General features: G+C 38.9%; 3 protein-coding genes and 1 long non-coding RNA gene across 8 annotated transcripts; 1 reads left to right on the top strand and 3 right to left on the bottom strand.

Moving 5' to 3' along the window:
• The first annotated feature begins 13,197 nt into the window (after positions 1 to 13,197).
• Positions 13,198 to 15,068, top strand: LOC128266763 (segmentation protein fushi tarazu). The gene is made up of 2 exons (XM_053003490.1): positions 13,198 to 13,957; positions 14,088 to 15,068. The coding sequence occupies exons 1-2, from the start codon at positions 13,198 to 13,200 to the stop codon at positions 14,603 to 14,605; spliced, it is 1,278 nt and encodes a 425-aa protein (XP_052859450.1). The 3' UTR covers positions 14,606 to 15,068.
• Positions 15,069 to 49,345: 34,277 nt separating this feature from the next.
• Positions 49,346 to 50,387, bottom strand: LOC128266769 (uncharacterized). Its single transcript, XR_008269109.1, has 3 exons — positions 50,368 to 50,387; positions 50,261 to 50,310; positions 49,346 to 50,193 (listed from the first exon to the last, which is right to left on the bottom strand). It is a non-coding gene; the product is annotated as an uncharacterized LOC128266769 (long non-coding RNA).
• A 49-nt stretch (positions 50,388 to 50,436) lies between these two features.
• Positions 50,437 to 65,446, bottom strand: LOC128266764 (homeotic protein antennapedia). Of its 4 annotated transcripts, none has more exons than XM_053003491.1 (4): positions 64,808 to 65,446; positions 63,944 to 63,982; positions 63,609 to 63,832; positions 50,437 to 52,743 (listed from the first exon to the last, which is right to left on the bottom strand). In XM_053003491.1, the coding sequence occupies exons 1-4, from the start codon at positions 65,444 to 65,446 to the stop codon at positions 52,491 to 52,493; spliced, it is 1,155 nt and encodes a 384-aa protein (XP_052859451.1). In that variant the 3' UTR covers positions 50,437 to 52,490. The 4 variants fall into 4 exon arrangements, with proteins under 4 accessions (XP_052859451.1, XP_052859452.1, XP_052859453.1 ...); XM_053003492.1 differs by having other exon boundaries at positions 50,437 to 52,741; positions 63,619 to 63,832; XM_053003493.1 differs by lacking the exon at positions 63,944 to 63,982.
• Positions 65,447 to 66,009: 563 nt separating this feature from the next.
• On the bottom strand, positions 66,010 to 119,828 carry LOC128266765 (uncharacterized). 2 transcript variants are annotated; one of them, XM_053003496.1, is made up of 4 exons: positions 118,941 to 119,828; positions 113,133 to 113,212; positions 97,982 to 98,016; positions 79,059 to 79,076 (listed from the first exon to the last, which is right to left on the bottom strand). In XM_053003496.1, exon 1 carries the CDS (start codon positions 119,124 to 119,126, stop codon positions 119,031 to 119,033), a length of 96 nt encoding a protein of 31 aa, XP_052859456.1. In that variant the 5' UTR covers positions 119,127 to 119,828; the 3' UTR covers positions 79,059 to 79,076; positions 97,982 to 98,016; positions 113,133 to 113,212; positions 118,941 to 119,030. The 2 variants fall into 2 exon arrangements, with proteins under 2 accessions (XP_052859455.1, XP_052859456.1); XM_053003495.1 differs by lacking the exons at positions 79,059 to 79,076; positions 97,982 to 98,016; positions 113,133 to 113,212 and adding an exon at positions 66,010 to 66,142 and having other exon boundaries at positions 118,941 to 119,446.
• Between the last annotated feature and the right edge of the window lie 20,300 nt (positions 119,829 to 140,128).

Below are 140,128 nucleotides of genomic sequence, written 5' to 3'. Positions count from 1 at the left end.
TTCACTGTTTAGCAAACTTCTGACTGAATTTGTAATACCCTCTGCAAGGGTATAAAAATGTTTGGTTTAGGATCTATGTGAATGTTTATAAGTTTTTACTTTACCTAAATCCTTTAATTTGCATTGACGCTTCGAACACTTAAATAAAAAAAATTCCGTTAAATACATTTCCTTGTTAACTTAATAAAATTGAGTATAAAAATACATTTTTATGTGATTTAAAAAATGTTATCTATTAAATTATTTTAAGATTTACAAACTGTTTAGCAAACTCTTATATTATAACGTCTTAAAATGTGATCTGTAAAAATATGACTATTTGGTATTCAACTATTTTTGCTAATTAAAATTGAAGGCACAGTTATATGCTTCCATAAAAAATTATTAATACAAATCAAGTCTTTATAGATTCATTTTTTTATTATTTAATCAACCGACAACAGTGCAAATAATACAGCATCCTGAGCTGGGAAAACGCCATTTTGATTGAATTTTCATACGCATACACACAACCCCGAATACATGTACTGGGACCATAAGGACACATTTGCCAGTCAGCCAGATAACCAAGCTTTTTTCCGCAACGGGAAAAGCTTTAACTGTATATTGCTCTCGCTTTGGCCGCAGCTGCTGCGGGACGAGAAGGATTTCAAAGGGAGGTCTGAGGGGCACGGGTCTGTTGCGCATGTCCTTAGCCACAAGCTGCGTACTTATACAATGATTAATTCCCCAGGACAGCGGCGAAAGTTGCCACGAACCTATGAGCTACTTTAAAGTATTTTTAAAGTAAGTGTAAACTTGGCAGCGAAATATTTAAAAATGGCCGTCGAGGGATAGAAGGCAGCTGCTCATTCCCAGGCAGCCCCTAGGATTCGTTCCCAGCTCAAAGCCTGACAGCAATCAATCAGATCGCAACAAAAGATACGCAGCAAAAAAAAAGGAGAAGAAAACAAAAATTGTATAAATTCCCGACTGACTGCTCTTGAAATCCTGCTCCAAGGTCGAGCCCTCAGCTCAATGTCCTTCTAACAGGTCCTTCGGCATTGTTCGACATGTTCCAGTTGTAGTTTTTGGCAAATGCTTGCCAATTTCTTACCCGAAACTCCTTTCGCCCGATTCGGAATCGGATTTCGATGCCGAGGCTCATTTGTGTTCATTATTGTCCTGCGGCGCGCCGCCAACGAAATCCTTCCATGCCAGTTCCCTAGTGTTCATCCTTCTTCGCCCACACTATGCGTGTGAACAATGCGGGCATTCACTTGTACGCAGGACTAAGCTACATGTTGCCCAGTGTGTCCTTTCACTCTGCATTTGGCCTCCTGCCGCCGCTGCTAATCAGCGCCGCTTTAATTAGTCCACCTCATCAAGGCCACATTAAAGGCGCAGAAGGATTGCAGCAGTGTGCGGGATTTGCAAATGAGTCACTTTCGTCACGGTTTGAAGTTAATCTTGCAACGGAGGATGTGATGCTGAGGAAAAACAGGTTGTGTGATCAAGAATTAAAGACTTGCCAAGGTTTTGCAACCTTTATTTTAAGAAATACAAATACAAATAAAGTCAAACTTAGTATCGAGTGTAAGTAAAATAAATGTTTTTAATGTTTAGTAAGTGTTTTATTTGTGTTATATATATTTTTTTCATTTCAATTCGGTAACTATGTTGGAAGCATATAATTTGGATAATATAAGCAAAATCCTTACCCAACCAAATATATTAGAAGTCAAACAATATGCTGTTTGTAAAAATGTAATTATTTACTTATACAATCTGTTGGGCGAGAGTATGGCAACATATAAGTATTATTTCTGATTTTCAAAAATAATCCACACAGAATTTGTTTGACATCTTTTACATAGTTTACTTAGAAATGCATAAAAATAAAATATTTCACTACCTGCAGAAGCGTCTGCAACATTGCACTGGCAACATGCAATGCAATGTGCCTGAAACATTGTTGCTGAAGGACAGATGCAAGCAGTGCATCCTGCTAAGCGTTACTCTCACATTAGTGGGAGTGGGTTTGTGTCCAGGTACGACCAAAACATTTTCGAAAGAACTTTTTTGTAGAATGTCAAAAACGATTTTTCCAATCAGCAGGACAGAAAACTATATCTTTTTAATCCAGTTGGAGAATTATTATCCCTATTTAACTTCCACCCTTCTGACCACAGATGCCGCTTTAAGGCAGTAACCATTTCTAGGCTTAACCGTAGGAGGCCAGATCAAGTTTTAAACAAATTCCAGGCCGAACACACACTTAAATAATTCAAGAGTTCCCGAGCCCCCCTTTTGAGCTGTCAAACTGAACACCGACCTTGGCCATTAATCGTCTCATTCATGTCAAATTTGTACAATTCGAATGTCAATTGGTGCGAGAAGAAGAAAGTTTTGGGCCAGCCTCCGACGCGACAGCAGAAAAATCAATAATTCCGAACGCGTGAATTTCCATTAACAATTTGTTTGGCGAACTTGAAACGTGAAGCACACAAAACACGAAGAGCCTTGAACCGATGCTAAAAAATAAATTAGAAAATTCCTCCGCACCCGCGGGCACATGTGCAGGGAAACCCAGTGAAGTTCTCACCGTGTAACTGAGGCCATCGACTCTGCTGCTCAGAATTAGGGTTTTCCGGGGGTTGTGGAAGGAAAAATCTGGGGGCGGGGAGGTTGGCGACTTGCCTAATTTGAATACATGCATACGGAAAATTTGTGTGTGTCTGAAAATGGAAATTCTGTGTGCGATTCGCTCACTGACTGACTGACACATATTTGGGCATGATCAAAATTAATGACCCGGCACTCATATAGGCGCAGAAACTCAAGCACGGAGACACCTTGGCACACACATTAGGCTTATGCAACACAAGCTCTAAAAATGGGTCAAATGGGGTTTAGTCTCAAGATTTTTCGGAACAACGTTGATTCTATGTTAATTGTTCGTTTAAAATCGGATCAGCTTAAAAAGAATATTAAACTAAGGAACTTTTTGGCAAAAATATAAAGTTACTCGTATAAAATAAATTCAAACATTAATTTTTTTTTCTGTTAAAAACTTTTATAGTATATATTACTTGAAAAATTAATTGTAGCTCCTTTAAAATAAAAACAATGTGAAAAATAAAAATAATCTAATGTTTAGGTAAGTATTACCAAGAGTTTACAGCTAAGACATAGCTGTAAAATATTTATTACAATTTTGTATCCCTGTTTAATATACATTTTATTTATAAACAAATATTTTTTAAATCTATGCATTAATTTATAGACAGTGAACAGCCTATTTTTCCTTGTATGAACTATTAGAAATGGATGAGGAATGGATGATAGACAACCATAATTTTTTCCCAAAATACAGTTTATTAGAAACAACCCTAATTTCCTAATTTATGTCGAGTTGTATTGTGCTCAAAATGTAGTTGGTCGCTATATAAAAAACCAGCTGCATTAGCTCAATAATTCCAGCAATCAGACTAAAAGGTTGGCTTGTGAATAGTTAACCCACCAGTCAACCCACCCAACGATCATATCAGCGCCGCCCTTGTGTAAATATCATTTCACGGATTCTTTTGCAGCCGTTTAGCGTCACATGCAATTTGCCATCATTCCGAGTTAAACGCTTTTTTTGACCCGAGCTGTCGGTTATTAAAAGTCATAATTGAATTTCTTGTAAACAGTTGTTGGTTGTGAAAGATGTGGCCCGAACATGCAAAAACCCACAAATAAGGGACTGAAGGGGGAAGGATGGGGACTCCGGCCTGGCGCTGAAAATTTCGAAAGTATGAAAAAAGCAATTAAAACTGAAATAATGAATTCTTTCTTGCGCCAGTCGCTGCCATGTTCCTCTTTTGAGGTTGGAGTTGAATTCGGAGTCGGAGTTGGTTGGCTGGTTGCCTTTCTGGTGAAGGGATTGGCCTTCACTTCACCCATCCCCCGCCCTCTCCACCAGAAATTTCCCGGGCTGATTAGCATGAGGCGTAACAGTTTTTAATTGCAGCCACATTTTGCCGAGCCCCGAATGTGCAGCAACAGAAACACTGGCAACACATAATGATAGCAGCACTTATCTTGCCATCAGAAAGTTGAAAAAGTTTATACCTACACTTTTTCAATTTTTTTAACAATTACAAAAGTTTTTCTGGCGGCTGCTTTCCCCCGATTTTATGTCGCCTTGTGATTTTAGGTTGCCTGTTTTCGGTTGGATTGATAAATACATAGTTACCTTAAATTACAACTACTTATGAATGAAAATGGAGAGTTTTTGTAATGATTTTCACATTTTATTCGTTCTTCAAAGTTGCTGAATAATATACTAAAGTAAAATTTTTCGTAAAGAATGCAAATGTTTTTAGGTAAATGTGTATTTATAGAGCCAATAATTAGAGCGTTTGAAGCTTACATAATTTGTTAAATATGACAAAATAACTAATATGTTTTGCTGTTTCTACAAAGCTTGTAAAAAATCATTTTTGAGATATGAAAATATGTTTAGTGTTATAGAAAAGGGTGTTTAAATTAACGAGTACATCAATACTAATTTCAATAATCATAAATACTTTTATTGGCTATAAAAACTATAATAAATTCCATAGCTGCAAGAATTTATTTTCGAATAGAAAGTGGATTGTTTTGGATTAACTCATTTAGCTGGTCAAGATATAATCCATATTTTAAGAAATCACTATGTCATCATGTCCTGCTCTACATCTAATTTAAGGACACCCATTGGGTGTTGACTGTCCTTAGCTGCAGTTCCATTATCTTACTTGGGTTGTCAAGTTATCTACGCCGCTTGATGCCATTGTCGGTGTGTTCGCAGGAACTGCTACAAAAAATTGTGACAATTTACACTGATCTCTGGAACCTGGCCCAGAGGCCCGTCCTTGACTGCCATAAAGTCAGTTCCGCTAAAAATCGTCGTAAAATACTCCCGTGAACTAGAAAAAATAAAGCACACAAAAAATGTGCCTCAGTTCTAGTTTAATTTTGAGAAGTTCTGTGTTCGGTCAGAGGGAAAAAATGGAAACTAGAATACGCGGGACAATAAAAAAAACGGTGCGCTGTAAAAACGTTTTAGAGCGAACTCGCTTTTGTGCTTCGCGCATTTTGGTCATTGTTAAAAAATTCGAGCATTTTTTTGGGTCGCGGCACAATTTTTTGCCATAGTGTCTCTTGGATTTCTCTTGGTACTGGCCTCGTTCTCAGGTCCTGGTCTCATTTTCCATTTAAAATGCGCGACGCACAGAAATTTTTACACGAATTTATGATTTTATCGCTTTACGACCGGAGGGCCTAATAAAAATTTATTGAGGCTGCCGACGGTCCTAGGAGTTCTGCTCGAGTTTCTTACCGTACTAGCCCTCGTTTGGTAGCCTCAAAACTGTAGCAGGGTCAGGTTGCTCGGGATCTATGCGGATCCTGCGAATTAAGCCAGTCCAAGGCCGCGCAGGGTTATGCAAGTCTATGCAACGGATGGGCTTGCATAATAAAGGTAAATATTTGTTTAACTGGGAACTGCTCTAGTTAGCATTGTCCCAGTGGCATTGTTTCCGCCCTCACCCCGGTTCCGCCCACGAGCCGGGAAGCGAGTCAATAAACAGTCACCTTCACCTCTTACACAATATTTCACAACGATCTAGCAAATCCGGGGATTAGGCGCACCATTCCCGGCGTTCTCAAAAGGTTTCGGGCATCGTGCCGTCCGCAGTCGCCATTTGCTCTAATTTAAATAACCATTCTGCATTGTTGTGAAATGTTTCCTAAAAACTGACCCAATTTACGCCACACACTTTTCTTTATACTTTTTCGAGTAAGTCTTTCGTTTTACGACCTAAAAATGGTGAAAATTTCCGCGAATTTTAAATTCTGTTATATTGTGTAAGATTTTTAAATAGGTCTTGGAGGTGCGGATTCGGAAATAGAGAAACGGGAAATCAGTTTCTAAGAAGATAACGGTCTGATTAAAATTTTCATTTTATTTAAAATAACCGAAATAAAAAAAACAATTTTTTCAGAGTTTCGGTTTATTTTTAAAAATGTTATTTTATTTTTTTTAGTTAAAAATAAATCCTTTTCCATAACTTGATAAAAAGAAAAGAGAAAATCAGAAAATAAGCGAAATTCGTTTATAGAAATGAAAACCACTTTATTTAGAACTAAACAAGATATTGTAAACTTAGTTTTGTTCATTGATAAACAAACATTAACATAAATTCAAACAACTTTTTTTGTATGCCTAAAGGGTATGTTTTTTTTAACACTTAACATTGCCCCACTACTATTATTATGAACGCAGCTGTATATATTTTATGTAGAGAAATTTTAAAATACTTTGTAAAGTTTATGGTGCAAAAATACATTTATTATTTTGTATGGTCGCCAACTTTCTATATAGAAATAGTCAGCTTTAATATAATTTAGCTATAATAAAAACAATAAGTATTTCAATTTTGGAAATAAGGTCATAAACACAGGACATTTTCCTACGATTGAAACATAGCTTAGCACTCAAGGATTTAAATCTCTTATTTAACTCGTACAGCCATTACTGCTCAATTTCTTGCGAGACGGGGGCGTTGGCTGAAGGAAAGTCTGTTTTGGGTAAACAGAGCGAAAATCCCTTCCACCGCCCCCGCCCTCGAACCAGCCATTTCCACCTCTGATTCCTCTGATTTCCACGGACGAATCAAGGCCTACCTGAAGCGGAAGACGCGTGTGTCTCGCATTAGAAGGATGTCCTGTCGAAGGACGAGGCTCGCGCGACTCGACTCGGCCCGTATAGAGTCGGCTGTTTATGGATGGTAAATGCACCGTGTCATGGGTCCTTAAGCGTCTTAATTGCCCGCGTATCCTTCGCCGGCGAGCAGCGCAATTGGTTTCCAAGGTGGAAATATTATTGGCACATCATAAAACTATAAAACAGGCCGCAGGGGGCCCATCCTCCCATGCCCTGCCATGTCCAGATCAGTTCTACAACTCGGAAATCGAGCTCTGAGATTCAAACTAAGTCCGTCCAATGCCATCAGCCAATTCGCCGAATTACGAGGAGCACGCGCGACATTCTACGCCGAACTCCCCAGAGGCCTCCGCCCAATCATTGTTAATGGACTTCGTCCTTATTAGCTGTTGATATCCCACGTTGACGAATAGCTACGGGATATATGTTCCCTGGTAACACCATCAAATATCCATAGTCTGAGGAAAGACGTATTTTAATAAATATTATTATTTTAATATCGAATTCATTAAAATTGACAAAAGAAAAATCTTTGTAAAAAATGTGGTTATTTTATGGTTATGGTTACCCAGAGAAAAACTACATAGTAAAATTAAACATTAACACATTTGAATGTAAAATTGTTTTTCAAAATATAAACTTACTTAAAATAAACTAAAAACATGATAACGAAGTTATTAACATATTTAATTGGTTTATCCAATAAATTATTGTAGATTAAAATTTTTTTTAAATTTAAAACTACATTTTTTTATACTAAAAAAATGAAAGTTTACATTTTGGTTTAAACACAAAGCACACGGGGCTAAATCAGTACCAAAAACATTTTGTTCAAAGTGAAAGTAGTTGGATTTACCATGATATTTCTCTAGGTGTAAGTATTCTTTATATTAAAATATCTTGTTTCCCTATGAGGATTAAAAATAGAATCTTTTATTTTGTTTGAAGGACAACCAATCTTTAAACGTTCCAAAATAATTTCAAAACTTTGTTAACAAATCAATAATCTTTTTTATATTTGAATTATATTAACTGGAGTCCTGACTTAAATATTTAGTGAAGTAATAAATGAGCAATTTTTGTAGACTATTAAACGTCTAAAATATATTTTGAAAAAAGTGAACAAATCTGTAAGAAAGTTACCATAGTCAAATATTAAAAACATTTAAATCTTTTATTTGTGACGATCACAACTTAGAGTAATACTAAAAATGTGCAGACGAGTACTAATTGTAAGATAGCTTTACGACCAACGTACAACAATAATTGCGAGCTAAAACGTCATCAATCTCGGTGGTCTCAATTGGTGAGTCTGTTACAGAAGGTGTTAACAAGGCTCTAACTGAGACTTGGCAATTCGAATTTTATATCTCAGGGCCACAAGCAGTCCCATTTCAATGCATAATTCCCATTTCATTCAGCTTACGAGGTCATCATCGCTATTGAAGAGCGGCGGGACAATGCGAATAAGTGTGACAGGAGCAATTATTGCCTGATCCTGATGTCTTCGATGTCAACACAACAGAGCTCGAAAATGGCAGGCAATTCGAGGATATACAGCTCGCACAGGACTTCGAACAGAAGCCAAGGACACAGGCAACGCGTGACGCATTGGGAAAATATTTGTACAAAACATTGAGGAAGTCTGAAAAGGAGCGCAGCGTCTCGCCATCCTTGACTTTGATTGGTGCCGATCCAAGGACGAAATGCTATATCCACCCATTGAGTTGACCTCGAGAGGAGTCGTCAGAGGCCCTCCGATCGAAGGTCATCGAGGAAATATACTCTGTCTGGCTTTCTCCTTGGTCCCAAGCGAGATCTAGAAGCCGAAGATTTCTTCATCTAGACATCTTAGTCATCTGGCAAACTCATCGGGTCGATTTCCCCAGCGCAGAGCTAACGACTCGATCTGTGTGCAGTTTGATTGTTAACTCAAACAAATCGCATAACGCACACGGAAATTTTGAATAATTCTCGAGCATCACTGCTAATTAGCCGCCGATTGAGGCAATCAAATTGATTGCCTGCGATCGAAGCCAAAGAAAGCCTCACGCTGGGATCTCCGGACCCGAGTTAGACGGATTGACGCTGGTACTATATATAGACGGTGTATCGGAATAGTTCGGGAATTTACACCAATCGTGAGTTGTTTGTTTTGTTTGTTGATAATTTTTCTCGGCCCTTTACTATTTTATACGCAGCGGGTCGTCGCCTGTTTCACTATGATAATGAGTGCGATCTACTCGATTGTTTTTATCACCCCTTCCCCACTTTTATGGCATTTGCTGAATAATGAGAAATGCCCCCCGGAGGAGATCAGCAGCGACTTCAAAGGAAAACCAGCCCCAGCATGTGACCATCGTAGTTTTACTCAGGCTAGGAAAACAAACAAAACTCGGGACCTTACTGACACTGGAGTATCCTAATGGGATATCTTATGTAATGCCCCACTGTTGGTCAGGTGGTGCATTAGGCCATTTTAAAAAAGCTTTGAAGTTTAAAATATTAATGAGCTCCGAGCAGCAGGTTCGACAATCGATAAGCCAATTAATGAAAACAATGCACCGTTTGCTCCGTAAACTATTGAAGTTGAAATTACTTTTGGGTTCTTAGAACCTGACTCTTCACTTTTAAAGTAACTTAGAAACATTTATATTGCTGAATAATTTTTTGCCTCTAAAAATTATTTTTAAGGGGAGGTTTTAATTCCAAATTTGCAAAAATTCAATTTTTTGTTACAGTCCATTGTACAAAGCGTCCTGACTTTTACTGGACGCCTTCAGCTATAAACGCGTTTTTCTTAAAACCAGCTTTTTTGAAACTACGAAAAATATTATTTAAAAACGATTTAATTGGAAGACTTCATCTTTTGACTTTTTGGAATATAACCTAAAAAATTTAAAAATTTAATGTATTTACTGATTTTTTGTGAAAAAGTGAAAAAAGGTTTAAAAATCTATATCAAAGTTTAAAGCTTTTCAGCCGTTCTTAGTTCAATGCTCAAATTAATTTAGTTAACTTAACATATTTACCTGAGCAGGATTTACGCAGTTTTGGATTTCTGTTCTTTTATTTGCCCACAAAAATATTCAAAATTTTCCTTATTTTTTGGTTTTTTTAATGAGAACCTGAGATTTATTAAACTTATAACTCAATTCATCTTTTTTGGATATTTAAGGAGAGAAAAAATTACTTTGGTAAAGAAATTCAGTTTAGTTTAATTTTGTATCCTAATGATGTTGGTCACTCTGGTTTCGCTTGACCATCGGCAGCTGATGATGCTACCTCTGGGGAAAATAATGATGTGGATGACTGCAACAGCAGCCAAAATATATCTGAGGGCTGAGAATTAACACATTCGCCTCCTCCAGGCGCGTGCCTGTTCCACCTTCCCGTGCATTTATCAATAGTGCGCCGGACAGACCCACCGAGCTGTAGAGCTGTAGTGCTATATAGATGGCTATCTGACTGGGCTAACCCTCATGGAAATGCCAAAAATGCAACGCCGTCAGCGGAAGAAAGGAAGGAAGGATGAACTGAAGCGGGGAGGGATTCGCAGGATACAGGGGACGGGGGACATGCAGCTACTCAGGCACAATGGGATGGTCCCGATTCACTGTCAAGGTAATTTATTAATTCGACAATAAAAACGCACGAATTCTTGGCCTGAGCTGCGGACTCGCATTCTGGGTGGGGTTCGGGCTTGGAATCGGATTCGGATTCGAGATGGGGTGTGTTGTGGTCGGACACTCGCATGTGGGCCTTACAACTCAATTAAAGTTGCCGGGGTCCTGGACGCCGAGCCTGCTGCATTTCCTTGGAGATCCGGGGTGGGCTGAGTATTTTTATGGCCATGTGTTGGCTTCGGATTAATCTTGATTGAGCCGAAACCCAATCGCTCGTAAGTGAGAAAGTTAAGTGGCTTTATTAAATTCTCCAAATGAGAGTTAATAAAAATTAAATAGTTGTCTTGAAAATATATTTTTAGCATAGCACTAACAAAATGTGTTTTAAGTGGACATTTATTTATTTGGGTAAGCTTAGCGAATACATTTATCGAATCTCTGTACTATTGTACCACATAAAAAAAATGTATAAGAAAATTCTTTTTGTTGAAATTCCTAGTACCCGGCGTAACACTATAATACGCTGAAATAAAGAAATATTACCCTTTTTAAATACCAATTATTTATTTAAAGGTAAATAAGATACTTTAACTTTACTTACATCATTTTTAATTATTATATAGTTTTTCCATATTATATAAATAAATATTACAAAAATCATTTTTATAATTTTCTTTCAAAGATATGATTAAGAAAATGTTAACATATATTATTATATATTATATAAATAAATATTACAAAAATAATTTTTATAATTTTCTTTTAAAAAAATTATTAAATGTTAACATAACGCAAAAAATAAAAAACAAAAATGAGATTAAAAAACCTGATGGAGAAAGAACCTGATGTTACTATTTGAGATAATAAATATTTTGTGGCATGGTTTGGTTTACAAAGAAAACTAATTTTATAAGCTAGATTTTTCAGAAAACCCTCCTTAAGCTACAGTTTTGTATCCCACTCCAAACCGTTCACTGATTGTTAAATTTACTCTAAAACCAGAAAGGCGGCTTCACATTCACTGGGAATGTAGCAATCACAGGACACCGGGGAAAAGCGAACTGCAGTCTGGCGTACTCTCTTCTGTCAAACTGAAAAACGCCATAAATTTTGTGCAACAATGGAAGCTGCCAGCGGATGGGGATGGGGTACGGTTGTTCGGGGAGTGGACTTGGGGTGGGGGTAGAATTCGCACATGCACAAACGGCACACATATGCCACGACTATCGATATGTTAGGGGTGTTCAACGGGGGTGGCTGATAAAATGTTTCTCGTCCCCGTAAGCCGATCAGAAAGTCATGTAAACACAAAAAGTGGCGGAGAAGCGATTGTTTTTTTAGCAGTCAATTTAGCTGAGCGGCTTTTGGTTATATGCATCCACCAGATAAGCCAGAATTTGAGCCTCGTTACAGAACGAGCCAAGTCGGGGCTTGCACTTAAAATTGGCCAAAAAAAAAAACAAGTAACTACCCTAAAACAAGCACTTTAGCTAACAATTAAATTGAAAGACATGATATAATATACACATTGAAATAAAATGTCGTTTAATAAAGCTGTAGTTATACAAATCTTTAAATTTAAATAATATATAAATTTAAGAATATATAGTTCTATTGGCATTAGAAAGTACAGATTTGGGAAAACTGAATATAATTGTTCAAAGACTGCTTATGTCCAATTTATAAAATAACTTTACATTTAACTCCGAATTTATTTTTGACTGTCTCTTAAAACAAAAATGTGTATGAACAATACAGAACCAAAATTCTTATGTTCATTTCTTCATGTTTCGCTGAAAGCAGCAAGGATCCATTAGATTTCTCAACTTGCAATGCACTTATTGCTAATCACAAATAAGTAGTTAAGTTTAGTTTTTTTATAAATAAAAAAAAAGAGGAATGTTTAAATGCTTGATACAAAGCAATGTTTAGTCCAGTTTTTTGTTTAATAATTAAAAATAACATTTTATATTTCAATTTCTGTAAGCAGAAATGGTTGTATATTTTAGCAGTCAATATGGCAAAGCGGTTTTCGGTTTTTAAGCAAATATTAGACACAGGAGTGTGTTTGGAATCGGGAGTTGCGCACTTGCTTGGCCACGAGGGCAAACAAAAAGCGCAAACACGCGACCCTCGGCCACGCGCAATCGTTGTTTCAGGGATCGGACGTAATGTTATCCTTTGGCCGCCCAGTGACGCGGAATAAATTCGGAGGGAAAGGGCCGCGGATTCCGGGAACAACTGGCAGCCAGTCGCTGTCCTCCCGCGCTGGAAAAAATCCAGAGAAATTTTTAAAGAACCATAAACGGGCCGGGAAAAAGCCTCTGTGCCGAGGGAACATTTTCAGCAACAGTTTACGGTTCCTTTTTATGTCTTTATGATTATTGCAATTAGAGGGAGATCGATTGATCGGCCCTCTCGCTCTGCGCACCTCATAGGTAGGCATCTCATGGCAGTAATTACCGAGCAGCGTCTCAAGGTCGCCGAGGAGGGGAAGTGCGCGGGCGGATAACTCGCGATGATAATGGGCGCGATGGGTAGGTAATAAGCAGCACAGCAGGTAGGCCCCGAACGGATAAAGCCTGCAGCACCTCGGATAACTTCCCCTCGCCGAGAACGCAAGGACATTCGCCCGGAGGGGTGGTTGCAAACAGCAGGCGGCAAAGTGTCATGCGCAGGGATATTTATGCGCTATAACGGCGAGCGTGTGCCGAGAGCACTCTGATTTTGCTATATATGCAGGATCTGCCGCAGGACCAGCTCATTCGCAAACTCACCAGCGTTGCGTGCACATCGCAGAGTTAGAGCAGTCCAGTAATCTACAAATAAACACACGAGATGGCCGCCACCAACAGCCAACAGAGCCACTACAGCTACGCCGACAACATGAACATGTACAACATGTACCACCCCCACAGTTTGCCGCCCACCTACTACGATAACTCCACCAGCAATGCCTACTACCAGAACAGTTCCAGTTACCAGAGCTACCAGGGCTACTATCCGCAGGAGAGCTACTCGGACAGCTACTACTACTACAACAACATCCAAGAGCAGGCCCAGACCGCCCAGTCAGCGCCCACCACCCCCCCACCGAAGAGTGCCAAGCGCAAGGCCGAAGAGGATGCCATCATCGCCGCCGTGGAGGAGCGACCCAGCACCCTGAGGGCCCTGCTCACCAACCCCGTGAAGAAGCTGAAGTACACCCCCGACTACTTCTACACCACCGTGGAGCAGGTGAAGAAGACCCCGGCCCCGGTCCCGGTCTCCAAGGTCGCCGCCAGTCCCGCCCCCAGCTACGAGCAGGAGTACGTGGCCGTGCCCACGCCCAGCGCCTCCGAGGACGTCGACTACCTGGACGTCTACTCCCCCCAGTCGCAGTCTCAGAAGCATCTGAAGAATGGCGACTTTGCCACCCCGCCGCCAACCACGCCCACCTCCCTCCCGCCACCCGTCGAGGGCATCAGCACGCCACCCCAGTCGCCGGGGGAGAAGTCCTCGTCGGCTGTCAGCCAGGAGATCAATCATCGAATTGTGACAGCCCCGAACGGAGCCGGCGATTTCAATTGGTCGCACATCGAGGAGACTTTGGCATCAGGTAGGCATCGTTCACAAGCAAATCAACCCCTAAATCGTACTTCACAATATTCAAAAGAAGTGCCAAAAAAAATATATAATATTTATGATAGCAAACACTAACCCATATTTTATTCATTTTTTGCTTACAGATTGCAAAGACTCAAAACGCACTCGCCAGACATACACCCGCTACCAGACCCTCGAGCTGGAGAAGGAGTTCCACTTCAATAGGTACATCACCCGGCGTCGTCGCATCGACATCGCCAATGCCCTGAGCCTGAGCGAAAGGCAGATCAAGATCTGGTTCCAGAACCGACGCATGAAGTCGAAGAAGGATCGCACGCTGGAGAGCTCGCCGGAGCACTGTGGTGCGGGCTACTCGGCGCTGCTGCCGCCACTGGAGGCCACCACCACCAGCTCTGGTCCTGGCCCCGCTGCGGTGTCATCAGTGCCCATGTACCACCATCACCACCAGGCCACGGCCACCAGCTATCCCGCCTACAACCACAACCACAGCCATGGCCACAGTCACAGCTACGGCCTGCTGAACGATTACCCACAGCAGCAGCAGAGCCACCAGCAGTACGAGGCCTACCCGCAACAGTACCAGCACCAACAGCAGTGCGGCTACCAGCAGCATCCGCAGGACCTGTACCATCTGCCCTGAGCTCCTCGGTGCGGAACCGACAGCCGTACCGCCGAACCGCCACACACACAACACGCACTTCCCTCGACCATTTGTAGGTGACACGCAAATGGCGAAAGCCGAGAACGAAGCTGCGAAGCGATGAGTCGCACAGTAGAGGGCGCAGCGCACTCCCTATGGTGCCCAGGACCCTTGGGCACAAGGACGAGTGCGCCTGTGCAGCGGCGAAGACACACAGCCTGCCTGCCCAGAGAAATGAAATGATCAGGCACGGAAACAGGAAGAGGAAGAGGAAGAGGAAAAGGATCCTTGCTGCGAGCGGAACCCAGTGGCTGGCCATGATGGGTTCTCAGCGATCGATTAGCTGCGGCCAAACACAAACCCAAAATACTCAGCTGGGAGGCCGATTATGGCCAAAAGACTTGGAGACTGACACATGTTTTTTGTACAGTTAGTTTTTAAGATGATATTAGTTTCCTATTTATTAAAATATATAGAAAATCAATCGAATTTAAAACAAATTAAGTGCAATTTTTATTGGGGAGTTTGGTAAATATACTCTGGTAGTTGGGAACGATTTGAAATATCATTTATTTGGGTCGCCTAAATATTGTAGCTTATATTTCGAGCTCAAATTTCGAATAACTGGCTAAAAAATATATTTCATTCATCAGTAACATTTTTAAAAATCAATTAACGTGCTATGTCTAAGACATCTTTAGACACCCAAGTTTTTATACAGATCTTTTAAATACATTTTAGTTTTATTGTTTTTTCAAAAATCAAATTCAAAATTTCCAAACTAAAATTTTAGTTTTTCAGAATATTTAATGCTTTAATACCCGCATCTCGGTTTTTAAAAAAAGATGTTTTTCTCTCCAAGAAAAGTAGCAAACTAAAGTCCTCTATTAAACCACAAACTTTGTCGGTTAAGTGAACTTGTTAAATATGTCAATTGTTGGTAACTTGATTCATTCACATTCAATATATAAATTTTATGCTTTTATTAGGTTTTATAGTACATTTGGCGTACAAATACCTGATCAGATCTTTTCTCATTGTGAAACTGACAGAACTTGTTAACCAACTTAAGTAACTTTTGGACACTTGGTTGTAAATCTCATGATTTATTTCCAACGAATTGCATTCTTTGATCGCTGCAACCACCCGACCCGTTTTTGCTGAACTTATACGAAGAGCAAACGATTCAATGTTGAGCTCGAATCGTGCAAATTCGAGCAGCTGCATTTTCTGGCCTTGATCCCCCTCATCCCTGACCCAATGCTATCTCTCGGATTTTCTGCAAAATTCACTCTTTTCGGCAGAGAAATTGTCACATTTTGGTCGGGCCTCGGGGTATATCTACCACCACATCCCTGGCCCCTTCCTCCCCTTCGCCACTTTTCGTTCGTCTATTGAAGTGAGACATTGATTGGTCATTTTTCATTGCACACCCGTGACAGTTATGGGTAACGCAACGCAAAAGGAAAAGCCGAATCCCGATCCGGAATCGGAATCAGAATCAGAATCAAAGGCAAAGGGAGCATTGTGCAGTCGCATTGTCGCCGGCATCATTTATCCGACTCATTAGATAAAAGTGGACAGTGGGTGAGCAGTCAGCCCAAAGTGGCATCTGTGTTCCTTTGGTTAAGTTAGGTGAGAAATGGCATTCGGTTAGTTTAGTGGGGAAATTTACCAAGCATCTGCATTTAGGGCTTAGGCAGTTTACATTTTTAATAATATTTAAGATATTTTTTATAAATATATTTCACAAGTCGTCTTCGGAAAATTTTGGAGGTTTCACATTAAACAATAGTTCGGTATACCTTTATGGCGCAGATACAGTTTTTAATTTACACTGGTAGAAAAAACATAACAAATGTCACTATTTCATTATCGATTTAGTTATTTTTACTAACGATTAGAATCTCACATGAAAATAGTAGAGAAAGTGAATTCAAATGTTTTTGTATGCTAAAATAAAAATAAAAACTTAATTTAAGTTTGAACACTTACAAATTTTATATTATAAGATTAAATATTTGATTAAAATTTATTTAAATTCAACAAATTTACATTTAATTTAATAGTTACAGCTTTTCAGAGAATCCTCATAACGAATTTAATCGAATTCTATTTCGACTTTCTTCACCTTGAAATATAAAAATATTTAATCTTTATATTAACAGACACTGGCATTGGCCCTTAACTACACTGGTATAAAAATATATTTTTCTTTGACTTTTTCGGAATTGATTTAAATATCTGAAAATTTAATTTAATAGAATCTTATTTACATTAATTTAAATATTTTAATAGTTAATCAATATTAAATATTCAAATTAAAAATTAAATATATTAATTTTGAGTTCAATAGTCACATATTTTTTTACTTTTCCATTTTTTTTATCAGTTTACTACCCAATAATCGCCAAGAGGGACATTACACGAAACTGAATTTGATAAGGAAAACAAATTTAAGCAACTAAGCATGAGCAACATAAAAAAAACCCGTCTTAATATTCAAGACAAGCTCACTAGTTTTTAGGGCAGTTTAACATATGAGATATAAACGAGATTTTTTTATTAAAGTAATTGTTAAAATAATTGCACTAAACCTTACAGGATTTATTGTAGTAAAACTTAAAATGGCTTTGTAAAAGCAAAATAAAAGTTTTGCATTTTTGTTTAGTAAAATTAAAATTAAATTAATTATCTTTAAGCTCAACAGTGTAAAGTCAATACAACCCGATCGCTATTAAGGAAGCTTTTAAATAGGATTTGTTACGTTTAAAATGTACAATGGTATTAACTACTTTTTCGGTCAAACTGCTAAATCTTTTTATTTATCTACTACGCATAGAAATTAAAACCGTTTGATTGATTCTCATCTTCCAATTTCCAATATCTTTAATTTTTCAGCTTAACTATCATCCATCCTTACCTAAACGTATAGAGAAGAGAAATAAATTTCTGCATATTATTTATGGTTTCCAAAAAGTCAACATTAAGCAAGCAGATTTCTTAAGTCCTTTGAAAATCCGTTAATTCGCTTATACCCTTCCTAGCCCTTTAGTCAACATTAAGTAAACGAAGTTGCAAGGTCTTCTTACGGTTTTTTTAGAGTCAAAATTCCTTTTTTAAATGATTCTTTGGAACTCTAAGAAGTGGTAAAAGATTTACGTGTAAATTGCGAAAGAGTTACGTTAACTCTTCCCAAGTCCTTCTGCGAAACGAAGTCTTTTTTATCCTTTTTATCCTTTTTATTCGCATTTCGCTTTATTAGAGAGCCCCGGGGTCGGTTCTTAACTCATTCGCGAACCATAAAACCCGAGATTCGCGGAAGGAGTCGTCGTTGTGGGCGGAATCCTTTTGCAGACCCGGTTCAGTCAAGGCTGCAAAGTCAATCCTTTAGCATAATCCTTTAAATAGCCAAAATAAAGCCCGCCTTTGTCAAAACAATGCGCTTCGCTCGCAAAATTCGCATTTGCGAATAGGCGGTGCCATTGTGTCCACTTAGCCGGCAGGTACCGCCTCCTCGAAAACCTTGGGTTCCGAAGATTCCTTCGTCTGCAGCTCTATCCCTTCCACCAGCCTCAACCATAACGATCGTAAATTTATCCTTTCGCAAACACGAGCACACGGTTACCTCCTTAAGCTGGCGAAGGAGTTGCAAAGTCATAAAAACAAAACACCTTTGTCCGCGCAGCATTGTCGGTTGGCGAATTATCCTTTCAGTCGCCGCTGCCGAATCCTTAATCCGCGCCGTGTTTACAGCTAGCTAGAGGGAGAAGGGCCGAGAAAATAGATAGAGATAGTAGGAAATTCGCAAATGACTCGGCTCTGGCGAAAGAGAAAGGGACATGACATGCCAGAACTGAAATGCCGAGGGTTTTCGAAAATAAGCCTTTCGCTGGAAGGGATTAATTTACATTATCCTTATGTTAAAGATAAACACGGAGCGTCTAATCCAAAACATTAGATCAAGCGTGATGTTCGAATTAACTCGAGCTGAAGAGTTTAAGCGAAGGTATAGCTATTATACATAACAATTATTTTTGTATAATTTCCAGATTTGAGTAAACTTGTATCTTGAGCATACTAGAATTCAGAATATTAAAAGTAGGAGAACATATTTCGTGTGTTCTGACTATCAGCTTTGGCATTTTTAAATGAGACAAGAAGGTTAATGGAAAGCAGAGATGATCCAACATTTGAATTTGATTTGAATTCACATCTTAATGAGTAGCTGTGATATTTTATCTGTCAATAGCTAAAAACGAAAGTGTTTCTACACTAACTTTAAGTACTTTACAATCGATAACAGAAAAAGAAAATATGTGTTGACAGGTCAGAAAAAATTGTCAAATTGTAAAAGATACCTGTCAAGAAATATTTTGGATTCTGTCAACAAGTATAATAATAACATAATTTGAAATGATCCGTATATAAAGAATATTTCATAACGCTGACGAGGGTAGGTAATAACCACACACTTGTAAATCTCAGTAAAATTACGCTCCTGTCATATAATCACTGTACATGAGATGATAATCGAACTGATATGATGACACCCAATCGACTTCGGCAAGTCATCGTGGAGGTCAGCACTTCTGTTGCGGCCGCACCCTTTGTTGTGATGGCCATATATTTATGGCGCTCAAAAAGCAATTAATTGTGACCCAAATCAAATATTTCCGAATGGCTGGCAATATCAACACGGCAGCCCGATCTAATGGCCCGGCAAATGCCACCGATCTCCATGGACCAAGACGTAGGAATAGGAATGGATATATGCACGTAGTGGGAATGGTAATGAGATCGAGATCGGCATGGCCTGGTATGCTGCATGAGTTATGGCCACCATGGTAAGATGTCGCTCCAAATGCTTCGTTTCTATGCACACGTAGAAAAATTCTTCAAACTTTTAATTTCCGTGTTGCCATCTTGATATTTTCCTAAAATTTTGTAACACCAAAAGCTTATCAGTTTTATGAATTCCTTGCTTGAAAACATATTTATTTTTCGTATTAAGTTAAATTAAATACTTTTTTAAAATAGTTGGTTTTGGCAACCTTTCCAAAGTATATTAATTGATAGCCGGTTTGAGGTCAGGATGTTGAAAAAAACACAAAATTATTTCAATTTTGGTTATTTGTCAATATATTTCGGTTGCTCTTCGGCAACTGTCTTCAGGACAACTATAAAATAATTACAACGATTTTAATATTTTTAATAAACAGAAAACAATTTACATTTGACATACATTTAATTTACACGTCTGCGTCCGGTGACGTGGAGTTGTTAACTAATTTTTCTTAATTTTTTTTAAAATTGATAAGTCCTTTAAGTACTGAAATTTTTAGTTCCAGTGGATAAATTTTAAAATAAAAATTAAATGCTGAAAGGATATCAGTATTTGTATTGAAGTTTTCAATTCGTAAAAAAATAGTAATAGTTTAATACATTAAAATAAATAAACGATCTACAAAAAAAGTTCATAATTTTTTTGTGTGCATAACTATGTTCATGTTGCTTGTACTTTCCATGGAATATCCAAGCCAAACTCCGATGAAATCAGCGCCGAAACTAAAACTAAACTAAACCTGATCGTTTGCCAGCGGCTAGATCAGTGCTGAACCCTGCCCCAGCCAGAGGTTAACATCAATATGGTAATAAGCCATATCACGTCCACTGAGAACCTCCGCTCCCAAGCAATCCTCATGTGAGTTTGAGGCTGGGGGATTTATGAGTTCACCGAATGCTTTATGGCGTGTCGCTTTGACTAATTTATCTGCAAAAGGCGACGGCGCTGGCCACGAGTTTTTATTGTTAATTTATGATTAAGCTGATTATAGCCGATTCGGTTTTAGTTTTTGTTTTGTATTTTGTTATACAGTCCCTACAAAGGAATTGGGCTGCTGAAGTAGAGGATTATACAAACTGCCTCGCTGCCGTTTGCCATTAAAAAAATGTAAAACTAAAGCTTTTGCCAGATTTCAAGTTGAACAAAAAGTCAATTTTAGCTTAGCACACTGGTTGTACTCTATTTTAGAGCTCAAAAGTCTTAAAACTATCAAAGTCGCCTAGAAAGTAAGACTGTATATACATTTTTAATATTGTGAGTCACATACAGCCAAAAAACTAATTTATTAGCAATCATCACAAGAATTCTTGATTTTGTAATTTAAGAACTGCGTTTCTGGACTGTTAAAAATGTTCGAATTATAAACTTTTAAGCTTTAGCGCCATAACATTTTTAAAAACTTTTTAACCGTTTCCCTGTTAATGCATTTTTTTTAACACGTAATGAGTATAATAAGAACTCTGCAATTTGCATCTAAGCCCCACCAAATCACAAGACAAAGAAAGCATCTTGTAAAGTAATCTTGCAGATATATTTCAATTATTGTTGATGCTTGCCCCGCTAGCTAATGAAAAAGTCTTTCGTTATTCTGAAAATGAGAGCGACTGCGAGGAAATCTCTGGTCGGTTTATTTTAAATGGGCCGTAAAAGATAATTTTAATTTTTAATCAAACATATGCACTGCAAATCCCGCGCCGACGAGGACCGCCATCCACCGCGGATTTTTGTGTCAAAGAGGCCGCCGAAAAAACATGTGAGGATGCATCCTCAGATTCAGCGGATGGCACCGCTCGACGTAGCACATCTTGAGTGCTCGAGGGCCCGATCTGCCACTGCTACCGCCTCCGCATCGGCACTATTTGGCAATAGCGGGCATTATTCTCACCCGCTCACGGCCATGGTACAGCAATACTAAATTCCGAAACTTTTGGTTTTCTAAAGAAAAGTTGTGGGATTTGAGTAAGAGGTATCTCATAGTGGTAGAACTCGACACTCATAGAAACTAGAAAGAACTTTATGCTCACCCACAATCGCAACAGAAGGCGTTGAATACACATAGGCTATGTTTTTCTTTTTAATTTTAGGTCTTGCAAATACAAACAAGCAAAATATTTAAACTGCCTAAAGATACCACACACAGAGTTTTTTTTATAATTTAAAAATGAAGGAAGGAATCAAATTTCGGCAAGCCGAAGTTCATATATAATTAAAAAAAAAATTTTAAAATTTTTAATTTTTTCGATTGTTTCAATGGGAGCACACGATATAGTCTTCCGATTTAAAGAGTTTATACGTCGTAGTTTGTTCAAACAATTTGAAAAACGGCGCAGCTTTATTTTGTTCCCTTTTTTTCCGATTGTTTCTTTGGGAGCTATATGATATAGTCCTTGATGTAGTCGAAACAGCGGCGTACTAATATAATTAAGAGTTTAGGTAAAGTTTCAACCAGATAGCTTTAAAACTGAGAGTTATTTTGAACAGAAACGGACGGACAAACAGATGAATGGAACGACTCTACTGATGTTGACTAAGAATACATATACTATAAGGCGTCGGTAATGTCTCTTTTACTGTGCCCAATTTTTTTACCTATATCACAGTGTTCTCTACTAGGGTATTAAATATAAAAATTGAAAATATTAAAAAAAAAACACTAAATAATTTTTTGTGAAGAACAGTCCTATTCACTATATGAAAACTTGTATTTAGATTTGCTAATAATAATTAAAAAATACTTGTGTTTCTTGCACGTATAAATGTTTCCCTTGACAATCTAAATCAATAACACGATAAGTTGTCGTTTCTATCGACAGCTATATTTGCATCACCTTTTTTTGTCCGATTTAGTGAGCAACCAATTCACCAATTTTTTTTTTGGTATGACCGCGATCACACTAAGTTTTGCGTGTTCTCAAGAACTTAAAGTGTGTCTTTGCTGAGTTTCGATTCTTTCTCAACAAACAAAAACGAGGTAGGACTCAAGTGCTTGAATGCGTTGACAAAAATAACACTGGTCGGAAAAAAATCTAATAAACATTTATGTTCGTGTGTGCGACAGGCCAGAAAGTAAAAATTAAGTGGTAAATTTTCGAGTTACCTCACCTGTTCCATTTTCCTATTTTTAGTTTTAAAGTTTATAAATTTTGTATGCAGCACCATCTAGTGACAAGGGCCAGAAGCTTGCAACCCATATTTAATTCTTATTCGAAATATCCAGTAAGTTGGATATTTCAAAAAATAGGACTAATCCTTGATCTACATTATACATAAACCTTACGTTTATAATTGTATATCGAAGACAACAACCAAACTTAACTGCTGCCTTCACTGCTTGCATGAACTGCTTGCAGATACATTGTTGCGGGACTTTCAATTCGAAATCTGGTGAGAAAGCAACATCTGTTAAAAATAACAATGTTTAGATACAAAAGGATCAGAAATGATAGTAGTTTTATTCTTTACAAATTTCAAGGAAAGAAACCAAACAATATAGGCAAATAAATAAAGACATTTTCTTAATTTTCACATACCAAAATATTTTAACTTTTGAAAAAGCTGTTTCGAAGGTCTTCTTTGTAATCAAAGTTGGATATCTTGTTGCCACTTTTATTTCCTAATTGCAGCCCATGAATGAGTTTCCACGGCCACAAACAATACTTGTGAAAAATACACCGTTACCAGCGCACTCGAAAATATTTGTGTCGTTCGGCGAAAGTTCAAAGAAATCCGACATTTTTGTTTTGTCTTGCGTGAGTCGTGAGCATGAACCGACAAAAGTTTTGTATGGCGCCTCTCTACAGTTGTTCCTCAATTAAACTTTCCTGTGCCTCTCTGATTCCCTTGCCCTTCGATTTCCCTCACAAGGCAAACACAATGCGCGGTCTGAATAAATATGGCGCAAGTAAACAAAAATATCTGGAAGATACAATTATACGCACGCAATTTGTCAATCAGAACGAAATTTTTCTTTTATTTGCTCGCCGGTCATTAAGAGCTTCAGCAACCTGAGAATGGGAGAACAAATGTAATAAAAGTGCCGCAAGGCGGTGTTTCTTTTTTGTGCCCACAGTCTGGGGGAGTTATAAGTTCTTTGGTGTTTGCCTTCATTTTGTTTCGAGTTCAGGGCTTTCCTTGGGCAATTATAGTTCTGTTAGATTGAGTTGCTCTCTCTGGATTTTTCTGCTGCAGTCCGAATCGCTTGAACGCCGAGACACTCGCACAAAAGGTAAACTAATTAATTGATTAATGGCCGCGATCACACGCGTTATCTCGCAAATTAATATTATTCAATTTAAAACTGACTTAAAGTCGTTTTCACCACAACTAAGAGTTGTCGCACTATAATGGCGCTCATTAATTTTCCCCAGCCCCAGACAGAGAAAGAGGACTATAGAGAAAGAAAGGGAGGCAGAGAGAGCAGTCAGCAAGATCCTTTTGAGATCTTTATCGCCTCGCCGATCCCTCTGACCATCGATAGTCCCCGAATGAATCAGTTGCCGCTTGTCACATGCGCCCAAGTCGGGCCTCAGATAATGCCAATGGATCGCATAACTCAAATCTCGGCTCTCGGGATCCGAAACCGCCGTCCTGGTCACATGAGTCCCCACAATTAATTGAGCTGTTAAATGTAAGTCTCGGAGAAACGAAAGGGAAAAATTAAAATTGACATCCCAATTAATATTTGGCTCGTTTGCATGTCGGGCCGCAGAATACTCGGAACAATTTACAGGTTCTACAGGTTTTTCCATCCTCCAAGTGCCCGCCGAAGATTTTGTCTCGCGAGGCTTGCCCAAATCGTATAGATTTCAATCAGTTAGGTGTGGATATTTCAATTTCATCCTCAAGTTACTTTGAAATGATAATGTTGAGGTCTGTGGTTCTAGGAATAAAAGTATTTTACAGCAAATAAACAATGTGAAAGCTAACGTGGCAAGTGTCTTTATTATTTCTATTTGTTATGTTATCATCATATGTTTCAAAAGAAAAGGATATTTCAATAAACATTAACAAGCTAAATAAGTCTTTAGGTTTTATATACTTTTGTTTTAAACTATGCCTCGTGTTGACAAATAATCACATTTTTATTATCTCAAATGTCTTAAATTAATTTAACACATAACCACTATAACGTAACTTAAAGTGACAAAAATATATTTGTTATATTGCTATAAAATAAATCGTTTAGTTCTACATTATATACCTTTTTTGCGTGTATTGTAATCATACTAATTCAGATACATTTTTTGGTAATTAAATTTTTTTTTAATAAAATCGTAAAATTGTATCAATGGCTTAGATTAATTTAAGCTCTACCAAATATTTTCCTTTCTTAAGAGACTCAAAACCAATTAGATGATTGCTTCCCCCAATTCGCTGAATGTATCCAATAGATTAAAACATTTTAATTACACGCATCGCTTGGTGGGTTTTCCCAGCTTGCTGACTGATATGGATTTGTTCCGCGCAACGTTTCGGGGATCAAATATGTATAATGAAAACTTCAACGCCATCGACGGTTCCTTACCTCTGACGGAATGCTGCCACAGTTTTGCTGGGTTTTTGGGCCAGTCGTCAGCGCCGTCATCCACCAAGATGGTAGGCATTTAAGGCCGACTCAAACACACGCACCACTCGCACAGACGGGGCCAGTCCAAGAGTATCCTTTTCGCTTCTTTCACTGGCTCGACTCCCTTTAGGGGCGTAGTGCATGATAAATGGCGGGAAATCCGTCAATGTCAAAATCAGACTGTTACAAAGCAGCAACGGCGTCCGCAGCTTTCCGAAGGGAATGGCAGCAGCAGGGGCAGCGGCAGGGACAGGGACAGGGAGAAGGAGCAGAGCAGGAGCGGAAAATGGGAATGCGTCCAGGATGCGAGCAGTAGCATCGCAAACAACGACAGCAGCTCGCCAACTGCCGCTCCGGATCCGGGATCTCATTTCAATGTCATGCATTCAATATTCACTTAATAATTTCGCAACATTTTTGCCTTATTCGGGATTGCATATTTGAACACCAAATGAAATGCACACTGAAATAAATAAAAACGCTTGTGTAAGTCTCAAAAAATATACCCTTCACATTTATTAAAATTCGGTTTTTTATAATAAGATAAAACTAAGTAATTTTCTGTCAAGGAAAATCGTTTCATTTTTTAATTCTGATCATATATATTTTATAATTTTTTTGACTTTTTGATACAAGCACTTTTGACTTACAAAACCTATTATATAAATCCAAAAGTACCACACGATAAAATTATATGTTTAAATTTAAAATTCAATTCTAGTTTTATTTCTTACTGTGCGTGCAGATAGTCCGGAACATGCGTATATGCAGGCCATGCAAATGCCAATGCAAAATCATCTAGCGGAAATTATGCTGACTAATTGCGCGCGATTAATCAGCTCCTGGCGCCCACACAGCAGCACCAAAAACAATAACAATGGCAATGTGAGGCGGTGTGTGCAGTCGTGGCTGTTGAGTAACTGGCTAGAATTGAATTTGATATGCTCCATTGGCACCTTACTCATGTCAGCCCAAGTCGGGATAAAGTAATTAAATTACTCAGTGGTGCAAAAGTGTTTTCTATTAGTATTTTTAATTTGACATGCAAACTGAGCAGGGTTGGATTGTAAGAAAAGGGAAAATTAATGGCGTATTAATTCTGCATTTATAGACATTTCTTGATTGACCATTCAGTAAAAAATTCGTTTTTCAAGTGCAAACTTTATATTTTTTGTTGGGATGTATTTAAATTTCTTCGCTGAATAATAAGTCAAGTTATATACATTTATCTACGTTTTTGCATTCAGCATATCTTTTAATTTAATCCAGTCTATGCGCAACCATTAAAGCTCATCTCAATATTAAACAGATATTCACATCAGCTCAAAAAGTAAATATTTTGTCCCGTCCTGAGCTGGCAAAAAACGAAATAACCATGTCCATTGGCGAGTATTTTGACAAATTGCCCGATTGGACATTGAAACATTTTATCTGCCATGTCGTCGATGCCAGTGGGCGTAGTCCTGTGGGAGGAGGGTTGCTTTTGGGTGGTGGGTGGTGGATGGGAGTGGACGGCCACAAGCAAAGTGGGTGGAATCTGACAAGGGGATGGGCGATGGGCAATGCGTTGGGTCAGTGCGTGGCATTTTGGTCATTTATATGAACACTCGTCCTTTTTCATTGCCAGTTGGTGTCCCGGTTTCGCCCCCACCAACGTCCCTTCTCCCTCGCTCCATGGGCATTTCGCTATCTCTGTCTGGGCACATGTGTGTAACTTCCAAACTCCAAACCAAACTCAACCGAACCGATCCAGAAGGGCCGCCTTCGGGAGCACATCATGGCGAATGACAGATTAGCAAAGTCCCAATGGACATTTGTATCCAAACGGAGACTCGAGTGTGGGCGGTCGTTGCACTGAAAGAAAATACAGATTACTTAAATAGAGTCGCCATATTTTGTGCTTAAATTTTATTTCAAGCTTGTTACTTTTTTTTCTTATAAAATAATTTCTTATAATAAACATATCATATTATTAATTATAATAAATATGTCTTTTTTTTGTTTTCGATTATTTTATATGAAGTAAAAATAAAATCTTGCATTTTGGCAATTATTTAACTTGTATTTAGTGGTTTATCAAGTTTTCAAAAGGAACAATTATAAAAGTATCTTGTTTAAATAAAATGTGAACTGAAGGGCTTGAAAAATACTTATGCGGAAAGAGACCCTTAGTAAATAAGCTTGTTTAAGTGCTTTAAAGTGTATTTTTAAAGTCAATGGTTATTTGTTTGAGTGTCTACGAGTGGGATTATTTTGGGTGGTGGATCCGAGTGTAATTTAAATTGCCAGCCGGCCGGAACGCAGCGCTTTTGACCGCTGCCCACCTTGAGGTCCCCAGAGACGCTCGCCAGTGGAGGACGCTCCTTATCGGCCGTGATTACTTTCTAATCCGTGGCAGCATCAGAGGCAGTCGATCCCCGTACCGCTCCCGCTACCGGTCCCGGCGTTGACACAAACAAATGGCCACCTCCGAGTGGCAGCGGCAGTCGGAATGACAGGGCACATCAAACGGGCAAGAGTGAAAGGTATTAATTGCCGTCAGGACGCCCAGGTAGGCTTTGGCCGGCAGGACTTGTGGTGGGTGAGAGTGTTTTTAATGTGAAAGCAATTTCAGCAAATCCAAACCAACTCAAACGAAATTGCCGCCGTGTACCTGTGTGGACGTGGAAATTCTTTAGTTATTATGGACAAGGTGGCCATAATTATTTTGATGTTGCTTTGTAATTAGTGTTCGATCGGCTGAATGAATGAATGGGCAGGGGAGGAAAGCCAGAATGTGAAAGGGAAAGTGAAAAATTGCATTTCATGCGTGGCTGCCTCAACAGGGAAATTACGCACTTATTCCGATACATGTATCGGAAATGTGAAATTCGTTTGGGAGCAACTAATTGCCGTCATTCGGTGCACTTGCAAAATGGCCGCCTCGGCTGTAATGGCCGAAAGAAAATCGTTGAAATCGCTGGAAAGCAACTTCAGAGGGAGATGATCTGTGGGCTAATGCAGTGCAGGAGCAAGAGATAATTTTTTGAATTGGTTTACTGTCAATCATTCACATTAGGTAGTTCTTTACCCTCCACTTTTTTTATTAAGGAGAATGTTTAAATTAGTATATTCAATTATGACAAAGCTTGTCCTTATAATGGTGATAGCTTCTCTAACACTCCAAGTGTGGAAAAGCCTTGTGAAAAATTTATTTATTTATTTATATAATATTAACTAAAATAATCATATGTATGATGGAAACGAGTTTGTTGTATTTCAAAATAATTACATTTTTTTAAATTATTATGGACTTAAGTTAAAAGTAAAAATGTTGTCACATTGTATAGTTTGGGATACACTCATCCAATGTTTTTCCAAGACAGTAGTATTATCTGGTTGTCTGCAAAATTAAACAAAACTGTTAAAGCTTTTAACTTTCGTGTGATAGCACTTTAAAAATAAATAAAGGAGAGTCATATTTTTGGCACTTTTACTGCGTAACACAGTCAGCATATGAATCAATTTGCCCTACCATCATCCTCACTCCCACGTCGAACATCTGCCCAAATTGAATACACCTAGGGGTTATAGGGTGCCTAAGCCTAGGAGATCTGCCGTCATTTGAATGCGGATCTCTGTCGGCGGTTGAGTAATGGCCGCAACTCCCGTTGACGAGCACAACGAATTTCATTGCAACGTCTCATACTATCAATGTCGGCAATATGTCAAATATAACAGCAGCAGTTGGGATCGGGGGAGAGTGGAGGTGGGACTGCGGGAGTGGCAGCCACGTGATGCCAAAAAAGTAAAAATAACCAAATGGGAGATGCAGAAGCTGTTGTGCGATGCGATGCAATGGCAGAGGCGCATAAAGATTCATTTTGAAAACTTTTGCTCCCGCATGTGAGGCACAAATTAATAATGACGCCAACAGCGTCGACGGCGCGACGAGGCCATATAGCCATATATCTAGATGCAGTCGGGAGGCCGGCAGATTGCAGATAGAGATGTGTGTTGCAAATATACTGAGTCTATACTTCAACAAATAAGTGATTTATGACCCTTAAAAATGTATTATAACTAAGCAATTCATTAAATCGAAGGAAAAAAAAATTTGACAAAAAAAATTTACACAAAAATTTTTATATTTTAACTTTAACTCTTTTAACTCTCTAAATTCTTTACCATAGGCTTTCCTTTTTGCATATTTCTTTAAAAGCACACAAGATTGCAATAAATTTTTTTTATATACTTTAGTGCCATAATCTAAAACCTATATAAATTGTGCGAGACATTTTTTGGGGGCCTACAAATAATTATTGAAAAAATACACATTTTTTCATTGCTTTTGTGATGGTGACAAATAAATATTCACGAATCAATGAGTGAATTTTAATTATGCGTTTTGCATAAGCCGAAAAGTAAATTCAAATTGAGGAAGTCAAGAAAAACATGGTTAGTTTATAAAGGTGAAAATTTGGAAAATAGGGCTGATGCTTAAAACGTATGTTAAAATTATTGAAGTTAAAATATAAATAAGTAAATGTTTTTTCTTTGCAACTACTTAAACTATTTAAGCACTGTTATCAGGCAACAAACCATAAATAGAAATCCTTGTTTATAGATTCGTGTCACGCTGTCATATCTTTGGCCGATCAGACTACAGCTTCCGACATCAAAGAGCTGGCGAATTGCTGTCTGACTTTTGCCATTGGCTTGTTTGAGTGACAGATCGCTCCGCAGGATGCTTTGAAGTGGAACCCGTGGCAACCGTTTAAGATATAATTAACTCTGTGCACACGGGAATTGGCGATGAATAAATGGAAGTGAAATTTGTTTTCAATATTCAAATGCCAAACAAATGACAAACACAATTCCCCATTATGTGGGAAATGTGTTAACAGAGAAATCAACAAAGCGCACAAAAAATTAAACAAACAGAAAGCCCAAAACAAATGACAGTCGAACGATGGGAAGAATCAAAACTTGCCCACTGACAAGCCACTCAACTCATTGACATTGAAAACAACAACGACCAAGCCAAACAAACTCACACAAAATTAGATTAATTTGGGTAATTTGAAGTTTCGTTGTAATGAGTTTGGTCAGTCATTTGGCTTTGACATTTTCGTTCATTTGGCTTTGTTGTCTTTATTTCGAGGGTCCGCGACTTTGTCGACGATTTTCTTATCCCTTGGCCCTTGGCCCAATGAAAACACATTTTGAAAACCCAACTCGGACCCAAAGTTTTATTCATCTTAGAATTTTTATCATAACATAAGACACTCGCTGCCTCGGATGCTGCCTCGGATGCTGTTTGTTCCTTATTTATTCGGCTGCCCGAAATGCTGAAGTCTCCCATTTTTTGAGTGCCCCGAGCGACATCAGTTCCGCATTCAGGGATTCCGATTCCAATTCCAATTCCGACCCGGCTGCAGTTGCATCTCTGGGGAGCGGAGGGTCTGCACTTCCAGGCGGGCCGGGGCGAACGTGTTTCTTATTATTTTTCGCTGATTAATCGATTGTCGGCTGCGTGTCGCTGGCTCTCCCTGCCTCCATAAGTCATCCCCAGTGCAGCGCCCAGTGATTCAGACACTTGTCACTGGAAAAATGTAAACATGAAATGCATTTATGTAGAAATGTGAAAAATATCTGCGCGAAATACAAATCTCCCCCGTCATCTAGGGGAGGGATGCAAAGTTGCTGTGATGCTGTGAGTAAAAAATGGTTTGACATGGCGCGTCTCAGTTGAGGGACTCGCTCGGATTGGGGGAGCCATTGCGTAAGGGAAAATGGATTACTTTAATTTTTCCGAATATTTTACGAAAAACAATGTAGCTGTAGCTCGCAAATATGTGGGTAAAGAAGTCATTTTAGCTAGAAAATAATTGTGATGCACACTATATTTATAAGTCTATTTGAAGACTTGCATTTGTACTATATGTAAAGTAACTAGGTGTTATTCTTTAATAAAAAAACCTTTTTACTTCGTTAAACAGTGTTGCATTTTAAAGTTATAAATACTTTAGTAGCTAAATGTATCAAACTCTTTAAGTATAAAAAGTAATATTTCCGATTTCTCCATTTTCTTCTTAGTTTTACCTTAAAAAATAAATACCTTCAAATAAATCAAAACAATTTTAAATAATGAAAGTAAAGTAACTAAAAAGATCAAACTGTCCAAAATGTATGTTTTCGCATTCCCATTTGTGTTGCAACCTGCGGACCAAACCAAAGCTCAAAATTGGGAAAACGAAAGCGAAATATAGGAATTCCCAAACGTTTAATTTTTATCAGGAGCTGTCCGGCAATTTGAGTCGCATGGATTGGATTTCCTTCAGAGCCTTTGGCACTGGCCTGCTCATTGTTTTCCAATTGCTGTGGCCCCGGTTCCCAGTTTGAGTTCCCAGTTCCCAGGTTGCCAGTCCCTTCTCTGGATTTGGTCCTCCCTGATGGCTCTGCAGACTATACCGGCTCCCCCTTGGCTTCAGATCCCGGCTGCTGGCTCGGTCTGCTGGGCTGCTTTTGATGATGATGGCATTTCCTTTGGTAGTTGCGTACGTCATAGATTAATGGCAGCAATCCATCAAAATCACTCGATGGACATGACGAACAGCCGAAAATTCAGAAGAAACAGCCAGCCCGTCCGGCAGCTCAGAAAGAGCAAGGGAGATGGCCAATGGGGAGGAAAGAGAAGGGCAAGGTTTGCCAGCCTGCCAGTCAAAAAAGGCACAATTTTGGGTTTCTTGTTTACTGCGTTCTTTGTGCTTGGCGGATTTTTTATTTATTTCCAGTTCCTGACTTTGTGTTATCAGGCTTTGCGACCACAAAAGCTTATTTTGAAAGTTGGGTTGCTGTTAGATAGGTCTCCATTAAACGGCTTTTACTGTTTCTGTTCCAAGTTTAAACACTTTTTTGTATGTAAGTATAAATATATAAAAACCGTAGAAATTAAATAATAAATTTAAAGTTAAGAATCCTAAGAAATGAAATTTACGAAATTACTTTTTATATCTTATTTATTTAACATAATATAAATTGTTTCAATGTTATATTATTTTGCAAAAATGCTATAAAATATGTTTCTTGATATAATCAAAAATCGTTTGGAACAGTTTAAGGCAGAGCAATGTTAATTATTTTTGGCGAAATAAAATAAAAATTTGTATCCATAAAGCGTGTTTTTTTTAATTTATAAAATCTACACTGTTAAAAACGACCTTTAGTATAAGGAAAAACAGGCACAAACTAAATGGGCAAAATAAAAACACTAATTTAAACAGCATTAATTTTTTTTTAATTATAAAGAAATGGTAACGGTAAAATATAAAATATTGTTATAGTTTATGAAATGGATATACTTTTTTTTATTTTATATTGATGATTTTAGTACGTGTAGTAAAAGACTTGTGACCCAACATACGAATCGGCCTCGTATTGGGAAGTTCCCATTGAATCGGAGGCGTCAAAGTGCATCGCCCATGTAGACGCTGTGATCAATCAATTGCCGGAAGAGCTGGCAACTCACGGCAAGGTCCAATGACAACGTTTCTATGAATAGATAGATCCCAGACCATCGCCAGCACACTTACCAACGAGATCGAGAAGGCACACCACTTAGCATGAATCCGGCATTAGTGGGAAGGCATCGACATCCCCCAAAAGATACTTGAGATCGGCCAGGGCTGAGGAAAGAGAAATTTTGGGGAGAGCACTGGCGTTCGCTTGCCACGTTCAATTAACAACAAAAGTGTGACTGCGACACGTCCTCGGTGCTCGGAGTGATCACTATACACCTCTGCGTCTTTCTTCCAGACATCTGTAAGTTTTTATTCAAAACTCTTGTCTCCTGGTCGACGGCATTATCGGAAACTGATTAATAACCATTGTCGGGCTATGTCGGCATTCCCAAAGTGTGAGTTCATGTTCCCGATCTCAGGTCCCCTCCAGAAAGTGAAGATCTTGTTCCGGACTGTGTATTTCGGCTTAATTATTGAGCAACTTCCAAACAAAACAAGATCTGGGAATTTATGTTAAATAAATTGGGGAAACTATTATTTTCAGCCTATCAATATATGATGCTAAAAATAGAATTAACATTTATTTCCAATATAAGCCTACCAATTCTTTTAACTAAATAATGACATTTTGATGATAATGACTCTGGCATACTGACATGAAGTACTTTCAACTAGTTAATCAAATTTTAAAAAGCCACAAAGCTCAAGCTGGAGAAGGAAGTATCGAATATTGTCCTTAATATTTAAAAACATTTCAATTCATGACAAAACTAAGCTTAGAAAAGAGCATTTATACAATTGTAATACAAACCTTTAAATAGCATTTAATTGTTTTTTAAGTGCCGCTCAAATTACTTAATCACGTTTGGGAAAATCCCAAGGTCTAAGACTTGGTTCATACCCGAATTCAGAGTTATTTGGCTCCTTGCGGGGATGGGGCTGCTTTTCTGCGCTGGGCCCCGGCGATTATTCGTCTGTTTTGGTTGATAAATGTTTTTATCACCGCATCGAGTTCATTCAGTGCCGGCAGCGCTTAATCTGAATGCCATCGTCAACTGATGGCAGGGCATTAGTTTTCCAGGGGCGTCCAGAAGGGGAAGGGGCATCTGGGGCTTGCCGCCGGAAGTTTCATTACAGTCACCCAAAGGAGGAAATGAAACGGGAGCCCCGATCCTGTGAAAGCGCTGGAATCGATGTGTATCTCGAGCGATGATTTGCGGTGTGTGTGAGTTGAAAGTTTGTGAAAACCATAAAATAATTAACACTTGATTATTATTCGGGGAGCGATGACTGGAAGAAAGTTTGGCAACTTCGCTTAAGTGCCAACATGGGTGACATCGGATTAATTTGCTCGCCAACTCCTCCGAAAACTATTTCGCTGCAATCTAAAAACAGATTTAGACTCTGCCGCTGTCAGCAGCAGAAAATTCAGAAGAGCAGCTGAGATTTTTGGGGCGCTTGGGGATGCAAATTTCTACACTGCAAGATGGATGCAAACGTTAATTTATCAAAAAATTCCACCCTTGGCGCTATTTTCTGCGACTCCCGCCATTGTTCTTTCTAATAAACTTAAGTGCAAGTTGCAAGGCGGCGACAAAAGAAGCCAAGACAAAAGCAGCAAGAATAAAAAATTAACATCAAACAAAGAAAATCCACCATTATTATGTGCCACGCACACACACACAAATGCGAATGGGAGAAATGCGGTTTACTTTAGTTTTCCGGGGCGGCTTTAAAAGTTTTCGAAGATTGTATAGTTACGATAATTTGTTCAAGAAAAAAGGAGACACTCAAGCCGAATAAACGAATTCTAATAATCAAATTAAAATGATTTCAGTGTATTAAAGGCAGTCAAATTTGTATATTAATCTCGAATCTTTTTACATTATTACACTTCAAAAAGTAATTTTCGCCGCTTTCAAATTTTATGTTTAAAATTAAGAAATTAAATCTCAAAGGCTCTGAATCGTTTCGCATATGTATACTCACAATTGCACTTTCTAATAATAATAATAATTTTTCTTTGACCTTAAAAAAGTATTTTTTGCATAATATTTTTTTAATAAAAAACATTGACAGATGCTTTAAATTAGCTCACGATAACACAATCAGTCTCGGATAAAATTTCGTTTAAATGGACTCTTTTATATTTTGGCTACTGGAATTGACTATATGGTTTCTCGGTTGGCTGTGTCAACTCCTTAAACCACCCAAGCCAGGGCAAAGCGTGAAAAAAATCAGCTTTTCATCCCCGCAAGGGTTTTCTTTTAGGGAAACCAGAGTTCGCTGTTACTGTTTTTATTTGTGCCCCGGAGAAACAAGGGTGACATGATGGACAAACGTCGACGTTTTTCATCAGCGGTCGTCATCTTGTGTCATCGTCAGATGGCGACTTTTACACTGAGGGAAAATATCACATTTTTCATCAGTTGTTCTGTTTTTATAAATACAACCAACTCAAGAAAGCCACAATATTTTTTGAAATTAGCGGCTCAGCCTCGAGTAGTTGAGGTCATCACATCAATGAATTTACTAATGATATTAGGATGAATGCATAATCGAATATTTTCTTTGAAAGTTAATTGCCTCACTAAAATGTTTTTTTTTCCAGAAATTCATATCAATTACTTCTTAGCTTTACTTATAACCAAAAACTAAATAACTAATACAATTCTGTGTCTTTAGGGCTCTATGTTGGCTAGATTTATCGGGAGAAATTGTGCAGTGTGCTCATACAATTTCTATTGTTAGTTATTTAAATTCAATTTTTTAAAATATTTTTTACATTGTTTGTTCTAATTTTTTTCGGTGCACAAGGCTTCCGTAGAGACACTCGCACTCACAATTGTGCGATGGCGGCCATTGGCATTATGGTGGTGCCATGTTGGTGGTGCTGCGATGGTGGTGGCAGTTGTGCGTATTTTTGTGTCACATTCCAATCTATATCAATCTTGTGTTTGCAATGACGGATGGCATTTGTCAATGTCAGACATTTTCGTTTTCCATTTGGGCCTCTAATGGCAGACGGGCAGAATGGCAGAAAGGCCGGAACAGGAACGCGAGCCGGGTCCTGTACTCTGGATTCCAAGTCCTGTCCCAGGACTTAAAGTCACTCAGCAACTTGCCAAAGTCATCGCCAACGCCCACGTCCACCCCGCCTCCCACCACCCCCTCTCACCGCTCAAACGCCCTCGACGCATGAGTTTGACGGATTTGATGTCAAATATTTTCCTTGTTTCCCTCGACATTTTTTTTATGAAAAACATTTTCTGAGAATTAGAATTGGCTTCTCTGGGTGGTTTTTCCCCTCGAGACAAAGGGAAATTCTTAGGCTTTGGGGGTGGTTGTGTTTGTTCTGCTCTTTTCCCATATCAGTGTTTTTTGGGAATCCGCGTGTTTGTGCCGGAAATCAGTAAATGTGTTTGCATTAAGTGTTTTCCATTCACAAATATTTGCATTCTTTGGCGGATCCCCTGCCCTGGTAGCTTGGAATTTATTAAAGGAATAGCAAAGTACTCGGCTAATATAAACTTATGTCTGGGAGTTGAGAAAACAGGGGAAATTAAAATACTATACTGTTACTCAAAACACGAAATTGCGAATACCTTTATCACAAGAGTTTAATTTATTAAAAAAAGGGGTCGTGTGTTAGTTTTAAAACAGAATAATCTTATTCCGACCGTACGAAAAATTAAAATCGTAGGTTTTTGATTAGTGGTAACTCCTAGCATAAAATGTTTACTAAAAATACTAATGAATGTGTAAAATGTTAAAAATAAATGCTGCATAATACTTTTAATAATTGTAATTTTATGAAAATTGTACTGCTGTTCTTATAAGTTTGATTTAGTTCATAGATATGTTTTATTTTCTAAGTGCATGTCAAATATTAAAGTAGAGTATCAAATGGGAAACCTCGTGATTTGTTTCGTTTTCACTGAAGAACTTGTTATCCAAACCAAATATTCATTACACGTCACCTCTTGAAAGGAGTTACTCGCAACAAATTGGAAAATCATTAATCACTGTGCTAAATGTTTAATTTAGCGGCAGGACAGTCGCCGTCAAAACAAACACTCGACATCATTCAACATTAAGTAATGATAAACTAAGACCTGCGTGTCCCTATAAAATATGAAGAACAACTGAAACAATGATGAGGTTGGACAGAGTAAACAGAAACCACCCGCCAAATGTGTCAGCAGTCCAAACCAAAACCAGAACCAAAATAAAACGAACCGAAGAGCCGCAGTTTTGTTGAACATCATTAATAACAAAATACAACGAGCGGAGCGGTCAGAATTAATGAATGCTTATGAGATGCCACTGCAAAGATGTGCTAAACGCACGTCCAGCCCAAAGAATACGGTTCCAGTCCAGTCCAGCCCAGTTCAGTTCAGACCTTTCCGTAGGATACGTGGGCAGTCGGCCGGATCGGAAATTAATGAACTCGCCCAAAATTAAAACCGAAAAACAAAACAGAAATGCATAAACAATTGAAAAGTGTGTCGACACAAGGAGGAATGATTGGGTGGGTTATAGAACTCCCAACTCGAGGTACCAGTTTGTCTGTCTCGTTAGAGACTTTCTGTATCCTTTAACAGCATTTTAGTAGACTCCATGTCGACATTGCGTTCGATTGATCATTTCGAGTGGAGCGGAGCTAGTGGGAGCGGGAAGTGGAAGTGGAGTTGGGTGATTGATGAAGCCCAAACGTGAATTTCACACCCAGCCGATATCGCATACAAATCGAATTAAAGACAGACCCAAACGATGGCTAATTAATTTCCACCAAATATTGATAAATGACTTGCCGGCTAGCAATGCAAATCTACAATCGAACAAACCACAAAGTTCTTTCCACACTGAACTATATGGAATTGACCAACGGTTCGATGTTTGAAGCCTAAGGGTAACAAACAGATCATTTAAAGAGTTAAACTATGTCCTTTTCCTAAAAGTGGAATAAGGTTAGTTAAACGCTAAAACCACTCATTTAAAACTAACATTAATAGAATTTCAGAAATAACTTAAACAATAAAACTCTTTAAATTAAATAGTGCTCGTTCAAAAATTTTAAATATTTGCACAACCCGCACTTTTGTAATATTAAACGCATTTTTGTTAAATTAAAAAGTTTAAAAAACAGATAACAAAAGCAATTATAGATTGCAAGGAGTTCGAAAAAATTTCAAATAAAATAACTTGTCTATTTTTTGACTAATGGATAACAAGGATATAATTGATATAGTTATTTTCAAATAAACAGGGTTTCCACAATACTTTATTTTTATTTCATTTCATTTAGTCCAAAATAATCGAGACGTATGTCTTAAAATGACTTAACTTTTGTTTAAAACTCATCTGAATATCCGCGGATCAAAATTACACCCGACATTACGAAACATGTATTTCGGAATGTTATTTTATTTTTTGGTTAAATCAACTTTTATGATATGCTTTGATCTTGATCTGCCAATACCAAATTTAAAGAAAATCTGTTTGTGGTCGGTGTCGAGAGCTTGTCGTTTGGTTGCGCCAAGTGTAGCCGGATCGAGGGACTATAAATAGACGGCCCTGATAAATGATGTGCCGAAGAACGGCTTCAAGTGACGGGGGCAATTATGCGAGGAGCCAGCTGAGGCCCAAATGACAGGTCGATTGAGTTAACGTTAACGCTAAACGCTAACGCCTGCTGCCTTGCGGGCCAAGTGGATGAGCCAGGAAGGGAGGAGTTGCTGCACCGGCTACCAGCTAAATTCGTGGCTATTTCTGTAGCAGCGTTTAGCTCGATCGCCCCACGATCGATCGCCAATCATTAATAATCCATTGGAACGAGGTCTTATGGCAGAAGCAGTCTCTTGTGGAGTAACTCGGACCAGGGCCAAACAGGTGTGTCTTTAACTTATTTCCCCGCCACATCTCCGCTGTCTTTGGATCGTGGGCTTTCGAAATCGATCATCGTCACGCCGTCGCTCCAGTCGATTAAAGTGAGCGAATTTTCATTACCAGAATTCATTTATTTTGCTAGAGAAAATTATAATTAAATATCTCGTTGATTGTGTTGGCCGATCGTTTTTGATTTTGTTATTAGGCTTTCAATTTGGCGGCTGCGAATTAAGTGGGCTAGAATGGTCAGAGAGGCCAGGACCACACACACAAGAAATTGGTAATGGATATTGTTTACGAAATGAGAGGAAATGCAATGTAAGGCTTGGGAATTGTAAATTAAACACTAGACGAGGTGACATTCTTAAATCACATGTCTATCTAGCCATTTCATTATAAATAAATACAGTAAAAAAAATTTGGAACCTGATTTTTATTGGACACACATACTATAATCATTTAAATTGTGCCTGTATCCCAAATTATACTTTATATTTTCTTTTTAAGTTTTATAAGCCGACTAATAAAATGTTTAATGTTGCTTACGCTTAAGTATATATTTTTTTCTTTAACTTACTATGGGCGGAAAGGGAATCCTTGCCTGAACCGATTGACTCAGCAGTGAAATGAAAACTGATCTACTGATGTGGGCATTGCCATTTCTACACCAATTCGCATCTGGCTCGTCAAAGTCAAAAGTCAAAGGCCATAAATCACCGGCAGACAGTGGGCCACAAAGGATAAAGTCAAAACACAAAACAAACAGACACCCAATATTCCGCCCACGCGGTGAAAGGATGTGTACAAAGTGAAGTTTTATGACGGTCAGTGTCGATTGGCAATTGACGTTCTGAAGGACATGGACTACCTAGGAGAAGGATTACAAAGGATTGCCGAACAAGCGAATGGACAATATTTGCATATCAATTCGCCACGCATCCCGGGAAATGTCAAGGACATTCCATACGAGGACAATGGGTGAAATGGGTGAAATGGGTGAGAGTCAGTCCGGCGGTAGGGGTGTCAAAGGTTAGGGGTAGGTCCTGCGAAAGGCGAGCGATTCCATAAATCGGCCTGCTGCAATTGAAGGACATGTGTTGACGGGGTATTCAAGTTGCATTTTCAGTTCCTTTATTTCAACACTTAGAGACAAATGGGCCACAATTTGGCCATTACTTCTGGGCCATACACCGACTGTTAATGAAAATGGGGGGAGGTTGGGGATACATGCCTGCGTGCTGTACGAAATTGTTGCACATTTGCATAATTATGGTAATTATCAATATATATTCATTAGTGTGAGACTGCTGCTTAAATTTAATTTACTTTTAATTAGCCTCATAACAATTACGCTCGACCAGTTTCGTGGGCAACAAGTTGTTTCATTGTATTTTTAAATGCATACGTTTACATATAATATATATAAACATTGATTATGTGAAAGATGAAAAAAGAGGGAACTTCGGCATTTTTGAATAATGAATCAAACATTCAACGCTTCTAGAAGACAATTTAAATTACGTATAAACAAATGCACTTAGTTTTCAAACCAAATTACCAACTTAAATTAAAATAATTTTTCCATAAATATATATGCTTTTAAATATGAATAATGAGTTTTCAAGCGGAAACTTTTGAAAAGAAAATAAATTATACACAATGTTATTTAAATACAGGCAATGAAAAATAAATTTCCAAATGATCTGCCTTATCTGACCAACTCAGTAGCCTTTGTTTTAGGCCACCGGGTAAATTTTAGATTTATTTATTCTCCCTTGAGCTCGGTCCAGTATATTTAGCCTTTATTCAAATCACTTGGATTTGTTTTGTAATTAAAACTAAAACGAAGAGAAAGAGAAAGAGAAGCAGGCAGGGAACCAAAATCAGCCATTGACCCCATGCAGCTGGGAAAGCGGTGGGAAAACCGGTTTTCCAACTCATTTGAGCCTGGTAAGTCCGGCGAGCGGCGATAAATTTTCTACCTGTCAATAGATGAGCGGCTACCTTAATGGCATCCCCATGATAAACCGGCAGAGGCCTTTGATTGTGTGGGCCCTGCTTTCTCCCTCTTCCAAAATGGCTGGCCACAAAATATTGAGTGCACTTGCCGGCCACGGCCACCACTTAAAAGGCAGTTTTCCATAATCGCTCGAATTATTTAGCAACAAAAAACGAAATTGACTTGGGCAAATTAGGGCCAAAAACACGCACTAAATGGGGAGTGGTACGACCTGTACAGTGGGTAATGGCTGTGTCAACAGGCAACCGGTGCTCCAAGCCTGGCAATGAAGTCATTAAAATTTCACCCTTATTATGGCTTTTAAAGTGATTGCAAAATGAGCTGGAGAGAGGTGGCTCGCCAATGAAACGTCTTCATTAAACATGCATCAAATTTGCGATTAAGTAAAAAGTGCACGCACATTTTCCGTATGAAATAATCAACCTACCTTTGCCACTCAGCCTTCCTTTATTTTTCCCTTTTTTCTGCCGTCTACGGAAGGTGCAAGGAAGCAATTTCCTGTAATTGCCACCATTCTTGTTAATCACACTTGTATAAGACCATATATGTATGTATAAGAGGAAGGTAGCACATTCAGAAGCCGGGGCATCCAAGTGCAACAGGCTAAATCGTTTTCTCTCTGCTGCCTTCTAAATTCGCGATGAAATATTTATGAGCTGCTCGAAATGCACACACCTGAGCTCAGCTGGGTTATTTCTGTTTCGGTTGGAGCTCCAGAACCAGACTGAAATCCATAATTGGGGTCCAGCCTGGAAGTTTGCAATACTTCCGTTGCGCAACTGGAATCGATCACTTTAGCAGCTCCAAATAGTATGAAATTATGTAAAAGTGGGCCATCAAAAAATCACTCAGATCAACGAAGTACCATTTAAGTTTTTATTGGGGAAAAAATTTTAAAACGAACCAAAATTGTTTAAAATGTTTTACATTCTTCCGAAAGTTATAGCTTAAATTATATGCAATTTATGTTGCACGAAAACAGTTGCAAATTTCATTGCCTTTATGTTGTGTGATTTAATGTGTTTTAAAAATACTTCATTTAAAAAATAAGTCAAACAGCCCCAATTTACTAAAATTATAATGCTGTTTCAGCATTCATGTTTTTTTTATATTTTACCACAATTTGTCCATATGCAGACACATAATCAAGCGACTTCCTTTGGTGGCGCTCAAAAGCGTCGCCATTAATTATTCCAATTAAAAGATTCCTTTTTCATCGGCTTTATAGAGCGGTTGGTCTCTGGCTAATCTCCGTTTTGGCTCGGTTCGGTTTTTTTGCATTGGTCATTTCACTCCGTAATTTGCCACAATTAACGACTGATCAGCAATTAAAGTTGCATTACCAGCGACGGGTTTTGAGTCTCGAGTGGCACCTGTGGGTTGGCTGGATGCGTGGATAATGAATTCCCAGCTCGGTGCGATCCATCAGTTGGCCGGCCATATATGCGGTGGGTCGTGATTGCCTCTGATTGCTGATGCAGCATCAAAAACGAGTTAAGGCCACCGCCGAGTATTTGGTGGACTTTTCGCAGTTTCTAATGATGATGACGGAGCCGCTGGCTCCGGCTTTGGCCTCGTCGGATGTCGTCAAACTCGCAGAACACCGAATGACTGAGTGGAGGTCAAATTGACGTCCAAAGACCTTTTCATTTTGGGAGAGACACTAATGAAATATGTTAATAGTGCATTTTTTTTTTGTTTCAATTTGAGATTATATATCATGGACCATTTTGACTTATTATATTAAATTTTAAAACATTTTGAATCAGTCATGCCTTTTTTCAATTTTTACGGTTAGTATTGAAACTACCAAAATAGGTTCTAAAACGAGATGCTCCATATTTTTAAACTCAAAAAAATGTTTCGCAAAAAAAAACATATTTCTTTAATAATTGACAAAATTATGAACAATTTTAAATAACAAGAAAGAATATATTTACATTTTTATACCCTTGCAGCTTAAAAAAAAAGGTTCTTAAAAACGACTATACTTCCATTTCTATGGGTATATTTTTAAAAACAACCAAACGAAGTTCTAATTTTATTTTTATTTATTTTTTGATTGTTTATTTAGGAGCTATATGACAAAGTCATCTCATTTTACTTAAATTAATACCGTATTTCTAAAATAGCTAAAAACTGAGTGTATGCTGAGAAATGACTAAGGTATAAATTGGTTTTCCCTTTTTTCCCTATTGTTCCTATGGGAGCTACATGTTATAGCATGTCGATCCGGCCCTTTATTTATTTATTTATTTTTATGATAATTACATTTACATTTTCTTTCTTCCCTATTTTACGGAAATTAAATTTAAACATGGGAAATTTATGTAAGTAATTATATTGCTCAGCTGTGGTGGTTTTTTTCCATCTCAATCTGCTTAAGACTTAAAGAGTTAGTTTAACTTTAGTTTTTCCATTTCGGCGACCACATGTTGCTGGTCCCACTTAGCATATTAAAAAGTGAGCTCACCCTACAGCCAAATCTCGTATGCAACTCCTTCGCAGGCAGCCAAGATTTATGGAATTTAATTTCCTGAGCTGCCTCTTCTGCCCGGCCAGCCGTGGAAAGTGGAGTCTAGTGGGATTCTGTGAGGGTGTTGTGTCAGCAGTGTAAACAAGGATGCAACGGATGCGTGGCCATGTGGAGAGTGACACGTAATATTCGCAGCCAGCCACAGGCTGCTATTTCTGCTGCTGCTGCTGTCGACACATCTGCAGTCGGCGCAAATGGAAAGCTGAGGAAAACTGAAAAGCGGAAGAATGAGGAATGGCCCGCCGCCAGTACGACCCAATAACATTAGCCCAACGGCAGTAGCAATATTACCAACTGTTACCTAGGCAGGCGGTTCGGAAAGGACGAAGGACCAGGGAAGGAGGAGGGGCTGGGCCGCTTTCAGCCAGGAGACAGTGAAAGTGAAAGTGCGCCTCGCCAGGTCGCGATGGCAGGCAAATTTCATGCACCATTGCGTGACAGGCAGCGACTCAGCATGGGAGGGTGGCGGAGGGTAGAAGCGTGCCTGGAAGCGGCAGGACATTATTTCTACACTGTCCAAAAACTTTGACACGATGAGACAATATTAACGGACACTGCTGATAGTAACAAGGTAAATACTATTTGAATTACATTTTATTTGGTAATCAGGTTTAGGTTTTTTGCAAAAATATATAACATTTTAAAACTATTAGTACTTGTTTATTTGCTTAATAATCAAATATATTAATATATATATTTATAATCAAGAATTGTTATGCGAATAACATTTTGAACGCGAAGGCTTCTAATCTGAGATTTCGTAAATATTTTAATAATTTTTAGCGGATGTAAGTTAAGCTCTATCAAAACAAACTTCTTCAATAGGCTTTCCTTAAATAAGAACTCATTTAAAACCATTTAATGATATGGCAAATAATTGGATGGAGTTGGTTCCCCAATTTTTCTCTCCCTGGACTGCCGTTGACGATGTCCTTGCTGTCGTCCCCTCCTCGTTAATGCCACACACACAGGCGGAAGAGTCGCGAGGAAGGAGTTGGAAAGGGCAGGGCTGGGCGAAGCAGGCGAATAATATATGAGTGCACTCACTCAAACTGACTAAATTCCCTGTCCCACTCCTCTGGGTTTTCCTCAGTTTTCCCCACCTTAAGTTCCAGTTCCACCAAAAAACAGAACCGAACCGAACTGAACCGAAAATGTTTGCTCTTGATCGATTGCCGTTGAACCGTAGCGGAGGCAACGCACGCGTAACAAATGCAATTCTCCTTAAAAGCAGAAATGTGTCACACGTTGGCAATACACTCCGCCCATGGAAGTGCCCCTCCAATAATGGCCGAATCCTTTCAGTGCAACTCCTCGACTCAGCCACCCTTTTCTTGTTTTTGCCCCCATTGTCGCCGTTGTTGCTGATGTGTCCTGGCAGATCCTTTTGTTGCCTTTCCACTGTACACCATACTTTTTGTTCTGAGCTTTTGTTCCAGAAGCTTCCTCTTCAGCTTCTTCTGGTTGTGCAGAAAACAAAGATAAATTGGTTAATTTCCCCCACCCCGCCCAGTCAGACATCAATCGATGTTCGTGTCTCCATCTCGCTCCCGCGGATGCCGTCTCCCTCGCTCTGGTAATGGACTTGACTGAGCTTACGCATTATTCTATTTCCCTGCATATTCTCTAAGTTTTTTCCGCCTTTATTTCCTTTTCTTGGGGAGGACACTGAATTAGTTAGCTCATTGGCAGTTCGACTAGCTGAGCGTTTGCCATTAAGATCAAAACCAAACAAGTGTTTTGAAACAAGAAATGAATATAAAGTTAAAACAAATACATAGGTATTTTCTATATTTGGTATCGGTAATAAAATACACAAATTTGTATATTATAAAACTAAAATTAGAAGCAGTAGGTACATTCTAAGTTTTTGGTATTATGTGTCAAGTTTTAGATTGAAAGTATATCTATAACTGAAAAGTAAATACTGTCCCTCTTGTTATTTTACTTTTAATGCATTGACTGGCTTATGGGAAAAGTATGTGATAATTAAAAGTCAATGTCATAACACACTGCAAACGGCTGATACCAAGCAACGAGGTACAAGTGGCGAGATGTTTTACAATCCATAATCGTTGCCAGTTACGATGGCAATTCGCCACTTAGTTTAAAGGGGAGCAGAGGAAACATCACAGGGAAAGCTGAATATCTACATAGGGATCAGGGGTCATGGGTGTAGAACGGCTATGTCTTAGAATAAAAATTCCAGGCACCTCGATTTCTGCATGCCCCTATCCACAAATGAAGATTTCCCAAATTCAGCTACCGTTGGTCTTCCTGGTTCTTGAATATCCCCCAACATCTCCTGATCCTTCATCCCACCAACTAGAACAAAAAGCTGGCAAGGAACAACACAGAAAGCGAAACGAAAACTGAAATACGGCTGCATCATTAAATTTAATATGATACTCATTTAATGAAATTGTTGCCGATTTGTTTTGAAAATACACGCGCTTGCTCCTTGTTCCCCATGAAGCGCCTCAGTTCGTTTGAGTTTGACGCCTCCTCCAAGGAAATACAGTGAGGGCGGTAAGTCCAGGCCCCTCCCATCCCCTCTCTCCATCAAACTTTAAGCTTCAGCCTCAGTTTCAGTTTTTGTTTCAGTTCCAGTGCTCGTGCCAAATGCGGGCGGCGGTTTTTTGGGGGCGAGGCTGAGAGAGTGCAATATTGCGAACATGGCCGGATAATGACGACAACGCCATAGCCATTGACGCCGACGTTGGTTAGGAAGGAAATATGCACTGGCCGCAGGCTGAGGACGAGTGCGAAAAAGCAGGAAAAGAACAGGTACACTGCAAGTTTGAAACTCTACAAAAAATATAGCTCAAAACTGGTATGTAACCGAGTTCTATAGAAATATCGCTTTCAATTAAAACACATAATTTGTATTTAATCCCGTTAGGTTAGCTTTATACCCATAGGGCATTTTTATAGGTAAACGACACGAAATATGAGTTATATGGAATGATTTCTCATTTACATTGTAGATTTCTAGACTTTAAAATTTAAACTGCTCAAATACCACCATTTTGTTGTTTCTAATATTTGTGTTTTATAATGCTTTTTGAAAAATTGTGCTTTTGCTTTATTGTTTCACGAATTGAAAATTTTATATAAAATATGTTCTAGATTAAGTTCGAGCGAAAATGCGCTGGACATTGGTTGAGTTCGATACGTTCTAAAACAGACGCAGCTCTGTTCACTGTGAATTTCTTTCAGTGTTTCCTGGGATCGTAGTTAGTGGCAAAAATCATTCTAATGACAGCAAAACGTAAAAAGCTCTGAAAGTGTTAAGTGGTTCCTCAATAAACTTTATGTACTGCCCTGCTCTCCGCCGCTGTTCGCTTCGGTTCGGTTCGGTTCCAATCCGTTCAGTCGGCTCCTGTCCCGCTCCTCAAAGTGTGCTTGTGTGGGTGATTGTGTGCGGGGGCCGACACGAAGGGTGGTACTCTGGGATGAGGCTTAAACGATTGTCCGACCAGCGTCATTAGCACTTTTAACCGCATATTAAATTTAGTAAAGCCTTGATTAATGGGTTCGCACTTCATTTTTGTGCATTTGACCAGCGCCGAGTTCCTGCTTCCGTAAATGTATCTGATTCTGGTCCTCTGTCTAACCCACGCGAACCTTCCTGCTGCCGAAAATCTTATCTTTCAATGAGTCGCAGAGACAAATGACACGTGATTTTATTTGATTTACTTACATCTGCAGCTCAATTTTCAGTTTGACTTCTGGTGAGTCGAGTATCTCGTTCTCTTGCTTTTTTTCGCTGGCCTTTCTTTTGGCCAACAATTCCAGATACAGTTACAGATACAGTTCCCTGCTTCTCCGTTCGGGCCATTATCCGAAATGATTCGATCATTAGCGACGTCGTTCCTGGTCGCAGTCGGGATTGTTGTGTTCTTTCGGCATTACGGGTAATTACTGGAATGTTGTGACAACATTTCCCTGCCTTGTCTTCAAATTACTTAATTTTAATGGCCAGCCATATCGCACGAAAAGATTGAGACGTATAGGGAAATATATACACCCTGTTGTGGGCGGTGGGCTTTTTATGAACTCAACAGCTTGTGGCGCTAGTCGAAATAGAATGCTCAATCTGATTTCTTTTTATTCAAAATAGGCTTGTCTTTTAATCAAAAGAGGATTGAAATTTAAATTTTAAATAGTTCTGTGTCGAATAAGGCTGGGGTGTTTTGAAATTCATTTTGAGTTTATAAATTGTGGATAAACTTCTACTACCAGAAACCCTGCTATTTCAGCAACTTTTTTTCATTATTGAGTTTTTAAAAACTATAAAAAAACGAGGATAAATTAAAATAAAAAGGAATATCTTTAAAATCATGTATCTCAAAATATTTAATTAGTCTACAAAAAAAGCGAAAAGGTTTTTGTTTGTAAATGGGAATTTAAAAAAAAAAAAACTCTTTTAACCATTGGTAAACCAAAAACGTATTAAAAAAAATGACTTGAATGAATTGAAACAAACTTAAATGGTTTCCATTAAACAACAAATATACTGCATTAAATATTTCTTAAGTATCCACTGCATAATGTATACATTTTTTTTAAAGTGCATTGTTTTTATTTATGTTCATATTGTCAAATATTATTCTTTCGTTGTTTGGTTTAAGTTTCTACACCGCCGACGGCAAGTGGACACCGACATTCTGGGATCGCCGGCAAATGGTTGCCCCTACAACAAATACACCGCACTACTACTCACACTCACACTCTCACAACAGCAACAATAGGAGCTGTCAAAACGGCGGCCATATTGAAAGTCAGTCAAGTATTTCGAAACTCGGGGGCGGAGCCAATCGACGCGCATGCGCATGCGCTTGGGGCAAGTGCAAGTGCGAGCGAGGCGACAAGTGTGTGCGTATAGTGCGTCGCGTGAGGAGCGGCCATGCCACCGTTATTTCTGTATATTTTGGGATGAAGGTGTGGAGTGGAGTGCTGTGCTGTGCCTTCGACGTCGCATGCGCATCGCACGGCAGAAACGGAGGAACTGCTCAGGACCGCTCGAGGGTCCGGGCTTAGGTCCGGGTCGCGAGTTCTCGAACTCGAATTCGAAGTCGAACTTTTGCTGGTGTGGGTGCCCGCTCTCGCTCTTTCGAGCAGCAGGTTCAATGTATTGGTGCACCGCTGCATTAGTATTGGTGCGATCTTCGAATTTTCGCAGTTCGAAATCGATTTCGAATTCGAACCAAAACCGGACTTGAGTTTGGTACTCGGTCTGGGCCCATAACTGGTTTGTTGCGGGCCCAGTTTACCTGCCTGCTGTTCGGGTTCTCTGCATGGGTATCTCTGCATCTGTATCCGTATCTTTGCATCTGTGAGTGTGCTGGGTCCAAATGAGACTCCAATTTCCCCGGCATAACCACTGCATTCGGTTAGGCGGTTGCCCGAATCGCTTTTTGGGAGTTAATATTCTATTAGGAGCTCATTTGGCTGATTGCCAGCCAGGATGTGTAATGGTCTTTTTGCGCAATTGAAATCGGCGAAGGGAACCACGCAACTGGAGTTTGTTTTCCACTTCTAATTATCGACCATTCGCTCATTACATGATTTATGAGCCCCGCTCAATATCGCCTTGATGGATCGATGGCCGATCGATTGATGGATTGTGTGAACCCGGTCTCCGAGCACTTGTTCGCTCGCATCTCGCTGTCTTCATTATTGGCTCGAGTGGATTTCTGACATCTTGCTTTGTTTCCAACAAATTCTCAACCGGCCTCAATTTGCTTTTCGTAATTAATGATTTATTTCAGTTTTTTTGAAGTGTTGTCTTAATTCCAGCGAAGTGATTATAGATAGTTTCTCCATCGCACTCACTCGATTTGAAAGTGTGAGATGTCTCAAGTGACTTGGTGTCCATCTCCGATTGGCCCTAGGCAGATGTTTTGATCAATAAATGTTGCACTTCACTTGTTTACAGAGGACGCAGGTTACTGGTAGATAAAAAATCATACATTTACATGAATATTTTTTACCACTTAATACTGATCGTTTGGCTTATTATTGGTTACTTGGTAGGCTTAGTATCTCGATTCAGAACCACATCTTTGGGAGTCGAAAAAACTTTAAAACCAAAAAACTAGAATTTGTCTTCTGTATCACTCAAATATTTGGAATTGCTTTTTCTCTATTTCAATTAAAATAAAAATAAATTTGGGCTTAGAAAGGTGAAATTTAAATTCTTTGATTTTTTAAATACTTTTTAGCTGTCTTACATTATAATATAATGATTAACCAGAATCGTTGCTGTGCATAAGCATTTAAAGTTTAAATTAAATAGTTTATTTGATTGTGTACATGACTCAATTGCTTAAATTTAAATATAATTATAATGTACATTAGTTGTCAATTACACAATAACTTAAAGTTATTCTTAGCTTTAATTTGCAAAACATACACCTTAATACAAAAGGTATGGATAATTTAGTATAAATTACAAAACTGTCCCTCGAAATATATCTCTGCAATAAGCCATTTAACTCATTATCACACCCCATCGAATATGAGATTCACAGCATAAGTATGTACTCTTTCACAAGATTTTTCTTAATATTCTGGGGGCTAGGTGGAAATCATAACGAAAATTCTATTTGAGGGCCAAGTGGGAACCATTTTAATTAACTTCAGCAGACCGAAAACCAAATAGGAACTCAAACTTGGCAGAAAATCTTGTGGGAATAGATGCGTCCTCTCGATGTCGCTGATTCGGCCATGGAAATGGAATATTCACGTTCGCATCCGTGAGTCCAAATTGGCAACTGCTCAAATCTGATGCTATTTATGTCAACTATGGATGCGTTGTGATTCCGGCAAACACCTCGGCGCGAATGTTTACATCTATTGCGCCAGCAGAAACACAACGATAACTGCTGGATATTCTCAAAAGTCGAAATTCTGCCTGAATTATTCATGTGATTCTGTGACACAATCGTGAGCACATTCACTGAATTTCGCGATTACAAATGGCCGGCGATTATGCGAACAATGAGAATTCAATTTGTTTGAGCTCCTGACTGCCCGAAGATCGGGCTGAGTCGAGTTGAGGCCAGTTTATGCGGGTGGAGCAGTTGCTGATCGTGGTCTTCGGGTCCGGGGCGCAGGTGTCTGGGCTGGTCATTGGTCAGAGCTTTGTTAATGCCAGTTGATTAATCGCTTATTATGATGTCAGATTAATAAGATCGTTTTCAAAAATGGTCCGCGCTCGAGGCCTGCAAAAAAGAGTAAATGTTCAGTGAGTCGTTCCACGTGAAATTGTTATATCAATGCGGTGCTTACGCTCTGACATAATCAACCTGCCTCCATGCGATCACTGGGAATTAAAGTCACTGAAAATACAAGAAATTATTAACTGGACTTAAGAAACGTGCTTTTGAAGAGCTTACCTCTTGTTTAAGACGTTTAGGACATCTATATCCAAATGAAAGCCCATCCCAGTGAAAGCCACTTTAAAGTAAATTTTTAAATACTATATTTTTATTATAAATATTACAAATAAAAACAAAATCTCATTTGTAATTTAATTATAATTTTCTTTATGCTTTTCGCTTTGCCTTTTGCAGCACATCCACTGCATTCTTCACCATCTTGTTTACACTAATGTTTAAATTTTATTTACAACAAATTGTTTAGCTTCCACATTTCGTTTCCATTTCGCACAAATGTTTGAGTGTATTTAATGTTTTTGTTTTGTTTCAAATATATATTTTATCAACGCTTCCGAATTTTGTTTCTTGTGAATTTCTACATTCTATTTTTATTTTATGTTCCAATTTTTTTTTGTATTTTCTGAATTGAAACTTAAGTATTTAGTTTCTTACAGAATGAGGCCGAAAGTTACGTATCTGGATTGAGTTTAATTTCGCTCTCAAGGTTGTTTTAGCCAATACTTATACATCGAAAAGATTTTTTTTCCATTTCTTTTGACTATTTTCATCTATTGCAAATCACAAATCCTTTCACCTGGGATTGGGAATCGGCTCGGGAAGGGAAGGGGGTTTTCTGGGGAATTTACAAAACGAAACGCTCTATAAAGTTACATGTTTTATATTAGGCTTGTTTAATTATATATATCTACATATAAACATATGATGCTTTATAGTTTTTCCTTCCCATCCTTCTTTTTCTTTCTCCTTCGTTCCTTTGACTTTGGTATATGGATTTCCACAGATGGCGTGGAAATTGAGTTTGAGTTACGTACATACATTTATATAGTTGTTAGGCGAATATTCATATAGAAATCGTTCGGTTCCGTTTCAAAGAGGGTTTTCTACATCCTCACATAATAATGCATTCTTTTCATTTTACTACTTTACAGGATCTTAGTTTGAATTCATAATTTTTACATATTCATTGTTTTCCTCTGTTAACAGTTATATTTTTCTTCTTCACTTGCCAATTCATATTTTTATGCATTTCGGTATACTTTATATCCTTTTCGACCTAATTCGAATTTTATTTTTGCAAGAACTAAAAATTGCACAAGACATTAAAATTAAAAGACAATACAGAAATAAAAGTTCTTTTAACCAAAACTTGAAAAACTCTCAAATTGGTTTCAAGTTTAGAAGTGGTTTTTGAGATTAAAAAAGTTTAATTTGTCGTCGATTTTTTACATCTATTACTTTGGAGTTTGGCCAATCATTTGCGATTCCTTTCTATTTATAGTTAAGCTTCTGCCAGTTAATAGTTTTGTTTTTATTGTATGTGTAAAAAGTTTTGTTTCCTTTAAGCAACGCTATTCCGTGGTTTTGGTATTTCTTTGTCTAAATTTGCGACATTCACTTAGGGCAAAATTTTCTATTATCATGTTCTGTATTATGAAATATTTATGGGTTTCTTAAACCAACATGCAATGGATATTGACGCCATTTGGTTTTTCGAAGATGTTTATTGATCTTTATTTTATACTTTTGCGCTAGGACTGCTACAAACATTGATTTAGTTTTATCTTTAGGTTTAGGGTTTATGCTGGGGTGTATATATAAGTTAATCGTACAGTACTTATGACGCGTAGAACTAATGTTATCGTGTATATAGTATATATGCTTCATATATATTTATTTATATATAACTCCTTGCCTTTAGCTTTACTTGGTATCATGTATAGTTATCCATATATTTATGTGTATATATATGCATTATAGTTAAATATAGCTTATTTAGATCTGAGGTCACATGAGTTGGTTTTGTTTGAGTTTTACGCTTTACTTGTATCTTGTATCTTGTATCTTTATCGTAATCGTTACCTATACGTTTATCTTATTTCGCTTTCTCCACTTGCCATTCGTGTACAATTAAATAATAAGTAGAAAATAATAACAATTAACTAAGTTGTAGGCAGCGTTCTCAGCACTGCTCTTTGTTTAGTTTAGTTTAGTTCACGCGAAGTTCAACGGATTGGATAGGTAGTAGATAGTCCTCTGGGATCGAAGTAAATTCATTTGCGCTCTCGGAACTAACGTAAATTGTATTTAGATAGAAATTTCATTTAACTGGTGCGTCGGATCTACTGCGGACTGTTGGGTGGCGTTATCTCATCGCCCTCGCCTCCGGATCCCGGCTCGCCCTTCGTCTTGTTCTCCTTCTTCCACTTCATGCGACGATTCTGGAACCAAATCTTTATCTGGCGCTCCGTGAGACACAGGGCGTGGGCGATCTCGATCCTCCGCCGGCGGGTCAAGTAGCGATTGAAGTGGAACTCCTTCTCCAGCTCCAGCGTCTGATACCGGGTGTATGTCTGCCTTCCGCGCTTGCGTTCTGTTGGTTTCAAGTAAACAAAACAATATTCACAATTAAAATCAATGCAACGCTTGACCGGCCACCAAATCAACAACAACAACATCTACTATATCTACAGGTCCACTACAATGCATACAACAACCAGAGCTGGAATAAAATGTATATATATTCTTTTTCTTTTCTCTCTCCCGCAGAATTGGACGATGGATCGCGGGTATGAGGGAACTCAAAACCACATGAAGCAAGGCGCTGGGACTCTGAAACTGAGGCTGATTAAAAGACAACCTTACCGAATTCGGATATTTGTACTTGTCAAAAAAAAGGAAAAAAAAACAGAGCCCACAACAGGTCTGTGACGAGGGGCAGAGGCTAAAGGGGTCTCCCTCCTCTCTGTCGGCCATCCCGATAGGAACTCTGGGTTTAATTTTCAAAGCATACCCTTCTCATGGGTAGTTTCACTTACAGAGAGGACTAAATTCAGTGGTTTTGATGGGAATGTATATAAGATATTTCGGATTGCCACCAAAGTTTAAAAGACTTTTGGAAAGCCAAGATTTTTAAAAGTTCTTTTAGAATTGTAGTCCTTCAAAATAGATTTGATAAGATACATGCAAATTACAAAATAAATTTATTTAAAATTCCGATGAGACAAGACTGAATCTTCAAGATTATTTTCAAGATTAAATCCTTTTTAAATTTGTCAACTGTGATTAATATAGGTTTTTCCTTCAATTTACGTATCTAATAGGAATACAATATTTTTAAGCGACGTAGTTTTCGGTAAGAGCATTAAACTTTCGATTATGTATCCAAACTTTTGGTTCACTTGTGGATTAAACCCGGCGGAGATTTCATGGACATCAAGCGGCGAGCAGACAAGGTAACTAATTATGCCCCAATGCGGTCTGTCCGTCCGTCTGTCCGTACCTTTGTCCGTAAGGCGGAGTGGTATCATGCCTGTGATTCGGGCAGTGCAGTTTCACCTTCTTATTGCTCCCCCTTGGACGGTAGCTGGGTATAACTGTAAACTAATTCGGCATAATTACGAAGGCTGACTCCCCCTCCGGTCGAAACCGCTCCATTTCGAAAGCAACCAACCAAATGAGTTCGGCGCCTAATGACACTTACTATAATTATAATTTCGGTAATGACAAAAAAAGAGCATAGTGAAAATGTCGGGAAAAAATATGTCAAATATAATACGCAGCAGCAAATATTATAATTGTCAATGGCGAAGGCAATAGCAGGTAATTGAAATGGGTTGCTGGCGTGAGAAGCCACTTTTGGGTGGAGTTTTCCCGGCGACTTCTTTAGGGTATTTTTCTGTTTTTTTGAGGGTTTGGAAAATGTCCGGCCGGAAATTGAAAGGCGGCCACAGCAGCATTGGCATTGCGGTGGCTTTTGACCAACCACGCCAAGCGGCAATCAGTGGAAGGCCCCTCGGCCAAAACCCGTCCCCGAGGTGGGCAGTCTTAACTATTTTTTAATAACATCTTCAGCATTTGTCTTGCTCAACTTGGTCGTCCAATTTTTTTCTTTTTAATATTTTATGTATTTTTTTGTGTCTTCCATCTCTGGCTCGAGGTCATTACATCATAAGCTCTTTTATGTATTTTTTCCCGAAGTATTCGTTTTTTTTCTGTATTTTGTGCGGCATCCATTAAGGCGCGCGAATCCAAATCGGATAGAACCGCAGGAGGGGGTGGCTAAATAGAGAGGGGAGCAGCACAGCGGTGGTCAGCGCAGCTACCTTCTTTTAAATGACACGGCTGATGCCATGTCTATAACCCGAGGCGTTCGCATTTAATCATCATCAGTTAGACGAGTCGCTGCGCCGGCAAAAAATCTTGAAAGATTTGTGGCAAAAAGCGTGCGTGGTCATCCCCCCCGGCAGCCGGACCCATCCTTCAGTCTGCAGTCCGCGAAGAATCCACGGGGGGAAGTCGAAAGAGTTGAGTATTAGGAGCGGATTAAGAGCGCAATAAATGGGATGGACTTTCACCCCAGATGATGGATAGCAATAAGGGTGTTGTACTAGGGAGTACGATTTAAGAGTTTGATAGTTTCTGTTTAATTCTGCAACACAGAAATTAAACTAATTGAAATTGTAAAAGTAATCATTTCAAAAGAGGTAGTCATTATCACTCATTTTTCTAATCAAATACACCATTTGTTTCTGTCTACCCACAACCACTCTTGTAGATCCCATCTGATCACTATCTCATTCTTCCTCTGGTACATTTTCAGCACATTTCCATTTTCATTTGCATTTACACTCCCCTTCGACATAACAGAAGCTTTCGCTGATAATTAACAACACAAAGCTGTACGCCTGCCCCTCATGCATTGCAAATAAATAATTATTTTAATTGATGAAAACACCTACAAGTTGTGCATACAAGACCGGCGTCTGTCTTAAAAAATAGAGTTGCTGGGGGGAGGGACAGAGTTTTCGAGGGGACAGAGTGGATATGGCTGGAGGGGCGTGCATTGGCAATTTAAGAGCGTGCGCTCTCTGAAATTTGTTTTTAATGATGCCTTTGCACATTTCATGTATCCATCACTCAAACAAAGCAAAAAAGTGAAAAAGCCAAGAAAAAATACTTGTTTTTCTTAGATATTGTTAGGGCGAACGTGGATCAGTTGGGGCGCCCTTTTTTCTGGACAGGAGCTTCGAATTGAGCGCTGAAAAATTATTATAAACGCATTAATGGCGCTTTGAAGGCAAGAAGCAACGTGAAGTAAAGTGAAGGGCAGGGAAAGATGGAGTACAAGGTGGAGGTATCAACAACAGAAATATAATAAAGGTGAAACAATTAATATGAAAAAGAGTAGCGATACATGTGAAGTACCAAAGGCAAGACCTCTGACGTTCTCCGCTCCGCTCCGCTCCCCTGCCACGCCCCCACCCTGCTGCCACTCCCCCGCCCCCTGCCGCCCATACACCTAAAGTGGCTGAGTGGTTGACTGACGGACCGAGTGAACCGGGGGCATTAATGCTTTTTGATATGAAAGCGTATTGTAATTAAATTGCGATTAGGCCACCATTTTAACCATTTTACTCGTTTATTACACTGCTCCGGCTCCATAATGGATTTTATTTCATTTTCTTCCCCTTCCCCTGCCGCAGCCCCCTCTTTCCGCACACACAATTACATTAGTGCTATTGGCTGTATGTGTGTCGGTTAACGTTTAAAGGAAATCATTAAAATAATTGCTAACAACATTTTATGGAATGCGTTGAGGCAGGAAAAAATTAAAAAACATTATTAAAAAGCTCAAAAAAATTATATTTTATAATGCCCATAATAAATTATTATATTGGCACAGATTGCTTTTTCATCACACACCAGTCACGTTGAGCGGAACTAAAACAATGGCCAGCATCGTGCGAAGAAGTCGAGAAAATGCGAATTTAATTTCTATTCTTACAGGGCAGGCCTAATAATACAATTTTGGGTAGTGCATCTACATTTTTAGCATTAATCTTTAATATCCAGCTTCCTCTGCTAAGGCTATATAACTAAGTTTATAAAACTGCGGACAAGATTTTACTTAAAGACTCTTTATGCTTTTAAAAAAAGTTTTTTTTTGAATAACTGATCTTCTTAGTTAATGATTTTTTTAGGCAAAAATAAATGACATTACTGCAGATAGCCTCCAAAATAGATGACTGGCCCCAGGTTAAGGCTATGTCCATTCTCAGCTGCAGTTGGGTGGTCGCCGTAGCTGTTGCAGTTTTCTTGGCCAAAAAGCAGCTCGTCATGCAACAAATACAAAAATGCATTTAGCAGCAAACAAAACGAAACGTAAACAAGTAAAAGCCACCGAGCACAAAAAAAAGCTCACATCAAATGCGAGTAAATGTTTTTTTAATTGCGGAAATTACAGACAAACGCGAGCCGCCGCAACAAAAGCTGGAAAATTATTATTATTTATGATCGTAAGTTGATAAATTTTTCACCCAGCTGAGGAGTGTTCGTGTGTGGCATTTTGTACCAAAAAAAAAGCAGACTTATACCGCTGGTTGATGTCACTTTATTCTCTGTGCTGTTCTGGTGTGAATCTGCCAACTCATTCGATGACTTTGTGCTAAATAAACAGTGGGTTAAGAGGGGGACAGGGGCAAATTGAAGTGGGTGCTCTTTTTTAACCAAAAAGTTTCCACCCATTTGATTGTTTTGCATATTTGACGTATTTTTGCCGTCGCAAACTTTTAGCTTGGTGTTTTACAACCTTTGGGGAGTTTACCGAAAATGAAACGAAAAGTGGTAGGAATAAATATAACCCCAAATCCTTCTGAGGTTTGATGTCTTTGACTGCCCCGCTAGCAATTTTTCTTTTTTCCCCTTTTTTTTTAATTAAGTCCAAGAATTTTCTTTCGTTTTTTCAGAGGTAAGAGTAACAATTAAATATTGCCATTGACCATTTGATCATTTGTAACCTTTTTTTATTTTCATTTGGTTGCCCTTTTTCATCTGGTTATAATCTCGGGAGACTCGACAGCGTTTTTAATTTGGGACTTGTTAAGCACTTAAGAGGGTTAAAAATCGACAAAAGTTGACAAAAAAAATGGAGCCCAAAAATCTGAGAAAAGAGAGCAGAAAGGATCGCCAAGGAGTTGACTTAGGGCTTATAAATGCGTTTATTTTAAGGAAACGAAGAGGGGGACTTTAAACTTTATTTAGTTATCGCTTAAACAAAAGCAAAACGCAAAACGGAGTGGGAAAATAAGAAAACTATGCGCGCCATCTGATTGTTGTTGCGGGCTCTTCTTTCGTTCTTTCGGTTGCTTCCCTTTCGAACCACCGTCTTGGCCATCTACACTTGAAACATTATTACCAAAACAATGTAAATTAAAAAAAGGTCAGTACAAGTTTTAAGGTACACATTTTACAAACAAAAGAACAAAAAGACTTTAAAAACATTAATAAATAAAAATGTTGAAGCTTAAGCAATAAAATATAAATAAAAGATTTATTATTATACCTTCATTGTATATTAATCTAATTTAAATTATTTCGATATATAATAGGATAGATGACGATTGATAGCCTCTCGATATAAAAAATCCTTTATCTTGCCCTTAGAGACTTTTGATTTAATAATAAGATCAAGGTAATAGTTTTTCCAAGTGTATGCCCTCAAGTCCCCCATTTTGGATGCTCGCTGTGGCCATGGCTACCCATGTCAAAACTATTTGACAGCTGACTAAAACACGCTATGCGAGGGACGCGAGAGAGCGGCAGTCAGTCAGGCTCATATCAAGTATCCCTGAGCAGCCGAAAAAGTCTCGCCCCCGCTCAGCGCTCTCTCTGCCTATCAGCATCTTTCTCTTTTCCTCCTTCTCTCTACCTCTCTCGCCATCTCGCTTTCTCCCATGGCCGCTGACTGGCAGCCATTGAAACATGTGGCTGACATTGACGACGTCGACGTCGACAGCGGCAGCGGGAGCGGGAGAGAGGGGTGAGAGCGCAGGATGCGGGGGCGAAAACTTAAGAGGAAGTTATCCTTCGGTGGCGAAAAGCCTTGTGGGTATGGGTAATGACAACTATAATGAAAGCAAATTAAGGACCACATCTCAAAAGAAAACTTTTATACTCAGATTTGTAAATATATTTGAAAAAATTAAGTGCTTTTGAATCTTGGAGCCATAATCACTAATAGCCTGAACACAAGATTTAGCTATACAAAGCTATATTGCTGAAGGACTAATAAAACTAATTTAGTTTCAGAAGAAACATTGTAGATCTTGGTGGAATTTAATTTGAAACATTGACGTAAACAGTGTTGTATTTCCTTTGTCTTTTTAACTTTATTTTACTTTACAGTACATAGATCTTTTTTGTAGGTTTATTTGTTCAATTACATAATTTTAAAAGTTTAATTTTACTGATTTAACCTGACATTTCAGTTGTAGAAGTGTCTTGGAAGATCTCTATCTCGCTACACAAAGTACTTAAATAACCATTATCCTTAATTGGTATAATTGAAAAAGGAAAGCTGCTCTTCTTTCCCAAGACCTTGGCATAACCTCGAATTAATAATTCCTAACTAGTTTCGGATGCTTCTGCATTCCCATCTTGCCATCAGATACATTTTTTAAGGCATCCCAAACGCCGAAACGCGAACCGCAGGAGGCCCAAAAGCTTGGAGAGGGACGGCGAGAGCTTCCTCACTTCATTGCTGCATGAATAATATTCGTAATTTGTCAAAAGGTTGGCCAAATCCCAAAATACAAAAACAGCAGCGGCCCAAACAGAAGATGAGGGAAAAAATGGAATCCGAAAACAGAGCTGCGATTGAGCCACAAGGCCCCAAACGCCTCTGCCATGTCCAAAACTGACCCATCTCCGACTGCCGGGCCCCCAAGGACCTTTGGCGAGCTGTTGCCATTACTCTGCGCTCCTCAGCTGCCCAGAAAGGCGGGGGGTGTGGAGAAAGGGGGCGGGGTGACCCAACCGAAATAAAAGCGAAATTTCCTCTTCGCATTTGCTGCGCTTTATTAAACTTTTCCACCCAACACCACAGAGTGTGTGTGTGTGTGTGTGTTTTTGTGAGTTGGAAATCCCCAAAGTTCCTGTGTCATTTTTTGTGCTTCACGTTGCTCAAATTTTTTGACAGACCCTGACAGAGGGGTGAGTTTTTCTATTCATATATGTATATGTGTATATATTTAGAAAAAATCTTCACGCATTTGGCAAATTATCTTTTGATCCGCCCGCTTAAATTGCCAGCGGCAAAAAAAAATCAGAAAAAATGCTTTGGTCGAGTGATTTGAGCTATCAAATACCTGGCAAAAAATATGTTGGGTCAAAGTTGCTATTGAAAATTGAAACTACATCTACTGAAATGCAAGAGATTATTCCCAGCAATCTCATAGTTTATAAGATCGGGTAATTTTAATCAGCATTATACGAGCATGAATGAATGAAACAGAAATTAAAAAAAACTATGCAGAATTGTATAAACAAACTAGTTAATTTTGCTATAATAACCAAACCAGTTCTATTCAGACTACAGGGTATTAGTATCCTGAGGAAGGCAGAGAAAAATACGTTAACACAATTTCACTTTGGGTGGACACATCTAAGCCGGGCCAATCGTCTGCCTAAGTAGTTGTTTTCCACCCACCGCCCCACTGTCGCTCTTGTGCCATCGAAAAGTAGTTTGCGCGCAAATCCTCAAGTTAAGCAAAACTCTCCAGGACATTAAGTGCAGCGCCAACAGACAACAAAGTCCAGGAATGGCAAAGTTTCCCACTCGCCTCGCCTCGCCTCGCCCCGTTGGCAACTGCCAAACGGATGATGGCCGGGATCAACGTTTTACCAAAGCCAGGGCAAAAGTTTTTCCAGCAGACAACGTGCAACTTTTTGGCCAGCGCGAAGTTCTTTTCATTGTCTTGAACCCCACTGACAGCTTCCGAAGGGAAGAGGAGTGGAAACTGTCGCTTATAATGCGCACAATGAAGTGCACTTTTCCTACTCGCAATGGCCAGAATTGAAAAGTGCTCAGCTTTGGCTCCGCTGGCATAAATATTTCCATTTTATGTAAGCGAGAGATTTCCCAGGGAATTTGAGTGAATCAGAACGAGCAGCTCTGACAGCGGCAATAAAAAATGCATTTATACAAGGGCAGCTAAATCTGACTTTGGGCTAGCTTTCAAGCCATTTTTTTTATTCAAAATGGGTGAGGAAAAGCAATTTAAATAATCTTTACCAATTAAAATTTAAAGCTCCTTTAAAAAAGAAAAAGTTAAATAGTATCATTTCAAATATAAGCGCTGATTTTTTATTTTCTATGACAATTTGATTGACCAACTGTGATAAAAAATATGCTAAATTAGCACAATCAATTTAAATTGCATGTAACCTGCTTAAATATAGTCTTGTACTTGTTTATATTTACAAATTTCTCGGCTCAATATTTTACTCTTTGTTTAATCGACAAACTTTATGTGATGTTTGTTCTCTGTGTGTAAAGAAATACAGAGAAGGCCAGGCAAGCAGGCAACCAGGCAACCAGCAAACACTTGTTGCAAAAATTTGTTGACTGTCGCTTAAATTTATGACCCCAAAACTCGAGGACGGCAAAAAGAGCCAGCAGCATTCAAAGGATTCGGCTTGGACTGCAAGTTTTCCCTCTCAACTCACCAGCAAATTACCAAATAGAAGCGAGATAAGTGGGGAATGGAGGAGGAAATCGAGTTGAACTTGGTAAATATCAAAACAACATTAGGGCATGAGAGCCGAACGAAGGGCCAAAAAGGGGCTCCAAGCCCCGGAGCCCATTGTTGCTGACTGCCATCCATGAGTTACAACTTAATTGAAACGGAGTTTCGTTTTTCCTATACTTTTTTATTTCGAAAAAGCCCAGAACAGACTCTTCTCGCCTTGCCCAGTCACGATCGGAACCTTTGTGGCACCTTTATCATTTCCTTTGTTCGCCTTAGTTGTTTCCTAATGCACGCTTGAAAAATGTCCAGGCGTTAAGTAGTTGCAATCGTGTTACAGTGGACAAGTTGAGATATAGAAGGTTGTGTAATGGATGAATAACAACTGTATATGCAAAAGTAATAAATATGTAAATAGCATTAAGTGATTGCAAGCTAAGTTTATTGTTATGGAATAGTTATTTTAAAGAACATGTGTAGAATTAAATTAATTAGATTCAAAATATAAATCAATAAACAAAAGTTGTCTTGCTACAAATACCAATGTAATGAATATAGAAGACTAGCACAACATGGTGTTGGGTATTACAATAAAACTTTAATGGACCTAGTAAGTGTTTATAATTGGCTTAAGGAGTATTCTATTCTGTTCATAGAGCAAACCTGATGGTGCCAATCGCCCAATACAGCCCCAACTATCCTAAGGCCTACAAGCAATTTTCGATTATTTGTCCCACTGTCTCGGACTATTTATGGGCTATGCAAAATGCAACACAGACTGGAGATGGGGGGCAAAGTGGAGCCAAGGCAAAAACCTAAGCAGAAATAAACTCGTATGCATTTAATCATCGTAACTTAAGCTCGGGGATCATGTTGTGGCACAGTGAGAATGCCGCAGTTGCCGCCGCGGGAGATGCGGACCGAGCTTTGGGCCAACTCCAGCTTTAATTCCCCGTCCCCGTCCCCGACCCCACCCCCTCCCCATCCTCTCTGACCGCTTCATTTTTAATAAAGAAAAGAAGCAAAAATATATAATAAGAGAAAAGAGGGGAAAACTTCGTGTCACCGTGGTAGTTGCCTTCCTTCTCTTTATTTTTTAAGGCGCGTTCTTCTTATTTTTTGCACCGCCGCAGAGGCAGAGGCGTAGAGGGATAGAGGGATGGAGGGATGGAGGGAGGGGATTAAGACGACGGAGTGGCCACTGCGGAGTGGTGCTATGAATGGAGCCTCGGCGTGTTCTGGAGATTAATAAATTGATGGCATCCATTGCACATAACGTGTAACTAATGGCGCTCATCAATTCTGCTTTACATCTCAATCTGGCTTTGGCGAAAAAATACAGTCAGCAACAAACAAAAAACCACAACATCATCCAGGGAGGGGGATGCGGATGGGGAGAGCTCCTTGGATTCGGTAATGACCCAGGAGCAGGTCAGCTGGCTGGGAGAAAAAAGGACCGACCACTTGAGGCTCTCACTTTCTCCGGGGAAAAGTGAAATGCCAGCGGAATTCTATATTTGGAAAGGACTCGCCTCCTTATACCAATACCAATTTCCATTGAAGGCAGGCGAACACCATCCCCACTTATGCAACATCCTTTGAATCCGAAGCCGGACCACATGCAGTCTGTGTGCTCTACTTTCCAGCTCTCATTAGTTACGCCTCGGGTTTTTGGCAAACCTTTTTCTGGCAGGATTTGGGACTATTGTCGATTTGAATTAGCCAGCAGGACCGCCTTCTGGGTTCGGATCCGCTCGACAAGCGGAACCCGAGGAGCACCTCTTCCGCCACCTCTTTCATCATCTTTCATCTGCCTGCATTCATCGATTTTAGCATTTGGGAAATTCGCAAATTTGGACGAATGTCAGGTATCGAGGTGCCTTTTGCAGATGGATTACGACTAATGTCGAGCAATTGGCCAAGGCAATAAAGTGAAATTACCCGAACGTGTCAAGGTCGTCTTGGAAACATTGTGAACTGAGTGCAAGCAAATACAAGAATATTTGCAAGAAGAGTTTGGCAATGCGATGTGTGATTTGCTTTCAAATTAAGATCCAGTATTTTACTATTAAACTAAATGTTTAGGTCTTTGGAATATTTTTGCTAATCAATATTTATAATTCAAACAGTTAAAAATATAATATATTAATAAAAATAAAATGCTAAATGCGGCGTTCGTTTTAACTGAAGGGCTTTTGGTACGTCAAAAATGATATTTTATAAACTTTTTCATATAACAAAATAAAAATTGGGAATATATTTTTACAATTTAGTTTGAAATAAAAAATAATAATTAAATAAATAATGTGTTTTAAATAAAAAATAATAAGAGGGTGAAAGAATAAAACTGATTTTTGATTTTTAAATTGCAACCGTCTGCTGCATGAGGACACTGCTTTGTTTAAATGCTTGCTATTCGATCTTATACTCCATCTTATATCCGATCTTATATCAAGCAGTCAAAGCAGTAAACAGTACAGAAAGCAGTTATATGTGACTGCTTTCGCACTGCTTGGAAATACGAGGTTCGCTGTAAAAGTTTGAATAACTTAATTTTAACAAAACTATTAGCTCTTGCTGTTGTATGCACAGTTACGTTACTAATGGGAACTACGATCAACTCTAAACGGGGACTAACTACTGCAACCCACTACGATAAGAAGAAGAAAAATTCCACTTAATACGTTTCGTGGAATTGTCGATCACTTTCCTTGACACTTACCAAACTGACTTCGCATCCAGGGATACAGTGGAGACGGCATCCCCGAGGACTGCGAGTTCGGGTTTTGGGAAGGGGGCGTGTGTTGGCCGGGGTGGCCCTGGTGCATCTGCGGCGGACCCTGGCCCTGGTGCATCATTCCCTGGGGCGGTGCTCCCACCGGCGGAACGCCCGTCTGCTGCTGGTACATGCCCATGTTGTGGTGGTTCTGATGGACCTGCGATGGGAAATAATTCAGATTAGTAATACTCTTTTTTTGAGATGGGATCAACACTGGGTGGGGGAGTTGTGAAAAAAGGTGGCAAGCGGAATGTGGACTCGGTCTTACCTCTGTCACGTCGGAAACTCCCACGTCCGTGTAGCCCAACTGCAGGTGCAAGCATCAAAAGCGAGAGTGTAAAAGATGGGAAAAGCGTTAAGTGGTTGGCGAAATATGCGGATGGATTGGGGAGCACTAAATACGATTATCGATTTGGGAAAACATTATAAATAACTCAAAGGAAAACCAATAAAGTTCTAACCTCCCGAAAAACTACAAGACAACAATATGATAATATTAGTTTGATTGCCCAGTTAACGTTAAGAGTGCTTAGGACTAGGATTTATTTTTGGCGTAATTGGGTTTTAAATTTGTTTCCATTTATGTGCTATTTCATTAATCTAAATAAGTTGATATCGGTTTTATTAAAGATAATTTATCGTGTAATAATGTATTTTTATAAAATACTCAGAGAACCAAATTCCTTGATTTTAGGACAAATTTCCTGAGTTTTATGGATAGCTGCCTAAATTTTGAGCCTAAAACCTAAATCGACTCTTAAGACAATTATTGCTCTAAATTTTGCATTAAAGGCTCAAATTTAAGGCACATATTTCTTAAAAAAATGAAATTTTTGCCAAAATCTTTCTTCTCTGAGTGAAAGAACATTTTTAATATAATACAAATTATGATTTTTAAATTGAAAATTTGCCTTATAAAGTCAATAATCAAAATTTGGTTGCATTTATACCTGCTTTTTGTTGGCTAAGTGCATAAGTTTCTTATTTTAATGTGCCAAGTGATGATATATCGACTATAGATACTGTTAATCCTTTACTTCCGCTAATTTACTTAAAGCTGACCAAGTCGCTAAGCCTTTCTACCAAACCCATTAAAGCTACAATAGTGTTATGACAAGATCCTCCAGCTCACCTGCGCCTGCGGATGTCCCATGTGGTGGGGCAGCGTCATCTGGGCGTTCATGTGGTGTCCGGACATCTGGTCCACCAGCGGGGGCGACCCGCCCTCGGGCACCATGCCCAGTCCGCCGACGGCCGCCTGCAGCTTGCAACTGGCGTAGACGACGGGCTGCTGCTGCTGCTGCTGCGGATGTGTCACCTGTTGCGTCACCTGCGGCAGCTGCTGCTGCAGTTGCTGCTGCGGGGCCTGCTGCGCCTGCTGCTGCTGCTGCTGCTGGTTCTGCGTGGGCTGTTGCTGCTGCTGCTGCTGTTGCTGCTGGGGCACCACCAGCTGGCCGTTGGTCTGCGCCTGGGGCATGACCCCGCCCACCTGGCTGGAGGGGCTGTCCGGGCGGGAGTAGACCTGGTGCTGCTGCTGCTGCTGCTGGTCCATCCCCTGGCCGTTGTAGTAGGGCATGCGGTCGTAGGGCGGGAAGCGCGGGTAGGGCATGTTGCCCTGGTGGCTCGCGTTCTGGCTGTAGTGGTGCATCTGCTGGGCGTCCAGGTCGGTGACCCCGTTGCCCGGGTAGTGGCCATGGTGCATGTCCGCCCCCATGTACGAGTTGGTGAAGTACGAGGTCATGCTCTCGCAGTTGTTTGTACTCATCGTCATCGTGGCAGCTTCCTCAGCGTCCGCTGATCCCGCCGCGAGCCCTGATCCTGGAGTGAACGTGATCGTGACTGTGACTCTGCTTAGTGGCTAGTGACTGTGGTGCTCCCCCGTCTCCGTGCTTTTAGCTACTTTCCTTATATACAAAGTAAACTGCAAGAAAAATATGTGATTAGTTTTATTGATATTTGGAGTTAGAAAACAAAAAAACATCAGCTAAGTTTGTCGTCATTTTTGACCAACATTTTTTTAAGGATATGAAAGTTGGTGCCTTATATATTTATAAGACTTCGCAATTATATTTGCATTTGCTTGTAAATTGACACTGTACTTTTATAAATTGACCAAACAGAAAAGATATTTTTAAACTTTCACATTTTTAGCTAATTTCATCAAATAACTTGTTGTCATCACTGATATTTCTCCATGTAGGTGGTGTATACTCACCTAAATAACCTTTGAACACTTAAGTACAATGTAGAGTTGCGTAGCCTAGTCTTAGTTAGTGTGTAGTTGTTGTGTGAGGTATAAAATGATTTCCGCTTTGCTGTTCCTCTGTTTGCTGTCTTGGCCAAAAATGATGAAATTAACCTGCTCCTCGTCTCTCGATTTGGTAGAAAATCTCCTCTCCTTGGTGTTCTTAGATCCTTAAGTAGCCTTATCCTCTAGTTGGTATTCCTCAATTTTGATTTTGAAACTCTGTAAGCAATTGAAGACGAAATTGTGGATTATTGTTGATGTTCTCTGTGCAAAGTTTTAGTTTAAAGTGAAGTTCGATGTGTGTTTTGCCTGCCCAATTTCACAATCTCCCTAAGATGGGAGCAACATGTGGAGCTCACTGACAAATGGTTTATTGCATGCTTCGACAAATTCTTAAAAATATGCCACCGAATCGGCTTTTTGAATGAGGGAGGAGTTTGAAGGGTGTGTTTATTCGGCTTATGTTTAGGTTTCATATAAATTAATTTGAGAATATTCTTTTAATGTGTTATTAATTCATAAAAGTTGGTTCAATCATTTGCGTAAGATAAACCAATGTCATTGATCATTGTCAGATTAAAATGTACACTTCAAAACCAATTGGACACCTCTGTTAACCCTACAATTATCCTTGTTGCTGAAATTCCACAAACTCTCAAGCCAAGATGACATTCTGCAATTCCCCCCGGGAACTTTTGTAATCCTCAGACCAGGGATCTTCCACTGGCATGCAATTGCCCCCGTTTTACCCCGCGCTTGACAAGCTGACAACATTCATTGAATTTATGAATATGAAATCAATTGTGTTATCCCCTTTTGACCTGACATCCTTCCGGTCAAAGTGATTTAATTTCCTGGCTCATTATCACGAGTCTCTGACCTCATAAATCACAAAATTCCCCACTCCAGTCGAATAATCCAGACAGAAAGAGGGAGACGGCGACACACGTTCCCCGCCAAGCCATGCATATTCACATGTCTGTCCCGCTCTTTCTGAGTCCGAGTCTGTGGTGATGGTGACAACCCTGCCGAAAATCCCCAACTAACTAACGGTAACTTGCTGTCGGAAATGAAACTTCCCCGAATTGCACAAAGCATGAAACCCAAACAAAAAAAAGGGCATAATAAAAGGGAAGGGCATGGTAAACTTTAAAATATTTCGGTCTTGTCCCTCGCTCTCTTTGCATTGTGTTCGCCCTGCATTCTCCGCTTTTCCTGCCTCTGCCCCCCCACCCACTTTCCAGGCATTTCCCTTTTGTTAACGAAATAATTTTCTTGCCTCCGACGCTGCCAAAGCCAAAAGCTTCCCTTTCAATTACACATTTCCCAATGATGGCGATTGAGCGGGAGAATCGGGATGGGCAAAATGGCGCGAAAGGACAATGGCAGCGGCGGAAGGAAGCGTGCGTTCGTTCGTTCGTTCGCTCGTGTCTGTGTGCTGAGTGCTGTCTTTCTGTGTTCTGTGTTCTCTGTGTGCCCGAGGGCCAAAACGGATGCTGGCAAATCGCTGGACTGTGCCCCGATCTCTCTGCCTATATCAGACATGTGGACATGGATGTGGGTGGAAAAGCGAGGGGCCGGAGCCTTGGGGTAGGCAAAGAAACCCACTCAAGCACAAGCGAGATGATAATAATGTCTGATGTGTGTTTTGTCTGTTCTTCCTGTTTTTGCCGCTCCTGCGGTTGCCGCGGAGTGGGTGAAATGCCTGCTCACTGTATGATTTATGTTCGTCTGATGTGATTTATTCAAGCGAAGAAATTGCTAAAATTTGATTTGCCATAACAGATTTGGCCACACTTTAATTGCCAACGTCTTGAAAATTAGGAAAATGGTTTGGATTTCATTCAAGTTTTTGACTGCACATATTTAATAATCGATAAGCAAACAAGAAAGAATTAAAATATATATACTTTATGGGGTCGGAAATTTCTCCCTCACCGCGTAGCAAACTTCTGACTGAAATTTTAATACCCTATCCAAGGGTATAAAAATAAAAAAATTTTTATTTTAAGCCCGACAAGTAATTTCGAACCAACTACAACGCCATCTTATGTTTTTTTCTTGAACTTTCGCCGAAACGTGTCAAATGTCAATGTATCGTCAAATTTGACAACACAACCCCCAAAGTATGCCACGAAAATTAGAGGAAAGGAGGCGCCATCTAGCAGAATGTCAGCGAACTGACAGGTTTCAAACTGAAGTTGACGGTTCGAACAGTGGTGGCCATCCAGCAGCAATGTGCACACAAAGTGTAGTTCGGATTGATTTTTTGTCATATGTAACATCTAATAACTTTACAAATGCATGTGACTTGCTTAGCTCGACCTTTGTTTTTTCAACATATTTTTTTGTACACAATCAAAAAAATGTATAAACATAACATTATACTGTTCTTTGAATGTTTGGATTAAGAAGTTAAGTTTATAGTTTATATTAACAATAGTAAATATTTTTTGTAGCAATATATTTTAGCTGAAAGCTCAGCATAGGGAATAATAATTAGACACTTTGTTTCAGAAATGGACCAAATCGTGATGCAAATCTAGTTACTTTAACTCTAAAAATTTTCATTGTTTGTCAATACGAACTAGTCCTATATGGTCTTTGCTCGCCTCTTTATGTAAAATGGTAAATATTCTGAAAACAAAACAAAACAAACAAAACCGAATCGACCGAGCAAAAAATAACCCTTGTTGCACTTAAAAAATTAACTTGCTTTTATCTGAAGCTTTTTAGAGCTCTCATGTGTAGGTTTTTAATGATCCTCGCATGTAAATTTATGTTGTTCATTCTTTGATTTGTCTTAAAAGTAGTTTTGGGTTATATTATTTCAGATCTACAAGATATTTATGCACTTCTGTCTCACTGTGCAATGGCATTGCTCGTGCATTCTGGTTAAGCCAAGACAACAACCATAGTTTTAAGCCCAGCCCACTTAGCCACGCACACACATTCCCTCTCATTCTCTCTCTATCTCTTTCTCTCTCAGGAATATGTAGTGCAGTGCAGTGTTATTTGAAATTTTAATAAATAATTGTTCTCATTAAAACTTGGGGACTAATTTTATAATTGTTAAATTAATTTCAAATGGACGCCGAAAGCATGGACACGCCATGTGGGCAGTCCCGTTACCAGTTTAAAACCACACACCAAGTCGGTCTAAAAGCGGATCCGTCGGGGAAACGGAGGGCCATTGGACGTGGTTATCCATCACTCTCTCGGAGATGGAGATTTTAACCAGAATTCGGCTAATGAGCCATCAACACGTTCCCATCCCGCTTATCCACTCCCACGCATGCGCCGTCCCTGTCTAACCAACGTGTCCGGAACAGAGCTACAATGAAATAAATGACTTCTTTCCTCGGCCATCAACTTTAGCTTCAGCCATTTTGATTTACGACTGCCAGCGAAACTGCGACTGCTCTGCTCTGCCGTCGCATACCTCTACTTATAGAGATCTACGGAAATACTTCCAAAATATTTTAATCGTGTTTTTTACAATTAAAATTTTCAAATGTTTTATATAAAAAATACTGCAGTAATTATAAAAAATTTGAGAAGTTAATGTATTAATTTTCATTTAGAAGACCTGTTATTTTCAGTATAGATGTACATAACACACATAAATACTTTTTTTTTCTAAAAGGTCAGACGCGAAGTAAACAAAATTCTAGGTTGCTTTTCCAACTTAATTGCTTTATATCTAATAAAAATTATAAAGCTACCAAAACGAACTTTTGCTAAGAAATCAGCATATAAATATTTGAAAATCGCTAAAATGTACATTTTCACGTCTTCCTTTTTCAATTTATCGTTACCAACATTTTTGTTCATTCTGCGCCGTTAGACGAAGGCGTCGCCCGTCAACTGTCAGTTCAAGTTCTCGTTCTGGCTGTTCTTGTTGCCACTGCCACTGCCTCCGCTGGCTGAGTTGGCATAGTTGGCGGCATCATTTGAAGAAGGCGACCAAGAGGAAGCGGCAACGGTAAACTTATAGCCAGCTAGTGCGTTTCATCTTCAGGTGGAACGTTGGGGGAGGTGCTGGTGCTGGGTGGATGTTTCTCAATTAAACCAAGTGGGGAGAAGCGTTCTGCTCGGCTGCTCTGACGCTGGTCGACCTCTGCCGGCGGCTTGAATTGCTGCTTTGCATTTTATTTAAATAATAATTGGCCTGACTAAGTTGTAGCAGGGCGAGAAAGAGGAGGGATTGGGCGGAAGGCGAAACGCATGGCATTGACCTTAAAAAGCTAAGAAGGTGTACGAGAATATGCGCTCCAGTTGGGGGAATCCCACAAGAACCTCAGAAGAATGAGGAAATTTAATTAGAAGCGCTTTTTAAAAAAGAGTTTTGAATAAATGAAAAATAGCATCAATCTCATATCCAAATATAAAAAGAGTTATATCCAGTTTCTCCAGAAGTTCATATATACTATTCATTGCAGTAAATAAATTTGTTCTTATTATTAAGACGATGATTTATGTAACTCAATATTTCTAATACGCAATAAACTTTATATTATTATGTATTTATTCTGTGGCTTTTTTAAAATTAATTTCAAACATTTTATACCTAGATAACATCTGCTTTTACAAACGACCTTGAAATAAAGCGTAATCAATCCATGTCTGGCATAAAATGTATTCCAAAGTAATCACCTGAAAAGAAGAAGTCTCCGAAGCACGTGTTCTTTAAGGAGGGGTCAAAAAAATGCCAGAAGAGTTTATTGTGCCATCAACTAAAAGAGCAAATAAAATTTTATTACCACTATAAATTTCAGGCACTTGAAGCGGCGCACCAAAAACAGAGGCAAACGCAAAGCAACAACAAGAATAAAGCCTGAAAACCCCTACAAAAATGGTTCAGAGGCGTAGGTTAAAAAAATATTTAAGGGTTTGTTTCAAGCAAAATGGTTAAATATTTCTTGATAGATTTTAGGTGATGTTTATAGAATTTTTCCAAGTTTTAAAAACAAATAAATCCTAATTTGTGTTTATAAATCCCTGAAACCCCTTTTCATCGACTCACATGTCTGAGAGGCCATGGTCAGGTTCTGGCTCAGCCTGCAGGAGGATAAACCCACGCGATTTGGCGACGTCGGCCAGACAGAGACGCCAAGACCAAGAAGTCGAGGAAGGAAAGGAAGGAAAGGAAACCGGCGATACGGAAGAAGGGGGGCACGGGGGCTTAAGCAGCAACGGCGGCAATCGATGAGGGGGTTTCGAGGACTGCGGCCTGCATTTTTCTCACATTTATCTTTCTGCGAGTGCTGCGTTTTATTGCGATTGGAAATTGAGCTTGTCAACGCGGCAGCGGGCAACGCATGGCTAGTCATCGAAACCAGGGGCGGGGCAGGGGCCTGGAAAAGGGGACAAGGGACAGGAGTGGGGTACGAGCTGCATGGACAGCTAGTGGAGTTTTTGGGTTCCCGGTTCCCTCAGATAATAATAAAAATGTCAGGCTTTGACGATTCTCCTCGTCTTCGCCGTCGGTTCATAAATAAAGTGCTGCACTAAAAAAAATTGACAAAACTAGCTTAGAGTCCAAAACTATAGTTTTCTTTCATTTTTGAAAGCAATATCAATTTTCTCGATTTTAATAACTCTACATTAATACAAATCTTCTTACTTTTGTGGTTTATTCAAAAAACAAGCCTTATCATTATAAATTTATTAAACTTGTGTTTTCAATATAGGGGTTTTTCTCTTTTTAAAATGAAATTATTCATAAGTTAAAAAAAAGTTTCTTAAAGCTTAAAAATAAATTTCTAAGTGTAGTTTCACCCGACTCCTTTTTATGCCAGTCTTTGTTTTCCCTTTTTTGCTGCATTTAAATTTTGGCCATGATCATGGCCAAGTGGCAGAATAAGGCATTTTCCTGGATATTTAATTGGCGCATACTTAGCATTTACTAATGGACATGAGGCACAGTGTGAAGGCACCTGCCCCAAGTCAGCGACTCCCGGGGGAATACGAAACCGGTGGCGAGGGGGAAGAGCACGCGGGGAGGCGAGACAGTAAACACACACAGAAATGGACAATGACAAGAGCTGATAATAAATCTAATTGACACATTTGCAATGGTTGACTCCCCGTCCGCAATTCCGTGGAGAGATCGGGCGAGGATCTGGATCCCAGATCCGAGATGCGAGATGCAATTAAAACTGCAACTGCATTGCTAATGATCGTGGCAGCTCTCTCTCTCTCCGTCACAATTGTTCAGGAAAAGGCAGGAACAACTTGACAATCTACACGCACACACGAAATACATAAATTGCTGCGATCATATCGAATCATCGATCAATCGGGCGCTGCGGACGGCCATCGATGGACCGCTCCTGCCGCGATAACGCCGCAGGACCTCAACCGCCGCTGTCTGCTGCTGTCCACACTCGGGGCACTTGGAACCACTTGGAACCACTCGGAGCTCTCGGAGATCCGCGGCCACTGACATCCATCCATGTTGGACTTCATCTGTTGCCGTTGATTGGCAGGCAAACGGAGGAGAAAAAAACTGGTGGAAATTGATTGGCAAAATGAAACATGGCTAACACATTGGGCTCATGTTTGCGATGGCAAAAATGCCTTCATTACAACGCGCAATGCGTAAAACGCAGGCCACGCATGCGCATTGCCCCCGGCTCTGAATCGCTACAATGTTCAGAGGTTCAGATGTTCCGATGCTCGGATGCTAGGATGCTCGGCTGCTCAGATGTAGACTCCTCACGCAGATCCCGAACACGCGATCCCAAGGACCCAATCCGCAGACCCAGACTCCAACTGCAACTGCACTATCTCCGTTTGTCACCGCAATGCTCCTCGTTAAGTGCAGTTGGCTTTGAAATATATTGTGCCACAATTGAATTGTTAAGTGCCTGGCCTTCGGACCGGGTTGCGTGTGAAAATTATAATTTCCTGACCAGTTTCAGTACCAGAGCGGCTGACCCCAGCAAAAAGTACTATGTAAGGAAAAACACAGAAAACCAGCACAGCAATGTTGTCAACAATTTGCAAAGGTTTTTTATGTTGCTGCGGTATCGCAATCAACCACGCGTAGAAACATTTAAGTGGAAGGTAATTAAATTTCATTTTATGACCACGGGCCGAACAAAAAAAAAGCGAAATTGGTTGCGCCACGAAAATAAATAATGTTTTAGTGCGAAAAGTTAAATTAGTTGGATAAGAGCCAAGGAGATAGAAAGAGTTGAAAAGGTTACGACAAATGCCAGTTAGGAATGCGCAAAATACCGATTTCTCTCCCAGATTTTCCCTCGCATACTTTCAGGGAAAACCTTCGACAAGAACCTGTCCTGCGAAGAGACCCTGCTGATTTTGGGTTCATGAAAGTCAGCGGGTGTCAAAGGTGAAAGTTGCAATTGTTGCGTAAGGATTGGCGCAGATGATGCAACACAAGCAGAAGGCCCTGGTCAGGTAACCGCCATAAAAATCACAGAATTTCCAAACTCCCCCCTACCTTGAGCACAACAAAGAAAATAGAGCAATTAACCTGGCCTACGTGCTCGGGTTTTGGACCAGTCTAAGTCGCAGCGTTCCCTGTAATTTGCCTAATTGCCTGTTAGTGTCAAAGATTATCTGGACTTGGTTTTCTAGTAAAAATGGGAGCGACGGAATTGAGGGACTTCCCTTCGATCAGTTGCGTGGAAATGTCACAAAGTCAACACGTAATTGTCCCTCCCTAATTGAGGCCGAAAAGCTTTAGCAATCTAACAAACGTAAAACTAATTTGATTGAGATTTATGCAGCCAAACCTATCGGCAAACCATTAAATTGGTCTTCTCCAAATATATTTAAATTCTAGACATTATTTTTTTGCAAATCTAAAAGAAACTTATATGATTTCCTCAACTTTTTTTTTATTATTATTTTCTAAAATATTATTACTAATTTTGATATATTTTCGTATCCCAATAAATTCATTCTGATATCTATTCGTTGCGGTCTTAACCTCCTTTCGATTATCTGGCGTCGCATTAGCAGTGTCATCTTCATCTGCTGCCATGTGCTCCCGTTTCATACTTTATTTACTTATTCAAATCGTTGAGAGTTTTTCCCCTGCCGCCTTTTTCCCCTCTGACCCAATCCCCTTCACACGCTCCCCTCCTCCTTGGGACAGCATTCAACTTTGCCGCCTGACACTTTTCTGACAGCGACAAAAACTTTTGTTCTATTTTCCGCAACAGAAGCCGGCGACGAGAAAACCCCCGACAGCCAAAGCAGCCAAAGCAGGCAACATTGCAAAAATGCTAAAACAAAAGGCTGGAAAAAATCTATATGTATAAGATGTATCACCCCCCAACTCGTGGCGAATGTCATGACAGGCTCAGTGACTTCGGGACCCGGGAACCAACTGAATTGCTGACTAACAGCCTGTCGCGAAATATGAGTCCATTTCAGCAAAAGAGATACCGCAGTGGAGTGTACTGGATACTGGATACTAGATACGGTGGGTAATCGCAATCAAGGTCGAATTCTGGTGGTTCATAATAACACAACTTTTAAAATTGCTTGGAAATTATTTAGTATTTGCAAAGAAAGTCTAACGTCTAAATCACATTCTTCACATTAATGAGGAACTTGGAAACCTTTAACTAAATCATTTGACCGTCAATTTTTAAAACAAGTATGGATTTACTAAAGCTAACATAATTTAGACAGTATATATTTCTGACATTTTATTTAGACAAGCCTTTTAAACTGTTTTTATTTGATCATGACACGAGAAATGTTCCAGTTTTACATGAGAATATTCAGTACGTTTATTTGGCCCCAGCGGTTTTTAAATGAATGGGCTGTCGCTTGGTGACAACGATCATGTTGCCCCAGGGTCTGTCCTGTAATCACCATCTGAATCCTGCTGCCGGATTTTGTTCCACTGTGCGTGCACGTGCTTAAATACTTTGGCATTACCAACCGCCCACTGCCACTCCCATCGCCTCTGTCCCCCCCTGCATCCGCCCATGGAAGTCTTCAGGATGTGACACAAAATGCCGCCATCGTCGCTGCCTGTCATCATTGTCTGCTTTAAAGATTACACAAAATATTTGTAAAAATACAAAACAGAACAAGAGGGGGCGGGCGTTGTTGGCGGGGGCAGGCGGAAAAATAAACTCGCAGCTTTACAAAAATAACAACTGCGGAGGCCGAGCCACAAAAGACAAAACGAAATCAAAGAAAAAACAACGCAGCAAAACAAAAACGAGGAGCACACGAAAATATTTACAAAATATTTTCCACTTCAACGAAATGGAAAACGCGACCGCCCCAGTAGCCGCCACCTTCTGCAGCATAGCTTCTGCCTGCCTTGAGTTGACTTGGCTTTTGTCTGCCCATTCCCATCAAAAAACCCCCAACCCCATTTCCCGCCCTCGACCGCTCCATTTCTTTTTGGGATGTCTGGCAACGGCTCGTTGGCTCTTCTTTTTACCCACAGTGATGCCAAAACTAGAAATTCCATGAACTATCTATTAAAAATGTTGTACAGCTTTATATTCAATATGCTATTTACAAGCCAAATCTCAATAAATGTATTAAATGTGAAATATTTGAAACGCCTTTAGAATAATTTTTACTTAAAGAAGTCTTTTGATATATAAGCTTTTGGAAAATGTTTTTTTGGCGGAAAATATTGCAATGGAGTATCGTTGTTTTACTCTTAAATGTTAAAAGGTCAATCATTATAATTTAATATTAATGTTTTATATATTTCCAAATTGTATCTTAGCAGTTGGGCTACAAAAAATAATCTTCGAATAGGTATATAATTCTATAGCCGACTATCCAGCACTGTTTCTCCCCGCCTCAACTTTAGTTTTGCCAGCGGCGCCGACTGCCAACGAGCGTGAAATGCCTTGGGAGCAGCAGCAACAACAATGCAGCTGGAGGAGCAACAGCAACACCAACAGCAACAGCAGCAGTTGCACATAGCAACAATAAAGCAAGAAAACCGATCCGGGCAACAACAAATTGTTTAAGTGAACTTGACTGAGAAATCAGCGGGCAGGAAAAATGAGGATGAAGAAGATTTTCACACAAAATGCGACAAAATGCTACAGCAAACGAAAGTTGAGCAAATTATATAGATGGATCGCTATGGCACACATTGATATACATACTCGTGTGTGTCCACATATGTGAGCAATTCTTTTTTCTTGCTCACTCTTAATTGGCAAACGAGTTTTTAATTGATTTTCTTTTTCATGGTGCTCGCACTGACCCACAAAAGTGAAAATATCATGTGGAAGCCCTAAGAAGTGGAGAAATTATTGTTTTTTACAAGTCATCTATTAAACTGAATTAAATTACAAATGAGTTTATCTACAATTAAATTTTTACTTAATTTAACAAAAGCTAAACTGACATTAAATCGGCCTTGTAAACGGCTCTTTCCCGCAAAAAGTCAACTGAAAACCTAACCACACAACACAGAAAAGTTGATAGTAATTTTCTCCCCATAAAACTTAATGCTCATCCAGCGTTAATCCCTTTTGGAGCATTTACCCCACTCATGGCCCTCGGGAGACTTGCAACTCGTCCTCGGACTCGCCATGATATGATAATTACATGGCGCCACAAAATATAACCCAGGGAAAAGTGGAAATGGAAATGTGAAATTCATTTTCATTTAGCGCTGGCCGCAAACTTCAACGCGACCACTCAAAATATGAAATGGAAAATGTGTGAATATTTTATTTGCTTTCAGCCAAACTCCGTTCTCCCCCCAACCAGAAAATGAGGCACATGTGGCAGCAGCAACAACAACCAGCCATGTCAATGTTAATTTAGTCAACGCCACAAAAAGAGAAAAAAAAAGCCAAACAATTCCATTGGGCATTGTTAGCTAAGGCAACCACCTACTCAACCGAAAACCAGCACCACCAGCCTGATTTCACATGTGGCTCTGTGTCAACTTTCATGAAATTAGTTGGCAACATGACGAGCTGCCAAGCAAATGTCGCCGTATCCGCCACGAACACGCCCATTTGAGGGGCGTGGCAGGGGGAGGTAATGTTTTCCCTGCACTAAAAAAAATTGAAAATTCTGTGTTTTTTCCGGTTAAAAATATTTATTAAAATGCAATTATTTAAAAAAGAAGTATTATTAATTCATAATATTTTATAAAATACAATTTTATAAAAAATTTTTTATAAAATCCTTTGACGTTAAATAGTAAAAAAAAGAAATATAAATGGAAAATTTGTTTTATAACTCAAAGAAATCTACTGAATTTAAATTGTTTAATTCTTTCGATAACAAAGAACATAAATTCTCAGTAGATCTTAGTTTTTAATATTCACTAGAGATTTATTCCTGTGTTGTAGGCTGGGACTTTTGGCTAATGCGCAGCTGACATCGGGCCACCAACCAACACCTTGGGGCAAAGTAGTTTTCGCTGTTTGGGAACCAAAAACCAGACTGAACCCGGTCCATGGAGATTAAACCCGTAACAGTGAGTGAGAGTTCATACATCCGTGTGCCGCACTGTACACGTGTTGCAGCAACACCACAAAACACCGCAGAACGCAACTGAACGCACCACAGCGACCATGTTGGCGGCCCTGCCTGCTAATTAAAAAATTTCCCTCACCTTGTCACCACCCACGCCTCTTTTTTCTACTGCCAGCCATTTAGTCTAATTATTACAAATGGCCGAGGTGCAGAGCGCTAAAAAAACGAAAAACAAACCAAAATTGCACAGAGCGAGAAAACAATTCAGTTGTTACTAAAACTTAATTTCAAAAACCTGTAAACAGTGGAGCAAACTTAATATAATCAGAGATACAAAAGACATCAAGTAAGATTAAAAGATACGATTTAAAATGTTTGGTGATAGACGTCAGAAGACAAATGTACCGTTTGATTTCACATTTATACACTTTAGGAAATCTCAGGTATTTAAGTGGAAATTAATATCGTTACATTTTCCCAAAATTGTGCCCAGTGTGCCACCGGTTGGTTCCATTGAACTTTGCCGTTGTCTCAGAAATCTGTTTTCCTGCATTTTAACTTTGGCGTGACAAACACTAACTACATTCCTCCCACTCTCTATTTCCCAATCCAAACACGATTCTGTTTAATCGATAAAAGCATTTCAACTGCAATTTGGCTATCGCTTAGTGCGAACATTTAGCAGCAAGAATAAGTAGCCAATGGGAGGAGGAATAAAAGTATCCGAAACTACTTTGCGGATACAATACGGTTGGAAAACAGCCCCCGCTCACACAGATACAGATAGATGTAACAGAAGCTGAGATTTCAGTTCTCTCCTTTTGCCCCCTTGGGAAAATTCAGCACAGTTCGGAGGCCGAAAATCGGCAGTGGAATCATACAGTGTGTGGTACAGTAAAGATTCTAAAGACGCAAAAAGCTGAGAAATTTATGACTACATCAGTAAAGAAAGGACAGAAATTTGAAGCTGGCACACACAGAAGTACATTTTTTTTTTATAAAGATAGATTTTAGACTTTTCCCTTTGAAATTAACCAATTTGTATCTGTTATAATGAGCCAAAAATATCCTAAGCTTTTTTAGCATATTTTTTAGTTATAATATGACAAAAATATTTAATAAGGATTATGGAATATTAACTTATGGAATCCACTGCAAAAAAATATTTCTTTCTGTGCAGAAAAGAATTTTGAGATCCATAACCAGAACTAAAACGGGCCAGGCACTCAGCCGATAAGGTTAGTCCAGTTTCGACTTGGTCCTGCTCCTGACCAGCTGCCATATGGATGAATACCGAATACTGCTGGCAAAAAAAAACATTGGAGGTGGAGAACCGAAAATGGCATTAGAACATCGTAATCGCAGGCACCACAAAAGCCGGGTGGATTTTTCCTCGATTTGTTCTTGTTCCATCCATGGCGTTCGAGCGGGAAAAACAACCCCGACCAAAATGGGGTAAGTCCCTGCATATGTGTGTGTGGTGTACTGTAGGGTGGTTTTCATTTGGCCAGGCTAAAGTTATCCCATTTCCCATATATTGAAGTTTTCCTTTCGCTTTTCCAAACACAGGCAGGGAAAATTGCACACGCATTTAATTACATTGTTCGGGGGTTAGAAAATGAGATTGAAAAGAGTTTACTCTACCATGAACTGTTATTGAAAACCCATCGAAAGAGCGCTGAAGGTTTACCTGGAATGAAAGAAACAAAAAAGTTTAATTTAATATTATTTATTTTCTTAATGCATTAAATAATAGGCTTAATATTCTCCAAACTTGCAACAATTAGCCACTAATTCTCGGCAATTTCAAGCTCAATTGCCCCTCGATCCAAGCCAATTAAATCGTTGGCCAGTATTAATTAACAAAAGTCACTTGCAGACATTCGCCCAGAACCTAACTCAATTTCGATTCCCAATTCGCAACGTGTTGATTAAATGACCATAAAAATAATAAGCAAGCGGGAAAAGAGCCGGGAAAAACACATCAACAGCAGCAAAAGTCACAAGAGCGAAAAAAAATTACTTAATTAGTTGGCCAGAAGCAGAAAGGAGGAAAAAAGCGGTCCAAGGCAAAAGTGTAAATTGAATGAAATATTCATGCGAAGGCCCAGACTCCTGACTTCGGTCCCCACCAAAATTGGCAAGTGCGAATGCCAGCCTGATGTTTTATTGAAATGAAAATCTCATTATCACCTCGCTGCATTCTTTGAATGCATTCGAAGGGGGAATGGAGGGGCAGATTGGGCTTCGGACCAGTCAGGCCAACGCATTTGGCAGATACTCGCAGCTAATTATCGTAATTATTGCAAATTTACAAATTGATATGAAATTGATTAGTGCCCCTTGGACGTGGATGCTGAACTGGATGCTGTGGATTCAGGTGCTACAGGTTCCCCATCCTCCGCTCCAAACTGGTTTGTTATGGCCAAGTGTTGGCCTTAATGAAGATGCCAAAACGGGCAGAGGAATAAGATCTTTTAAAAGACTTCCCAAAGGCTGAAATAAAATTAGTAAATGTTTCGTTGTGTCAGCTTGGAGCTTTTAAAATTTATGAAATTCGTGTTACTTATACAAGTAAATACTAATATAAGTAAATAAAAGTTCATTAAATAAATACATTTTTGACTTTTTATGTTGTTATTTTCCGACTAAAAAAAGAACTGCATATAATATTTTTTTTTAAGTTCGATTTTATTTAACTTTTTTGTGTATTTGTCAGCTTCAATCTATTTCTGGTAATGATTAAATATTTAAGTTCCTTAGTAGGTAACTTCAAAAAAATAGTAGCTTTGTACTTTATATTTTTTAGTAGCTTAACTGTTTATTTGAGGTACTGGATTTTTACAAACTGAATTATATCAGTTCAAAATTTTATATGTAGGCATACTTAAATATTTTGCCTTGAAAAGTAAACTAAAGCTTCTAAAATATTCTCAAAATCTGCTAGCCCTTTGTACACTTTATTAACTATATGCTATAACGGCACTGGGGAAAATCGGTCAATTTGTCCATTCGACTGTCACATTGTTTGCTTCCATTGGGAGGGAACCGGCCACAGTAAATTCTCATGGCGAGAACAAATTTTTCAATTAAGCCATTAATTCACTCCGCGCCACACAAATGCACACAGGCAAAGCCACACACAAACACACACATGCATGCACACTCAGTCATTCGCAGTGAGTTAAAGCTATCATCATCGTCTTTGATCATCATGAACCGCATCCTCATCGTTCCTTCTGTCGCATTATTTTATTAAGCGAGCTTTCTGCATCTCCGTCTCTTTCGGTTTATCTCATCCCAATTGAAATGCCGCCGCTTGCCACACCCCCCGCCGCCCCCTTTGGCTGCAACATCTCGCTTGTTGTCCACTTTTACGCAAATTTTATTCATGTTTGTCTTCCGTCTGTCCCACTGTCTGGCATTCTGCCCCGCGTGTCGCTTTGTTCTCTGTCCTTCTTGGCTTTGTACTCGCAAGTCGGTTGAAAAATAAACAAACAAGTTTTCGAGTTACTTTTTAAACAAGGAGGTGAACGAGGGAGAGCCAGTGTCCAGAATTTTGATTTGTATTTTTATTGACGCGATTAAAAAGATAAACAGCTATTCAAAGAATACAAAGTACAAAAATTAACATTATTTTAAAAAATTAACTTAAAGCAAAATATTATATTTTCCTATAAAAATCGTTTGTTAGTAATTTATACAATCCTTTTATAATAAAATATAAAAAAGACCTTTCCGTAAACCTTTTTAATCTAAAAATTAGGAAGTAAGAATTTTTAGACCTTTTTATGTACCTGTTTGAAGAAAGAATAGTGTATGGGTTTTTGTAATAAAAAGTGCGTAGCCAACTAAGACCTTTTATAATATGAACATAATTGCCTTAAATTGATCAATAAATATGTTCCAGTTATTTTTGCATATTTACGCTTTTGTAAACAGAAAGGATTCTATGGTATCCGTCAATTTGTACCTATATACCTCTCAATCAATAAAATGTTTAACAAAATTTGATAAATTTTGTACTTGGTTGCATTTATCATCCACCATTCGACCGCCGACCGTTACTAATTTTCAACACCTTCGCTTTCAGGCGCTGCTGGTCTCCCCATCTCTGTCCCTCTCTGTCTATCTATCTCACTCATGCTCGGTATAGCCCTCTCTCTTTTTTGCCACCACTGCGGGTTGCCTTGGTTGTCGTCGTCATATCGTCATACGCCCCGTGGGTGTTCATGCAAATGGTTTACTTTTCACCTGCTTCCTTTTGGCCAAAATGCCCCGCAAGGAAAACTATTTATGTATGTGTATGGGTTTTTTATTTTGTTGTACTATGTACATGTGTGTGGAGTGGATATGCGTGCTGCTCGTTGTTGCTGTTGGTGGAAATTGCATGTTATTAGCCGCATACACGATCCCTTCCACTGATAACAAAACCATATTTTATTTATTCTCCCAATGTGGTTTATTTTTTTTACACAAAATTTGCGCGCTTAGACATTTTATTTGCCAATAACCACCGACCCACGAGCCACGTTCAAGGGGCGGTGCACGAGTTTCAGCCGCAACAGTGTCGCAGCATAATAAGAAGACATTATACCAACAACGGTGGCAGCAGCAACGGCAAAACAACAACAACGGTAGGAAAACGGGAGCGGGGAAGCGGGGGCGGGGGGTGGGCGGCCTTTTGGCTTTGCGTGCTAACATGCAATTTCAATGTAACCAACCAAAAAATGAAAAGCGAAGGGGAGAGGGTAGTGAGAAAGAGGCAGAGCTGTAACACGTCTATAAAGAATTGTGAATAAATTTCTAAGTAACAACGGGATGTGACGACAAACAGTATCGAAAATTGCAAAAATTATATAATTTTTTTTTTATTTTAAAGATATGTATACCAATTACTATATCTGACATCTATAGATTTTAATTAATGTTGCTGTTATTTAAGTGAATATATAAAAATCATATTCTTTTGCTGCCCACTGTTCCCGTACAATAAACAAATATAACACATACGCCATGTGTAACGCAGACATATCAGGCAGTTGAACGGTTTTCTGCTCCGTTTTGCTTATATTTCAACAGAACCCCCTGAGTAGCCCCACCATCAATATGCGTGGGTGGATATCCTCTGCAAAATCCTAACCGGCAAAACTTTTCTGTTTGTTTATCATTAAGACATTTTACACTTTACACGGTTGCCCTTATAATCTCCCTGCTGTCATATGTGTACATATATACTGATAGCGGGGTATATATGTGTATTATGTGTATCTTGTTTGTGAGTGTGCAGGATATTGGCGTCGCCTGTCGCCGTTGGCTGTTTGTGGAAAGGATTACAAGGCGGCCACAAACAACTGCGACTGGTAGCTGGTGACTGGTAACAGGGCCAACCAAACTTCGACCACTTCTGCTTCACTCATGTGTATGCTCGCTCCCTACCGCGCGCACACCTCCACCCCTCTCGTTTGCTCGCTGGCTAATTACAATAATTTTTCTAATGTCGCTGCGGCATAAATTTGTAACGTGACGTGGCGATAAGCATCTCTGCTCAGCGGCGGAGTTCGTCGGGCCACAAAACAACATGACAATTTCCAGAGCCTTGGAACACGAACATGGAAGACCAACATGGAGTTGGCCAACTTGGACAAGGTGGCCATCGGTCAAAGAAGAAGTGGCAATGGTGGAAGCCGGGCCAGAAACAGAAACTGAATCAGAGTCACAACCAGAAACGTGTGCAGCGATAGCCATCAGGCGGATCGCTCGGATCGTTGTCAATCAGAGGTCTCTGCGAAGGCCTACACTTAAAAGAATTTACCAAGATAGCTGAACATAGATTTGGTTACAGGTTTTTAGTGTCCACTTCTTGCAAACTGTGAAGCTTTGTTGATGTCCTATTAAACGGATCGAAATTTTTTATTTTCGTTCCTAAACTTCAGGTTAAAGAATCAAATTTATGTTATCTATAGTCAATAAAAGCTAAATTATCTCGATTAAAAGATATAAATTGTAAGATTTAGGAAACTGTCCAGGCTGATGCTTTAAAAGATATTCAAAAATGGAAAAACATAATTCTTAAGTATGGTTGAATAGTAAAATGATAAATGATATAATCAGTTGGAAAACTTTAGATCACTCTAATTTCTAAACTTTACGAAAACAGGATCACCGACAACTAAATGCAGATTATAAATATAAATATTATTTTCCTAAGCTTTTTATTATAATCTTCTTTAAAGTAATATTTCTCAAAACTTAATGAATTTTTACTTTAAACGTGTTTTCAAAGATTTGAGAGTAACTTTTCCGCAGTGCCTAGCTTTATGGAAAATGCACAATAGACGCCGCTTTGGCCGAAAGTGGACGCTCAATCGCTCTACGACTACCGCCCGACTTCCCGCCCGTACCGCCCGATCCGCCCGTGAGTGTTGGCAATGTGCGCCGCCGGTGGCATTTAACCGCTGTAAATGAGTTTATCTGGCGCAATCAGCAATTTTCGGTATCCGCTTTTGTGATGTCGCTGCGCATGTGCAGTTGAATGTTAATTAATTGAAATGTACTCGAACTTACAGCGAACAGCGGCGAAGAAGACAGCGCCACGGCAACAACAATGCCGGTGCCCCTCCCCCTGCCCCCTGGATCCCCCGCCGCCCCCTGTTGGCTCCCTATTGGCAATCGCGATCGCCGGGCGATAAGCAAATTGCAGGCGCTGCAGTTCAAAGGAAAACGACAATTATGCGCCGCACTCAGGTCTCGTTTTTTCCTTGTGTTTTGGTTTACTTCTTAAGGCTTGTGTCGCAAATTGAAACAAAAGCCTTGAATTGGGGCAGAGGCTCAAAAAAAAAATGGCGATCGGAGAGGGGGAATCGATCCAAGGGTAACCAAATGGTCTGTACAAAATCATATACTTCAATGAGTCACAGATTTTAAAGGCATATTTTTTTGCCACTCTATGATAGCAAAAGAAAATAATTTAAAAAAGACTAAAGACTTTAGGATTTAATTTTTTGAAAGGTATTTAAAATTTTAAAATATAAAACATTTTCAAATTCAAATTATAAAAAGAAAAGAAAAATAAAAGAATGATTATCGCGTCTTAAGAAATACAAAGTCTTTTACGCGTGCTATAATTGTAAAATGCGTATTCACATTTAAATCAACTTTTAGCAAATTATAAAAAGGAAATAAAAATAATAGAATGATTATCGCGTCCTAAGAAATACAAAGTCTTTTACGCGTGCTATAATTTAAAAATGCGTATTCACATTTAAATCAACTTTTAGCAGTCTGAATACTTTGGATAGCTTGATAATTCGGCAATGCATAAATATTCTGGGCTTAAACGGATTACATAATTCCCCTTAAGCCATGTCCTACTCCCACTTAACCCCATCCTGTCCACAACAATAAAGAAAACAACAACAACTACAACGGCCACATCATGGAGCCTACGTCCATGGATAATTAAGTTATTGGCTGCAGGTTGGCAACTTGTTGCGGCATTTGGTTGACATTCGAGTGCAATTGACTTAATCCCCGGTAAGCTGTTGCCCGATGTTGTTGCTGCCAGACTGCAGTCTGCAGACTGCAGCTGCAGCTGCCACTGCAACTGCCCCAAAGGTGCACTATTGTGCACTCGCCTTATTTGTACCGACAACACAAGAGCAACATCCACGGCAGCAACACAGTTGTTGCCACTGCAGCAGCAACATGAACCAGTGGATCCGCACTGCGTTGGCGGTTTCCCTCCGCTTTTCCCACTCCTTTCCGGCCTTGTATGTTAATTTGTTTTGGGATCTCCTCGGCAGCGTCTAGTTGGGCGCGTGTCACCATTAACGTGGCCAACATCCCCGGCATCTCCCCTTTCATCCACCCTGGCCATTGTTGCCTGCCCTTTCACATTGTTCCCGCTGCATCTTGGCCAAAAGAGACATCAACAATGGCAGTCGCCTTAATGGAAAGGCTAACACCCGCGGCAACAACAAATGCCACGATGTTTGGGAGCAGAAGAAACGACAGTTGCTACTGACCCAAAAATAGGGATACAAATACAAAATAGGGAGAGGCCGCTGACTTCGAAATGGGGTAAGAGGTATTGTATATTCAATAGAATTACAACAGAGTTAAAATATGAGATTAAATAAATAAAGTATTTTAAAATGTGAAGAAGTTTATTCAATAACGCAACAATAAAACATTGTTACTTTAAATATTAACATATTGCTTTCAATTCGATTGATAAACTCCCAAATCAATTTGCTAAAAACGTTATAAAGACTTATTTAGACTTACTTACTTAATGAATTACTTTAAGCGTTAAGTATTGTATAGACTATTCCCACAAAAACTAAGTGAATTTTAAATTATATATTCCTTGATTTTATTTTGCCCTTCCCTCTTTAATATGCGTCTGAATAAATATGCCTCACCAACAATAAACTCTAATTTTTATGCCGCACATCATCAGTGTTTTTTTTTTTGAGCAACCCGATCTGCAATAAAGCTCCGGCAAAACCTCTCCCACATTTGATAAATCTGCGAATCAACAGCTTTAAATTAAGGCAAATTAATGGCTATTCGTGGGCCAAGAGTTAAAATCAATGGGAACTAGTTGGCTGACTCAAAATCTGGGCCAGCAAAAAAGAAATAGCGAAATAAAATCGGCGAAATGTCGAACAGATCTTCCCAAGCTGCCGCCGGCGCTTTGATTAAGCGCTGTGACATTTCTATCGCTTGCTGCAGATAAAAAGAGGGAAAAAACACAGAAATTGAAATTGAAATTAATGCCAGATTGATGGCGATCGCCGGACGACAATCGCTTGTCGTTCCATATTAATGGACACCGAGAGCAGCGGAGATTATCTGGCCATAGCCTTTGATCATGGACAGACATGCAAATAATGCTGCTTCTCGAAATGATTTTATCATAAAGTAAAGTGAAGCGCATAAAATTTGTAAACTAATTGCAATGCCAAAGTGCAGCTGACAACTGCAAATCTGACTACATTTGTGTGAGGAAGATACCTATTACACAGAGAAAGATTATCGGGCGACATCTGACAATGATAGCTTCATTAAAGGCATTTAGTTTATTAAACTTGTAATCATTTTTATTTTCGTTTTTGACAAAATAATAATAAAAATGTTTGGTAAATAAACATGCTGGCTTTGTCATAAAGTGCACGAGATTTGAAACTTATTGCAATGCCAAAGTGCAACTGACAACTGCATGTATCTCTCCGCATTCGGAAGATACTTTTGTTAGAGTAAGAGATTATCGGGCGACAGGTGACAATGACAGCTTCATTATAAAGCAATTAGTGGGGCTTATGGCCAAATTAATTTTTAATACAACGCGCAGCGAAAACTGCAAGTGACAGGAATCACATGAGAGGATACAAAGGACACCCACATGGGACACACATTGTGCCCGCACAGCACCCCCTTTTCAAGCTCAACTTTAGCTGACAGCCTGCACTTGTCTGCCCCCGACTCTCGGGTCCCTACTTCGCCAGATATATGCATAGACTATATATATATATATATATGTATATATCCAGTCTGAAGTCTCCAGTTCGAGTTGTTGGAGTGCGTGTGTTATTCAATATAACAGCATGTTGAACAGCAGTAACAACAAGCAACTGCAGCGACTCGAGAGCACGCTGCAAAATCTAACGAATATGTAAACGATATGCTAGAAAAATGTCAGTCAAACTGTCGCTTCCAACACACGCGCAGCAGCAACAACATCAGCAGCAGCAACATGCACGGCAGCAACAACATTTAGTCACTTGATGCTTATATTGAAAATTGTTTTCTGCATTGCATTTTGCAGTAGTTGCATCCGACGTTTACTGCTACATTGCAGTGAAAGAAAGGCGACAAAATAATTAGGAAAATGTTAAAAAACATATATCAAAAAACGAAATGGAAAAAAATGCATATGATTTTTATGTAAATAAAATGAAATATTAAGAACAGGAAAATTAAACCTTTAAATTGCGAAAATGAAGTTAAATAAAGATTATATGTTAATCCATAACGTGGGTTAAAGTTTGTTGTATTAAAAATTATACTTAAATCATATTAATTGGAATTGACAAATTTGGTTGATTGTTTGATTACGATTTTTTATTTTATACTTTTAATTTTTTCTATATATTTGGCACTTTCCATTTTCCCCCAGTGCAGTCATAGTTCACCTCAGTTTTGATCAGACTTACGGCCAGAACCAGCTGTAGTCGGAGCTCTGGGGCAGGCAGACGACGAGCAGAATGTAAAAACAAATAACGAAAAAATAAAAAAATTTATGGAAATTTATTCATAGAACTTATGAAACCGATAGACAACAACAACAGGGGAAAAAAGCGGCTGTCTGACGGGGTCCCACAAGTCGGCTTCCCTACCCCTCAGCCTCCATTTGAGCACCGTTGGTGGCTTGTGAGCCTGGTTTAGTTTCGCCAAACAGTTGTCAGCTTTTTTTCTTTTTTTCACTGATTTTTTCAGTACTGTTCGTGCCCCACAGCCTTGGGTTTTGGTAGGGTGAGAGCTCTGTGGCGTTGAAATGATTGCCGCAGCATGTTATATTTACTATATAAATATGCGCGCGAGCAACAAAGAGATTGTTTTTATCTGCCTCGGAATTGTTTGCTCAATGAAAGTGCCGGACAAATAGAGAACGTGGTGCCAAATGCAATTTGTTGATGATTTCATAAAGTGAAAAGCACCAAAAAGTAAAAATCGTTGTGTTGATATGCGGTAACAGTTAATAAATTAAATTAAATTAAAGTTCATAAATTAAGATTATATTTTAAATAATTATTATCAAACACAACAAAACATAAAAAAATTTTTTTTTGTTAATAAAAGGTAACGATGCTGGTATTATTTTTGTTTTAAGAAGATAAAAAGACAAAAAAAGGAAAACAAAAACATTTTTTTTATTATAAGAATGCATTTTTTATTTTTCTTTAGAATAAATTAATATTTTAAAGGAATATTACTTAAATGGCACGAAATTATTGCTAAGAGAATTGGTTTAGGATTTGAGTCTTACTCCTAAAATAATTTCCGCTCAAAATCATTATTCAGTAATAATTAAAGCTAATTAAAACAGCTATTAAGGTGTAATTATTCCGCAAGAAGTCTAAAAATATACTACAATCGTTTAATCAAACAGTGAACGATAGAGATATCGAATTTGATAAAAGGCAATAGGATTGTCCGCTTCTCATTACACACTGGAAACATTGAAAAATTCTTGTAATTTTTCATGTTTTATTTGCGCTTGCAATTAAATTAATTGTTACTTGAATACTTTGACGCCATTCAGCGGCACATCATTATTACACTACCACTGCACAGATACGCCAGTTTGTGTGGCTGTGTGTGTGCGAACATATTCATATGCCAGATGAGAGAAAACTAAAAAATATGCGCGAAAATATGAGCGAGAAATGATTTATGGCCATTACCAATTGCAGCTGATCGAGGGAGAGGGGAAATTTTGCGGGGAAAAGGTCGAAAATTGGGGAATGGCATCTCTCTATCTCGCTCGCTCTGCAAATATCTGTGTCTGCCTTCTCCCGCGCTCTTTCTCTTTCTTATCTGCCATCGCTGCATCTGCGTGCGCTAATTATTTCATATGTTTCGTCGGTCTCTCGCTCTAATTCTACCTCTATCCCTTTCACTCATAAATTAGGTGCAATTCCATGATTTTCCCGGTTTCATTTTCTATTTTTGGCGTTTAGAAAACAACTTGTTTGATTATAGAATGTTTAATCCGCGTTGGGATTCGCGATTCCGATTACTCCTAAGCTAATTTGCTTTGTAAAACGACGACGGGCGAGCCGAGAAAGATTTATGAACTGTTTTAATGATCTAATTAAATTGCAACTTGCCGTGAATATCATTCGACGATCCCCCTCTATCGCTATGTGGCATTATTTTTTGCAATAAATCATCCGACTACGAGCGCTCGCTTCTATGGGAATTATTCTTATTCAGGTTCAGACTTTGCGATTACATTGAATTATCGACACGCGTTTATGCTAATTAATTTGATTATCAACTATTCTCTGTTCGACGTTTTGGCATATCATTGTTTTAGGCGGCTCAAAATGAAACTTAATTGGTTTATGGATACTGAATTTAATTTTATTAATTGCGGCTTATTGTGTGAGACAGTGAACTGGAATGTGACGACAATTTAAATTATTTTGCAGTAGGTACTAACAGCAAGATCTTTTAGGTATGTAAATTTTCTTTGCACTTAATTTGTTTAATTAAGACTGAAGGGAAACTGATTGCAATATTTTTAAAGAGATTCACAACATATTGTTCTCCACAATATACATTGCTTTAGAAGATTTTCGACAAATAAAAACTGTATTAGTCATATAATCAAATTTAGAAGAAATAGCTCAACAATCTAAACAGAATCATATCAGTTTAGGTCGGACCACATATTGAAGTTCAGGGATTTTTTCTCTTTTTCATAGACACTTTGTTTTAAAAATTGAATGTGTATTTTTATATTTACCTTAGTTTTCTGTGATTGTTTTCGTGTCTTTTTTATCGATATATAATTGTTGTTGTGTAAAAATCGGTGCCCAAAATATATATTCTTGTATATTTATTTTTACTCGTGTGTACTTTGCTCAGCTAAAATATTTATTGATGTTCCTCGCTCACTATATATACACAATATTGTTGTTTTCTTCTCCGCTGATACTTCAAATCTCCCGATAAATATATATAATATCACAATTTCTTTTTTAAAAACGTAGACGTTTCGTAAGATTTACACTTAAAATATTTCTTAATATTTAATATTTAATGCCGGTAAACATATATGTACAATCACAATTCAGGCCAACTAAGCATATTTGTGTGGAAACGATGCGAATGTTTTGAGATTGAGATTGAGATTGAGTTACTGTTTTTGTTTTTATTTTTGTTTTTATTTGTGTTTTGGTTTTTACTCTCGTTTGGTTCTGTGTTGCTGCTGCTGATGATGAACTTTTTGAATTTCTTAAGGTTTTGCAAACGATACAAAAGCAAAATTAATAGAAACCGCGCCACCACGATGGCAATCAGAACGATAAACGAAAGGACGAGAAGATGCAAACGCAAATAATTTCGATGTTGGCGCGACGCTCTGCGTTTTCTACCCATAAACCCAGAGGTATCCGTATCTCCGCTGGCTTTCATACAGGTCAAAATCGAATTCAATTTGCCACGGACCGTCCTCCTGTCCTTATCAGCATGGATTTCTTATCGCCGGAGCCCAGAGAACCCAACGAAAATTGGCAATCTCGGTGTCGTCTTCTTCGCAGCCGGAAAGTTCAATGCTGCTGCCGGGCCGATCTGATAAGCCCTATGTATGTGGGCCTGTTTTGCACCCAGAAGTCATTAAAAAATCAACTTAGTGTTTTATGATTATGATGCTACTGGCACGCGCGATTTTCTGCGAATTTTCCATGTCATTTTCAGGCGGCTCCACCACACGGCACTCGGCGCCCGCTCATTTTGCGCCAAAATATTTGCGAAAAGGTCGCTTATGTCACTATTATCTGGTTCCTGTTCTTATTCTCCCTCTTTTTATTTGTTTTGGATTTCGGCTGGCCTTCGTCCTGAGCACTCAGCGAAAAAAACGAGAAACCGTCGACTTTACGAATTTATTTTTGTATTTCTTCGAGAATTCTTTATCTTATTTTTTTGACCGCTGGAGTTTATTTTTACGTCCGATTTTTTGGGAATTTGGGAATGAACCGAACGAAACTGAACGCGAGAAACGACGGCAGAACCGAGAACCAAGTGCGAATCGAGCGGCGGCGGCACGTCTATTTGGCACGTTCATTCATTCACAACTGAACCGCCAGTGAATCACAATGAGCCCGGCTCGTAAAACATTCGACTGCTGCTGCTGCTGCTGCCAGCCCGCCTGCAACATGTTGCTGCTGTGCGTCCCGCCAGCAACACCAACACCGCATCGCTGACGAATGAGCGTGCGAGGCGAGCACAGCAGCAACATCAACAGCAGCAACAGCAGCAGTAACTCAGCCACACAGCAACCAACAAAATGATAAATGGCGGCATTGTTTTTGTGCAAACACACACACGTCGGTTGGAAAGCCGGCAACAGTGCAGGATGGCTGACTAGCATCTGTTACTGGATGTATGGAACAGTTTATTTTAGTTTGATTTTATTCATTTTTAAATTTATTAGAATAACTGCCAAGTAGTTAAAAAAAATTAAAACATCTTAAATTTTATATTGACTGTCAGCAAACTGTTATATATTTTATGTACGTTCAAAAAGTTTCTATATTCTTATATTTTCTATTTTAAAAAGATGGTTTAGGTTTTTAAGATTCTCTAAAATATACACAGCGAAATTCTGAATGTTATCTCTAGAATTAGAGTTGCAATTGGTGCTCATACGACTTCCTCTAATTTAGGTTCTAAGCCACTCTTTCCTGATTACTGAAGGCAAAATAATAAAGTACGTTTACTTCAATGTAGGTAATATTTTTTGCTCATGTAAAGAACCCTGATAAATAATTAGTTTCTTCTATGAAACATTTCTAAACATTTTTAAAGTCGATTTTTATCAAATTAATGTGATTTTAGTTAAAATCGACGTTTTTCTATTTGACCTAGTGAGTTTCTGTTGTTATCAAGCATCCGAAAACAATTCCTACAAACTTCTTCGCACTGTGTTCTTGGCAACATTTGTTGCCAGGCGGAAACTCGCCTAGAATGTTGCTGGCGAATGTTGCGCGCGATTTGGCTAACTTGTTGGCCAAAATGTTGCAATGTTGCCGGCGTGCAAATGAAGTAATAATCGAAATAATTACATTCAAATGGCAGAAGTTACAACTAGCGAAAAGGCATTTATAAACGGGCATAAATTAAATACACATTAAAAGCAATCAAGAAAAAATGTTGATAAATAAATAAAAGCTGTGGAATATAAATGATAACTAAATAATTGAGAGCTTTGTACATGGGAAATTCAAATTTCAAATATAAATTCTTTGTCGTTTTTGGATTGGCGCTTTGATTTTGTGCCGATAATTGCTGCCATGAATATAAAATAATTCAATATCCACAAAGGGTGAGGAGTTGTGTTTGTTTAGTAGCCAGGAAACCCTTTCTAGCTTTTTTGTTTATGGGAACAGGCTGAACTTGAATTCAATTTTTTTGTTTTTCGGGCAACATAACACAACAACATAATCACAAAAATTACCGCCATGCATATGAAATACAAATGTTCCCCCCTCGGAAATCCCCCCTCAAAGAGCACACACACACAAAAAATAAAAAGCGGAGAAAAAAGATTTATTGCTTTTGGCGGAGCAATTGTTGTTGCCGCTTCTATATAGTAAAAAGTTGAGCCGCAATTGAAAGTGAAAAGCGTGGAAACGGGGAAGTCATCGAGAGTGTCGTCGGTCAGTGAACGCCGCCGGCCAAGGACCTCTCTTCCCTCTCCTTCTCCGGTCCTCTCCTTTCCCCGATTCAGCGGTATGGCTTCATTATGCCCGAGGTCCTGTTTTTCTGCTGCATTCAAATCTATATCAGATTTTTCAATATCCCTTTGCATATATTTAACCGCTAATTGCGTGAAGCCATAAATCTAAATTCTGTTTTTTATTCAGACAGAGATGGCAAGAAGGCGAGCAGGCCAGACAGAGAAGGCAAGATCGTGTTGATAACTTCATTTAATGCATTTGCAACGCATTAACTAGCAACAGTTGTTGTTGTCGTTCTTTTCTTGTTTTTTTCGGACTGGAAATCTTAGATATACCTGGGGGCTAAAGGTTCGTGCAGATGCCAGATAAAAATGGTTGAGTCGAACACAAACGTGTTTAATACAAAGATCAAAATGTTTATAAATACAAAGTTAAAATTGCAAGATGTCGCATTAGTCTCTAGTTTTTTAAATTTAATAAACCATTTCATAGGCTTATAGCCCTGCTTCCCTTTAGTTAAAGCCTTATATCTCGTTTGATTGCCAAATGTTCTCCTCGCTCACGTTTGACTCGCGCTTATTTAATTTATTTCAGCATCTGTTTCAAGCACATTTAACATCCATTAAGCGCGGCAATTCTCTTGATTGCAGTCACATCCTCGTACATAGACCATCCCTAATGCACTTCCCGCCCCTGGAGGGTCACCCTCATCCTGCACTTCCGCCTGCCCCCTTTTAGTGAATCGCCGCTAAATCAGGGCGACAGTGAAGCGGGGCGTCATTAGCCATATCCTGGATTCGGGAAGAAACTGCCATCCACAATTTCCAACGACGTATCAAAAACAATTCTCGCCGCAAAATCCAATGAATTGAAATTTCAACTTACGGAAAAGGGACCACTCCCCATGCCACCCTCTTCAAAATCTGAGCACCCTCCGCCGGCCCACTGTTGTCAGGCCAAAAGCTGACAAAGACGAAAATCAAAAACGTTACGTGGTCCTGGCAGCTTCCATTCCAGGACTCGAAATTAGAGCCTTCTATGCAACTGCTAATGGGAGCACACATACACTGCCTCCAACTTAAACACGAGCACACATGGCCACTTTCACAGTCAGGGGAAAGCAAATAGCAGACATCACAATTCTTAAATTTTTGAAATATTAATAGTAGCGATTTTAAAAATGAATTACTTCTTATGGAAATAGTTACAAACTGCAATTATTTATATTTGCATTAAATAGAATATGCTTATCTTTTGTTTTTAACAAGGCATTCATCATAACTTATGTTCTTGTGCAGCAGGCATGGGTGTTTCCCGAAACTAAGAAAACAAAAAATATTAAATTAATACAATTTCATCACCTATCTAAAAAACTTTAATTTAATTTAAATTTAAGATTTGTTAATAAAGCAGTTATTATTTATTGGATGAAAAAATGTAATTCAACAATTTAAATAGAGTATTTTTAATGAACTATATGACATAACTTAAAAAATAGAATTTAATAGAGTATTTTTAATGAACTATATGACATAACTTAAAAATTAGATTTTCAGAATTTATTTTAGAACATTAATAAAATGGTAATAAAAAATTAATAGTAAAAAAATCCCTGGTCTAAATTTTACATCCCTTATCATAATATAATTTTAAATTCTGGTAAAATCTTGATTGTTTACATATTTTTATTTCTATCCAATTTTTTAAGTAGTAACATTGAACGGATTTTTAAATTGTTAGTTTAGTACTAAATGGTAAGCTATATTTGTGTGTTCATCTCTGTGGATATCCCGCATCCATATCCAGTCTAGCAGGAGGCTCAAAGCGAGAGGCTGAGCGCGACCGAGTTGACTGGCAAAAGATATTCCAAACTCCCATATCCGATCCGCACACACACCGCTACACACACACACTCGCACACCCATACAATCGCACATTCCGGCTCGCATTCGCATATGAGTATTGAACGACGAAATGAAACGCACATAAATCAAAATGGCCGGACAGCGGACCCAGCGACGGGTCGTCGGTTGAGAAGGACGCTCGCTCTCCGTTTTAGACTGACAGGCGGACTCCGTTCCCGGAACAGGGGCGGTGGACAAGGGGTGCAGGACGGGGGAAAACTCAAGGGAAGGGGGCAACTTTGGGCGCACGGGAAATGAAAATGAAAAGGGAAAGGAAACGGCGTTTTGCTGTCGCTGCCGCTGCTCTGCTAACGGTCTGATGGTAAAGGGGCCAAGGGGGGTGGACTGCCAAAGGGGGTAGCGAACAGAGGGGGTGGTACAGGAGCGGGAGGGGGGTGGTGCGGGCATGGCTGAGTGCGCGCTGCTGAACAAATGAAATGACGACGGGTTGACTGCCTGTCAAAAGAACAAACATGGGCGCACAAGCCTCTGTCGCCGCCGCTGCCTCAGTCGGCGTCGCCGCCTCGGCTGACGTCGCTGTCTTACACTGAAACAAAATGCACTTCAAAATTTATATTCAGCTAAACTTTCATACTTAAAACCACTTGTGATCTACTTTAAGTTTGTTTGGTTTAAGAAAAGTTTAGGTAAACCTGAAAGCTTAGTTTAATCTAATCATAGGAAACTGTATCCTAATTTGTATTATGTTTCTTTTATTTCCATTTAAACTTATATAAAAATGTTGACGCAGGTGTGAACTTTAAGGAAATAAAAATAAAAATTACCGAAAATTTGTTGTTGAAACGAGATCGAAATCAATTGAGCTCAAATGCAATAGAAACCATTTAATGGGTCACAGAAAATATTATTTGTTTATGAAAAATCGGGTTGCTTTATTGAAGAAAATAAAAAGGTCTTAAAGCGTTTACTGCTTGTTAATATTAAAGCAACCTTTTTTAAAATGTTCAAACAAATGCTCAAGCGTTTATTGTTAAATTTCAACGAGTTACTATAAAACAAACACATTCGGAAATTGTTTTCCAGTGCAGTCGCCATAGGAAATCAAATGAAATGAAATGCACACATGACGAAACAAAAGCCAAAAAACACAAAACACAAAACCGAAAACAACAGAAGCAGCAGAAGCGGCTGAAACAAAAAATTATCAACCCGAAAGGCCGCTGGCAACAAACAACGAAAGCAAAACAAAAGCTCGCAAATAAGCAAAAAGGAAGCCGGGAGAAACCATCATTGTAATCATCACCAGCAGAGGGTTAAGAGTCCTGGATGTGGGGGTGTTTGGTTGGGGTGTTGGGGAGCTGGGGAGTCAGGAAGTTGGGGGCTTGAAGGGAAATCAGCAGGAAGAGCTGGTAAGAAGCAGCAGCAACAGGAACGGAACAGAGGGCAGCCCCAATCCTGACAGTCCTTGTCTGTCGGTGTCTGTGTGGGTGGGAGGTGTTTGAAGGACGAAAAGGGGGAGGAATGGACTAAGGCCTTGTGTTGGTCACATTTGCGGCTTGGCCACTTACCAACTGAATATTAATTAACGCTAATAGAATTGTTAGGTAATACGCTAACTAAGTACTGAACTTGAATTTGACAACCAGCAGTTTTTAAAATGTTAATTTTCGCTAAAAGCGTGATACATTTTAAGTACATTTTAGAGTCATTTAAAAAAAATATTTTTGTGATTTCAAATAAGTTCTTACGTTAAAAATTTTCCCATAGAAATAACATAACGAATTCAGAAAGAGAATTTTATTTAAATATACTGTCAAATCATTTTTCCAGATTTGTAAAACCGTTAAGTCTAAAATTATATCCCTAATAAATATATTTAAAAACAGCACAAAAATTAACACTCGTAACTGCTAACAATTGAAACCAATTTGATATCCCAGCCGCAAATGAGAACATAAGTCAACCGGGATGATTACACCGAATTACGATCCGCACCTGTCATCGATTTAGCCGCGAACTTCCCTCCGAATAATTTCCACCGAAAAATTAACCAAATGATGAGAGAAAGAATGAGAAAAACAGCCATCGAACACGCCCCCCTTAGGGCTGAAAACATCAAGTGGAAATTGAAATGTTTCCATTGTAACGGATATCAATTTCGACATTTTCTAAGGACAGCGAGCACAGAAAAAAGAAGAGCAGAAGGACACGAGAAGAAGGGGCTGGACATGCTGCCTTGTCCTGTCCCATTTCTCGTCCCTGTTTTCCCTGCTGGTGTTGGCAACGCACATGTTCCAATCTAGGCGCACAAAAACTGTACATGAAATGATTACCCGAACCGGGAAAAAATAGAAAAGAATTTCAATTTTAGAAACGTGTTTCGGAGGGTGAAAAAAACTTCAGAACACGAAATGGAATACTTCTTTTTTTAACAAGAGAGGGCGACTTGACTTGTCTTTGCCGGATTTTTGGACACTTTCGAGTGCGTGTGTATCGGGAAAAAACACCCCCGAAAAAGCAGGAACTGAAACTGAAACATGGAAACACGGACACGGACAATGACGGATGAGTGCTGTCATTATGGCGGCAGCGACGAGGGCTGAAGTGTGTCTAAAATCGAGCTGACGAACTGTCACTCACTCGCTCACTCCCTTCGCCAGTCGGAGAGATTTTGTGGCATCTGAAATGGCGGTCCATCCATCCACCGAATAGCAGATAGGGGGAGGTTTTTGCCCGACACGGCGCCTCAGATTGATTGCTCTCAAAATGGATAAACCGGCCGTCCGGAAGGCGGCCATGTTGCCAAAGATCCCAGCATCCCCCAATAATATTCATAAATACGGCAGTCACGAAAGGTGCAAAACTGGCAACCGGAAAATGGAAAATGTTAATTGTACGCTACGCACTCAAGTTGAAAGCGCACGCAGTCGAAATGGAAGGGGTTGGAGTTGTGAAAATGAGAATTGAAATGCGTCTGCCTTTAAGTTGTTTCCATTTGCTCACCAAAATTTTTTTACCAAATTCCAAAATTTATTCATTAGGTATTCTTTTCGTCTGCGATTGGGTTGGGTTGTTTGTTTTTTCGGTCTTACTATATGAAGAACAAAAAATTTAATTGGTTGCGCTTGAGAGACACTTGGATGAGTTGAAGTTGAACAACGCCTAATGGATTATTCTTCTCATGGGAGTTGGGTAGAGTTTTGGGGTGATCTGATGAAGTTAAAGGCAAAAAAAAGATCAAGATCGAAATATCTTACCAGAAAATACCATAGTCAAAGAAAATGAATCGTACCTGAAATGAAAGAAATAAAAATAGTTGGTTATCTGGTTTTGTGAGTGGCTTCTTAACAGCTTAGATTTTTTATCTATTTTGTAATTAAAACTGTTTCTAAAGCTGTTTCCTTATTTGTTATAAATATAATTATTTAATTAATACAAAATGTGTTTAGCATAATACAATTTATAACGCTGCTCCAATTTAGTATCGCCTGTTCAACATACAAACAGGAAGAACTTTGTTTTCTTGTTTAAGTCTTTAAAGCCTGAAATTTCTTTAATATTCCAATTTGCCCAAGTGAAATGCACTTAACAATTCGTCACACGCTTACACGTGACCTTAGGAAATTAAGCAGGAAGGCAATCCCCTTGAAAACCTTTCCCAGCAACCCCTTAACAATATTTTCCGTAATGAATCATTGAACAAACGCCAACGCACTTGCCTAAAATCAGTTCAAGCAACTCGAACCCGAAATAGCGAGAAAACAACAATCGCCAGAGCTGAAAATGGTCAACTTTCGGGAGGTAAGTGCGCATGGAGTCCTTCTTCCTTGGGGTGGAGAATTTGGAAGGACCAGAACCCGCGCCATACATGAGTTACAATATTTTTCAATTAGAAATTATTCTGTTGAAAGTAATTCGATTATTTTCACTCGGCAGGCGACACGACTGCCGACTGCTTTTGGCCGGTAGCCGTTGTCAGCATCCGTTGGGCGCAGGATTCAGGACTCAGGACCTCCCCACAGAAGCAAGCAAAAGCGAAAAAATGCAGGCAAAATTGTTTGCAAACAATTTTCGATTGGCGACGGCGACAAAGGTAAGGGAAATATATATATTTTTCTGTTGAGTTTTCAATTTTTTTTCATTTCCCCTTTCTCTTAAAATGAATTATATTTTCCGAAAATGGAAAATCTGTTGCTGACAAAGTTAACAGTTGCCGGATAATGATTTTCTCGTGGTTAAAAAAAACGAAACTTGTTAAAGAGCGAGTTATGAGAACTTAATCAGGCATTCCCTTCCAAGATCATATCCAATGAACGAGAACCCCTTTCAAGTGCCTTCAATCGTAATCGCTGATCGTTCATCGTTCATTCGTTACAAATGTCTCTGGCACTTCATAAAACAAATTTATGAACTCGCCGCGCTCGATCATTGATCTCGACATCTTCATCAGGTGATCTGGATTCAGCACGAATGTGTCCCCAAAGAAAACACTTAAAAGAATTAACCAAAAAAATGAGAATGTAAAAACAAAATACGAAAGCTCTTGATTACAAGGATTGTGTTAAAAATTGTGTTAAACCAAAATAAGGTTGCCTATTTAAGTAACTTCGGAAAATATATTATTAAGGAACAATTAAATTTTTAGCAATATAATTTTGTAAGTTCACAAATACTTTTACTTACTTAAAAAACCTAGTTAAAATAATAGACAATGACGCTAACAAAACGTAAGCTTCAAAAAATTTTAATTCTGTGATAAAAAATGATTTCTTTAGAAATTTTAGTAGCTACAAATTTGTTATTGTTTCACATTTATCTACTTTAAGGAACCTTTAAGTCAGTCCTCTTTATTCCAAGTGCATGCTTGTTATAACTCAATTGTTTGATCCAAATTCCATGCAATTGCTCCCCTGGTTACCCATTGTGGCTGCTCTTCCCGATTCGTGCCCCACATCATTGCCGTGGCTTATTCGTTATTGCAAGTGGCCAAGAGCTCCTTCTTCTGCTGCCAAAGTCGGACTCTGGGCTAATGAATTTAATGCAACTTTCGGCCGTCTCTGGTCGCTGTGCATTCGCCTGGGTTTCTGTGCTTTTTGCCGGCTTTCCATAGCCATTTGTGTCTGACGTTTTTGCGCACGAGTTATGCGTACTTATGATATACGGAGTACGTTTTTCTGGGTCCCCTTCTGATGTCTGAAGTCTGAGGTCTGGGATCTGCGCAGGCACAAGATGCCTGCGACTATGTTGGTTAACCTGTTGCGTTGTTGTCGGTCTTTTTTGCGCCTCATTGTTAGCCGGGTTTGCCGTTGGCGACCGGTTTGTGACATTTTCTTGTAAGCCACGCACCTACAAGTCAAATTTATCTCGCTCATTGCGGAATGAAGTTGTTACAGTTTTTTCCTCCGATCCGATTTGAGTTGATTTTTGATTGTCACACAATTGTGACATGAAATGACGCAATGCACGATTTATGCCCCGGAGCCCCCTTTATCGTATTTACGTCCCAAAGCAAGATAATCAAGATTTGGTCTGGACCAAGGATTATCGGACCTTTGTTCTGGTTTTGCAGAGTTTTGCCGATAAACATTTATTTTAAAGGGCTTTACGAATAATAACAATTGACTTTTTTAAATAAAATGTTTGGTTATAGGTCGACATTTATTTTTGTTAGGGTTTTTTATCAACAATTAGTAAGTATAAAATGCTACAATATAATTTTGTCTAAATATGATTCATTATTATAACGTCCCAATTTCATTCCAACTTTTATGAATTATGAATTGCAATCCTCAAAGCCGAGCAGAAATCGCGACCCTTGGCCCTTGGCCCTTGGCCATGACCAACATGGTAATCCAATTTGGCCTGGAACTTCCTGGAACCTCTCTGTCCGCTCCCATTTTGAGTTCAAATCGATTCATTAAATTTGAGGCAAGGGATCGATTTTGGGCAACGGCCAAGAGACACAGAAGAAAAAAATCGCAGCAAAATAAAAGAGCTGACCAGACACAGACGCCAACCCATAATCAAATCTCAGGCATATACACACAGTGGGTCCGAGAAGTTCGCAGCTTGTGGTAATTTTGTGGGCGTTTTTACTTAGATTAGGTCAGGGAACGTGCTTTGAATAGAGGCCCGGCCCCGACTCCAGCCCATGACTTCCCTCTAAGACATCTAAGCCATATCAGAATCCGAATCAGAATCGATGTGTTGTCCTTCCTGTGTGCGTGCGAATCAGTTAAACTCGTTTCATGGGCAAAAAGGGGGAGCTCCAGTCGGACACATGGCCATCTCCTGTTGGCCCAATATATGCATGCGGCGCACATAAATCACTGTCAACCATAATCATTTAAAATCAATCAAAATGCGAACGCTTTGACTGCAGAATTGCCGGGAATTGGTCGAACGTGGTCAAGTTGCAGCTCGAGGTTCCAGCTCCAATCCGGCCAACATCTCTCCTCATCGCACACACATGTGCATTAGCGCCCCTGGGCCCTCTATTAGCCCCTAGTCACCCCCCTTCTAACTCCTCCCGGAACCCCCTTTTAACCTCCTATCGAACGTCTATGATCTCGTGCAGTTGGTCAGTTCTGGCTGTCTGGTTTTTTGGTCGAGGGTTGCCTGAAGTTGAAGCGATTAGTGGCACAATCTCTCCGTCCCTCTCTATATTCCCCACTCCACTCTATACCTACCTTTATCGCTCACCCACTCTTTGCCATCCTTTTTCCTCTGCTGGCCCGTCAATTTTGTGCAGTTTTTACGCGTGTGGGTCAACCTGTCTGAATTGGCCTCAGCTTTTGTGAACGGCGAATGTTAGAAAGTCACACACATACCGACGCATTAGCATATCGAAGCCCCCTCTAAAAGCCCCCCCCCCCCAAAATAGTACTCAGCCGGGGGGTCCTGTTCACCCCCTGCCATCGACGTCGGTTGTTGTTTACTGGTGTCTGGAACTGAGTTTGGCCCGAACTGTGCGTCATGCATCCATCTAGTGACAGGACTGCACAGTGGGATTTGAAAGTCTTATCAAATTATTTTTTAGGTTTTTTTTTATTTGTTGGGCAGAGTTTTTTAATATTAAATATATATTTTTATATTTTATTGTTAGATAAAAAATATAAAGTTTAACATCCTACTTCAGGCACTGAAATTTCGAATCAGTTTTAACCCGTTCATGTTTGGCTGAGCCAATTTGAATAATACAAAATATAGTTATCCATTTAATTATTAGATATAACAGTTTTCGGACGCTGAAACTTGGATACAGCGGTAGTGCAACTATAACCCGATCCAGTTTGGGTGGGCTCTATGAAATTACCTTATCAACACGATGACGCCACATTGCTAAGCTGCGCCAATCGCTAATTCTGGCGATAACAAAAACGAGGCGTAAATTGCACTACAAATTATCTACAGATTGGCAATAGGCCCCGAGCAAATTACCATGCTAGTGGTACGCGGCGATTCGCTTATGTAAGTGCTTATCGATCCCATCTGGAGGTGTTCGTTCAGGTCGTATCTTTTCGTTTTTCCCCCAAGCAGATGCCAGTCAATGTTCAATGCCTTGGCACCTGTCAGTGCGAGTGTGTGAGTGGCCGAGTATCTGTGTGTCCTTGTGCCAGTGTGGGTGGCTCTACATATGCAAGAATTTATATATATCGTGTGAACTGCTGCATATGTTAATGTTCCCCTGGCTGGTCGCCATCTTCCACTATTTGGTTCGCCCCTCCTTAATTTGTTTTTGTTTTTGTCGGTTTCTTTGACCGAAAACTTTTGGCCAGAGTCTTAGAAAATTACAGTGGAGACTACACACAAGTTCCTATTTAATATGTTTTTTTATGGTTTTTTGAATAATTTAACTCTACGAAATTCTTTGAGTTTACCTTTTCGCCTTTACCTTTGTGGCTTTGCTCTGGTTTCCCTGGCTGTGGTTTCATTTCCAGCTCCGGCGGCTTTCATAATAATAATGGCGATAAATCATAAAAATTGCACCTTTCATTCAAGTCGGAGTTGGAGTCGTGGCTTTTCGGCCCTTTTTGGGCTTCCAGTCTGAGTCTTTTCCCTCTTCCTGTCTGAGAGTCTAATAATAACTTGCAGCTAAATTTACAGTCGGCTTAGAAGCTAGACAGACTCAAAGTGGTGAGAACAATTATTTTTAAAAGAATTTTCAATCAATAAGTTATTTACATTAACATTGTTTAAAATAAAACAGACACGTAAAAATCGTCACATCAATTTTCTGAATATATGTGCATTTGTTTTATAGGTAAAAACATGCCACATGTACACTCACTGCTTAGAATTGTTATACTGATAATGGTATAACTAAAATATTTTTACAACTAATTCAAAAAAATTTCTTCGAAATGAACCAATCTAAAATATGCCAAACGCGACAATTTTTTTGGACTTGTTCATATCATGGCGCTTAAAGCGTGTCGGGAACTATTCCTCATTTTGGGATGCTTCACAACTTTTGGGTGTTCAAAACAAACCGTTCGACTAAAATTTTGGGTAACGTGTGTTTCGTGTTGTTGCTGTTCTGGCTTTTGAATTTTGCGTGTTTTGAATAAATTTTATGCGTTTGCAGTTGACATGACATGTGCGTGCAAACATTTTTCATTTCCCCATTTTGTATGCCACGCTAGTATTTCAAAATATATTCGTAATTAAATACAAACAGCGCAGGCGACACAAAGAGCCGGGAGTCGAGAAATATTATGCTCCAAATTGGGTTTTATTGTGGCTCATATGTTTGCGCACAAGGATAACGATCTGACGCCGGGCTCATTGCTCTAATTACAGGACTCGCTTATTCATAATCCGGATACTGAATTCCTGTTTAGAATTGCGTGCGGGAATGTCTTTTTTATGTGTATGTATTTATAATTGAGGAGCAATTAAGATTGCAGTGGGCGTTGTAAAGTATGTGAGAAAAGAGAGTTGACTTTTGAAGTGGATTAATAATATGAAAATCTTAATCAAATCGGAAATTACCTCAACCACTTTACGACAAAAATGACATTCAAATATTTTTGTTAAAAATATCTTATCTCTATCGCCATCCCTTTTTTTTTTAATTATGTTTTAATAAGGTCTTCATAAATAATCCCCACCCGCTATTATTTGTCAAAATTTTCTTTCAAGCCAATATACTAGAGCCTTTTCAAATTTATTATCCGAAATACAAAGTGCCAATTCAGCCATCAGCGCTGGGTGCCAAATGGATTTTCTCGACCATGACAAGAATTTGTTTAAACAAAAAGAGCCAACAGGGAATTAAGCGAAATTGTGTGTTTTAATTATGACAAGACTTGGTAAGTTGACAGTTTTAGCGCTCGGCAAGTGTCACGCTTGGAAAAGAAACTGATGTTTATTATTTTAAAGAAATATATATGAAATAAACCAAATATTTTAAGTGTTTTGCAACATGTTTACGAGACAGTCGGATCGGGATAGATATTTAAAAAGATTTCTCAAAAAGCTTCCCCCGAAAATAAACACAGACATTTTGAAAGGGACCGGGATTGATTTATGGCCCCAAATTGAGGAGATTCCTCCCCTCCATGGCGGGAATTATTGGAAAGGTATCAACTTGGGGTCGGGCCTGCAACTTGATTACCATTCATGGACAGCTGCAGGAAACACATGGAACTAATTTTTAATAATTATTAAAATGGCCGCAAACGCTTGCTTAACCCTCGACTGCCCCCGCTCGCTGTGCACAGAACCTTGAAATATTTAACTTGCTTTCCTTTTTTTATATAAATGATTTTATGAATTCATTAAAATATATACTGCGCATTTTTGTATTCCCTTCACGTCTTCATTGACCTTACCTCCCCCAAAAATTAAAAACAGTAAAAAACCAGAGTTTTCCCTCAACTGTATCATTGTTTTCTGTGCTAATTAGTTGAAATTTTCATTGTAGCTAATTAATTATGTGACACGCTTATCTGGAGGCTAAAATAAAAGATCTGTTGTCTTTTTTTCGGCTCTCTGCGGAAGTGGATTGGATGGGGCAACCTTTTCGCTTCCGACTTTTGAACTGGCCACACCTCCCGCTTGGCCATAACAATTAAAATCCAATAAGCAGCCAATTCATGTAATTCACTCAACCAACCTCAGGCTTTTGGAACGGGGGTTCTAAGGCCATAAAATCCGTTTTACTGCCGCCTAAGAACCTTTCATGAAGTGGAGCAGGGCGCTGGGCTGAGCCACACATTTTATGGGCAACAGCCAGCTGCGGTCTGTGCGGCAAATGGCGAAATGATTGCTTTTTATGACCTCATAAAATTAGATACAAATCGCTTTGTCGACGTTTATCTTTTGCTCTGTATCCCCATCTCCTTCTGACACTCGATTCATTCGCCTTCCACGCGCCCTATACTTAAATGTGTGCCAAATGTTTGTTGGGATTTCGACTGGCCAACTGGTTAAGTAAATCATTTAACGCCTGTTAACATTTTATGCCTGTGTGTGGCTGCTATCAAGTGTTTACTGTGGTTACTTTTACAACCTTGACTGACTTTTGAATTGGTAACGCATTTTCTTTTTTATTCGATCAACGTTGGCGACTTTTATGGCATTACGCTCAGGATGATCTAAGATGATTTTTGGGACAATCAGGGGAGATGTTAACAAGTCATTATAATAGAGCCATTAAAATTAATATATTTTCATTGTTTAGAAATGATACATATGTCTATTAATTTTTAATAACTTATAACACTCATACAAATATTGATAATTTTCAAATCAAGTCAAAAAGATACATAAAAAAAATATTTTTTTCAAAATTCAAATTTCAAAATGTTGGCCTATTTAAACAAAAACTCCATTTTATGTAAAGTCCTCAATTCAACAAAACTTTAATTGAATTCATTACACTTCAAAAAATATCTGCATTATTAAACTGGAAGAGCGAAAACGGAAAAAAGGAAAAAATACCGACAGAATGAGGGGGAACCAAAAAAAAAATATAATAATAAACCGCCGCTTGAATTCGATGCAGACACGGGCGGATATTTTTTGACGTTGCCCAAGGAGAAGACATGCTGTGCGATCCCCCTCCGTCCCACCCCTGCTCCATCCCCAATTCCCCGTCCAGCCCCGCAGCAGAGGGGCGTAAATGCTTTCGAGGCCGAATTCAACTGGAAGGGGCAGCCAAAAAAATAAACCCGAAATTCTCTGACGCAGCTGGAGGGCAGCAGCCGTAACAGGAACAGGAAAAGGATGAGGATGAGGACGAGCACCAGCGACACATCCTTTGTGCCAAAAGGTAGCCGCAAAACAACGGCAACAACAATGGTGGTTGCAATTTCTAAATGAAAACTTTTTTTGCATACCAAAAAATATGGAATAAATTGAAGAAAAATAATCCAACTCATCGCGAATTCTTGGCCAATCCGTAAGGGATTTTCGCATACTTTTCCACGGTTTTGGTTAAAGGTGTCACAACTTTAATTTCCGCCATGCCTTGGAGGACGACCACTCTTGCCACCAAAAGAGATCGCAAAAAAACCCTTACGACATGTTCACTTTGTATGTAAATCATCCCAGAGCAACAAGAACAGGATGAAGGATGGAAAGGGGGAGGATGGGGTGGCTTCCAGGATGCGCCGTAGGTGGCCGGCGGTGTGCAGCGACCGCAGAGGGCGCCGTAAAAGCTTTTTGTGTCAACGCCATCAACGCTGAAATCAATTCAACCGCCGTCGCCAGAGGACCAAGCCCGCACAAAAAACCAGCAAAATCACACTCAACATTTTTTTTTTAAATTGAAAAGCGTAATAGAATGTGCCCAATTTAAAGTAGGGTTTTAAATTAAAAATGTAAGCTTTTTAAATAAAAAATAAATTTTCTTTTTAAATTGTTTTATAAGTAAGTGAATTCTAAAAGACATATTTGAGTTGCTAAATATACAAATTGTAAAGTTTTTTCTAACATTTAGGCAAACACTTTTCAATATATATGAAACTGTCACAAATAAGGCTTTCAAAACATAAATTTATTTTTTTTAATTTTGACATTTTTTTTTTGAACAAGTGCAAATATATGTATTTCTGCCACTTAAAAGTATTTCTTAGAGTGCCCCCAGACCAACTAGACCATCGTCTGCTCCTGGCATTGTTGATGATGCCAAGCTGAGGTCCTGTGGACAACAACGACAACGAACAACGGAGGACACTGTTGTGCATCTTCTCTCACCAGCCGGAGTGAACTTTCACCTACGCGTTTGACTGCACAGCAGGAGGCTCTGTGCGAAAGAGATAGATCAAAAGACAGAGACAGAGACGGACAAAGGAAAGAGATGCCATCAGCAAGTGTCAATAGCAAAAGCGTCGAGGGAATTATGAAATATTTTATTAAAACCGAAAGGCAAATGAAGAAGGGAATGGGAAATTGTCTGGAGAGTACAAGGGTGGAAATTTTCTGTGGTAATTGTTTCTAAATGAAAGCACAAATGAACGATGGATGTTGGAAGATGCGAAAATCAGAGATATTAAATAAAACTTTTTGGTAGCAGCTTAAATAAACTTGCTTCCGGTTAAAGGTTTAAAACTCATTAAAAACATTTTATAACCAAGGCAGATAACGAAGTAATGTGAGTTAAAATTACATTTAACTCTGAAATTTATTAGGAACTATTTAATTTGTATGTCTGTATATATTTATTATATATTGATTATTTGGTAGTAATTGAGCTGAAGTTCGCTGCTTTCTACAATCCTTGTCTTATAAATAAACTAATTAACTCTTTGCCAATTTAAAACGATTTTATCCCAAAACACTACTTTAAAGTTACCCCATGCACATATTCACCCTATCAAAATTATGAAAATTTTGCCATAAGCCATGACAAATCAATAGCCATCACCAAATTAATGCATATCCATTGAGAATCATTCAAATTTCATACGAAATGACCAGTAAAATCCCGAAGCGCAAAGTGTCAACGCCAATTCCAAAATGCAAAACAAACTGTCAGAGAATAGGAGCGAACAGCAGGGGAAATAGGACAAAGGGGCAGAATGCCGGGCCAGTACATAATTTATTGCTGCCATTTTCAATTATTTAATCAATAATATTAATTTTCGTATCATATTTTGTCACGGCCAATAAATGAGAAATTTGTAAAACAGAAGCCAGAGGGACGGACAACGACATTTCACTCATGCAATGCACACACACACACACACACCCACACACGGATGGGGATAAATGCATTCATGTTCACACATTCGCACATGGAAAACCAATTGTCCTGGAACAACCGAACAACACCTCCCGACGGCACCCCCACGTTGCACATTTCATTTGCATTTTGTGCAGCGGCTGCAATTTCATTTGTCATTCTTGTCCCCTCAACCCCCTGGAAATTCCTGGGCAACCCCCAGTGAAATTAGCCACTTAAATACGCCGCCCACTCCCACTTTTCATTAGCAACAATTACTCAGAGCGGATGAATGGTTTGGCAATCCGCAGGATTTTTTCCACCAACGCAAAATAAATTCAGGACGAAACTTTCACTTTAATGTTGGACGGTGGGGGGAAAGTGCAAATGCATCCTGACTGTATGCATTTTTCCACTCGCTACTCGTTTTTAATCAAATTGTCAATCGCTGTCGCTTGTTGTCCTCGCTCGACTTGTAGTCCGAGTGTCCTTTGAGCCTCCGTGTCGAGGGGGGTTTCTGGCCCCTTATTTATGGCCAATAAACTTCAAACGTTGCATTGGAATTTTTTCATTTATTGCCTGCCGCCCCACCTCCAGTCGCCCCTTGGGTTGTGTTGTCTTTTCCGCCTCGAGGACAGTGTGAATTTAATTTTGTGTAAATTGCAGCAGCGAAATGAAACTGACAAAATACTTCGAAGGACTCGAGAACATTGGCAGGGGATTGGCTGGCCGAAAGGAATTTAATCTAATTTGAGAGAAGGGAAATTACTTGAATTTACATACAGATTAGGTTGAATGTTCTGATGAGAAATTCTTTAATGAAAAATGAAATGAAAGTGAGCAGAAGTTCTGTTATGAGAAATATTTAAATTTTATTTGACACATACTTCGTTTTGACAATTTCTTAATTTTCTTAGCAATCGAAGTTAAAATGGCACAATTGCTTTCCCATATATCTTCCTGCCATTACGAACTCAAACATTCCCTGAATATTCCAAGCAACTACAATTAAACTGTTGCATATGCACACCAAATGAACGCAGCGTAAAACAAAAAGTAAATCATATATTTCCCAACACGCCTAGACCCATAATTATTGCAACTTAGGAGGTCGTAAAAATCATATCATTAAAGTAATGACCGGTGACATAATGAGGAAACTGCCATTGACCTTGCTACAGTTAGCTGACCACACGCCTTCTTCCCACACCACTGGCTCTCAGAAAACGAGGAATAAGGATCGGTAGTCATAAAACCCAGAATAACTTGCCCTTTCCTTTGACCTTCGCGTGGCTCAGAAATTACATAAGATTACGCTAGGCCTGAAATGCAGGACAAAAGTAAGACCACTGCAGTCGTGTCCTTGCAATTTGTCCTTGTTCCTGTAGCACCGCTGTGAAACTGTAACTGCAGCGAAGCGATTGCATAAGTTCTTTTCTCTCAGCAAGTCAATGTTTTGCCTATTGATATTTTGCGAAAATCCCGAACGACAATGCCAACTTTCTCTTTTTTTGTACTGCCTCTAATCCGAGTTGGCCTTTTGTCCTGAACACTTTCGCCTCAAAAGGAGTTGATCCTTTGTGTAGGCGAACAAACAGGTTGCCTGTCGCTCAAAAGGGATATATAGAGAGAGAGAGAGAGAGAGAGAGAGAGAGAGAGGGAGAGAGAGTAAAAGGATGACTGAGCTGCACTCGAAAAATTTTATCGAGTTTATAAAATATTTCCATGAGTTCTTACAATTGTCTAACACTTAAACCTAAATTATATAATGTTTTATAGCTAAGGATTATTATATAAAACTTAAAAAACTGAAACAAAAATTTTAAACTAAAATAATTTGGTAAGAATTTTTAAAAATTGTGAAAATAAACGTAATATATAACGTTCTTTTTTTTGGAGTGTTTGAAATTGAAAGACAATCCTTGAATCATATGCCGTACAGAATTCATAAGTTTCATGAATATATATATTTTAATTGCTAAAATAGCTTTAAAACATTTTATTTCTTTGCATTTCTTAATCTTTGTTTTCTGTTTTTAGAGTGCACAGATTGAGACAGATCTCAGTGTGGCTCAGTCAGCGGTCCAACGAAGATGGATTGTGTGTGAAAATCCTTTCAAATGATTTGTTTACCAACAGAGCCGCGGCCGCCTCAGCTTCTAAACCTCTGGAAAATCTTCCTCCGGCACTTTTCCTTCTTATTCCACTACCACTACCACTACCACTTCCACTACTCCTGGCGACTGCCTGCTGGTGCGGAGCGCTCTTATCCAGCTCTGGCAGCTGTTGCATTTTCCACGCATTTATCAGTCGATGCCATGTCCATGTCCTCCGCATCCACATCCACATCCTCATCAGCTCTCTGGGGCCGTGGACAACACATATTTCAATGTTCGTGACTCGATTTTTCCGCTTACGTTTTCATTTCGACCCGTCTTTGCTTTAGGTCCCTCCTTCCTGCTCCTTTTTCCACGATTCTGGCTTGAGCGTTTTTATATTGTGCGATTTAATTTTTATTATATGCGCCTTGGTCAATCGCACACCTCTCACCCCACCTCACCTTATTTTCCCCCATCACCTTCGCCCTGGTTTATCGACAAACACTTTAGCAACGAAGCCATCATGAAATGGCAGTCTTAGATGGTCGGCCAGGGGCGTAGGAAAAAGGGATTCATGGTAAGAAGAGTTCTTACTTTTGCAGAACAAAATTTAGTTTAAGATCATTTTTAATTTTTTTTTATTTAAAATTTATTTGTCAAATGAAAATTAGTAGCGTATTTTCAAGTTTTCAAAATTTGAAGCGGACGACTTAAAATTGTTGCTTTATGTTACAGAAACTTACGACCAAAGCTATAAACATATCCATTTGACTACTCTCAAAATTCGAACAAGAATTTTTTTAATCCTGTTTTTAAACATATCATGCTGTTTTTTGCCTACCATTTTCTGGCCTAAAATTATCATTAAATTTTTTGACTTTCAATATCAAAATAATCTTTATAAAGAATTAAGCATTAATTCGTGCTCAGCGAACTTTAAATTGACAGAATTGGCTCTGTAGTCCTATGAATGTCCATTAAAATAAATTTAGATCAAGACGCTAGTTTAAGAACAAACAATCCTAGTACCCCTTTTTCCAACGACCCTGATCCCATCTGGTGGCATTTAGATTGCCGTGTGTGTTTTCTCTCCTTTATTTTCTTATTTTGGTAAGCTTTCGTCCGGGAAGTGAAAACATGTTTGTGCCAGGTCTGGATCTGAGCCTTCAACCCGATTCGGCGGCCCAGCTCCGTTAGGTTTGTTCGACTCTGGATGGCATGGGATATTACCATCAGATCGGACTGGTTTTTGGGGTCTCTTTTCCTTGACCAAGAGGTTCAGTCACCATTTGTGTTACGTTTTTGCGCTGTTCACCTGCCTGTCGCGGCTTATTAAAACCAAAAAAAAAAAATGCAATGCACCCAAGTCCCGACCTAATCGCACTTGTCACTTGTGTCCACGTTTTGTCCGCCACGCCCCCCTCTCAGACCAGCCTCCTTAAGTGGTCATAGCTCATAAATGCCGTCCAGGGCAATCTTCAATTCATTTACATTTTTATTCACGCAGATTAGGAGTATCGGGTAGTGTCATCTGCTTTTTGGCCCTGCAGCGGCCTTATGCTAAGAGCTGCCAATAAAGCAGGGGTATGTCAAAAGGGGGACAATTGGAGTGGGGAAGAGGGGATTAGGGGATCAGGGGCGGCATCACCTTCGACGGGCTCGCACGTTCGCCAAACTGTTGCAATGTCGCAAATTTTTATCGCACGTCTACAAGAAATTCAACGCGTGCACATTCCGCATTCAAGATGCTCACACAGCATCCAAAAAAATCTTTAAACAGTGGGAGGAACAGATCATAACTGAATTTAAAAAAAAATGTATAAAATAAAAACAAAGTGATGAAAGTCCACACTGCCTTAAGAAATTGAGAATTGCTAAACAAGAAAGTATAGTTTTCCCCACCTACGAAGCGTACTACTTTTATTTCACATGGCTTAATCCTTTTGTTAATCGCGGCACTTTTTGGATTTGTTCAAAGAGTACAAAAATATAGTAAATTGGCCAAGTTATTTTGTACAATAGCATGAACTTATTTATCTTTAAAGTTGTACCCTGAGTCCCTATAAAAATAAAGAGAGTTATGTGATTTTCAGGAAGCTAATAAGTAAAAAAGTATTGACCTTAAAATTATTTTCAACTGGATGTGTTGTAGGATAGTTAATTTGAATTTGAATAAGAAATTCTTTTAGTATGTATTAACACGGTCTTTCTGGGAAAACGCCTGCACCTTTTACTCGAAATAACATCTGCTTGGCCCATGGTAACCCATCTCTTTACCACTATGGTCCTCCAGCACTTTGGCAGTTTGGCTGCTCGCACTCGCGTTCATCTGTCTGTCTATTTGCTGGTCTGGGTATTGGCCGAGAACTGAGAACCGAGAACCGAGTCTCTTGGCCAGACTGAGTTGGCAGGCTGCCGGCCTGGGAGATGATGCTTGGGATGCTGAATGTTGGATGGTGGATGCTGGATGCCCAGACAAGGAATCGACATGGCTGCAATTGACTAGCGCTTGTTTGATTGCATTCGAGGAGCAGTCGAAGAAGTCGAGGAAATCGCACCTTGGTCCGGGTCTTCCTTCCATTCCATCTGTGGCTGCCAGTGCCAGTGCCAGTGTCAATGCCATTGCCATTGCCAATGCGATTGCGATTGCCTTCGAGACGTCGGTTTGTCGGTTTGTGTCTCTGCCATTTCGCAGGAATAAAGATGTTAAACGTTTTGCTGATTCGTGTTTTATGAACTCAATTTCAATTTATAATCTCTGTTGCCACTCACTGGCTCCCCGGCAACCAGTTTGGGGCGTCTTAGCCATTGTGTTATCGCCTAGGAGTACACTTGGCCAATTGGCGAAATCCTCGTCCCCATCCTCTCCCCCAAAACCCATCGGTTCCCCACAATATTCTGTATCCTGTCACTCTATCTGTGGGTTACTTAGTTCGGTTTGGTTCAGTTCGCTTTGGTTCGGTTCTTTTGTCCGTTGCATTGTCAGGTCTGCAATTTTAATGTTGACAGAAATCAGATATAGCCAACTGCTGGAATGCTGCCTGCGCATTTAAGGTATTTGAAATGTATCCCATTCAGCTACCCATCCCAGAATCCCCCTCTGTTGAGAAACTTCCCCCTTTATCATATTTTCCTTACTTGGTGGAGCAGACAGAGATGGCATCGGTAAATAGTCTGTGCCAGTCTTTTAGCGGGTTGAAAAGTGGTTGCGTGTTTACCTGCAATGACAAAGAGGTGAGCATAGAAAATTAGTTCAATTTGTTAGATGCATAACTTAGAGATCATATGGAGAGTGGGCGATAAAGAGTGGGTATGACGGATGAAGTGGGCTTTTGTGTTTAAAGAGGATATGGGAAAAAAGTGGCGCGAATTGCTTAAGATTAATAAATATATTTAGTTTTTTTTTAGTTAATTTAAAACATATAGTTTATCAAACTACATGAAACTTTTCCATTTAAGATTTCTCTTTGTGTACAAAACTTAATAATATTAAAAGTTTTATACAAATACAATGTTTAATTTCTTCAAATTAAACCATATCGAAATCAGACATTTTCATCCCCAAAAATGAAATTCCAAATTTACTTTAACCATAACCAGATACCGATTCTCCCCTTTCAAAATCTGGGGACCCATCCAGAAGTCATATTTCACAGACGAATTTCATTCCAATTAAGTGCAACATGTATTTTAGTGGCGCCACCGATGCCCTCGTGGGACCTTTGACATACATGGCTACCCAATCTCCTGCTGCATACCCCGTATCCCCTTCTTTTTCCTCCTCTGAAATTCCTTCTGCTGCTTGTGAAAATTGTGTGAAAGATTCTGGAACTACGAGGCAGTTGTGAAGATCTAATTTCCCCACAAGCAGCTTGTAATATCCTGTTTGGCTTGGGCCAAAGGAAGTGTTAATACTCATAAGGACATTATATTCATGCATTTAGATGTGTGCGCATTCGCCTTTGACACTTTGAAACAATTTAGTTATTTCATATTTGCTGACATCATCTAGTTGTAATGCAAAAAGCCAACTTCCCCCATCAGACCTTGGGATGTCGTCCTTTGGGGTTGGGGGCGTGGCAAACGTTCGGGGGTGGAATTCCCTTCACTCGTGCTCTCCCTCTCGCACTTAACTATTGACGCCGTTGACGTTGACAGTTACGTTGATTTATGGCTCCGCTTGGACCTCTTTTTTCTTTTTTTTTTTTGGTCCTACGATAACTGAAATCTTATCCATCAGGCTGGTTTTCCTCCCCAATAGTACCCGCTGGCCAGGGCTTTTCCTCTAATGAATATCATTTGAGGACAATTAGTTAATTGAGTGGCTTATCCAGGCTTATCCTTTTTTCTTGTTTTTCTTTCTTATTTCCTAGGTGCGTATGCCTTATCAGTTCGGGTTCTACCCCTTCGCGGGTAGCTTTTCCAAAGGTTTTTCTCGCTAACTGACCGATCCCGTTTTCCTCTTTTATTTTCCACTCCCAGGAGCATGGGGAAAATGGCAGTCGATGGCGGTAAATGCTGCACTTCCGATGTCCGCTGATGGTTCAAGGAAAAGGGCAAAGGGAAAAGGGGAGGCGAAAAAGTGTGTAATGAATTATTACCCTCTGATAAAAGTGCACGACGAGATGTTGCTTTTTTCTGGGTGGTTTTCCGCTTTCTGACTGCCGTTTGTGGAACGTTAAAAGCCAGTTTTGAAATCGTATTAAAAAATGTTAAAGTTTGCGTAACTGAAAGGGGGGTGCATTGCAGTTGACTAGCAATTTTTAAATTTTCGAAACTCTATGTTCTATAAAGTTATATCCATTTTTATTATAACACACAAGATTTACTTAAGCTTTATTAGGAAAAGTTCAAATCCTTTGAAAATTATTCTGAAGATATATCATTATCGGAAGAGGATCCTAAAGAACTCCCTGCTGTTACATATTCTCTATTAAATTTATAAATAAATAATATTGTTTTATCTCAATTTAAATAAAATACGGAGTAAAAAAATTATAAACCTACGCCCAGAGCCAAGCACCGTTCATCCGTTTTGGATCGTTTAACAAGCCATCCTCTGTGTTCGGACCATCTACTCTGCCTTCCATTTGCTAATCACTTGCAACATTCACCGCTGCGGGGTCTAGACAAACACTTCAATTAGAAAAGGCCGCTCCTTCCCTCCCTTCCAGTAAGTCCACTCCCCCCTTGCCCGACGGCATTGGGAGCTAGCAAATGAATTCATTTTGTTTCGAATTCGATGAATCAGTTGGCAACTTTTTTTTGCCATTGCATGGCCTCCACGAATAGGGGGGCGTGGCTGCATCGAAAAAATAAGAGAGGGCGGCAGACGATTTGCTGAGGTTAAATAAAAATGTGAAATGAACAAAATACAAAACGCAACAAAAGCATCTGAAACAAATGGACAAACGATGCTGCACCTTTCTAGATGAAGCTCCAGTTGTAGATGGAAGATGATGAGCACTCGGAAAAACTATAAGACATTTCAAAAATACATCTCATATTTTTTTATGTTTTGATTGTAATAGCCGTTTCTTGAATTCATTTTAAATTTTAGAACTATAAATACAATAAAACTGGCATAAGAGTTTAAATATATCTTTCAAATATTCCTATTAAATAAATCGAGGTAAGTAATCGAATTTAAAAAACATTTTTGCTACTAGTTTATTTTTTCTTAGCTGTTATAAATGTTTAATCAACAGATAGATGTGTAGGTTTCCTACAAATCATGTCGTTCTTTATAAAAAAAATGTTGTTTTTTAAAAAATTGATTGAATACTATAGTCTACTCAAGTACTTCCTAATAATATAGATTGTTAAGAATAATTTCAACTTTAATTACAAGAATTACTTTTTTCAGTGCAGAAGGAGGGCAAGGGAAACCGGCTGAGCTAGCTGGTTGGGATTAAGTTGTGAATCGTGATCTCGGCGAGCACTGGGCAAGTGGATGGGACTGAGCTTCACCCGAAGACTTCCAGCTGCAGTTGCAGATGAAGTTGGAGTGGGAGTCGGGGTTGCAGACTGGGTCCGAAGAGCCTTGGAGTCTGGGGCTTGCCCTGCCCGCGGTGATTAATCCGCGACCCTGTCCCCGGACCTCTGCTTCACTCCACTGAGGTGGAAGATTCTCAACTTTAGATACTTTCGGGGTTAAGATGGCTGTGGACTCTGAGCAGCTGGCCCTGGCTTTGGCGATATTTAACCCGTGATTACAATGTTTGTAAATTTTTTGCCCGCCTCGGCTGGGTTCTTCATGAAGAGTGCGGTTGATTTTGTTTATTTTTTTGTACTCTGGGTTCACCTTGCGGGCCAATTTGTTCGAGGGACTGCTGAGAGTATGGCAAAATGAAGCTAAATTGCTGCAACAGGCGGAGTGCAGAGCTGGGGCTTATGCTCCTGGTAGTTGAGCAATTTATTATTGCCGCAAATTGATTTTTATCTACGCTTAATCGATTGTTCCTAGGAGTGACTACGAAATGTGCAAGAGAGGGCTCAACGAAATTATTTATGTTAGTTCACACGTTGTTTTACACGTAATTTATTAACTCGCTTTTCTAGTGCAAACTCTCTGACCTTGGGGGCAGCGTTGGAAAATCGGTTTTCCGCCCGTCTTTGGTGTGAAGGTGATTTACAATTTATTCCGCCCCCATCCCAAACGCCCCCCTTCGACGGCCATGCATGATGCGATAATTTGCGCCAGTCTGGAGCGGAGCTGGCCAAAAAGATATTTATGACAGAGAAATGAGCGCCAATTGCTGCAATTACCAGCGCGTGTTTGGCCGTCGGCAATGGCAGGCCCAAACGAGTTTAGATTTAGTTAGATAGATTTAGTGTGGAGACAGGGATCGATGGGGCGGATTGGGGAGTTAGGCATGGAGTGCTAGATGGAGCTAATTTTATAAGAATTTGGGCTATTGGCGAAGAGAAATTCCTTTGAAATTAGGTTTCCAGGAAGCGTTTAAGAGGCGAAAAGCATCAGTTCCATTTAATTGTAAGATGTGGATCAATAGTCATTTTAATTTATAAAACAAAACTATAGTTTATTAACTTACAAACTTAAAAAAATTATACAATTTCGGTTCACTGTACTAATGATTTCTATATTTTTAATTCAATAATTCCTTAAGGATTAAGCTCTGTGTTATTGACTAAGCCATTTTTTTTTCGCCCTTTTGAATTAAAACTGTTATTAAAAAATAAAATTTCAGACTCGGCAAAACAAATCGATACATTTTCAATATCCGCAATTGTATCATGTAAATTCGGTTAGGGGGGAAATGTAATTTGAGGGGGTATATGGAAAACCGTAGGAACCGCAGAAAAGGCAGACCGCATCGTTGTGTTTTATATATTAATTTGCGAACAATCGAAAATCGACATGTGACACGCGTTCGCTTGGCCTCCCCCCTTTTTCCCCCGTCACTGTCTCATTTTTGTGTTTTTTAAATTTATGCGTTACGAATTGCATTTGCAATTTTTTCTCCCTTTTATTGTTGTTTTGCGGCTGCTCTCGTTGTAAATGCTACATCGATGAATGCGAAATGAGGGAATCGGGAGGAAGCGAGAGGGAGATATCCGATCGACAGAGAGGGAAGACATCTTCCCTCCGTTTGTCACAAATAATAATAATAATCGAGGCAATGAGGGACCCCGAGAATCGTTTCTGTAAATGTACAGACATATATTCCGATATTCGTTGCGTTCATGTAACCGACCTGCATCTGTCGCTGTGTCCGTCTCCCTCTGTCTCGTCTTCCCTCTCCCTCCCCCTTTGCCTTTTACTCTTACTCTGCCCGGGACATATCAAAAACAATTCCAGCTCATCAGCATCATCGTTGTCAGTCCCTTTTCCCCCTATATATACGTTTTATACTTTTTTTTGCCTCCCCGACATTCGCACACGCCATAAATCAATGTTCGATTTTCCCAACAACAACAACCGGAGGGAAATTCGCAAGGAAAGAGAGGGCAGAAGAGTGAGACGGCGACAGGCAAGGACACAGGACATTATGTTCGCGCCATGTTTAAAATTATTTTTTTCCCGGTCTGTTGTTTTGCTTCCTTTTTTTTCGCTTTTCGCTCGCCTGATTTTCAATTCTCGTTTTTGTAAATTTCTTCTTTTTTTGCCCTCAGCGCGTGTTGCATTTCATTTCATCTCATGCGTTACACACATTTCATTGTTGTTGCATTGCTCAATTCCATTTACAATGTGGCAGCAGCGGTGGAAATGCATTACATTTTCTTTTTTTCGGTGACATGCGGGGCGCCACGGAAAAAAAGCAGGAGGAAACGGAACAGGGCAGCGGCAACCGGAGGCCAGGTATTCCTATATGGCCAACCCAAGAAATATTTGTGGTAAATTGAACAGATTTCAGCTGTGCAAAACGCTCAATGGAAAATAGTTCCTAAAATAGCTCGGCGAGAGCTTAAAAAGTGAATGGAAAAAATGAAAAATACAAAAAAACTGTTTAACATAATAAGCCAAAAAATTTAAGAAATAATATTTTGTCAGAATAAGAATAATAAAATTCTGACTTTCAACTTATGATGGGTGCGATTAATAGATACTGTCTATTTTTGTGTCCCGAAAATGTAATGGATAGTAACTATGTAAGCCTTCTTTATTATAAGATTCATATTGAAACATATATAGTCACTCGCAAAACTATAATTCCTATGGCCAGAACTTCAAAAAATAAAAGAAACGTAAACAACTTTCTCCGGGAACCTCATCAAAATAATGCACTGTCACCCTAAAGAATTGCGGCAAAGCAAAACCAAACTGTATGTAGCCACAGAAATTATTTATACAAAGCATTTCCCGACATTTGCTAAGCGGGAAACTTTCTCCCCAACAGCTGTTTCGAAACTTTGTAGAACTTTTAATAGACCTAGAAAAAATAAACTGGAACAGAAACTAGAGAAGTCAGATAGGCATTTTACCTGCAGTGGATTGAGCGACACCTTCCGTCGAACTGAAACCTCCGAAAAATGGATGATTTGGGGTAGGAAGGAACTGAGTTCTATTTTCGGCTATTTGCGATACTTTTTTCGCTTCGTCGACGGCCGTAATTTTCGCTTCTCGAGGATAATCGTGGACAGTAGCTCGATGGGTGTTATGGGGCACATGTTCGCTCGATACGGCCGAAGGGGGGTGAAGACGCGGAGGGGGGCGGGAAAGGACTCAGATCCATTGACCGTGTCAGCCGCACATTTGGCCTAAATCAATTGGACACTCTGTTTATGTTTTTTTTCGCAATGGTCAAAACTCATTTGCCGACGGGAAATTATTCGGAGATATTTTATCGCTTTCTTGCCACTTTCTTTCTGCGGGAAAATTATTGCGCTCGAATCTCACTCGACTCGACGCTGCGAAATTGCCAACTAGAGATGCCTCCAGTTTTGTTGGCCGCCTTAGGAGCCAAAATACAAAAGTGTTTTTCGTACTTTCCGCATTTTCTGCTGCTCTTCTCCATCAGCAGAGTGCTCGGCTTCTTCCTCTTATTTGGGAGCGTTTTGGCTGGCGCTCGAAAATGCTTAACAAAAGCCCCAAAATGACAACAAAGGGGAAGTGGGATTCAATCAAGGCGCAATAAATTATTATACTTAAGAGAACGGCCCCCGGGGTCAAGAGAGTGAGATAAAGAGCAGAAGCAGCCACATAATAATAACGCAATTTTCAACTGGCAATAAACTTTGGGTAAATGACTTCATTGCCATGGCAACTATAACTTTATGGCTCTTTGATAGCTACCCATTCCCTATTAATTCCATCCCGATTCTCTTAGAGATTCTCGGCATGCGCAGTTGGTAGGGAAACTCTCTGTTTCTCTGACACCCCCTACGATATACCACCAACCTCAACAATCTCCCTGAAACTGTCGAAAAGTGGAGGGACAGGCAAAAACAAAAACAATCAAAACCAGAACAATAACAACCCGTACAATGGGAGCCAATGGGCATACGATTGGGGAAATAAATCCCTTGTTTGGAAAAAAGTCTTCCAAAAATTGATTAACAACATAGTTTTGTTAATGAATATATATTTATATTGATAGGTAGCAGTATAATAGCATAACTTGCACCCAAGGAACTAAAACATAGTTAGACAAAATTTGCTCTATAGGATAAGCTTATACTTAAAATACATGGGATATTCTCATCTTTTATAGTGTTTATTTCTACAAATTATGGTATTTTTGTTTTTTAGATTTTGTACGCTTTAATATTTTCTAAGCCCTGTCGTCATATCAATCGATTAAGTTTGAATACAAATTATTTCCTTACGATAGCTCCCCTGTTGCAACATCAAGTGCTTTCAAAAATCCATTTGATCCCATTGTCGCACTTGGAGATTGTCATCGTCACCATGGCCATCATCATCCGCACATTTATTTGGCTTGGGAGTGTGCTGCATGTAAAGGCAGCTAATAAAATTAAAATGCCATATTTCAGCCGTTGATAACAATAAGTGCGCTCAAGTTGCCCCTCGGAGGCTGCCGTCCCTTGTCTGTTGCCCCAGCGATCTTTCCTTACTTTGGTGCTGCGTCTGGCGAGTAGGAAATTATTTTTTGGCACGAACGCACGAACGTGCGGCCTTGCCACAAAGTGTGGAGTCCCGAAATGAGGGGTACGATTTTCGGGGGGGCAAGGACGGGAGTCTATTGATATGACAAAGCATCTGAGCTCAAAAAAAATACCTGTAGAAAAAACAGCCTGCAAGGAATTTTCGTAGATATTGATTTTGGTGTCAACGCCGACGGCGCAATTCTCTCAACCGAAAATTATGAAAATTGAAAATATACTTTTGGAAGGGGCTGCTTGAAGTTTTCCTAATTTCCCAGACAAGTGCGATAAGCAATCTAGCTAGACAGGAGGAAATGATTTATGCAGACCTGATTTTTATTATTGATTATCAGCCATAGGCGAGGGGAATTTAAATTTGCACTGAAAGTATAATCAAACTAAAGTGAAAGTCCACAGAAAAGAAATTAAAGTTGATTTAAAATATAAAAGTTAAATTTAATTTAAATTCTTCTTGTTTTTTAAAACATTAGTTTGGTTTTGTTACATGTTTTTTTTTACGCAGCTTACAGGCCGATCAATCCTTATTTGGAATATTTTTTGAGTGTGACAGCTTGCCTACCGATTTTTTATCTTTACGACAGGCTAATCTATTAATGGGCCTATTTATTTTTTGAGTCTAAATATCAGAAGGTATACATCCATATATTTTTCTCTTCAGCCTTGGCTTGTAATTAAATTAAAATTCCTTTAGCATGACAAGCCGGGAAAATAGACACAAACACATGCACTGGCAGAAAGGAGTCAACAACAGGCGGCCATGTCCTGGTAATGGAAATCCTATGCGGGTGTGTGTGTGTTGACTGCATCTCTTGAGCTCGTTTTGTGCAAACTAAGACACGTTGTCAGCATTCATGTCACTGAAAGAGAGAGGTGGCATGCTCAGAAAGAAAGGGGGCGAGTGGGCGGAAGTGAGAAAGGGAGGGCCCTTTCAAGTGGCTTTTGCATGCTGGCCAAAAGATTTTTCATTAAAATTTTCCCTTCCATCGCCTAATAGTTTTTCTTTAGCCAGAGAATTTCTGCATTGTAAGTGAAAAAATGTTACATTTTCCCTTTTTTGGTTGAGGGTGTGGATGTCAAATTTCGGAAACAGGAAAATGTTTAAGTTTTGGCTTTTGGGTAATTACATTTTACTTCTTGTGGCAAAAACTTAAACATTTCATTGGAAGTTGACAGTTTGTTGTGTACAGTTTCACTGGAACTAGGACAATTTTAAGTGTCATTAAAGTTGCTAGGAAATTACAGAACATCGCAATGCGTGCATCACGTGTTTGTACAATTAATGTCTAACAGGTCTTGAGGGATTTTTCAAAAGAAATAGTGTAAAATTAAGACCTGGTTTTTTTAAATTAACTTCAAATATTTGAATTATAGCATTTTCGGAGATGTTTACCCACGCAGCCTAAATCAACCAAATTCGTTTTCAATTTTTAACATTTAATTAAAAATTCACCATTTCCTTTGCAACTTTTTCCAATCAAAAGCCGCACGCGTTAGAATGCTCTTCCCCTTCCGAATTAATGGACTTCGCACCGTTTGGACAGCGTTTAAAGATCGCACTCTAAAGCTTCATGATGAGGCTTCAATCCGACCAGACGCCACCCCCAAATGGATGATGGTCAGGGGGGGAATTGCGGTCCGGGGGGAAACACAAAAATCTTTTTACGTCAGTTCTGCTTGTCTTGTTGCCTGGCATTTTCTTGCGTTGTTACCTTCGGAGCGGGAACAGTGCGAAATGCTTGGTTGCGCTGTTGCCCCGACCCACCCACTCCACCACATCCCGCAGTTACTACCGCCCACCGCCCCTCCTCCTTTGAGTGTTGACGTGTTGGCTAATTTTAGCTGCAGCATACCCAATTTTTAGGTGCTCGAGTTTAAGTTAAACAAATTTACAAATATTTAGCCGTTGATATTGGGATTTTATTTGTAATTTGAAGGATTGTTGAATTCAAGATGAGCAAGTTCAGTGGCTCCTCAATGTTTTAATGTACTGAAAAATTAAAAGAAAAATAAGTTACAGTAGTAGAATTGATTGTACCCTTATTTGTACATCCCACTGCCAATAAAACTGGGTAAACTTCCTGAAACTTCGAGTTCAACAGTATTTTATATTAAAAAGATTTTAAGATATAACAAATTTCTCAATAGTAGAATTTTTAATACAAATACAAACAAATCAAAAGAATTTTATTATTTTCCAATGTTGGCCTTTTGTGACGAAAATATATGTTTTTTCCATTTTCCGATTATGTGATTTTGATTTAGCTATACTCCGTAATTTATTGTTAACAACACTGCCTCCGTTCCGTCTGTGACTCGCCGGCAATTTCCTTTAGCGCAGAATATACAACGAAAGCGGAGCGAAAAGTTTTTGCGAAAAACGTTAAACGCAATTGTCCGTCCGTCCGCCCCATTGTGTCTGTCTCCCTCGCGCTCCGTTCGTCCGTCCGTCCGTCCGTCGGTCTGTCTCCGTCTCTGTCTGTCTGGCATGGTTCATCCTTCCGCTTCCCGCTTCCCACTTTCCAATTCCCGATTCCCGCCCCTCGGGCAGTTTAGTATATAACAAGTCAGCGTCAGCTGCTCCTTTCCGTTCCGCCCGCTACAGTTCGTATAAGCATGGCCACAGCTATAGCTATAGCTACTGCTACTGCTGCCACTTTGTCGGCTGCCTCGAATACTTCCATGTTCATTTTACAAGTAAAACGGAAATGACAGTTCCGCAGCGACTCGAACATCTTTCGCTCCTCCGCTTCTCACGTCTGGTTTCTCCGGTTCTCCGGCTCCCCGATTCCCCGATTCTCCGCTTCCCTGCCATGGAAAGTGAAAGAAACCTTTCTCGCATAATAGTCTGTCAAAGTGCTCGAGTTGCTCCTGTGACGCGCAGTTCGCCACTCTCGAGCACTTAGCACTTGACAATCCGCAGAAGGACTGGACGGAGAGAAAGAGATACGGAAGTATCGAGAGATGAAAAGATATACCCAAAGACAAGTTCATGGATCGGTGGGATCCTAAAAGGTTTAGTTCTGCACGTCATATTTGCTCTACAAACTTGCTAAAAACTTCACACAGTGCCCTACAATGGATTGCAACTTAAGCTTTGTAGAATATTTCAAAAAATAAAACATAACATAAAAACTTTTTTAAGATTTTCAATAGTCTCAAAATATTATCTGCAACCATATTTTCTGTAAAAAAAATGCTGTATTCTCTTTTTTCCAAAAAAAATTCCTTATCACAGGACACAATCCTTTTTGTGTTTTTAAATTTAATTCCAAATTTTAATATAATTAATTTTCTTCTGAAGTATTACATATATTTGGCTTCATATACACAATACCCTGCTACTTGAACTAATTTTCTAATTATGAGTCCAGGGAACAGAAATCATGTCAGCCGTCCATTGCTCTCTCGCTCACTCGTTCGCTGAGTGATTTATGGCCGCTGCTGGAAAAATGTCAAAATATTTGTTGGCCAGTCTCCCAAAACCCTCGGACTCCTCCCCCCGATGATTTGCCCCCGCCAGTTTATAGACTTGCCTACGCAATATCGAACTTATCCAAATCACTTGGTAAACTTTGCCCTCTTTCTTGATGCCCCTTCAACTGCTGCTCCTCCTTCTTATTCTTATTCCTCCTATTGTTTGTTGTGAATTTGATTTATTTATTTATTGTTGGCTCTCGTTTTGTATTCGCTAATCGCCAGTGGAGCGACTGATTAGCGTAATTTTCCGGCAGCTGAGCGTTTGGATTGCTGCCTTCGATATTAATTCAGAAGTTCGGGGCCAGATTTTGCATTATTATTCTAGAAACTTTCCTGATGCGGAATACAATTCCCAAATACATGTAAGTAACTAGAAAACGACAAGCTGCAAGAATTGCTTATGTACTGGAGCGACTTTTTTTTATAAAGAATAATGAATGATGCATATAAATATGTTTTTCAATTATTCACTTATTTTTCTCGTTTTCGAAAATTGTTTTTAAGCAAATTGCTTGAAAAAACTCATATAAAAAATATTAGGTTAATCAAAGGGTTTATGATAATATATTATAAATAATAATTATAAAAACAAATATTGAAACCTTATGAAAACAAATTGTTAATGCTTCACAAAAGTCACTGCCTTATTAAGCTTTTGATAACCATGACAAAAAAACTTTTATCGAATGCCCACTGTGTTAACTTCTCTCATTTTCCCGCCACTAAATGACACCCACACATGTTGCTCCACTTTGTTGAGCCGCTTCTCCGTGCGAGCGAGAAAGCGAAAGAGCGAGTGAGTTGGGACATAAACTAGTGAGTATTCTGTGTTTATATGCTAAGCGAATCCCTGAGACAAGACCAAAAAATACTTTTGGGGCAACGGCGATGCGATGTCAACTTCCAAGTAATTTGCAAGAGCCTGACACTTTTTCTGTTTCTGTAGTTTTGGGACTTTGATTTATGGGCCATCATCAAAATACAAATACGAAGGGGGCATAAGGGGCGGCATATGTGACTCAAGTCTGCCCCGGAATAGTGGGCGTGGCATCTCATCAGAGTTTGAAGGTCAAACTTGTTACCCGCCGAGAAAACAATTTTCTATTTCCGCAGTCGCAGTTTCGGTTTTGTGACACATGCAAAACACAACCAAAAAAATGGGAAAAATAAAAGGTGTCAACCCGAAAGCTCCACAAAACTATGAATAAAGTCACAAACTCACACGAATAAAAGTGCAAAAGAAAACGGAGAAGCGGAGATGAAACAAAAGTCCATGTTATTCTACCGAAAAAGTCAAACAGTCAACTTCACATGCCCGAAAAGTCGCACAGAAATAATCCCAAAAAAGTTTTTGAGCTCAAAAACATGAAAACGTTGAACACAAAGACATGGGCTGAGGGAGGGGGGGTTCCAGAGGGGGAGGCGCACTAGGGATGAGTGAGAGAGAGCGGAGACGTTGATCACAAAAAGGAAAATGTCAAAGTTCTTTTTTTGCGGTCTCCGAAGGTTCTTTAAATGTTCTCGGTAACAATTTTTGTTCAGTTTCTTCGACTTCTGTTAGTTTTTATTTTCGAAACCAGAGACCAGATAATTTCGCACAGAATAACGTGATATTTTTTAGGACCTCTCAAACTACAGTGTCCTCTCAAATATTGCATCTTTCCGCCCTTTTTTTTGATATTAAGGTGTCTATATAGTACTTAAAATGAAGGTAACAGTTTTCAGATATTATGTAACAAGGATCAACCATGCAGGTTAAGAACTAAAAAGACCATTATCCACCAATCACAATAATATAGGGGGCATTGAAATATTATAGCATAATGGTGGTAATACATAAAACAACTATCAGAAAATTAGCAATGCCTAAGTGTTAATTAAGGTATAATCTTTACATTCAGGTAATTATTTTTAATTTAAATTCACAACTAAACTTGTTTAAAGCTGTCTATTAGGCAGATCCTTATGAAATAAAATAGGCAAACTAATATCTGATGATATAAAAAAATAATTATATTTTCGGAAGTTTGCTAATTTTTATTTTTGCTGATTAAGCCAACCACAACTTTCCATTCTTTTCTTAATTTCTGGTGGTGCTGGTTCTTCGCCTGTTATGTATTTCTTAACTTGTTTTTTTGTTGTTGTCACGCTTCTGTTAACATGAAAAGGAAGTGCACGTCAAAGCTTAGACACAAACTACGAAGCGTAAAGGTGCAAGTGAAGCCAAAATAACAACATTCATTGCAATTGCCACCCAGCAAAGTGAACAGCAGCTTGAAAACAGAGCCACCAACCCAGAGAAGAAAACCCGGCAATAATAATAACAATGGATTAAAGGGCATCCGCAGCCAGCAATGCGTGCCAGCGAGAATTTGTTGAACAATTTCGCCAAGAGAAACCGAACGAGAAAAAAGCGCGGCTTGCATAAATGAATAAATGACTGCCAAATGAAAAGGGAAAACTAAATGGAAAACAAGGGGAGGAAAGTGGAGAACGCGAAAGCACAAATTACTAACAATTAAATGGCGAACACAGTAAGCCAAGCTGAGCCAAGCCGCAATTATCACATCACTCGCTAACTGAAGACCCCTGAAAATCCCCCTAAAAGCCCCACGAAAAAAAGAGGGAAGCCAACTCTAATTTATGAACTGAAGCAGCAGAAGGAGGCGATGCACAGTGGAATTTTGGTATTTCTCTGCTCTTTTTTTCGCTCCAGTCTTTTCACTCTACTTTCGAACCGTCTTCAAGGTGAACAGCGATTTGTAAAGATGCAGCGATAAACAGGCAATAAAGAAGCGAAGGAGGGAAACGGCCATAAAAAAGTTGTAGGCCTAACAGGTGCTAACTGTCCGCGCGGCAAATTTTCAGGCTAGCAAAGTAATAACCATAATAACCCAAGGCCCAGGGAGTTTCCTTCAAATCCACCCCTTCTAAATAACCATTTTTTTTTGTTCCCAACCAAATTGACAACGATCCAATTTCATAATGAAAATTGTGGCCGCTGTCAGCCTTCAATTGAATTGGATATACGAAGCAAGCAAAAATACAACAAAAAATTAAACAACAAGAGACGGCAAAAGTTTTGCATGCAAAAATAGTCCCGGGGAGGGATATATAGAAACCCCATGAAGAAATCCAGCTGACAGGCCAGAGAAAAAGAGATAGCGCCAAGGAAAGAGAGGGTTCAATGGGGGCTCTCGTTCTCCCCCTCATCTGTGTTTGTTTTTGGCTTCTTTCTTTTTTCATTCTTTTTTGTATAGTTATATCGAGTAAACGAAAAACAAAAACTTTTTTCCACTTGAGTAACTTAAGTGCCAATTCCATCCAAAAAAAGGAAGACACGAGAAGACAGCTACGAAAACCAAAGCCAGCTAAAGTTAAATTAAAGAAGCGCAAGAACAATGTTTGGCAATTGGGGGAAAAAGGCAGCTGAACTTGGCGTCCAAGGGTGTGTATTAAATTGATGTGAGAATCGATTGAAAGCCAAATGAAAGGCTGCTTAATGAATCTTATTGGATAAAATGAATGTACGTCATATAAAACTATTTAAATATTTATACATTTTAAAAATTTTTGAAGAAAAAATAGATGCAAAGTATTTTTCTTTTAATTTGAAAATAATTAAAAAGTAAAAAGCATTTAATTTTTAAGAAAATATGAAGCCAAAAATAGTTTTGTCCTATAAAATTGAGAAAATTCTTTTATTAACAAAAAAAAGCTGGTAAATAAAATCTTGAATGCCCTTCAAACTTAAAAGATTATTATATTAATAAACTTGGCTGAATAAAATACATTTTTCATACCGTATTCAATATTAATTATTTTGAATTAATCAATTGCAAATGAATTATTTAGTAACAGATCGTTTTTTTACTATTTAGGGACTTTAGACGTAAGGAAAATATGTGGAACAATCAAATTCTTAAAATTTCCTCTATTTTGAATAGATGTACTCTTTTAAAGTTAGTAAGCATATTTGTCTAATAATAACGGGCCAATTTTAAGTGAAATTTAACGTATTCTAATATCCCAATCATAACTATATTATTTTATTAAAAAACACTTAAAAGTATCTATTCACTTTTTAATTAAGTAAATCATAATAATACTGAATGATAATATTATTTTTAAAACAAGCAAAGAAATGCGCTGGATTATATACAAGGAGTTTCTATTTACTGCTTTGCCGTCGGCAATTTAATCAAGTAGTAAAAAGTACCAAATTCAAAATGACAGAAATTAAAAATTAAAACCACATATTTTAAAAAGGAAGTGATTAAACTTTGACGGCGATGCATATTGTTTTTCAAACAAAATTATGAATAATGGCCGCGCTAATCAATTTGCAAAAAACAAACCCAAAAAAAGGGGAGTCACTCACACTCATGCACACTCATTCACACACACAATCACACCACAACTACAACAATAGAGGCGGCCATGATTTGCCGTCGGCGATTTCCAAAAATCGAATCCTCGAGTTCAACCATTACGGAGCGGAGTATGGATTCCAAATGCCAGAAACGGAGAGGAACTCTTATGCCACCCTAACCTCTCTTCTCAAAAAACTGGAAAAACAGCTGCGCTTAGAGTCCTCTCTTATCCCGCACTATGGGACGAACAACCACCTTTTCTGGCCAAAACCCATTTGGTTGGTACAATTTTTTTTGTTTAGGTACCGCAATCATTATAAGTTTTATATTAAAAATTAGATTTTAGTACATTTAAATTTGTATTATTTTCTTTAAACAAAAAATTTAAAATAATGAATATTAATGATATATTTTTTCTTGCTAACAATAAAATTTATTTGTTAAATTTTTCGTCAAAATTGTTTTTAGCTCCTTGTAAAGGGATCACTAGCTACCACCGAGGATTTTTTTCTGTACATAAAAAAAACAATTAATTAAGCTTGGGACAACGTTTTTTTTTATTTTGACATCTGAAGATGTCAACGAAGACAAGAGAAGTATAAAAGTAAAAAAACCTGTTTTTCGCAGACACAAAAATCCTTTTAAAATCGATTTACCGAATAATTCAGATTTAAGTCTTAAGATAAAGATAATTTCTGATTATAAGGTTAGTTTTTTCTTAGAATTAATATATGTGCCAATTTTTAGATCCAACTTTGCCCTTCATGAGCCCTTTCGGGTGCTTCGTATAAATTATAATGCAGTATATCCTGCAATATCTTTGGGAAATTCTATTGATCGGATATCATCAAACATTAATGCTTTTCTTGAATCATATAATATTTAGTTAGTTTAAGTTAGATTTATTTTTAGCATATATGTGTAAGTTAGCAGCAGTTCATTGTTAACTATAAATCAATAAATCAAACTTTAATTTCAGCACCTTCTTTGTACTTTGTCGAGCTATAGCATTTATATTAGCGTTTAAATCAGTTAAATAACATTACATTTATAGGAAATAAGCTATAAAAGACCCATCTAAGTTATGCAGAACGGAGACACAAAATTAAAACAGGTGAAAAACTTATTTATTATATTTTGAATCAGAAAGTCCAACGGAACTTGAAAATCCAGGTTTAATCTATTAAAGATTTCGTTGATTCAAATTTGAAAACCAGTGTAATTAATGACACAAAGAGCGGCCGCTTGCCCCATAGTTTCAAGTTTTCCGTGTGGCGCCAAAAATAAAACTCCTTTCACTGGAAGTGAAGAGAAAATGTAAGCACTGACTGGAAGTGCCTCCAACACTCAGCACACAAATATTGTATTTTAACTTTGTTTTCCCCTTACTATTGTTTTTTCCCGGGTTTTTTTCCTAGTTTTTAATCGAAATTTAATTCCATTGCCAAATCGAACGATACCGATAACTGCTTTCGGCTGACTCGCATATAGATCGAGTGCTTAAAGCCGATTTTAACATAAATTCTCTGCTGCCGTATTTGTGGCACGCAACATAAAACTTTCGATCATTTAAGGCAACCGACAAGAATTAGATTTGGCTTTGGTTATTTTCGTCAATGGCCCATTCGCACGTTTGACCCCCTTCAAGGTAATTGCTTTTGGCCAAACAATCGTAACGGGGTTGGGCTAACAATCGAATTATTTTCGCAACACTGCAAGAAAAAAGAAGTAAATAACTCATTTTATTTTACCTAATCTTTGCGGCCGAAAAATTATATATTGATTAATATGTTATTATCAAGTTAAAAACTCAAACATTGTTGAACATTCAGTCTTTTTAATGTAGACTACATTTTGTTTTTTGAAATTTTAATCATTTTTGTTAGCTGCAAAACTAAGGGATAGCAAAAAGTACAAAATATTAATTTTAGTAAAAGATTTTTCAATTTCACTGGGGAAAATAGTCGGATTTTGTTTATAAGCTAAGCCTTGGAAGTCTTAAGTAAATAATTTAGTTTTAATTTATTTTCTGTTATGAAAGTAAATTAACGTTGGCGAAAATACATTTTTTTAAATAAAACAAGAATTCTAATATCAATCCTCGAACTTTCAACATGTCCTACCAAAACAAAATATCATTAAGGAGTTAGAAAACCTTTCAAGCCCATTTCCAATCAAAGCCAAACCGTTGAACCACTCAAATCCAGGCCCCATAACGAAGACCTTCGCATTCCTACGCATCCGCTCCGGTATCTCAGTTTCTGTTGCTGTTTCTGTCCCCTGTCAATTGGTTAAGATATCGATATATGTGCATATGTATATAGCCCCAGTCCATATCGATTTCAAATTGGAAATCCCAACTCGCACGGCTGGCGAAACAAAAACAGAAAATAATTAAGTTCTCAAAAGATAAAAATCATGTTAGCCGCAGATCAATTAGTTGATTTTTACCATAACCCAGGCATATATCAATTTTAGTTCGCTTCCTCTACTGCCTCTTCTTCTTCTTCTTCTGCGCCTACGTGTTCTGCCCGAGGTGACGCCCCCACCACCTCCACCTCCACATCCACCCGCCGCCCACCTCCCCTTACCTCCGTCCTTCACCCAAAAATGTGGTCCGCTTAGTGCATAAATTTACATATGAGAATGTCTGGAAATGCTTTTTGAAGGCTGTTGAAATGTTGCTGCAGTGGGGGTTCAGTGGGTTAAGGGGGTTAAGTGGCGGAGGTTTCTCCATGGATGTAGCACCTGCTTCTTGGCCTGGAGCAAGACACTCGAGTGGCCAAGAAGGAGCCTCAAATGGAGGCTGATACTGGACATGCACATGCTCGGACGTCAGTAACTCATTTATCGCTTAACTGGAGTTGCCCCTCGCAGCTCCTTTTAACCAGACCTAACTTTTGCACAGGAAAAAACATAGCCTCCTTAATTATTATGTATTTTTATGGGCAGTTTTATTTTCTCTTAGTAATCTTAAAACCTACTTAAATGATTAATACCTATATGTAACTGTATCCACTTTGTTTTTGATAAAAATATCCTAATTGTACCTTTCGTTAGTTTGCCCTCATTTTCAAGAGCAAGGTCACACTGACATTTTCATAGGGCATATAAAATGAAACAAATTTTATTTTAAATTCAAATACGGTTAGCAAAAACGTTTGCGATTTATTTTCCCGGTGTGATATCAGTTTCTGTGTGGATTTCACTGGTCTTTTTTTATTTTATTTTGACAACGAATTTGCATGCGCTGGAAATTGTGTTTTGAGGCTTGTTAATTTTGACTAAAGTCGCTGCAGTTACGTGCTGCGTTCAGTTCTGTTCCCAATCCAAATCCCAGATCCCAGAGTCGCGGCCCATTGCGTGACTGACCCAACCTGAGAGACTTACGCATGCGCGCGCTTACAAACGCCAAACCGAGTTTCACAAAAAAAAGGCAACAAAATCGCACAAAAATCTGGCAAAAGCAGCAAACAAAAAAAAAAACAGGTAAGGAAAAACAAGTAAAATGTGAAACAAGAACCAAAACAAAGTGTTCGATGTTTCCGTTTCAAATTCTGTGGAAGAAGACATTTGCTAAGGCCCCAAAGTCTCGGGGTCTGTTCCATTGTGGGACCCAAACTCAAACCCAGCCAGTGGGACCTCGGGACGGAGACAATTGGCGCGCAAACAATTGTTCGGTTCGTTCTTTGGTTTTGCTTTGGTCTTTGCTCGTTGGACATACAAAAAAATAAGAACAAGTTCGGTATTTTGCTTTAAAGCACAGCTAAACTGGGAAGAACTGCCAGACAGTGGAGTTGGTCTAAACAGTGGGTTGAACTAGAGAAAATGGTGCCGTAACATTGAGGTCGCTTGATTTTTGTCTGGACTTATAAAACATATTTTAGTCAGCCAAAAAAAAAATGTTTCATTAAAATTGTAAATGTAAAAAAAAAATCAGCACTAACTTTCCAAACCTAAACATTTTATATGAGTTAAACAGATTTCATAAAAATGTTTTTGAAAATACGCTTCTTAGTTTACTATAAAAAAAATATTAGTTTTGTCCTATCTATGTTTAAAAAAAATATATTATTTTGGATATAAACGAGTAAAAATTGCTTACGTAATACTTTGCTTAATTTTTTTGATTATAATTGCACTTTTCAATTTTATAAAGAAATATTATTTAATTTAAATTCTTACAGTCGTATTATTTTCCCAGCCTACTAAAACCACCAAGAAAACCAATATTTTAATTTCAGTTTACAATAAATTGTTAATTCTTACAATAAAATAACCTGCCACGCCCATTGTGCCTATGCCACCGCCCAACCCAAGTGGTCGATTGTGGCGCAGATAAAAGAAAGGCACTTGAGCATTACATCGGCGAGGACTGGCAGAGCATGCTCTCCAGTTCCTCCAAACAGCCAAGATTTCGTTTTGGGATGAGCCCACAAACGGCAAAAGAAACAAAAAATCGGCGGAAAAAGTGCAAGGGAATTAACAATTCATTTTATTGTTAAGTATGCGGTCTGCCGGGCCCACAAATGGGGAGTTCGGGCAGCCGTCCCAGCCTCTTTTTTAGACCATCTTGTTAGACCCTGTCTGCAGAATTTCTTGTGTTTTTTTTTCCCCAGCTGGAGCATCCTTCCTCATAGTTAATAATGCGATAATTTCGTTTTCATTCAAAGCAAATCGAAGGCAGCAACAACAAAGGGGCAAGAAAAGCAACAGCTACCGGATTACGAGCCATAAAAAAAGAAATAAATAAAAAAGGAGGGAGCTTGTTGCTGGATTTCTTAGCGTGTTGCGGCAACATGTTGCTCAGGCGTTCTTTTTTTTCTTATTCGTTTTTTGGGGATGGAGAAAAACCTGATGCATGCGCAAAATTTAAATTATGTTGTTTTGTCGCATGTTTTCTCTCTTCTTCTTTTGGCTGCGCTTTGTCGTTGTTAGTCTTTCCTTTTTTTATTTCTTAAAGCATTATCAATGAATAAATGAAAATGTCTTTTGTCCAGGGAAAATTGTTGTTGCCGCAGATGCTGGCATGCAACTGCAGAACGCTTAACATCTTCTTTAAGTAGCTGTTTTATGTCACAGCCAACTGTCATTTGTACATTGAATTGCGGTCTCCTTCTTTTCTTCGTTCCCCGGCGATATGTTCGATTTGCATAAAATCACAGGAAGCACTTAGGATTAATAGCGAGCGCCCCGAGTGTCGCGGGTTAAACATTTGTGTAACGAAAATTGATTCAATTTGGTGCTTACCTTTTTCGATGTGCAGCTAAATTATCATAATCCACGTAAGTAATCCACCTTTGTTATCCATTTACAGCTGGGTTAATCCAAAAAATTGCACTGAAATGGAAAGAAAAATGATATTTAAATTGTTTGATTTGTTCCCGGCAAGCGTTTTTTGGCTTGCGCCATCTGTGGGCTGGTGGCAGAAGCGCACATGTAAAATGTTTAGGCAGTGCAATTTTGTAGGCAATACATATCGCTTTTTTTTAAATAACTTAAATAAAGACTAGTTAGTTTTGAAGGGACTAAAAAACTAAGACTTAAGGTTTTACTTAAGTTCTAATGAATGCTTTTTGATTAAAAGAAATTATTCAAAATAATTATCGATTAATTAAGGTACATAAGAAATAATTTTTGTTTATTTACCAAAATTTAAGAATATAAAAGAATATAAATAACCATTTAAAGCAATTAACTAACTAACATATTAAAATTAAATAAATGTAAGAGAACAGATGGAAAAATATAAAATTTTTTTTTTTTTATAAAATAATCAAATTGGTAAGTACAATGTCATTGGTATTAATTATTTTTCGAATCTTGCTTCAGCGAAATATCTATCCCACAGCAATCATTTCGATCAACAGCCGAAAAAAGACAAAAGTTTCTTCCATCCCGTTGCCAACTTTTGACATTTTCCCACCTTTTAATGTCACCGAGTCGGTTCGCATGGGGAACCCAGAAAAATAAACAGGAATCGAAGGCAAACAGTGATCTCAGCGGTAGCAAAAAGATCACTAACAGCCAAAACACCAAGAACAACAAGGAAGCTGGCCATGGCCAAAAGAGCCAAAGACCAAGTGGCAGACTGTCAGGTTCGGGTTCAGTTTAAGTTTGGGTTCCAGGTTCAGAATCAGACTCGACTCGGAGCTGCTGTCATATCCTTTTGCGGTAAGCGACAGGGAAAAAAACCGGAAGGGGGAGCAGCGGATATTTGAGACCGCTTCTCATTCATTTGCGCCAAATGTCATTATTGTTGCTCGTTTGTTGTTGCCCCCTTTGTGGCCACTGCTGCCACTTTTTGTGGCATCTTCGGGTCTTTTGTAAAACTCCCTCGTTAAACAGATTATTTTCACACCCGACTTCGGTGCTTGGCTGCTGCCAATTTGGTAAGTGAATTGAATGGAATGGTCCAGAGTCTGGAGTGCAGTTCACTCCTTGCAGGCGTTAATAATGCGATTTCAATGCAGTTGCTTGCACTGATAATAAAATCTTTACTCAAACTTTAGCTAGAAAATACTATAGTTGGAATAACATTATTCAAATGTTTTGTACTCAATTTTAACATTCGTATACATATTAAATAAATACAAAAATAAATAAATATAAATAATAAATATTAAAAAAAAAATTAAATATAAATATTTAAGCTTAAAGCGTTCAAACAATAAACTTTATAACAGTTTATATACATTTGATTAAAGTTATGATTTAGTCTGAATTTTAGAAGCTAATCCAATTTTGCCGAAATTAAACTATTTTTTACCAGTGTGGGCAAACTTCAAAGACCTCAAAGTGCGAATTTTTTTCTGTTTTATATTTATTTAGGGAGACCTTATGAAAGCGACAGAAGGAGTGACACATGTATGCACCTGGTTTAGAAGGTTGCGGTGCCAACAATGGTCAGACTTCGATTTGGCTTCGAATCCACTGATTGTTAATTGCGCGAGGTATGAAAAGAATTACCAGAGCTTTGACTTTGTTTTTCTTTGACTTTGTTTTCTTTGTTTTGCAAGAAAAGATTTAGGGCTTGATAGTGAGATTAGACAAAAACGGCCGTGGCTCAACTTTTCTGCAAAAAGAAAGCGAGTCGTAAAATAAACATATCAAGCGGACTTATTGTGCCTTGAGGAAATTAGAAAAAATATTAGGGGATTCTAGAAAATAGAAATAGACATAAGTTTCTTGTAACTTTTTGCATTAATATAGTTAAACAAATTTTATTATTTGTATTTTTTAATGTGGGGCAATTTAGTGAATATCCAAATTTCTCTTGAGGAAGCTGATAATATAGCTGCTCCCTCTCATTCAAAAATATCTTTGCTGAAGAAAGTGAACGCTGCTTAATTTCAACGGTGTCTACCTCCCCAATCAATTCGCACCCAAACCTCGAAAGTATTTTGCCGCAAATCGTTTGAAATTTGTTTTTTGCGGACACGCTCCACCGCACGTAGCACTCACTCAAAAAAAACCAATGAAGAAGCAAACAAACCCTTGGAATTCAAAACCATTTAATGGTAGTAAAGGGGGAAGTGGGAGGGGCAGACCACCTAGGCGTAACAGTACCCAAATTCATATGCATAATTTTTGCGCTATTTGCGCCGTTTGTTTTGATCGCGAAAATATTTTTGCGCTCGCTGCGTAATTGTTGAAAGTCAGGCAAGGCAGGGCCAATACTCGAGGGATAAAGATAATGGCGGGCTTGAGGGGCTGACACGTGAATGACAGATCAGACAACCAGCTCACGCCCAACATCAGAAAACATCCATAAATATTTTTGTCATTTAGCTCCCCGGCAGCGGCACTCGCTGCGATTTATGGCCAAGAGTCGTGAAAAAACCGTAAAAAGCCTTCCCCCGAACCGAGAGCATCGTAAAATTAAACAGCAAAAATAGTTTTTGGCCGCTTAAGTCGCCGTTTGTGATCGAAATATTTAATTAATTGGTCGAACCCCGCAATCGATCGATGGATCGCTGGATTTGATCGTGGGTGGCCCACCCATCCCCAAATCGGAGTGCGTTCGTTTGATTTATGCAGACAACGCGGACACATTTAATGAGCGGCATTTGAATGCGCAGTCGCCGATGTCCAAAAATCAAATTCTGCACTTGTCGCTAAAAATAAGTTCAGGGGAACGGGGAATGCACGGCATAAAGATACTCGGTATTTGGTGGGCCAAAAGTGTAAACGCCATCTAACGGCCGTTGGCAGAACTGCGGTGAAAGCTCGGGAAGAAGGATATTTTTTGAAGGTTGGTGTCCCGGATAAAGGATAATAGGGAAAATTAGCAAAATGAAAACGAGAAAAGTGTGGAACGTATAGTAGAGGAAACGGGGAAGGTGAAATAAATAAACGGGAAATTGTGGAACGAAAAATGGGAATAGCTTTGTATTGTAAGCTTTAAGGATTTGGAACGTTTTTAGCAAGGATATTGAACTGCTGGCGGAGAAAAAGCTTGCAAGCACTCCGTGCGGAATGGTTTTAAATGTGTAGACTTTTAAAAAACTGAAGATGTTTTAAATCGCAATATATAATTAAACATTAAATAAATAGTATGTAACTGGAAATGTTATACAAAGATTAAAAAGCACTAAAAAAGATTTAAGTTGTATATGTTTAAAGGCTTTTAACAATTAGGAAAACATTATTATTTTATCTTTATATAATTATATTGATACTTAAAATAGTTCGACAAATAATTTTTTTTTTTGACTTTAATAACAAAATACTTATAAATTAATTTACAATGAAGTTTGAACGGACATTAATAAAAATTAAAGCATTATGCATCTATCGAATTAAAAATATTCGAGTGCTTATACTTTATCCAAAAACAGTTTTAATATATTAAGCTTCTGCGGAAGCACATCATTTTCAGCCTCACTTTTTTCCCTTCATATTTCTCCTTAACTTAACAATCATAAGCAATTAAATAATAATAAATAAAAAATGCAAATAAGCGCAATAAAAATTCAAAGCAAACAAGTTGTCTTGAGCATGTCACTTAACCATCATCGTCATGCAAGTCAACAGATTTCTAGCTTTTGAAAAACGAAAAAAAATTTATTTAATATGAACAAACCCTTGTAAATAATTTCTAGACAAAAGACGAACCGAACCATATTCAGAAGACCACACACAGCCACCAGACTCAGACTCAGTGACGGCACAAAGCAAGAAAACATAAAAATATATTCATGAAAAAAACTTCGCCAAAACGTAAGGCAATAAAAAGATAAGTTCTTTTTAATTTTATGACAGTGCCGACACTTAATAAACAATAATCATCATCTCGAGATGATCTTGATCTTCAAGTGGAACTAACTCCTCGACTTCACTAAACATTTATATTTTTATTTCTTTTAAACATAAAAAAAACAGTCCCAGTCGTTTATTTAATATTTTTTTGCCAGCGGTCTTGTGGCAACGAGATTTGCATTTTGATGAATTGCAGGCGAAAGATGGAGAACTGAGCTAAGTAACCTGTAAGTCATTTTCGTGACAATATCTAAAACGGCGGTGCGGAGATTGAGGGACAAAGTGTCAAAGCAACTCATGTACTTTTTTTGTGCTTCTGGTCTCTGGTGTGACTTGAAATTTAAATTAACCTTTGGTTTGCGGTCTTTGTTTTTCAGTTGCCTCTTCAGCTTGGGTAATTATTTTTTCATTTTGCGAAAAAAAGAGCGCGTTAGCTTGGTTGGATGTGAGTTATTGTGCAAATTAAAATGAACGATGTGTCGGTAAGGTCGCCTTTTGTTGTCGTAGCGCCAACGATAAAGTCCCCCGTGCAGACCCTGAACCTGAACCGCAAGTACGATGTTTCTGGCATTTTTTCTATATTTTTTTCTGTTGTTTCTATATCTTGTTTGGCTGTCTAGCGCGTACATGATGTGACTATGATTCGTGTTGTTCGCTCCACGCCATGAATTTGCCCTGTCCATTGCGGTCGAGGCGATAAGAATCTCTCCCGAGTTCCCAGTTCGGAGCGGTCCAGATGAAAAGCTTGCCCCGGCGAAATATTGACTAAATGTCGGTGGAGCAGGAGAAGGAGGGCCGTCCAACCTGACAGCGGTAAGTGATTAACTTTTTACATGACTCCGTCTTCATGGTCAGCGCTTTCTGATTCAATCTAAATTCATAAGACAAAAGCGGCAATTTCGTCGGGATTTTTTCTGGTTAGTGACTCAGTTTTGAGAGTGCCGTTATGTGTTTGCGGCTTAACTAGTTGCCATTTAATCGGAGGTCAACCATCGTGATTTATTAATTGCCCAAATGATTGAAAGGTTGAGGTTTCTTTGTACGTTAAGCCCAATGGGTGGAAATTGAATTTTATTTGGCTTTCCCATTTTATATAAGAAAGCTTATGTTTATTTTTGAAAGATAAAATTTCTATAATTTGTATTTGAAAATAATAAATAATACGTGTTGATTAAAAACAATCGCTTTTTTAGTTCTTTAGCTTATAAATAATGTTATTCTAATATCATATTCTATTATTGAAAAGCAATTGGTGGAAACAAAAATGGAAAACTTGAAGAACTTTTGTCTTTAAATTCCCTGAAATATTTTTCAAAGTGCTTAGTTTCTTCAAAGTTCCGGTTACAAATCTAGTTTTCTTATGTCGATTTAAATTTATCTTGTAGGTTGGGCCGCCCTGAATACATTTTTGCACCTCTCTTTCTATTTCTCTTTCTCTCAGTCTCACTTCAATTTCCATTTTGGGAACCAATTGAGACTTGGAATTCGCCATAAATTGCATGTGCGACAACTGTTCTTCTGTCGTGTATGTGTGTGTGTGTGTGTGAATGTGTGTTTCTGAGTGGGTGTGCTGGTGTAGGTGAGACTGAGATTGTGTGGGTGGAGAGGTGTAGTTGCTGCTACAAGCTGAAAATGCTTCTCAATGAAGTCAGTTCATTTAAGTTCAACTTATGATGCGGCAGAAATTTGCAGACAATGTTGGAAATATTTCAAACTCAATTTCGAAAGGGCGACCCCAAATGCCTATGTAGGTGTGTATATATCTGAATACGTGTGTGAGGGTGGAGCTGAAAATATGCAACTTGGTTTGAATTTTGAATGACCTTGGCATAGAGGAAATGGCAAAAAGCATTATTTAAACTTAACAAGGCTACAACTGGGGATAACCTCTCACAGATACACACACATACTGGGGCGGAATGTGTGTGCGTGTGGGTGGAAGGGGCATACATATAGGTAGGGTTGATGGTTTCGGTTGAGTAGCAATTTGTGCCGAACTCAATCAGAGCACACGGCAACCCATTAGTCTCCTCACTCCTCTGGGAATTTTCAGCCCGAAAAAGGAGGTGTGGCCACACACACGCATACAGCAAAGGCTAAAAAAATAGCAACGGATGGTTTGTGACGCGGTTTTTGTCGCTTTAAGGTGGACGCAAAACCATGAAATAAAGTTACGTTTGACAGTTTTAGTTTAGTTTAAAAATGTTAGTTTTAAGAAAATTTAACATGATTTAAAAACTCTTTTTTTTTGGATGAAAAGCTCAAACTTAAGCCAATTATTCCTGATGCAAGTTTTCATAAAGTCAAGGAATTTAGTTTTTTGAGTGTAAAAATAAAAAGTTTTCAAATTCGCTTTTATAACGATTAAATTTTGAATACCCAAACATCTTCTTTTAAAATCCTTTCTACATATGCGTAGTGCTTTTAACTTAT

Source organism: Drosophila gunungcola, chromosome 3R (genome assembly GCF_025200985.1).
Source record: "Drosophila gunungcola strain Sukarami chromosome 3R, Dgunungcola_SK_2, whole genome shotgun sequence".
Classification (NCBI taxonomy): domain Eukaryota; kingdom Metazoa; phylum Arthropoda; class Insecta; order Diptera; family Drosophilidae; genus Drosophila; species Drosophila gunungcola.
The sequence above is the reverse complement of the archived record's forward strand: the minus strand, read 5'-3'. Positions and strand labels throughout refer to the sequence as shown.

Coding starts and splice junctions, on each gene's coding strand:
- LOC128266763 (XM_053003490.1), top strand. CDS start 13,198: ATGGCCGCCACCAACAGCCAACAGAGCCACTACAGCTACGCCGACAAC. Junction 13,958..14,087: donor CGAGGAGACTTTGGCATCAG/GTAGGCATCGTT, acceptor TTTTGCTTACAG/ATTGCAAAGACTCAAAACGC.
- LOC128266764 (XM_053003491.1), bottom strand. CDS start 65,446: ATGACGATGAGTACAAACAACTGCGAGAGCATGACCTCGTACTTCACC. Junction 63,983..64,807: donor TGGGACATCCGCAGGCGCAG/GTGAGCTGGAGG, acceptor TTGCACCTGCAG/TTGGGCTACACGGACGTGGG. Junction 52,744..63,608: donor AGTCAGTTTGGTAAGTGTCA/AGGAAAGTGATC, acceptor CTTGAAACCAAC/AGAACGCAAGCGCGGAAGGC.
- LOC128266765 (XM_053003496.1), bottom strand. CDS start 119,126: ATGTGCCCCATAACACCCATCGAGCTACTGTCCACGATTATCCTCGAG.